Source organism: Oncorhynchus tshawytscha, linkage group LG15 (assembly GCF_018296145.1).
Source record: "Oncorhynchus tshawytscha isolate Ot180627B linkage group LG15, Otsh_v2.0, whole genome shotgun sequence".
NCBI classification, from domain to species: domain Eukaryota; kingdom Metazoa; phylum Chordata; class Actinopteri; order Salmoniformes; family Salmonidae; genus Oncorhynchus; species Oncorhynchus tshawytscha.
In genome coordinates this window covers 19,049,202-19,185,383 of record NC_056443.1, presented here as the reverse complement: position 1 = coordinate 19,185,383, position 136,182 = coordinate 19,049,202, and the positions used below count along the sequence as shown (strand labels likewise).

General features: G+C 44.6%; 4 protein-coding genes across 7 annotated transcripts; all 4 read left to right on the top strand.

Annotated features, from left to right (window-relative positions):
- The first annotated feature begins 62,632 nt into the window (after window positions 1–62,632).
- On the top strand, window positions 62,633–92,529 carry LOC112215080. Its single transcript, XM_042297798.1, has 19 exons — window positions 62,633–62,871; window positions 63,826–63,953; window positions 64,218–64,564; window positions 64,855–65,050; window positions 68,953–69,048; window positions 70,951–71,184; window positions 71,882–72,029; window positions 72,788–72,814; window positions 73,216–73,483; window positions 73,770–74,035; window positions 79,378–79,506; window positions 81,036–81,907; window positions 85,339–85,434; window positions 87,780–87,901; window positions 88,023–88,134; window positions 88,873–89,020; window positions 89,168–89,194; window positions 89,530–89,705; window positions 89,828–92,529. Exons 1-19 carry the CDS (start codon window positions 62,865–62,867, stop codon window positions 90,206–90,208), a joined length of 3,780 nt encoding a protein of 1,259 aa, XP_042153732.1. The 5' UTR covers window positions 62,633–62,864; the 3' UTR covers window positions 90,209–92,529.
- Window positions 92,530–97,349: 4,820 nt separating this feature from the next.
- LOC112214569 lies at window positions 97,350–102,336 on the top strand. 2 transcript variants are annotated; one of them, XM_024373415.2, is made up of 4 exons: window positions 97,350–99,006; window positions 99,921–100,100; window positions 100,266–100,502; window positions 102,257–102,336. In XM_024373415.2, the coding sequence occupies exons 1-4, from the start codon at window positions 98,819–98,821 to the stop codon at window positions 102,294–102,296; spliced, it is 645 nt and encodes a 214-aa protein (XP_024229183.2). In that variant the 5' UTR covers window positions 97,350–98,818; the 3' UTR covers window positions 102,297–102,336. The 2 variants fall into 2 exon arrangements, with proteins under 2 accessions (XP_024229183.2, XP_024229182.2); XM_024373414.2 differs by lacking the exon at window positions 102,257–102,336 and having other exon boundaries at window positions 97,357–99,006; window positions 100,266–101,171.
- A 1,389-nt stretch (window positions 102,337–103,725) lies between these two features.
- LOC121838757 (E3 ubiquitin-protein ligase TRIM47-like) lies at window positions 103,726–112,076 on the top strand. Of its 3 annotated transcripts, none has more exons than XM_024374083.2 (5): window positions 103,726–103,860; window positions 105,196–105,355; window positions 105,563–105,935; window positions 110,319–110,558; window positions 110,700–112,076. In XM_024374083.2, the coding sequence occupies exons 1-5, from the start codon at window positions 103,809–103,811 to the stop codon at window positions 110,820–110,822; spliced, it is 948 nt and encodes a 315-aa protein (XP_024229851.2). In that variant the 5' UTR covers window positions 103,726–103,808; the 3' UTR covers window positions 110,823–112,076. The 3 variants fall into 3 exon arrangements, with proteins under 3 accessions (XP_024229851.2, XP_042154173.1, XP_042154174.1); XM_042298239.1 differs by lacking the exon at window positions 103,726–103,860 and adding an exon at window positions 104,115–104,246; XM_042298240.1 differs by lacking the exon at window positions 103,726–103,860 and adding an exon at window positions 104,171–104,250.
- On the top strand, window positions 111,576–120,257 carry LOC112215079 (E3 ubiquitin-protein ligase TRIM39). The gene is made up of 9 exons (XM_042298237.1): window positions 111,576–111,712; window positions 114,018–114,251; window positions 115,566–115,777; window positions 115,935–116,094; window positions 116,248–116,343; window positions 116,853–117,086; window positions 117,554–117,701; window positions 119,173–119,199; window positions 119,403–120,257. The coding sequence occupies exons 2-9, from the start codon at window positions 114,042–114,044 to the stop codon at window positions 119,939–119,941; spliced, it is 1,626 nt and encodes a 541-aa protein (XP_042154171.1). The 5' UTR covers window positions 111,576–111,712; window positions 114,018–114,041; the 3' UTR covers window positions 119,942–120,257.
- The last annotated feature ends 15,925 nt before the right edge of the window (window positions 120,258–136,182 follow it).

Here is a 136,182-nt window from a genome sequence, read left to right as displayed (position 1 = left end):
CAGTTGACTGTTTAGCCTATCGAAGCATTTCTCGGCTCGACTCTATACCTGTCCCCCCTCTTCAAAACCTTCGATCGACTGAAAGTGTTTTTCCAAGGAAAGAGATTGTTGAAAGTGCCTGTCTAAGCGGCTTAGAAGAGAAGAGAAGTGACTTGTCTGCAGAACTCTCCGCGCTGCACGTTCTCAAGATGAGCGAGGTAAGTATTCAGCTCAACTGTGATCAGTTAACAGTTCAAGCTGCAGTTGTTGTTAGGTTATACTAACGGTGTGGTTATGATTCTTCGGCGGTTATTCTCCTGATCATAGGCTATAGATGCTTTGGGAATTCACTCCATAACACCCCTTCGATTATGTTATACGCATAATTCAGTAAGTCCAATAGTTATGCTACTACATGGACATTATAGAACATTTTTGTTTAACATCAACAAGTGAACATATACACTGTATTTGATTTTACCCTGCCCACATAACTAATTGTCGAGATGAGTATCTTTGCGATGATACCACCACAGCTCACCGCACCCCCGCCCCCCAATCCCCGCAACCCATCCAAGGTGCGGTAAAAAAAAAATATATATATATATAAAAAAAATGTTTAAAAAAATAAAATGTATCGGTTTCAGAGCGCAGCTCTTCACATCTTCTTGCGACTCGGTTGGCGCCGGTCCCAAATAAAGCGGGCACTGTACCAAAAGGCACAAGGCGAGAATCACTGCATCGCCAGTGGGCATTGTGAACAGCCGTTCATGGGTGACAAAAGTACCTTCCGCCGCGGGTGAATTGTCACGCCGATGTCAGACACACCTGCTTCACCGAATGGAGATCTATTTTATTATGACACATCTGGGCTAAATCGGCTACACGCCTATCATGGGTTTACACCATGATGTAGCATGTCCATTTATTTTCTAATTGATCAAAAGTACTTAATGGTCTTCATGGTTTACCTGTAAGGCCCATTGTTTTTTTCTGGCATCCATTTAAAATAGACATTTCTCCTACATGTAATTTGACCAAACTAATCCTAATCTAGACTAAATTGAATATTCTTTATAATGTTTTAAACTTCTAAGTGGCACCTTATTCCCTTAAACAGTGCATTCGGGCAGTATTCAGATTGTTTCTCTTTCTCCACATTTTGTTACAGCCTTATTCCATTTTTTTTTGTTTATCCTCAGCAATCCACACATAATGACAAAGCAAAACAGGTTTTTAGACATTTTTGCAAATATATTATTTACTCAAGTATTCAGACCCTTTGCTATGAGGTTCAAAATTGAGCTCAGGTGCATCCTCTTTCCTTTGATCATCCTTGAGATGTTTCTACAACTTGATTGGAGTCCACCTGTGAAAATTCAATTGATTGGACATGATTTGGAAAGGCATACACCTGTCTCTATAAGGTCCCACAGTTGACAGTGCATGTCAGAGCAAAAACTAAACCATGAGTTCGAAGGAATTGTCCTAGCACTCCGAGACAGGATTGTGTCAAGGCACAGATCTGGGGAAGTGTACCAAAAAAAATATTAAATGGAAGAAGTTTGGAACCACCAAGACTCTTCCTAGAGCTGTCCGCCCAGCCAAACTGAGCAATCGGGGGAGAAGGGCCTTGGTCAGGGAGGTGACCAAGAAACGATGGTCACTCTGACCGAGCTCCAGAGTTCCTCTGTGGAGATGGGAGAACATTCCGGAAGGACAACCATCTCTGCAACACTCCACCAATCAGGCCTTTATGGTAGAGTGGCCAAATGGAAGCCACTCCTCAGTAAAAGGCACATGACAGCTCGCTTGGCGTTTGTCAAAAGGCACCTAAAGACACTCAGACCATGAGAAACAAGATTCCATGGTGTGATGAAACCAAGATTGAACTCTTTGGCCTGAATGCCAAGATGCACGTCTGGAGGAAACCTGGCACCATCCCTATGGTGAAGCATGGTGGTGGCAGCATCATGCTGTGGGGATGGTTTTTAGCGACAGGGATTGGAAGACTAGTCACGATCGAGGGAAAGATGATCGGAGCAAAGTATAGAGAAATCTTTGATGAAACCTGCTCCAGAGCACTCAGGACCTCAGACTGGGGCGAAGGTTCACCTTCCAACAGGACAACGACCATAAGCACACAGCCAAGTCAATGCAGGAGTGGCTTCAGGACACGTCTCTGAATGTCATTGAGTGGCCCAGCCAGAGCCTGGACTTGAACCCGATCGAACATCTCTGGAGAGAAAATAGCTGTGCAGCGACGCTCCCCATCCAACCTGACAGAGTTTGAGAGCATCTGCAGAGAAAAATGGGAGAAAACTCCCCAAATACAGGTGTGCCAAGCTTGTAGCGTCATAACCAATAAGACTCGAGGCTGTAATCGCTGTCACCGGTGCTTCAACAAAGTACTGAGTAAAGGGTCTGAATACTTATGTAAATGTAACATTTCATAAAAACATTTATTTGTATAAATTTGCACACATTGCTAAAAACCTTTTTTTGCTTTGTCATAATGGGGTCTTGTGTGTAGATTAATGAGGGGAAAAAACAATTTAATTCATTTTAGAATAAGGCTGTAATGTAACAAAATGTAGAAAAAGCCAAGGGGCCTGAATACTTTCCTGAATGCACTGTACAGTTGACCCGGGAAGCGCTAGCAGGGCAGAAATTTGAGAACTGACTTGTTGGAAAGGTGGCATCCTATGACGGTGCTACGTTGAAAGTCACTGAGCTCTTCAGTAAGCCATTCAACTGCTAAACCATAAGAATCCTGAACAGCTAATCAAAAGGCTACCCAGACTATTTTCAGTCCCCCTCCCCTTTTTTTTACGCTGCTGCTATTCTCTGTTTAATATCTATGCGTAGTCACTTTAAGTCTACCTACATGTGCATATTATCTCGAATAACCCGTGCCCCCGCACATTGACTCTGTTGTACCGGTACCCCATGTATATAGCCTCGCTATTGTTTTACTGCTGCTCTTTAATTATTTCTTTCTTTTATTTCTTATTTTTTACTTGTCATTTTTTTTATTTAACACGTATTTTTCTTAACTGCATTGTTGGTTAAGGGCTTGTAAGCATTTCACTGTAAGGTTGTTATTTGGCACATATGACAAATAAACGTTGATTTGATCTATGGAGACTGCGTGACTGTGTTCCCAGTTTTATACCCCTGTCAGAAACGGGTGTGGCTGAAATAGCCGTGTCCACTAATTTGACCGATTAGTGTATTTACGCAACTGCGCACAAGTGCCTGAAGGTACGCATACGCACGCACACACACACGAAAAGAGAGACAGTGAGAGTGGGAGAGAAAGAGAAAGAATGATTGTGTTCTTGTTGTGCTTGTAATTAACAGTGAGTAGGCTTCCCCTTCACTAAACCTGTTCTATTTTAGGCGGGTGGGGATAATTAGCAGGTCTTATTAATTGCAGTGGAAGGCCAGTCCTCCAGCCACCAAGGTGAAAATTAGAAAATGCCAATCCCCCCCCCCTACAGCTCTCTCTCTATCCTTCTCTCTACACCCCCTCCCCAAATCTCTACCCCATACCTTTCCCCCACTCTTTATCTCTCTCTGTCTCTCTCTCTCTCTCTCCTTCCCTCCCTCTCCTCTTCTTGACTGTGATTGCAGTGCCAAAGCCAACTGGCATGTTCAAGTATTATTGGCTTTTCCCTCATTCCCTCTTCTCCTCCTCCTCCCCTCTTCTCCTCCTCCTCCCCTCTTCTCCTCCTCCTCCCCTCCTCTCCTCCTCCTCCCCTCTTCTCCTCCTCCTCCCCTCTTCTCCTCCTCCTCCCCTCTTCTCCTCCTCCTCCCCCTCCTCTCCTCCTCCTCCCCTCTTCTCCTCCTCCTCCTCCCTCTCCTCCTCTTCTCCTCCTCCTCCCCTCTTCTCCTCCTCCTCCCCTCTTCTCCTCCTCCTCCCCTCTTCTCCTCCTCCTCCCCTCCTCCTCCTCCTCCTCCTCCTCCTCCTCCTCCCCTCCCTCCTCCTCCCCTCCTCTCCTCCTCCCCTCTTCTCCTCCTCCTCCCCTCCTCTCCTCCTCCTCCCCTCTTCTCCTCCTCCTCCCCTCTTCTCCTCCTCCTCCCCCCTCCTCCCCTCCCTCCTCCCCCTCCTCTCCTCCTCCTCCCCTCTTCTCCTCCTCCTCCCCTCTTCTCCTCCTCCTCCCCTCTTCTCCTCCTCCTCCCCTCCTCTCCTCTGACAGGGAGGTAATCCCGTCATTTCTGTCTATAAATAAACACGTTCTACTGCTGAGGAGCTTCCAGGGGGGTAGTTGCTCTTTCTCTCTCCTCTACCTGGACCCTACCAGGATTAGGATGCCATTTTGGGCCTTCCTGTAGGCTACTATATTGTTCTGACAGAAGTGTCTCTCTTTTCGCACCAATAACAGGTTATGCTTCGGTGGCTATTCTCTTTCCCCTCCAATACATGTAGTTTTGCTATGTCTATCTTAGTTTCTGTCGTTTTGCACCAATAAATGTCGTTTTCAGTCCTAGTAAAGCCTTGGGGCTTTTTTGAGGTTGTTCTCTTATTCAACCGTGTTGGGTCCCGTGTAGCAAGTCGATGCCTTTCCTAAAAGGGGCTTCCGATTTTCCTCCCACCAGTGTTGGGTTTCTGTAGCTATGCTGTTTTTCTTAGAAAGGTATAGTGTTATTTGTGGTTGGAGTAAAGACCACCACATGCTGCGAAAATGATGAAAATGAACCTTTTTCAGTAAAGGGCAGTTAAATGTCTAAAGTCAAACCTGTCATGTTTTCTCGTTCTCTCCCTTTGCACCCCCCCCCTTCTCCTTTCCTCCTCTTCAAGACCCCTTGTCTGTTTCTCTTTCAATCTCTCTCCCTATTTCTCTCGTTCCCTCTCTCTTTCCCTCCAGCATCAGGCATCATAAGTGGCATCCCACATGGCACTCTATTCCCTACATAGTGCACTTCTTTTGACCAAAGAAGTGCACTATGTAAAAAGTAGTGCACTACATAGGGAATAGGGTGCCGTTTGGGATGCAGGCTGTCCTAATCATCAGTCTATTTTTGAAGTACGTTACCAAATGCACTCCCTTCTATCAACCTAGTTACTGTACTTACATAAAACCACTATCTGGAAATGGTGTCATTTTATGGCCGATATTTCTGGTTGGAGAGCGAGGGAGCGAGTATTGGTTGAAAGTCATAGTTCGATCTTGAGAGAACGAGAGAGAAAACGAGAGAGAGAGAGAGAGCTGGCAGAGTACAGTTTACAGCCCCATGGACAGTTGGCAGAGTACAGTTTACAGCCCCATGGACAGTTTGCAGAGCACAGTTTACAGCCCCATGGACAGTTGGCAGAGTACAGTTTACAGCCCCATGGACAGTTGGCAGAGTACAGTTTACAGCCCCATGGACAGTTGGCAGAGTACAGTTTACAGCCCCATGGACAGTTGGCAGAGTACAGTTTACAGCCCCATGGACAGTTTGCAGAGTACAGTTTACAGCCCCATGGACAGTTGGCAGAGTACAGTTTACAGCCCCATGGACAGTTTGCAGAGCACAGTTTACAGCCCCATGGACAGTTTGCAGAGTACAGTTTACAGCCCTATGGACAGTTTGCAGAGTACAGTTTACAGCCCCATGGACAGTTTGCAGAGTACAGTTTACAGCCCCATGGACAGTTGGCAGAGTACAGTTTACAGCCCCATGGACAGTTTGCAGAGTACAGTTTACAGCCCCATGGACAGTTTGCAGAGTACAGTTTACAGCCCCATGGACAGTTTGCAGAGTTTACAGCCCCATGGACAGTTTTACAGTTTACAGCCCCATGGACAGTTTGCAGAGTACAGTTTACAGCCCCATGGACAGTTTGCAGTACCAGCCCCATGGACAGTTGGCAGAGTACAGTTTACAGCCCCATGGACAGTTGGCAGAGTACAGTTTACAGCCCCATGGACAGTTTGCAGAGTACAGTTTACAGCCCCATGGACAGTTTGCAGAGTACAGTTTACAGCCCCATGGACAGTTTGCAGAGTACAGTTTACAGCCCCATGGACAGTTGGCAGAGTACAGTTTACAGCCCCATGGACAGTTTGCAGAGTACAGTTTACAGCCCCATGGACAGTTTGCAGAGTACAGTTTACAGCCCCATGGACAGTTTGCAGTACAGTTTACAGCCCCATGGACAGTTACAGCCCTATGGACAGTTTGCAGAGTACAGTTTACAGCCCTATGGACAGTTTGCAGAGTACAGTTTACAGCCCCATGGACAGTTTGCAGAGTACAGTTTACAGCCCCATGGACAGTTGGCAGACTACAGTTTACAGCCCCATGGACAGTTGGCAGAGTACAGTTTACAGCCCCATGGACAGTTGGCAGACTACAGTTTACAGCCCCATGGACAGCAGAGTACAGTTTACAGCCCCATGGACAGTTTGGCAGAGTACAGTTTACAGCCCCATGGACAGTTTGCAGAGTACAGTTTACAGCCCCATGGACAGTTTGCAGAGTACAGTTTACAGCCCCATGGACAGTTTGCAGAGTACAGTTTACAGCCCATGGACAGTTTGCAGAGACAGTTTACAGCCCTATGGACAGTTTGCAGAGTACAGTTTACAGCCCCATGGACAGTTTGCAGAGTACAGTTTACAGCCCCATGGACAGTTTGCAGAGTACAGTTTACAGCCCCATGGACAGTTTGCAGAGTACAGTTTACAGCCCCATGGACAGTTTGCAGAGTACAGTTTACAGCCCCATGGACAGTTTGCAGAGTACAGTTTACAGCCCCATGGACAGTTTGCAGTTTACAGCCCCATGGACAGTTTAGTTTACAGCCCCATGGACAGTTTGCAGAGCCCCATGGACACAGTTTACAGCCCCATGGACAGTTTGCAGAGTACAGTTTACAGCCCCATGGACAGTACAGTTTACAGCCCCATGGAGAGTACAGTTTACAGCCCCATGGACAGTTTGCAGAGTACAGTTTACAGCCCCATGGACAGTTTTACAGTACAGTTTACAGCCCCATGGACAGTTTGCAGAGTACAGTTTACAGCCCCATGGACAGTTTGCAGAGTACAGTTTACAGCCCCATGGACAGTTTGCAGAGTACAGTTTACAGCCCCATGGACAGTTTGCAGAGTACAGTTTACAGCCCCATGGACAGTTTGCAGAGTACAGTTTACAGCCCCATGGACAGTTTGCAGAGTACAGTTTACAGCCCCATGGACAGTTTGCAGAGTACAGTTTACAGCCCCATGGACAGTTTGCAGAGTACAGTTTACAGCCCCATGGACAGTTTGCAGAGTACAGTTTACAGCCCCATGGACAGTTTGCAGAGTACAGTTTACAGCCCCATGGACAGTTTGCAGAGTACAGTTTACAGCCCCATGGACAGTTTGCAGAGTACAGTTTACAGCCCCATGGACAGTTTGCAGAGTACAGTTTACAGCCCCATGGACAGTTTGCAGAGTACAGTTTACAGCCCCATGGACAGTTTGCAGAGTACAGTTTACAGCCCCATGGACAGTTTGCAGAGTACAGTTTACAGCCCCATGGACAGTTTGCAGAGTACAGTTTACAGCCCCATGGACAGTTTGCAGAGTACAGTTTACAGCCCCATGGACAGTTTGTACAGTTTACAGCCCCATGGACAGTTTGCAGAGTACAGTTTACAGCCCCATGGACAGTTTGCAGAGTACAGTTTACAGCCCCATGGACAGTTTGCAGAGTACAGTTTACAGACCCCATGGACAGTTTGCAGAGTACAGTTTACAGCCCCATGGACAGTTTGCAGAGTACAGTTTACAGCCCCATGGACAGTTGCAGAGTACAGTTTACAGCCCCATGGACAGTTTGCAGAGTACAGTTTTTGGACAGCCCCATGGACAGTTTGCAGAGTACAGTTTACAGCCCCATGGACAGTTTGCAGAGTACAGTTTACAGCCCCATGGACAGTTTGCAGAGTACAGTTTACAGCCCCATGGACAGTTTGCAGAGTACAGTTTACAGCCCCATGGACAGTTTAGTACAGCCCCATGGACAGTTTGCAGAGTACAGTTTACAGCCCCATGGACAGTTTGCAGAGTACAGTTTACAGCCCCATGGACAGTTTGCAGAGTACAGTTTACAGCCCCATGGACAGTTTGCAGAGTACAGTTTACAGCCCCATGGACAGTTTGCAGAGTACAGTTTACAGCCCCATGGACAGTTTGCAGAGTACAGTTTACAGCCCCATGGACAGTTTGCAGAGTACAGTTTACAGCCCCATGGACAGTTTGCAGAGTACAGTTACAGCCCCATGGACAGTTTGCAGAGTACAGCCAGCCCCATGGACAGTTTGCAGAGTACAGTTTACAGCCCCATGGACAGTTTGCAGAGTACAGTTTACAGCCCCATGGACAGTTTGCAGAGTACAGTTTACAGCCCCATGGACAGTTTGCAGAGTACAGTTTACAGCCCCATGGACAGTTTGCAGGACAGTTTACAGCCCCATGGACAGTTTGCAGAGTACAGTTTACAGCCCCATGGACAGTTTGCAGAGTACAGTTTACAGCCCCATGGCAGAGTACAGTTTGGACAGCCCCATGGACAGCTGGCAGAGTACAGTTTACAGCCCCATGGACAGTTTGCAGAGCACAGTTTACAGCCCCATGGACAGTTTGCAGAGTACAGTTTACAGCCCTATGGACAGTTTGCAGAGTACAGTTTATAGCCCCATGGACAGTTTGCAGAGTACAGTTTACAGCCCCATGGACAGTTGGCAGAGTACAGTTTACAGCCCCATGGACAGTTTGCAGAGTACAGTTTACAGCCCCATGGACAGCTGGCTAGATGATGATGACTACACCACAGAGCCGTGACAAATGCCCATACAAACACATGCTGAACACAGTACCTTTCCCCCAAAACAGTTTTCTCGAAATTGTGGTTGAAGGATTATGGATTTCCTGCTTATTCCCTTCTAATTCGGCGAATCTTCCAACTAGGATTTCTGGAAAACCAGGGCATTTTGTCAAATTTACCAGAATGTGTACAGTATGGAGCTGTGATGAATGGCCATACAAACAGATGGCTGAACACAGATTACCATCACAATGATTTCATTGAGTAGTACAGTATTGAAAACAAACAAAAAACATCTTTAATGTATCAAATGGCAAACAGAATGCATCCCAAATGGCACCATATTCCCTATATAGTGCACTACTTTTCAAAAGGCCCCTGGTCTAAAGAAGTGCACTAAAGACTAAATAGGGTGCCATTTGGGACCGTAAATTCCTAGAATAGAACGCTTGTCTGGCTAAAGCACACATCATGTTGGCCGTGTGTATATTAGGCTATATCTGTCTATCCCTTGACTCCATTTTCCCGACCGTCTGTCTCGATAAGCAGGAATCTTCCGTTCTCATTCACCCGCTGTCTTCTCTCTCTCGGGTTCCCTGTGTTTCTCTCACTCTTTTCCCCACTGTCGTTCCCCCTCTCTCTCTCTCTCTCTCTCTCTCTCTCTCTCTCTCTCTCTCTCTCTCTCTCCATCGCTCTCTCTTCATCACTTACAGCAAATCCCAGACACTTAAATGCTGCAATCTGTCTCTGTCTAGCATCCCTCCCTCCCGCGGTCCCCCTTTCCCTCTTCTCCTCTCTCTGGCTTTCTCTCTCTTGGCCTCATGTTCATGAATTAATGCATTAACAGCGACAAATAAGTAAGGAAGAAATCCTTGACAAGCGAGAAGGGAGAGAGAACCTGTGAGAGAATAATAAGAAACCTTAGGGGATTTGAGTGTTAGCCAGCCATCCATGTAGAGATAAGAATGTAGGAGAGGGAGGGTGTGCGTTTGTGTGTAAGAGAGAAAGAGAGTGGGGGAAGAGGAGGGGGGGGGGTAAAACGAAGGTCTATTCACAGTGAGAATGTGTTTATCGTGTGGGTTGTGTCTCTCTTTTCACTCTTCAACCTTGCTCTCTCTCCATCTCTCCCTCTCTTCATTCCCTCCCTCCTGTGTGCTTGCTTTCTTTCTCCCTCCTGTCCTTTCTTTCTGCCCTTCATTCAGCTAGTCATTCAATCCCACCTCCGTGCAACCCTTATGCCTGGTTTACTTCTCGAGTCCCCCTGTCCTTTCTCCCTTCTTCTCTCTCTCTCTGTCCTTCTCTCTCTCTCCCTTTCTCACTCTTCCTCTTACTCAAGCCCCTCTCCTGCCTGCTTCATTTCAATGTGTCAGTTATTACCCCCCTGTGAGTACGAGAACAAAAACACAGCATAGAGAGGGAACCATTGCCTCCAGGCAGTGTGTGTGTCAGTCAGACAGGCAGAGAGATGGGGAAGGGGGAGAGGAGAGGGGAAATGGGGGGGGGGGGGAAGAGGGGAAATGGGGAAGGGGGGGGAGAGAGGAGAGGGGAAAGGGGGGAGAGGGGAAATGGGGAAGGGGGGGGAGAGGGGAAATGGGGGGGGGAGAGGAGAGGGGAAATGGGGGGGGAGAGGAGAGGGGAAATGGGGGAGAGGAGAGGGGAAATGGGGAAGGGGGAGAAGAGAGGGGAAATGGGGGAGAGGAGAGGGGAAGGGGGAGTGACAATGGAGAAGATGATGATGGATCACAGATGGATGATATGGAACATAAAGCTATAGCTTAGTGACACTGATAGCCCAGATAGATTTGCCATACGCTGTAATACTGATCCAAATCTATATCGGCGTCCACAGTATTTCAGTGTACAGTATCGCTCTCTCTCTCTCTCTCTCTCTCTCTCTCTCTCTCTCTCTCTCTCTCTCTCTCTCTCTCTCTCTCTCTCTCTCTCTCTCTCTCTCTCTCTCTCTCTCTCTCTCTCTCTCCCTCTCTCTCTCTCTCCTCTCTCTCCCTCTCTCTCTCTCTCTCTCTCTCTCTCTCTCTCTCTCTCTCTCTCTCTCTCTCTCTCTCTCTCTCTCTCTCTCTCTCTCTCTCTCTCTCTCTCTCTCTCTCTCTCTCTCTCTCTCTCTCTCCTCTCTCTCTCTCCCACTGCAGCGCTGACAGTGATTGAAAGCTGAGCTTTCGATTTAATGCCACCCGTGGACGCCTCTATATGCTCTCTCTCTTACTCACTCAGCGAGCTCTTGCTCTTACTCTCTGGCTTACCAACATTTGCAAGTCCCCCTTGTCTCTCTTTCTCTCTCTCTCTCTCTCTCTCTCTCTCTCTCGCTCTCATTTATCCACCCTGTCTTTCTTTCTCTCCCTATCTCTCCCTCACCCCTCTCTCTTTCTTCCGTTCTATCTCCCTCTCCCCCTCTCTGGTAAACACATAATGAGACACGCACTCAGTCTTCGTCATTTACACAAGTCTCTAAGGTCTCGTTATCCCTGACTAGGGCTGACTGTATTATTTTTTATTTTACCCTATCGCTAAGGCCTGAGTGGCAGGCCTCCTGTTTGCGTCTTGCGCTTAGCTGGAGATTGTTTTATGCACGGGCCATTCTGCGCCGGCGTCAACAAGGTGCAATGGGGACGTCGAGGTTACGTAGGGTCACAATGCACACGTGCATGCCCTACTGCACACACACTCCTACTGTACTCCCCCTTACACACACACAGTCTCTCTCTCTCTCTCTCTCTCTCTCTCTCTCTCTCTCTCTCTCTGCACACACACTCCTACTGTACTCCCCTTACACACACACATAGGCTCTCTCTCTCTCTCTCTCTCTCTCTCTCTCTCTCTCTCTCTCTCTCTCTCATTCTCCCCGCCCCAGACGCATAAGCGTAGTGCTAATGAGGAGACAGTCTTAAAAACACAAATAGATAGAAAGAGAGAGGGAAACGACAGAGAGATACAAGAGAGGGAGGAGAGAGAGAGAGAGAGAGAGGGGGATGAAAGAGAGGGGGAGGTGAGAGGGGAGAGAGAGAGAGGAGGGGGGAGATGAAATAGAGGGGGAGATGAGAAAGAGAGAGCATAAAATGTCACCTGTCACACACAGGGAGGGGTTACACACACACCGCACACACACAAACACACACACACACACACGTGTGTAAACTACTGGGTAATGGTAATAGACGAAAGGGGAAAGGAGAGAAAAGAACACAACACTGTCTCCTGAGTGGACCCTTTGCGTCTCTGGCGATATCACTCTCATACAGACACTCCGATTACCCACTCCCAAGAGGACTCTGTCCTCATATGTGGCTTTTTACATTCAGGCAGTTGATACTTGTAGTATACTATGTAGTGGATCGTGGTTCTGTAGTTGATGTTGGTTATATGGTGGTTCTGTAGTTGATGTTGGTTGCATGGTGGTTATGAGTTGTTGATGCTGGTTATGTCGTTGATAACGGCTCTGACATAGGACAGGTCATGTTGTTGACGCTGGCTATAGAGTTGATAACGGCTCTGACATAGGACAGGTCATGTTGTTGACGCTGGCTATAGAGTTGATAACGGCTCTGACATAGGACAGGTCATGTTGTTGACGCTGGCTATGTAGTTGATAACGGCTCTGACATAGGACAGGTCATGTTGTTGACGCTGGCTATAGAGTTGATAACGGCTCTGACATAGGACAGGTCATGTTGTTGACGCTGGCTATAGAGTTGATAACGGCTCTGACATAGGAACAGGTCATGTTGTTGACGCTGGCTATAGAGTTGATAACGGCTCTGACATAGGACAGGTCATGTTGTTGACGCTGGCTATAGAGTTGATAACGGCTCTGACATAGGACAGGTCATGTTGTTGACGCTGGCTATAGAGTTGATAACGGCTCTGACATAGGACAGGTCATGTTGTTGACGCTGGCTATAGAGTTGATAACGGCTCTGACATAGGACAGGTCATGTTGTTGACGCTGGCTATAGAGTTGATAACGGCTCTGACATAGGACAGGTCATGTTGTTGACGCTGGCTATAGAGTTGATAACGGCTCTGACATAGGACAGGTCATGTTGTTGACGCTGGCTATAGAGTTGATAACGGCTCTGACATAGGACAGGTCATGTTGTTGACGCTGGCTATAGAGTTGATAACGGCTCTGACATAGGACAGGTCATGTTGTTGACGCTGGCTATAGAGTTGACACTGTTGTATGTACTCGACACTAGTGGTGTTTCGCTGATAATGGTTACAGATGTCGGACCTTCATTTGACCGATATTGTCACAGCAAAATAATCCTGCAGCAACAGGATTTGGGCATTTAGTCCGTAATTTTGCTTGATCGTGGTTAGTTCTATTAGCTGGCCAAATGTAGGATACATGAAAAGTGCAATACTATTAATATAACTAACCGTATGTTAGTGTTTTCAGTGAATCTATGTACATCACAAAGATCATCTGCATCACCTGCGGTGCAGGAAAATTGTCAGCAACCAAAGAGTGATTCAATTAAGGTCATACACCTGTATGTTTCTGTTAAAGGTGATAATGGTAATGTAGTTGATAACTGGTTATGTAGTTGACACTAGTTGCTGATAATGGTTATGTTTCTTGTAAGGGTGATGATGGTTATGGAGTTGATACTGCTAATGCTGTGTGTGAGAGCCATCCTGTTGTAAGTGACACCTCTTCTCTTCCTTTCTCTTCCTCTCTCCAGCTCAGGTCCACTGGGAATCCCAACAGCAGCCAGACGCCGGCATCGGACAACAAAGGTCTGCCTGACTGTTTATGTATTCAGACGCCGTACTCTGTGAACTTTATGTCTCTCCATCTGTCTCTCTCTGTTCCCCTCACACTCTCTCTCTCTGTCTCTCCCTTTTTCCACCTCACACTCTCTTGCTGTCTCTCCCTCTCTCCACCTCACACTCTCTCTCTGTCTCTCCCTCTCTCCACCTCACACTCTCTCTCTGTCTCTCTCCACCTCACACTCTCTCTCTGTCTCTCCCTCTCTCCACCTCACACTCTCTCTCTGTCTCTCTCCACCTCACACTCTCTCTCTGTCTCTCCCTTTTTCCACCTCACACTCTCTTGCTGTCTCTCCCTCTCTCCACCTCACACTCTCTCTCTGTCTCTCTCCACCTCACACTCTCTCTCTGTCTCTCTCCACCTCACACTCTCTCTCTGTCTCTCTCCACCTCACACTCTCTCTCTGTCTCTCCCTTTTTCCACCTCACACTCTCTTGCTGTCTCTCCCTCTCTCCACCTCACACTCTCTCTCCCTCTCTCCACCTCACACTCTCTCTCTGTCTCTCTCCACCTCACACTCTCTCGCTGTCTCTCCCTCTCTCCACCTCACACTCTCTCTCTGTCTCTCTCCACCTCACACTCTCTCTGTCTCTCTCCACCTCACACTCTCTCGCTGTCTCTCCCTCTCTCCACCTCACACTCTCTCTGTCTCTCTCCCCTCACACTCTCTCTCTGTCTCTCTCCCCTCACACTCTCTCTCTGTCTCTCTCCACCTCACACTCTCTCTCTGTCTCTCTCCCTCACACTCTCTCTCTGTCTCTCTCCACCTCACACTCTCTCTCTGTCTCTCTCCCTCACACTCTCTCGCTGTCTCTCCCTCTCTCCCCTCACACTCTCCCTCTGTCTCTCCCTCTCTCCCCTCACACTCTCTGTCTGTCGCTCCCTCTCTCCCCTCACACTCTCTCCCTCTCTCCCCTCACACTCTCTCTCTGTCGCTCCCTCTCTCCCCTCACACTCTCTGTCTGTCGCTCCCTCTCTCCCCTCACACTCTCTCTCTGTCGCTCCCTCTCTCCCCTCACACTCTCTCTCTGTCTCTCCCTCTCTCCACCTCACACTCTCTCTGTCTCTCTCCCCTCACACTCTCTCTCTGTCTCTCCCTCTCCCCACTTTCTGTTGTGTATCTGTATCCTTAAACTTAGCTAACCGGGTGAAAGCCACATTTTCAAGATTCTGTCTGGATTCACTGGAATTTCTTTTTTAGGGCAAATGCATAAACAAAATGTACGCCTCCATATTTGGCCCCTCGTTGTGTTTTTATTCTCCAGGACACTAAAAATAGAATTGATGCGTTTGCTTGTCTAGGACCCTCGACTGTACATCTTCTCTCCAGCCACTTTGGACTGTTAGAAGAGCTCTCTCTCTCTCTCTCTCTCTCTCTCTCTCTCTCTCTCTCTCTCTCTCTCTCTCTCTCTCTCGCTCTCTCTCACATCGGACATCTCTCTCGCTCTCTCTCACATCGGACATCTCTCTCGCTCTCTCTCTCATCGGACATCTCCCTCTCTCTCTCTTACATCGGACATCTCCCTCTCTCCCCCTCTATCTGTCTTCTTCACCCCCCACCTCCTGTCTTCATCTCTCTTCTGAAGTGTCCTCCTCACCTACTCTCAGTCATCATTGTTCCCATCTCCAATTAGTGGCTCAATCTCGTCATCGGAAGGCTCCTTCAGATGTGATAAACAGTGATGCTGAAACTACCAGATCTGAGTTCAACTACTATTTGAGATCATTTCAAATGCTCTAACCGAGCTTGATTGAGCTTGCCTGGCACAATGGATTCGATGGAATAATTGCAGAATTCCAAACCTTTCCCATCTGGCAGTCCACGGGCAGGCTAAAAGAAAAGACTTAAAAGTATTTGAGATACTTCAAATAGTATTTGAACCCAGGTCTGGAACATACAGCAGCACGACTAACACACTAACTCACCCCAAATACGTAACCACTGCCTTGTCCCCCTTATGGCCGGGCCAAACTTGAGCAAGTTGAACATGGGTGTGGGAGCAGCGCTAGTGTGTGTGTGTGTGTGTGTGTGTCTTCACTCGTGCGAGTGTGTTCCATGTCCCTATGTCCGCTTTTAAAGAGCGATACCTTTTCCTGCTCAAACCTTGATCGTGGCTTGATGTACTGACGGATGTGTTGATTGGTCGGTGGATTAAGTAATAGGCATATTGATAGATTGACATGTATTGATTAATGACCCCCTCCAGAGAAGGCGGTTGACTCCAAGCCTCCGACGGCCGGGGAGGAGGAAGAGGAAGTGGACATTGACCTGGAAGCACCGGAGACGGAGAAAGCAGCACTCGCCATCCAGAACCAGTTCAGACGGTTCCAGAAGAAGAAGAAGTAGAGCGACAGAAGGAGAACCAAGAAAGAAAGACAAAAAATATATATATAACCACAAAAAAATTAAAAAATAACCTTCCGCAGAACAGAGAAAGAGGGACTGAAAAGGATGGAGGGTGAGAGGTTGGAGAAGGAGAGGTGGAGGGGGGTGGAAGGAGGGGAGGGGAGGGGGGAGGGGGAAGCAGGAATTGAATAATTGAAAATTAGAGAACCAACCGATATCCTCGCTGTGAGAGAAAGAGAGGACAAGAGACGAGAGGGGAAGGAGAGAGATGGTAAAGCGGAATTTATAATCTTGCATGACCAATAACCCCAGTCACCACCATCTTTGCAGATATCCTGACATGTACCCCATGCACCCTCAACCCAAACGCACCCTCCATTCCCTGTCCCACCGCACAGACACACGTCCCCATGCCCCCTCCCAAGAAGCCCCAAATTCCCAAAAGAGGGGAAAACTGTCCCCCTTGAGAACAGAGAACAAAAGTCCTCTGACAGACAAAGCACATCTCCTTCTCCCAAATGAAACAACTGGCTACTGCACATGTCAAACTAAACAAAATCACATTCTCTCTTTCATTCATTTAAGTGTATCTCCCTCTCTCTCTCTCTCTCTCTCTCTCTCTCTCTCGATAGAAAAGGGCAGAGTTACTAGCTCAGGTCTTTAGATTGCTATAGTTAGCCAGTTTGATACGGCTCTATATCTCTCTTCCTTTCAATTCTGTTTCCCGCCGCTGTAGTCCAGACATCCGATCGCGCGGATCAGCTCGACTGCTCCTCACGTGTGATGACGTCGTCCGACGGTTACCACAGTAACCACTGTTACCTTGGTTAACACCTTGAGGTGGCTGGCAGTGTGCCCGCGCCGAGATCGATAGACGGATGGTCAATTGCAAGTGCCGTTACCATTAGAAATACTACAGGGTCCATACAGGTTTCCGGGCCTTTTTTTCCCCCATCAATCAGTCAGTTACTAATGCTCTTATTGGGTCATGAAAATCAATACCAATATCAAATCAACAGACGTTTACGTAACCCGTCAAGAAACAGCGTATAGTATAGTCAGAGTATACAGAGTATAGTATAGTCAGGGTATACAGAGTATAGTATAGTCAGAGTATACAGAGTATAGTATAGTCAGAGTATACAGAGTATAGTATAGTCAGAGTATACAGAGTATAGTATAGTCAGAGTATACAGAGTATAGTATAGTCAGAGTATACAGAGTATAGTATAGTCAGAGTATACAGAGTATAGTATAGTCAGAGTATACAGAGTATAGTATAGTCAGAGTATACAGAGTATAGTATAGTCAGAGTATAGTCAACTAGCCGGTGTGTTCGAAATGCCCGAACCGGCTTCTGGTCCCAGTCTGTCCCAGGTCTTAGTCACCTACAGTAGGTGTAGCTAAATGTTGTGTTCTAGTGGTTCGGGCCTAGAGTAGAATTTATTCTGCTGTCACACAGGGTAACCTAAAACCCCCTGGTCCTTAAATACACACGCGATAACGTCTCTGGACCAGGTGCCAGTGACGAACAAAACCTGATCTGATCGCCCTCAGTTTTACACAGAGACATACAGCTGACAGAGAGAGAGAGAGAGAGAGAGAGAGAGGAGAGAGAGAGAGAGAGAGAGAGAGAGAGAGGGAGAGAGAGAGGGAGAGAGAGAGAGAGGGAGAGAGAGAGAATGAGAGATAGAGAGAGAGAGTACAAGGAAAGAGGAGACCGGAAAAATAGTTGGAAACTAATGCCCTCACAGCACAGTCACATAGTACCTATATATAACAATAGGAGCTACACGCCCATGCCGATGCCCACAATCGCACAAACCTGACAAAAGTCTAACACACTTGACACTGAAGTCTGCACAAACACACAACCACAAACACACACCCTTCCTACGCACAGAACCGATCCTTCTGCCTGTCGGGACCGTGTTTGCCCACACGCCCACACCCCTCCTTTCCCCTCGTATGTAGCACACTGAACTGAACTGCTCCTGAAAGCCCAGACTCCTTACGCTTTAATCTCACAACTAATTAATAGTATTATTATTGGAATGAAACCTATTTTCTATTTCAAGGACAGAGCCATTACAAGTGAAGGCACAAATAACACACGCAAAGTCATTCCGCCTAGCCCCTTCCCGGCATTCCACTATCCAGCCCTTTAATTGAAGTAATAGAGGTGGGATGTGGTTTGGGAGTAGGGGGCGGGGTGCGGGGTGGGGTTGAGATCTAGATCCTCCCTCTTTCTATTATCCACACCTTAAATACCCACCTCCTTCTTAGTCTTTTCTCATTTACGCTTGTCTTTTACTAGTTCTTATGTATGGATATTTAACTTAAGACTTTTTCTAAGAACCCCTCACTCAGAGTAGGAATGTGGATCTGGGATCAGCTTAGCCTTTTAGGTCATTGTCATTATGGACGTGGAAGACCTGATCCTAGATCAGCACTCCTACTCTTAGACGCTTGCTAACTAAGTGTCCAGAGCTAGTTAGCTGGTTGTATCTAATCAGAGATTGCCCCATTTAAAATCCGGGCTATGGTCGTTTTTTTTTTCTTTCTTTGTTAACATGACCCCATTCCACTTCTCCCCTTAAAAGCAACCAAATGTTGGATGATTTCAAGAACATAGTGCTACAGTGACTGGATGGATGATGTGATGAAAGCCTGTCTTGGTTATTGTGGTTCTGAATGCAATGGAATGCATAATGGATTCTTCAAGGGGCATATACGGAAGGGTCCAAAATGTCTTTAGTAAACAATTCTGCTCTCCTCCTTAAAAACCCTGTTGATGTCATTCCTGACAAGAGCACATCCCGTAAACAATGTGTTGTCCCATTATCCATACTAGCATACTGTTGAGTATGCTTTGCAAATATATTATTGTACTTCACACTAAGGACTACCAGTGTCCTTGTATATCAAGCTGCTTCACACTACCGAAACAGGAGATATAGGCTTCCTGCCCAATGGGCCGTTCTGGCTCGGACAAGGCTTACCTACTGTACTAAGGAGGTAGGAGTAGAAGTTTGCTGGCGACATGGATCTTTGGATATACACAGATATACAACTTGGAATTAACATTAGACTCAAACATAAAACACCATATACTGTTCACCCAACCCTTATATGACTGGAAGTCGCGTTCTAGTAGCCAATACATTTATACAACGGGTGGGTCTAATCCTTGGTTATTGGTTAAAACCGCATTCCAGCCGGTGTCTATTCCACGAGTTGCCACCGGCTAAATCTATGACGTGAAAAATGCCTGTTTACTCTGTCCCATCTGACTGCGCAATCCACTGTCTCATCAGCCCAGCCAGGCAATTTATAAACTTATAAGCAATAGACTAACCCAGTAAGGAGGCCCCACAAACACAGAGAGCTCACCAGTCATTTCAGGGAATCTGCAGCTCAAATGCCACCCCTTTCACTAGACAGTGCACTACAATACATAAGGGTTAGTAGTGCACTATTCTAGAGAACAGATTGTTCCAAAATAATTCACTATCTAGGGAGTAGTTTGGTCGAAGTAGTGCACTATCTAGGGAATAGTATGGTACAAAAAAAAATGCCGCACTATCTAGGGAATAGGGTGTCGTTTGGGATTGACCCTCAATCAGGAAGCCGCATAGAACCCACCCCAAGTGAACTGGGTTAGGATCAATCAATACTTATATTGTCCAGCTATATTTAGTTATTTAATTAAATTGATTATCAATGTGTTATTTATTGATGATGTTTTAATTATGTATGTTGGTTTATTTATGTGAATATCTCACTACCTACAATACCTAAATCTTTTTTTAAACATTTTTTTTTTTGTACAGTTGTAGGATCTTCAGTTTAATCACCCTGTTGCAAGAGAACCTTCCTGCAATGCAGGACATTTAAAGCTTGTAGTTTGAGGTTTAACATTTCCACTTTGAAATTTTAGACTTGATTTTCCCTTACGTAAAATGTATCAACCCTTACAAAAATGTCCATTCATTATAATACATAATAATAATTCACATTTACCATTGCGTCAGGATTATTTTCCTGCTGTACCAAACTGCCTCAAATTAAGATCCTACATCTGTATTTCAAATTGATGTCGCATTTGATGAGATTTATTGTGTGTTGTTGTTTTATTGCTTTAATTCCCCCTTCTGTGTTTTGGCATTTCAAACTATGAAAGGTGGGGGAGGTTTGGTATATATAAATATATTATATAGAGATGGTGTTGGGAGAGAGTATGCACATGAAACACCCCTGTACTGTGTTTTTCCTGCACTAATAAAATTTGTGCAAATTGCTTAAGAATTCAACCGACGTGATGGTGGGTTGTGATTTCATATCCTCACATTAACACACAAATATTCTCTCTCTTCCTCTTTGACTAGCAATGAAGTCCACACACACACACACACACATACAAAGGCCATCCAGGGAAGATTGACTGCGCTTTCTTATTGAAGCCACGGCAGTTCAAGGCCGACTGCGGTACTGCAGGCATTGTTTGCAGAAAACAGGATCCCCCATGACATTTTTTGAAGACAATCATGGTACCAATAGTTGCTTTAATACACCAGATGTATGTCCTTGAACCTATCATTTCAAAATCCCACACAGAAGAAGTTATAAGGATTATTTAGTTGCTAATGGCAGCCTGCAGTACCGCGGTAGGCCTTCAATTTGAGTTACTCAATGAGAGGGGGCAGCACTGAGCTAATCTGCAACATCACTTCCTGGAGTAGCTCCAACTGTGCATGTTGTGTCTCCATGAGATGCCGTCTTCACCAACGGTATTTGGTTTCAATGCGCTATTGAGTCTTCACATAGGAATGAATGGTTTCACGTGATCGATGGCTTTGTCCATACATGTATACAGTCATTGAGGCACACACATAGAGTCCCACTCTGGTTCTCTATACTGTCACAGCTTCTTGGTCCTTGTGTAAACTAAGTTCAGTCCCCTTCTGGCTCTTGCTTCAATTGCGATCCCGCTCTAGTCTCATGGTTCCATTGCGGTCCCTCTAGTCTCATGGTTCCATTGCGGTCCCTCTAGTCTCATGGTTCCATTGCGGTCCCTCTAGTCTCATGGTTCCATTCGGTCCCTCTAGTCTCATGTTTCCATTGCGGTCCCTCTAGTCTCATGGTTCCATTGCGGTCCCTCTAGTCTCATGGTTCCATTGCGGTCCCTCTAGTCTCATGGTTCCATTGCGGTCCATTGCGATCTAGTCTCTGTCTAGTCTCATGTTTCCATTGCGGTTCGTCTCTAGGGTCATGGTTCCATTGCGGTCCCTCTAGTCTCATGGATCCACTGCGGTCCATTGCGATCTAGTCTCTGTCTAGTCTCATGTTTCCATTGCGGTTCGTCTCTAGGGTCATGGTTCCATTGCGATCATGGTTCCATTGCGGTCCCTCTAGTCTCATGGTTCCATTGCGGTCCCTCTCTAGTCTCATGTTTCCATTGCGGTCCCTGTGTAGTCTCATGGTTCAATTGCGGTCCCTCTTGTCTCATGGTTCCACTGCGGTTCGTCTCTAGGGTCATGGTTCCATTGCGATCCCTCTAGTCTCATGGTTCCATTGCGATCCCGCTGTAGTCTCATGTTTCCATTGCGATCCCTCTAGTCTCATGGTTCCATTGCGGTCCCTGTCTAGTCTCATGTTTCCATTGACGTTCGTCTCTAAGGTCATGTTTCCATTGCGATCTCTCTAGTCTCATGGTTCCATTGCGGCCCCTTTCTAGTCTCATGTTTCCATTGCGGTCCCTGTCTAGTCTCATGTTTCCATTGTGGTCCCTGTCTAGTCTCATGGTTCCATTGCGATCCCTCTAGTCTCATGGTTCCATTGCGGTCCCTGTCTAGTCTCATGTTTCCATTGCGGTCCCTGTCTAGTCTCATGGTTCCATTGCGGTCCCTGTCTAGTCTCATGTTTCCATTGCGGTCCCTGTCTAGTCTCATGTTTCCATTGCGGTCCCTCTCTAGTCTCATGTTTCCATTGTGATCCCTCTAGTCTCATGGTTCCATTGCGGTCCCGCTGTAGTCTCATGGTTCCATTGCGGTCCCTGTCTAGTCTCATGTTTCCATTGCAGTCCCTCTCTAGTCTCATGTTTCCATTGCAGTCCCTCTCTAGTCTCATGGTTCCATTGCGGTCCCTCTAGTCTCATGGTTCCATTGCGGTCCCTCTAGTCTCATGGTTCCATTGCGGTCCCTCTAGTCTCATGGTTCCATTGCGGTCCCTTTCTAGTCTCATGGTTCCATTGCGGTCCCTCTCTAGGGTCATGGTTCCATTGCGGTCCCTCTCTAGGGTCATGGTTCCATTGCGGTCCCTCTCTAGGGTCATGGTTCCATTGCGATCCCTCTCTAGAGCTTGTGGTTCCATTGCTGTCCCTCTCTAGAGCTTGTGGTTCCATTGCTGTCCCTCTCTAGAGCTTGTGGTTCCATTGCGGTCCCTCTCTAGTCTCATGGTTCATTGCGGTCCCTCTGTAGTCTCATGGTTCATTGCGGTCCTTCTGTAGTCTCATGGTTCATTGCAGTCCCTCTGTAGTCTCATGGTTCATTGCGGTCCTTCTGTAGTCTCATGGTTCATTGCAGTCCCTCTGTAGTCTCATGGTTCATTGCGGTCCCTCTGTAGTCTCATGGTTCATTGCGGGTCTCCTTGGGGTCTCCCTCTTGGTTTGACTTTGGTCGGTCGCCACAGGGTGGTGTTTTTTTATCTTGACCCCCTTTGGATGCTGCTCTATTAAATAGGCCTCCTAATGATAAGAGAGATGGGGAAGAGAGAGAGAGAGAGAACATAGAGAGAAAATGAAAAGAGAGAGAGAGACGCTTCATTAGTGTCCCAGTCAGTCCCTACTGTCCCCTGGGGGCCACCGCTGTTCAGCAGCTACAGCCACACACACACATGCACGTACACGCGCACACACACACACACACACACACACACACAAAGAGAGAGGGGAGCTCCACAGAGAACTTGGCATAATTAGAAGGAAAAAAACTCCCAGGAAAAGGCGTATGACATGAAACATAATCTAAAGGCAAGACACACACACGCAGACACAAAGACACACAGAGAGAGACACACATAGAGAGAGACACATGCACTGGAAACAGAAGCATCGGAATTCACTGGGCAATGACTGGAGAGATTGGACGTGATTTTGTGTGACGGGGATATGCAGTCCCTACACAAACACATGGTAATGCAGTTCTGTAGCCTATGAAAGGAATGGTAGCTATCCTCTTCATCCTTGTGTGGTCTTAACATTGTGTATATTCCCCTTGTCCTAAGGGTAAAAATGACCCACCTTCACTAAAACCCCTCAAATAAAGCAGCTTCATTGAATTTTAAACCCCAAATCTATTTTGCATAAAGAAACAACCTGTCATTCATCACAAACTTTGTGAATATCTGGGTTTTCCCTCTTCACAATGCAGAAAGACTGCATTTAATCAGTGGACACTCGTTTTCATTACAACACACCTGTCATACTTGTTTTCTTTACTAAAGTAGAGGTTACTTATGATTATTATTGCTAAAGGTACTGCATAGGTGTAAACATATATTTTTTTTAGCAAGAGATAGCACTTGTATAGCCTCAGAAAGTAGCAGAAATGTGCAGAAATGCATTTTATTGAAGGGAAACAATAAGTCTTGAACTTTTTTTCGCAACATAGATATATTCTTATATACTGTACAATGGGGAATTCAACTACAAAATACTAGTGTCCTCCCATTTTTTTAACCTTTGCCCCCACCCACAAGGTGTATAAACAACAACAATAAATAAGAATAAAATAAGATAATAGATACAAAACAAAAACTTGAAGAGCATAAATTAATCAACTCTAATTAGCACATGTAGGGCAAGTGTGTGTGCATGGACTTGATGTATTTCTCACATGTGCAGCACATAGTATTTGTTTTACGGTCCTTCTTTGTGGGGCAGAATTGGCATCTCCTCCTCTTGCCTGCCCCAGCTGCAGCCTCAGGTGGATCAGGACAAGATTCAGCCCCCTACACAGCTTTCACCAGCGCTGCAGAGGCTGCTGTGTGGGGGAGGCGCTCCCTTCTTTAAATGTGTGTTTTTTTTAAATTTATTTATTTATTTATTTTACCTTTATTTAACCAGGTAGGCAAGTTGAGAACAAGTTCTCATTTACAATTGCGACCTGGCCAAGATAAAGCAAAGCAGTTCGACAGATACAACGACACAGAGTTACACATGGAGTAAAACAAAGATACAGTCAATAATACAGTATAAACAAGTCTATATACAATGTGAGCAAATGAGGTGAGAAGGGAGGTAATGGCAAAAAAGGCCATGGTGGCAAAGTAAATACAATATAGCAAGTAAAACACTGGAATGGTAGTTTTGCAATGGAAGAATGTGCAAAGTAGAAATAAAAATAATGGGGTGCAAAGGAGCAAAATAAATAAATAAATAAAAATTATATACAGTTGGGAAAGAGGTAGTTGTTTGGGCTAAATTATAGGTGGGCTATGTACAGGTGCAGTAATCTGTGAGCTGCTCTGACAGTTGGTGCTTAAAGCTAGTGAGGGAGATAAGTGTTTCCAGTTTCAGAGATTTTTGTAGTTCGTTCCAGTCATTGGCAGCAGAGAACTGGAAGGAGAGGCGGCCAAAGAAAGAATTGGTTTTGGGGGTGACTAGAGAGATATACCTGCTGGAGCGTGTGCTACAGGTGGGAGATGCTATGGTGACCAGCGAGCTGAGATAAGGGGGACTTTACCTAGCAGGGTCTTGTAGATGACATGGAGCCAGTGGGTTTGGCGACGAGTATGAAGCGAGGGCCAGCCAACGAGAGCGTACAGGTCGCAATGGTGGGTAGTATATGGGGCTTTGGTGATAAAACGGATTGCACTGTGATAGACTGCATCCAATTTGTTGAGTAGGGTATTGGAGGCTATTTTGTAAATGACATCGCCAAAGTCGAGGACTGGTAGGATGGTCAGTTTTACAAGGGTATGTTTGGCAGCATGAGTGAAGGATGCTTTGTTGTGAAATAGGAAGCCAATTCTAGATTTAACTTTGGATTGGAGATGTTTGATATGGGTCTGGAAGGAGAGTTTACAGTCTAACCAGACACCTAAGTATTTGTAGTTGTCCACGTATTCTAAGTCAGAGCCGTCCAGAGTAGTGATGTTGGACAGGCTGGTAGGTGCAGGTAGCGATCGGTTGGAGAGCATGCATTTAGTTTTACTTGTATTTAAGAGCAATTGGAGGCCACTGAAGGAGAGTTGTATGGCATTGAAGCTTGCCTGGAGGGTTGTTAACACAGTGTCCAAAGAAGGGCCGGAAGTATACAGAATGGTGTCGTCTGCGTAGAGGTGGATCAGGGACTCACCAGCAGCAAGAGCGACCTCATTGATGTATACAGAGAAGAGAGTCGGTCCAAGAATTGAACCCTGTGGCACCCCCATAGAGACTGCCAAAGGTCCGGACAGCAGACCCTCCGATTTGACACATTGAACTCTATCAGAGAAGTAGTTGGTGAACCAGGCGAGGCAATTATTTGAGAAACCAAGGCTGTCGAGTCTGCCGATGAGGATGTGGTGATTGACAGAGTCGAAAGCCTTGGCCAGATCAATGAATACGGCTGCACAGTAATGTTTCTTATCGATGGCGGTTAAGATATCGTTTAGGACCTTGAGCGTGGCTGAGGTGCACCCATGACCAGCTCTGAAACCAGATTGCATAGCAGAGAAGGTATGGTGAGATTCGAAATGTTCGGTAATCTGTTTGTTGACTTGGCTTTCGAAGACCTTAGAAAGGCACGGTAGGATAGATATAGGTCTGTAGCAGTTTGGGTCAAGAGTGTCCCCCCCTTTGAAGAGGGGGATGACCGCAGCTGCTTTCCAATCTTTGGGAATCTCAGACGACACGAAAGAGAGGTTGAACAGGCTAGTAATAGGGGTGGCAACAATTTCGGCAGATAATTTTAGAAAGAAAGGGTCCAGATTGTCTAGCCCGGCTGATTTGTAGGGGTCCAGATTACATGGGTTACATGTGCCTTTCCCAGCTGCTCCAGGAGCACCCTCCTGTTGTTCTGCTTATCAGGCATCCAGGTAGGGTTGATCTTGTTCCATATCACAAAGGCATTGTGTGAGGACACATCAATGATGTTATGGAAGATGACCAGGGGCCAGCGGGCAGTCATCCTCCTGCAGCTGTAAGTTCCAATCACCTTGTCCAGGTTGTCCACGCCTCCTTTGTTGTGGTTGTAGTCCAGGATGATGGCTGACTTCCTGTCCTCACGACCACTGATCTCAGCCGTTTTGTGCAGTGTGCTCAGGGGGACCGCATTCTTGCTCCTCTTTGGGAGGTAAGAAACTAGAGTGGTGGTGGGGGTGAAGGCAAACTTTGATGAGAAGGCCTCTCTCCCCCTTGTTGCGAGGAGTGCAGGGTGGAGCTCAGGCTTGTTCTTTCAAACCAACCATGGTGATTTTCCTCATTAGAAGCTGCTGGCTGAGTTCAATCAGTCCACACATTATCATTGTGTGTGTATATGTGTGTGTGTTTCTTTGTGGTTTTTGTGGTGTGTAAATGATTTTATAACTGCCGTGTCAAAAATGACCCTAAGACAATGTTTGTGCCCTGGTGGTGTACAGCTTTCATGGAAATATGAACAAAGGCAATGTTTCACTTTTTTAATGATTATTCTTATTTTTTTAATGTTGGGGTCACTCTAGGAAAAGTAATCACATTTCAAGTTGAAAAAATATTATTATGGGGTTTTCTCTGCTGTTAAACAGAGTGGCGGGTCCTTTTTTGACCCTTAAGACAACACAAGGGAATTAAAACTGCTTACAACACAAATGCTGTTAGTAATATCGAAAGTCTTACCTCATAAGTGTGTTAAAAAGTCAAGGACGAAGGGAGGCATGACTTTAAAAATGGCAGAGATATTAGAAATGTACATTAATATTGAGTCAAAGTGTTCTTCTAGTGTTAATCAGAGTATGTGTAACGGATATAAGAACATGCTGTAAGCTCACTCCACAGCTAGCTTGAAATGTTGCTAGCAAATTGGATCCTTCTCTTTTTTACCAGGCAAATAAGTTAAGAACAAATTCTTATTTTCAATGGCAGCCTAGGAACAGTTGGTTAACTGCCTTGTTCAGGGGTAGAACGACATACTTTTACCTTGTCAGCTCAGGGATTTGATCTTGCAACCTTTCAGTTGCTAGTCCAAGGCTCTAACCACTAGGCTACTTGACGCCCCAATAGAGCTCAACTGGTTCATACATTGCATGTTGTGTTGGCGAGGCAGAAGGCCGTGGCATGGACAGTTCACCCTGAGTTGTACTAAGAGAGGGAGGATGGTATACTGCTAAGCTAGCACACTGACGTTGGTTTCACATGCACTTATCAAATTATATCAAATCAAATTGTATTTGTCACAGGCAATGAATACAACAGCTGTAGACCTTACAGTGAAATGCTTAATTACAAGACCTTAACCAACAATGCAGTTCTAAGAAAAATACCTACAAATAATAATAAATAAAAGTAACAAATAATTAAGAAGCAGCAGTAAAATAACAACAGTGAGACTATATTCAGGGGGTACCGGTACAGAGTCTATGTGAGGGGGCACCGGTTAGTCAAGGTAATTGAGGTAATATGTACATGTCGGTAAAGTAATTAAAGTTACTATGCGTAGATTATAACAGAGAGTAGCAGCAGTGTAAAATGCAAATAGTCTGGGTGGCCATTTGATTAGATGTTCAGGAGTCTTATGGCTTGGGGTTAGAAGCTGTTTAGAAACCTCTTGGACCTAGACTTGCCGCTCCGGTACCGCTTGCCGTGCGGTAGCAGAGAGAACAGTATATGACTAGGGTGGCTGCAGTCTTGACAATTTTTAGGGCGTTCCTCTGACACCCCATGGTATAGAGGTCCTGGATGGCAGGATGCTTGGTCCCGGTGATGTACTGGGCCGTACGCACTACCCTCTGTAGTGCCTTGCAGTCGGAGGCCGAGCAGTTGCCATACCAGGCAGTGATGCAACCCGTCAGGATGCTCTCGATGGTGCAGCTATAGAACCTTTTGGGTATCTGAGGACCCATGCCAAATCTTTTCAGTCTCTTGAGAGGGAATAGGTTTTGTCGTGCCCTCTTCACAACTGTCTTGGTGTGCTTGGAACATGTTCGTTTGTTGGTGATGTGGACGCCAATGAACTTGAAGCTCTCAACCCGCTCCACTTCAGCCCCGTCGATGAGAATGGGGGCATGGTCTGCTTCCTTTTCCTGCAGTCCACAATCATCTCCTTTGTCTTGATCACGTTGAGGGAGAGGTTGTTCTCCTTGCACCACATGGCCAGGTGTCTGACCTCCTCCCTATAGGCTGTCTCGTCATTGTCGGTGATCAGGCCTACCACTGTTGTGTCATGGGCAAACTTAATGATGGTGTTGGAGATGTGCCTGGCCGTGCAGTCATGAGTGAACAGGGAGTACAGGAGGGGACTGAGCAGGCACCCCTGAGGGGCCCCTGTGTTGAGGATCAGAGTGGCAAATGTGTTGTTACCTACCCTTACCACTTGGGGGCTGTCCGTCAGGAAGTCCAGGATCCAGTTGCAGAATGATGTGTTTAGTCCCAGGGTCCTTAGCTTAATGATAAGCTTTGAGGGCACTATGTTGTTCTCTGAGCTGTAGTCAATGAATAGCATTCTCACCTAGGTGTTCCTTTTGTCCAGGTGTGAAAGGGCAGTGTGGAGTGCAATAGAGATAGCATCATCTGTGGATCTGTTGGGGCGGTATGCAAATTGGAGTGGGTCTAGGGTTTCTATGATAATGGTGTTGATGTGAGCAATGACCACCCCTTCGAAGCATTTCATGGCTACAGACGTGAGTGCTACGGGTCGGTAGTCATTTAGGCATGTTACCTTAGTGTTCGTGGACACAGGGACTATGGTGGTCTGCATAAAACATGTTGGTATTAAAGATTCAGACAGGGAGAGATTGGAAATGTCAGTGAAGACACTTGCCAGTTGGTCAGCACATGCTCAGAGTACACGTCTTTGTAATCCGTCTGGCCCTGCGGCCTTGTGAATGAAGACCTGTTTAAATGTCTTACTCACATTGGCTATGGAGCTTGTGATCACACGGTCATCCGGAACAGCTGATTGTCTCATGCGTGTTTGCCTCGAAGCCAGCATAGAAGTAATTTACCTCGTCTGGTAGGCTCGTGTCACTGGGCAGCTCTCGGCTGTGCTTCCCTTTGTAGTCTGTAATAGTTTGCAAGCCCTGCCACTTCCTACAAGTGTCAGAGCCGGTATAGTACAATTCGATCTTAGTCCTGTATTGACACTTAGCCTGTTTGATGGTTCGTCAGAGGGCATAGCGGGATTTCTAATAAGCTTCCGGGTTAGAGTCCCGCTTCTTGAAAGCGGCAGCTCTACCCTTTAGCTCAGTTCGGATGTTGCCTGTAATCCATGGCTTCTGGTAGGGGTATGTAAGTACAGTCACTGTGGAGACGACATCCTCGATGCACTTATTAATAAAGCCAGTGGCTGGTGTGGTGTACTCCTGAATTCCATCGGAAGAACCCTGTAACATATTCCAGTCTGTTCTAGCAAAACAGTAGCTTAGCATCTGCATCATCTGACCACTTTTTTATTCACCGATTCACTGGTGCTTGCTGCTTTAATTTTAGCTTGTAAGCAGGAATCGCGAGGATAGAATTATGGTCAGATTTGCCAAATGGAGGGCGAGGGAGAGCTTTGTACGCGTCTCCGTGTGTGGAGTAAAGGTGGTCTAGAGTTTTTTCCCTGTGGTTGCACGTTTAACATGCTGGTTGAAATGAGGTAAAACAGGTTTAAGTTTCCCTGCATTAAAGTCCCCGGCCACGAGCGCCGCCTCTGGATGAGCGTTTTCCTGTTTGCTTGTGGCCGTATACAGCTCATTGATTGCGATCTTAGTGCCAGCATCGGTTTGTGGTGGTAAATAGACATCTACGAAGAATATAGACGAAAACTCTAGGTAGATAGTGTGGTCTACAGCTTATCATGAGATACTCTACATCAGGCGAGCAAACGCTCAAAAGACTTTCTTAGATATCGTGCACCAGATGTTGTTTACAGATATACATAGACCGCCACCCCTTGTCTTACCAGAAGCTGCTGTTCTATCCTTCGATACAGTGTAAAAACCCACCAGCTCTATGTTGTTCATGTCGTCGTTCAGCCACGACTCGGTGAAAAATAATATATTACAGTTTTTAATGCCCCGTTGGTAGTTTAATCTTGCTCGTAGGTCATCAATTTTATTTTCCAACGATTGCATGTTTGCCAGTAGAACCGATGCCAGTGGGGGTTTGCTCACTTGCCTACGAATTCTCAGAAGGCAGCTCGACCTCCACCCCCTTTTTTCTGTCTTCTCTTCACATAAATGACGGGGATTTGGGCCTGTTCCCGAGGAAAGCAGTATATCCTTCACATTGGACTCGTCGGACTCATTAAAGGAAAAAGCTTCTACCAGTTTGTGGTGAGTAATCGCTGTTCTGATGTCCAGAAGTTATTTTTGGTCATAAGAGATGGTAGCAGCAATATTATGTACAAAATAAGTAAAAAAATAAGTTACAAACAACGCAAAAAAACTAACAAAACAACACAGTTGGTTAGGAGCATGTAAAACGTCAGCCATCTTCTCCGGCACATACTATCATGCACCAGCTGTTGTTTACAAATATACATATATATACCACCACCCCTTGTCTTACCAGAGGCTGCTGTTCTATAGCTGCCGATAGAGTATATAACCCACCAGCTGTATGTTATTCATGTCGTCGTGCAGCCACGACTCTGTGAAACATAAGATATTACAGTTTTTAATGTCCTGTTGGTAGGATATACGTGCTTTTAGTTCATCCACTTTATTGTCCAGCGATTGTGCGTTGGCCAATAGTACCGATGGCGAAGGCAGATTAGCCACTCGTCGCCGGATCCTCACAAGGCACCCCGATCTCCTTCTGCGGAACCTCCAACCGACTCGTTAAAGAAAAATGATTCGTCCAATTCAAGGTGATTAATCGCTGTTCTGAGGTCCAGAAGCTTTTTTCGGTCATAAAAGACAGTAGCAGCAACATTATGTACAAAATAAGTTACAAACGATGCAAAAAAAAACACACAAAAAATAGCACGGATGGTTAAAGCCAATAAAACGGTAGCCGTCCCCTCTGATGCCATTCTGTAATGTGAATGTAAACGGGGAACGAACTTGTCCAATGTACACTATTTAAAAGAGTCTGAATACACATTCTTTCAAATGACTAGTGCTAGAGATATGTTTGGTGCATCAGAGATGCACTCCATTCGTCTGAAGTCCCATGATGCTGTAACTGCAGGCCTAGCTTATAGGTTGTCAGTAACATAAAGGGTGGGTACACACACACACACACACAATCTACCATCATCAATATCTATGGCAAGGCTGACTAGCTCAAGGGCACAACAAAGCACGGATCTCTCTACTGGGCGGATGGAAGGGGACCCTCAGCATGCAGACGTGGTGGGTGCGTGTTCGTGTGAGTATGGGCAGAGACCAACACACCTGACTGAATGCAGACATAGGCGACACACAGCTGTGAGGAACAGACAGGGAACTATGAAGAGGGTGCCTACCTGCTGTGTTCAGGTATATTCTTCTAGGAGAAACAATATCGTCTCTGCCGGTGTGTGTGTGTTTGTTTGGGAAATCCGCCATTGTCATGGGAAAGCAGAGCATGTGTGTGAGAGAGAGAGGGGGAGAGAAGGAGAGAGCTAGAGAGAGACAAGGGGTAAAGAGTGGGATCAAGATAGAGAAAGAGAGAGAGAAAGTGAGCTAGAGAGAGCGAGGAGAGATAGAGAGGAGGGGGAAGACTAGAGAGAGAGAGATCAAGAGACAGAAAGAGGGTGGACAGAGAGAGAGGGGGATCAAGACAGGAAAAACACAGTGCAGCAGTGCTTCCCGCAGCTGTGCTAAGTGCTAGAGTGCGGGGGTGGAGAAAAGAACAGGAAGAGAAAGAAAGAGAGAAAGAGAGAGGGAAAAGGGGAGAGCTATGGAGGAAGGGGAGTATAGCAACTATTTATAAACCTGACAGGGAACACTAAGGTAGGGTTATGGAATAGAAGACAGAGAGATACAGAGAGAGAGAGAACATGGACATACAGTAGAAGAGATGGAGGATGTCAAGATCAAATGATGCAAAGAGAATAGTGGGACTAAAAATGATGTGACATCAGAACGAAGAGACGGGAGGGGTGTGTGTGAGAGAGAGATAGAGAGTAAGACAGAGACAGGGAGAGGGGGTAGGTCCAGAGAGAGAGAAAGAGAGAGTGAGAGGGGGGGAAGAAGGGGTAGGTCCAGAGAGAGAAAGAAAGAGAGGAGGGGTGTGAGAAGGGAGTAGGTCCAGAGAGAGAGAGAGGGGTGGGGGCATAGATGGATGATGAGAAAGGGAAATGGTTGAGCTCCACAGAGAGAGTGAAAGAGAGAGAAGTACTGCTACCTTGAATGACACTGCGACAGTAAGACAACACGTGAGGGAGAGAAGCAACATCTCATGATTCCATGAATCTACTATCAGCACCAATGCAGCTGTGGAATTCTCCTCCCAGCTCACTGCAGTGGTTATGCTGGGAGTGTGTGTGAGAGAGAAAGAAAGGGGAAAGAGATGTGTGTGGGTGGGTGGGGGGGGGTTACTGCAGTGGATATACTGTCATCATGAAGTACTTTGAGAGGCTAGTAACAGATCATATCACCTCCTTAGACCCACTACAATTTGCATACTGCCCTAACAGATCCACGGATGATGCAATTTCCATCTGAACACGATGAATAACCACTGAATAAAATTATAAACGCAATATGCAACAATTTCAAAAGTTTTACTAAGTTACAGTTCATATAAGGAAATCAGTCAATTTAAATAAATTCAATAGGCCCTAATCTGGATATGGATTTCACATGACTGTGATTACAGATATGCATCTGTTGGTCACACATACATAAATATATATATATATATATATATATATATATAGATAATATAGATATAGATATAGATATATATATATATATATAAAAGTATGTAGACACACCCCTGCAAATGAGCGGATTTGGCTATTTCAGCCACACACATTGCTGATAGGTGTATAAAATTGAGCACACGGCCATGCAATCTCCATAGACAAAAACATTGTCAATAGAATGGTCTTACTGAAAAGCTTAGAGACTTTCAACGAGTCACCATCATAGGATGCCAACATTCCAACAACTCAGTTCGTCAAATTTCTGCCCTGTTAGAGCTGCCCCGGTCAACTGTAAGTGCTGTTATTGTGAAGTGGAAACGTCTAGAAGCAACAATGGCTCAGCCGAGAAGAGGTAAGCCACACAAGCTCACAGAACGGACCGCCTAGTGCTGAAAATCGTAGCTCGTAAAAAATCTTCTGTCCTCAGTTGCAACACTCACTACCGAGTTCCAAACTGCCTCTGGAAGCAACGTCAGCACAAGAACTGTTAGACGGGAGCTTAATGAGATGTGTTTTCAAGGCTGAGCAGCCGTACACAAGCCTAAGATAACCATGCACAATGCCAAGCGTTGGCTGGAGTGGTGTAAAGCTTGCCGCAATTGGACTCAGTGGAAACGCATTCTCTGGGGTGATTAATCACGCATCCCCAACTGGCAGTCCGACGGACGAATCTGGGTTTGGAGGATGCCAGTAGAACGCTACCTGCTCGAATGCATAGTGCCAACTGTAAAGTTTGGTGGAGTAGCAACGATGGTCTGGGGCTGTTATTTATGGTTTGGGCTAGGCCCCTTAGTTCCAGGGAAGGGAAATCTTAACGCTACGTTATACAATGACATTCTAGACAATTATGTGCTTCCAACTTTGTGGCAACAGTTTGGGGAAGGCCCTTTCCTGTTTCAGCATGACTATGACCCCGTGCACAAAGTGAGGTCCATACAGAAATGGTTTGTTGAGATTGGTGTGGAAGAGCTTGACTGGCCTGCACAGAGCCCTGACCTCAACCCCATCAAACACCTTTGGGATGAATTGGAACGCCAACTGCGAACCAGGCCAAATGTTAAATATCAGTGCCCGACCTCACAAATGCTTGTGGCTGATTGGAAGCCACAGCAATGTTCCAACATCTAGTGGAACCATATTAATGCCGATGATTCTGGAATGAGATGTTCGACGAGTACGTGTCCACATACCTTTGGTCATGTAGTGTACCTTAAAAAAATTATGTAGGAGCGTGGATCAGAAAACCAGTCAGTATCTGGTGTGACCAACATTTGCCTCATGCAGCGCAACGCATCTCCTTCGCATAGAGTTGATCAGGCTGTTGATTGTGGCCTGTGGAATGTTGTCCCACTCGTCTTCAATGGCTTTGTTGCTGGATATTGGTGTGAACTGGAACACGCTGTCGTACATATCGATCCAAAGCATCCCAAACTTTCTCAATGGGTGACATGTATGGTAGTATGCAGGCCATGGAGGAACTGGGACATTTTCAGATTTCAGGAGTTGTGTACAGAGCCTTGCGGCTGAGTCCGTGCATTATCATGCTGAACTATAAGGTGATGGCGGAGGATGAATGGGATGACAATGGGCCTCAGGATCTTATCACGGTATCTCTGTACATTCAAATTTCCATTGATAAAATGCAATTGTGTTTATTGTCCTTAGTTTATGCCTGCCCATACCATAACCCCACCGCCACCATGGGTCACTCTGTTCACAATGTTGACATCAGCAAACCGCTCGCTCACACGAACCCATACACGCTGTCTGCAATCTGCCCGGCACAGTTGAAACCGGGATTCATCCGTGAAGAGCACACTTCTCCAGCGTGTTAGTGGTTATCGAAGGTGAGCATTTGCCCACTGAAGTTGGTTACGACGCTGAACTGCAGTCAGGTCAAGACCCTGGTGAGGACGACGAGCACGCAGATGAGCTTCCATGAGACAGTTTCTGACAGTTTGTGGAGAAATTCTTCAGTTGTGCAAACCAACTGTTTCATGAGCTGTCCGGTGACTGGTCTCAGACGATCCTGTAGGTATAGAAGCCGTATGTGGAGGTCTTGGGCTGGGGTGGTTACACATGGTCTGCGGTTTTGAGGCCGGTTGGACGTACTGACAAATTCTCTAAAATGACCTTGGAGGCAGCTTATGGTAGAGAAATTAACATTAAATTATCTGGGAATGGCTCTGGTGGACATTCCTGCAGTCAGCATGCCAATTTCACACTCCATCAAAACTTGTGCTGTGTGACAAAACTGCACATTTTAGAGTGGACTTTTATTTTTCCCGGCACAAGGTACACCTGTGTAATGATCATGATGTTTAATCAGCTTATCGATATGCCATACCTGTCAGGTGGATGGATTATCTTGGCAAAGGAGAAATTCTCACTAACAGGGATGTAAACAAATGTGTGCACAAAACTTTAGAAAAATATAATTTTTTTGTGTATATGGAACATTTCTGGGATATTTTATTTCATGAAACATGGGACCAACACTTTGCATGTTGTGTTTATATTTTTGTTCAGTATAAGAATGATGTTTATTGACTACAGCTCGGCCTTCAATACCATAGTGGCCTCCAAGCTCATCACTAAACTCGGGACCCTGGGTCTGAACCTGGCCCTGTGCAACTAGTTGCTAAACTTCCTGACGGGCTGACCTCAGGTATTGAAGGTAGGCCACTACTCCTCCGCCACCCTGATCCTCAACACAGGGGCCCCACAAAGGTTTGTGCTCAACCCTTTTCTGTAATCCCTGTTTTCCCACGACTGTGGGGCCACCCACATCTCCCACTCAATCATCACGTTTGCAGACGACACAACAGTGGTAGACCTGATTACCAACAATGACGAGACAGCGTACAAGGAGGAGGTGAGGGCCCTGGAGGAGAGGTGCCAGGAAAATAACCTCTCCCTCAATGTCAACAAAACAAAGGAGCTGACCGTGGACTTCAGGTGACAGCAGAGGGAGCACTCTTCGATCCACATCAATGGGGCCGCAGTGCAGAAGGTTAGAGGTTCCTCGGCATGCACATCACTGACAACCTGAAATGGTCCAGCCATACAGACGATGTGGTGAAGAAGGCGCAACCTTGCCTCCTAACAAACTTCTACAGATTCACCATTGAGAGCATTCTGTCGGGCTGTATCACCGCCTGGTACAGCAACTGCACCATCTGCAACCGAAGGGCTCTCCAGAGGGTGGTACGGTCCGCCCAAGAAGATCATCAAGGATTCAGCCACCCGAGCCACAGCCTGTTCACCCTGCTACCGTCTAGAAGGCAGAGACAGTACAGGTGCATCAAAGCTGGGACCGAGAGACTGAAAACAGCTTTTATCTCCAGGCCATTATACTGTTAAATAATCATCATTAGCCGGCCTCGCCCAGTACCTTGCCCTGAACTCAGTAACTGTTACTAGCCGGCTAACACCCGGTACTCAACCCTGCACTTTAGACACTGCTGCCCTACGTACATAGTCATTGAACACTCTTCTCTTTAATAATATTTACATACTGTTTTACCCACTTCATATGTACAGTAACTACTGCTGTTCACAACTGTTCTATTCATATACTGCCCGTAATGTGTATACAGTCGTGGACAAAATGTTTGAGAATGACACAGATATTCATTTTCACAAAGTTTGCTGCTTTGGTGTCATTAGATATCTTTGTCAGATGTTACTATGGAATACTGAATTATAATTACAAGCATTTGATATGTGTCAAAGGCTTTTATTGACAATTACATGAAGTTGATGCAAAAAGTCAATATTTGCAGTTTTGACCCTTCTTTTTCAAGACCTCTGCAATCCGCCCTGGCATGCTGTCAATTAATTTCTGGGCCACATCCTGACTGATGGAAGCCGGTTCTTGCATAATCAATGCTTGGAGTTTGTCAGAATTTGTAGGTTTTTGTTTGTCCACCCGCCTCTTGAGGATTGACCACAAGTTCTCAATGGGATTAAGGTCTGAGTTTCCTGGCCATGGACCCAAAATATCAATGTTTTGTTCACCGATCCACATAGTTATCACTTTTGCCTTATGGCAAGGTTCTCCATCATGCTGGAAAAGGCATTGTTCGTCACCAAACTGTTCCTGGATGGTTGGAAGGAGTTGCTCTTGGAGGATGTGTTGTTACCATTCTTTATTCGTGGCTGTGTTCTTAGGCAACATTGTGAGTGAGCCCACTCCCTTGGATGAGAAGCAACACACATCAATGGTCTCAGGATGCTTTACTGTTGGCATGACACAGGACTGATGGTAGCGCTCTCTCCTTGAAGTTCTTGATGATCCAATAAATGGTTGATTTAGGTGCAATCTTAATGGCAGCAATATCCTTGCCTGTGAAGCCCTTTTTGTGCAAAGCAATGATGACGGCACGTGTTTCCTTGCAGGTAACCATGATTGACAGAGGAAGAACAATGATTCCAAGCACCACCCTCCTTTTGAAGCTTCCAGTCTGTTATTCAAACTCAATCAGCATGACAGAGTGATCTCCAGCCTTGTCCTCGTCAACACTCACACCTGTGTTAACGAGAGAATCACTGACATGATGTCAGCTGGTCCTTTTGTGGCAGGGCTGAAATGCAGTGGAAATGGTTTTTGGGGATTCAGTTCATTTGCATGGCAAAGAGGGACTTTGCAATTAATTGCAATTCATCTGATCACTCTTCATATCATTCTGGAGCATATGCAAATTTCCAACATACAAACTGAGGCAGCAGACTTTGTAAAAATGAATATTTGTGTCATTTTCAAAACTTTTGGCCACACCATCATATACATTTATATTTATATTCCGGACTCTGACATTGCTCGTTCTAATATTTCTATATTTCTTCATTCCTTTCTTTTTCTTTTTTGTATTTGCGTGTATTGTTAGGTATCACTGCACTGCTGGAGCTAAGAACATAAGCATTTCGCTACACCCACGATAACATATGGAGCATATGTGTACGCGACCAATACAATGTTATTTGAATTTGATCTTGATAATTACATGGGCATTGGGAACACATGGCTTCAAATAGCATCAGTGAGCTTCAACATTACTGTAGCCGCAAATAGGCCTTGGGTAATGCTCCCCCACCTGCGGAAGGCTACCTGATCATCTAACCTTCCCTGTTTGTTCAGCTATACACATTGATTTTTTAGTCTAGATACAAGTTGCCCCTAACCTATACCCCAAACAAAGTGTATAAGTGTTTATAATCAACATTATACAGTGGGAAATGGAAGAAAGTAGAAGTGTTGCAGAAAGAAAATCAACCTAGGCTGCATCGCCTTTCCCCACCCTTCTCCTGATGCTTGCACTTGCATACTCCCTAGTCATCGGTTGCACCCCGATAATCTCTTTCTCCCGAAGTGTGCACTTGCAGAACTCCCAGTGATGGATTTAACAATGGTGGAAACTCTCCAGCCAATGCCAACACCAATACGAAGCTTTTAAATCCATCTATATCGAATCTCCCATTCTTCTCAAAAATTTTAGAAAAGGCTGTTGCGCAGCAACTCACTGCCTTCCTGAAGACAAACAATGCATTCGAATTGCTTCAGTCTGGTTTTAGACCCCATCATAGCACTAAGACTACACTTGTGAAGGTGGTAAATTACCTTTTAATGGCATCAGACCGAGGCTCTGCATCTGTCCGCGTGCTCCTAGACCTTAGTGCTGCTTTCTATACCATCGATCACCAAATTCTATACCATTGACAAGTTCTGGCCTGGTTTAGATCTTATCTGTCGGAAAGATATCAGTTTGTCTCTGTGAATGGTTTGTCCTCTGACAAATCAACTGTAAATTTCGGTGTTCCTCAAGGTTCCGTTTTAGGACCACTATTGTTTTCACTATATATTTTATCTCTTGGGGATGTCATTCGAAAACATAATGTTAACTTTCACTGCTATGCGGATGACACACAGCTGTACATTTCAATGAAACATGGTGAAGCCCCAAAATTGCCCTTGCTAGAAGCATGTGTTTCAGACATAAGGAAGTGGATGGCTGCAAACTTTCTACTTTTAAACTCGGAGAAAACAGAGATGCTTGTTCTAGGTCCCAAGAAACAAAGAGATCTTCTGTTGAATCTGACAATTAATCTTAATGGTTGTACAGTCGTCTCAAATAAAACTGTGAAGGACCTCGGCGTTACTCTGGACCCTGATCTCTCTTTTGAAGAACATATCAAGACCATTTCAAGGACAGCTTTTTTCCATCTACGTAACATTGCAAAAATCAGAAACTTTCTGTCCAAAAATGATGTGTCACGGATATTACCGAAGGTGACTCCCCTTCTTGTTCGGGTGGCGCTCGGCGGTCGTCGTCACCGGTCTACTAGCTATCGCCGATCTGTTGTTCTGTGTTCCTTTGGTTTTGTCTGATTGGTATCACCTGTTTCTTGTTTGGTTGTTAGGGTAGGGTTATATATAGTTTGTTCAGCCCGCTTCTGTTTCATGCGGGCTTGTTAGTCTGTTTTGTTGTTTGAGTGTATTTTGTTTGTATTTGGGTTTCACGCTGTCCGTTTATATTTCTGATCATTTGTTTTTCTACTTTTGGTTCATGTTATGTTTCCGGGACATTAAAGCGTGTTTTTTCCCACATCTTTTGCTCTCTGCGCCTGACTCCACACCTCCTTACTCATTTATCGTAACAGAAGCCCGCACCACGATATGGAGTCAGCAGGAGCAGCGACCACTCCTCTTCCTACTATGGAGGAGAAAGTCCTTCATCACACGTCTATCCTCCATCGCCTAGGATCAGCGGATCAGATGATTGAAAGGATGGATCGTTGGGAGAGGAATGGTCTCCCTACTACCCCACCGACCCTCCCACCAGCAACTCTACCATCTCTCCCATCTGGATCCGGTTCCAGCGCTCTGCGCATTACGCCTCCGAGGGAGTACGATGGAGCAGCGACGGGGTGCCAGGGATTCCTGCTTCAACTAGACCTCTACCTGGCCACCGTTCGGCCGGCTCCCTCGGAGGAGGAGAGAGTGTGGGTTCTCATCACATGCCTTACCGGTAGAGCCCTGGAGTGGGCTAATGCGGTCTGGAACGGGCCCGACTCAGCGAAGGACAATTACCCGGAGTTCACCCGCCGTTTCAGGGCCGTGTTCGATCACCCTCCAGAAGGTCGAGCGGCGGGTGAGAGATTGTTCCATCTCAGACAGGGGACGAGAGCGCGCAGGACTTCGCGCTGGAGTTCCGGACCTTGGCCACTGGAGCAGGGTGGAACGACAGGGCCCTGATAGACCATTACAGATGTAGCCTGAGAGAGGACGTCCGTAGGGAGCTGGCCTGTCGGGATACTACACTTAGCCTGGATGGACTGATAGACCTGTCGATCCGGTTGGACCATCTGCTAGCTGCTCGCGGACGTTCTGAAAGGGTCCTGTCAGTTCTACCTCCTGACCCTCCTGCTCCTATCCCGAGCTAGGAGCTAGAAGGGACCGCGTCTAGGGAGATTGGAGGAGGAAGCTCCTCCTGTACCAGTTGTGGCCGGAGAGGGCACACGTCTGGTCGGTGCTGGAGGAATTCATCTGGGAATCGAGAGGGCAGGCAGAACACTCCTCGGTCACCCCAGGTGAGTAAGCACCACACTCTCCCAGAGTTTCCTGTTGGTCACATGTTCCTATTAATTTGTTTCCTTAATTATTCTCCTTCTCTCCAGCATAAGGCACTGGTAGATTCAGGCGCAGCTGGAAACTTTATAGATCGCAGACTCGCTCAGAGGTTGAGGATTCCGTTAGTAAAAGTAGACCCCCCTTTTGCCGTGCACTCTTTAGATAGTCGACCATTAGGGTCAGGGCTGGTGAGGAAAGCCACAATTTCGTTGGAGATGATTACGCAGGGGAATCACAAGGAGTGAATTAGTTTGTTCCTTATCGATTCACCTGCGTTTCCAGTGGTACTGGGGATTCCCTGGCTAGCTATTCATAATCCTACGATTTCGTGGAAACAGGGAACTCTACAGGGGTGGTCTGATGAGTGTTCAGGCAGGTGTGTAGGGGTTTCCATCGGTGCGACAACGGTGGAGAGTCCAGACCAGGTTTCCACCGTGAGCATTCCAGCTGAGTATAACGATTTGGCTATCGTTTTCATTAAAAAGAAGGCGACCCAATTACCACCCCATAGGCAGGGGGATTGCGTGATAAACCTCCGGGGTAACGCTGCACTCCCCAGGAGTCATGTGTATCCTTTGTCCCAGGAGGAGACGGTGGCTATGGAAACTTATATCACCGAGGCTCTGGGACAGGGGTACATTCGGCCCTCCATGTCACCTGTCTCTTCGAGTTTCTTTTTTGTGAAGAAAAAAAGATGGTGGTTTACGTCCGTGTATTGATTATAGAGGTCTAAATTCCATCACGGTGGGTTTTAGTTACCCACTACCTCTCATTGCTACGGCAGTGGAATCATTTCACTGAGCGCAGTTCTTCACTAAACTGGATCTCAGGAGTGCTTATAATCTGGTGCGTATTCGGGATGGAGATGAGTGGAAAACTGCATTTAGCACTACTTCTGGCCATTATGAGTACCTCGTCATGCCATACGGTTTAAAGAATGCTCCAGCTATATTTCAATCCTTCGTGGATGAGATTCTCAGAGACCTGCACGGATAGGGTGTAGTGGTGTATATTGACGATATTTTGATCTACTCCGCTACACGCACTACGCATGTATCTCTGGTGCGCAAGGTTCTTAGATGACTGCTGGAGCATGACCTGTATGTGAAGGCGGAGAAATGTGAGTTTTCCAAACAATCAGTTTCCTTCCTGGGTTATCGCATTTCCAGCTCTGGGTTGGTAATGGAGGGTGACCGCGTAAAGGCCGTGCGTAATTGGCCGACTCCGACCACGGTAAAGGAGGTACAGCGGTTCTTGGGGTTTGCCAATTACTACCGGAGGTTTATCCGGGGTTTTGGTCAGGTAGCTGCCCCTATTACCTCACTGCTGAAGGGGGGCCGGTGCGTTTACAGTGGTCAGCAGAGGCGAACTGAGCTTTTCATACGTTGAAGGCGATGTTTACTGAGGCGCCGGTGTTGGCGCATCCGGACCCTTCTTTGGCATTTATAGTAGAGGTGGACGCATCCGAGGCTGGGGTTGGAGCGGTGCTCTCACAGCGTTCGGGTGCGCCACCGAAGCTCCGCCCCTGTGCCTTTTTTTCGAAGAAACTCGTGCCAGCGGAGCGGAATTATGATGTGGGGGATATGGAGTTGTTGGCTATGGTTAAGGCCCTGAAGGTGTGGAGACACTGGCTTGAGGGGGTTAAGCACCCTTTCCTTATCTGGACTGACCACCGTAACCTGGAGTACATCCGATCAGCTAGGAGACTGAATCCTCGTCAGGCAAGGTGGGCCATGTTTTTCACCAGATTTCGTTTCACTATCTCATATAGACCAGGTTCCCTCAACACTAAGGCAGACGCGCTGTCAAGACTCTATGACACTGAGGACAGGTCCATCGATCCTACTCCCATCATTCCGGCAGCTAAGCTGGTGGAACCAGTAGTATAGGATGTGGACGCGGACATCGAGCGGGCGCTAAGGGAGGAACCTGCGCCTCCACAGTGTCCGGAGGGTCGTAGGTACGTGCCGCTGGCTGTTCGTGATCAATTGATTCGATGGGCTCATTGTCTACCCTCGTCGGGTCACCCAGGTATTTTTAGGACAGTGCGAGGTCTTGAGAGGAAGTACTGGTGGCCCACTTTGAGGAGGGATGTGCGATTCTATGTTTCCTCCTGTTCGGTGTGCGCCCAGAGTAAGGCTCCTAGACACCTGCCAAGAGGTAAATTACAACCTCTTCCCGTTCCACAACGACCGTGGACCCATCTATCGGTGGATTTTCTTACTGACCTTCATATGATTGAGTGTAGTCTGGCCCAGGAGTGGGAAGGTGAACGGAAAGGCTCTGGAGCAACGAACCGCCCTTGCTGTCTCTGAATGGCCGGTTCCCCTCTTTCCACGGGGATTCTCTGCCTCTAACCCTATTACAGGGGCTGAGTCACTGGCTTACTGGGGCTCTTTAATACCGTCCCTAGGAGGGGTGCGTCACTTGAGTGGGTTGAGTCACTGATGTGATCTTCCTGTCGGGAAGATAATATCCTTCCTGTTTGGCCCTGTCCGGGGGTGTCCTCGGATGGGGCCACAGTGTCTCCTGACCCCTCCTGTCTCAGCCTCCAGTATTTATGCTGCAGTAGTTTATGTGTCAGGGGGCTAGGGTCAGTTTGTTATATCTGGAGTACTTCTCCTGTCCTATTCGGTGTCCTGTGTGAATTTAAGTGTGCTCTCTCTAATTCTCTCTTTCTCTCTTTCTTTCTCTCTCTCGGAGGACCTGAGCCCTAGGACCATGCCTCAGGACTACCTGATATGATGACTCCTTGCTGTCCCCAGTCCACCTGGCCGTGCTGCTGCTCCAGTTTCAACTGTTCTGCCTTATTATTATTTGACCATGCTGGTAATTTATGAACATTTGAAAATTTTGGCCATGTTCTGTTATAATCTCCACCCGGCACAGCCAGAAGAGGAATGGCCACCCCACATAGCCTGGTTCCTCTCTAGGTTTATTCCTAGGTTTTGGCCTTTCTAGGGAGTTTCTCCTAGCCACCGTGCTTCTACACCTGCATTGCTTGCTGTTTGGGGTTTTAGGCTGGGTTTCTGTACAGCACTTTGAGATATCAGCTGATGTACGAAGGGCTATATAAATACATTTGATTTGATTTGATTTGTAGAGAGGCTAGCACTGGAGTAATATGATCAAATTTTTTGGTTCTAGTCAAGATTCTAGCAGCTGTGTTTAGCACTAACTGAAGTTTATTTAGTGCTTCATCCAGGTAGCCGGATAGTAGAGCATTTCAGTCGTCTAATCTAGAAGTGACAAAAGGGATTAATATTTCTGCATCATTTTTGGACAGAAAGTTTCAGATTTTTGTTCGATGTTACAAAGATGGAAAAAAGCTGTCTGTGAAATATTCTTGATACGTTCGTCAAAAGAGAGATCGGGGTCCAGAGTAACTCCGAGGTCCTTCACAGTTTTATTTGAGGTGACTGTACAACCATTAAGATTAATTGTCAGATCCAACAGAAGATTGCTTTGTTTCTTGGGACCTAGAACTAGCATCTCTGTTTTGTCCAAGTTTAAAAGTAAAGAATTTGCCGCCATCCACTTCCTTATGTCTGACACATTTGTTTTTAAGCCATAGGTTTCTAATCCCTTAATATTATTGTTGGATCTAATTTTAACAGCTAACATTTCGATGGCAATGATAAACAGTTATGCCGATAGTGGACAACTTTGTTTTACTCCTCTTGACAGTTTAAAACTTTGAGATGTAGCCATTATTTACTAGTTTACACCTAGGGTTACGATACATAAATTTAACCCATTTTATACTAGGAGATTCTCCAAAATTGAAATATTCCAGGCATTTATATATAAACTCCAGGCGTGCTTTATCAAAAGCTTTTTCAAAGTCAGCTATGAAAACCTGGCCTGGTTTCCCCGATATTTCATAGTATTCCATTGTTTCCAGTACTTGTCTTATATTATCTCCAATGTATCATCCATGTAAAAAATCTGTCTGATTAGGATGAACAACATCTGACAAAACTTTTTAAATTCTATGCGCCAAACATTTAGCTAGAATTTTTGCATCACAACACTAAAGTGTAAGAGGCCTCCAATTTTTTAAATGGACTGGATATGTATATATACACCACTTGGATCCTCTTTCAGTAATAATGAAATCAGACCTTCTTGTTGTGTGTCCGATAAACTACTGTTTATAAAGGAGTGGTTAAAACATGCTAATAATAGTCATCTGAGTATATCAAAAAGTTTGATATACTTCCAATGGTATGCCATCAAACCCTGGAGTTTTCCCAGACTTAAAGGCTTTAATTGCATCAAGAAGTTCTTCCTCTGTAATTTGGCCTTGTCACGCCCTGACCTTAGAACTTTTTATGTCTCTATTTTGGTTTGGTCAGGGTGTGATTTGAGTGGGCATTCTATGTTCCTTTTTCTATGTTTTTGTATTTCTTTGTTTTGGCCGGGTATGGTTCTCAATCAGGGACAGCTGTCTATCGTTGTCTCTGATTGGGAACCATACTTAGGTTGCTTTTTCCCACAGGGTTTTTGTGGGTAGTTAATTTCTGTTTAGTGGTTTCACCTTACAGAACTGTTTCGGTTATTCTCTTGTTTATTTTTGTTATAGTGTTCAGTTTTAATAAAAACAAGCATGAACACTTACCACACTGCGCTTTGGTCCGATGATTCCTCTTCTTCCGACGATGAATACCGTTACAGGCCTTCACATGAGTCTTTCTGTACAGATTTTAATTTTACATTATTTATCCATACAATTAGCTTCGGTTAGATGAGATGGAGGAGACTGAAACAAAAACATATTCTTAAAGTACTTTACTTCCTCTTTCAAAATATAGTTTGGTGCATCATGAGTGACTCCGTCATTTGTAACAAGTTTCAATAAAAAAATGTTGGTAGCATTTCAGTGTTGAAGATTGAAAAAGAATTTGATGCATTTTCCCCCGTATTCCATCCAGTTCGCATTATTGTTATAATATATTCAAGAAAGATTCAGTGTAATAAGTTCTTCCATTTATTTTTCCTCTAACTTATTCTGTGCCTCTATGGTACAGTTTTTATTGCTACCTATCTGTACTGTTAGTCCTTCAATTTCCTTTGTTAATATGGACTCTATCGACCTAAATTGCATTTGTTTTATAGATGAGTACTGAATAGCATGGCCTCTAAAGGCACAATTAAAAGTGTCCCATACAATAAGGGGATCTGCTTTGCCTATGTTATGTCAGAAAAAGTCTGTTAAAAATGATTCTGTCCTAGTTAAAAAAATGTTATCATCCAGTAGGCTTTGATTACATTTTCTATATCCTCGCCCACATGGAAATTCTGTAAGAGTAATATATATGCCAATTGTGTGATGGTCCGACCGCATTCTGTCCCCTATCAACATTTTTTAAAACTTTTGGTGCCAGAGAAAATGACATAAGAAAGTAATCAAGACGACTAGCTTGATTAAGCCTCCACCATGTATATCTCACTAGGTCAGGGTATTTAAGCCTCCATATATTCACTAATTCCAGTATATCCATGACATTCATGATTTCCTTAAGTGCCTGAGGGTGATAGTTTGTAGTGCGATTTCCTTTACGGTCCATAGAGGTATTTAAAACCATATTAAAATCTCCCACCATAATAATAGAGTCTAGTATTGCTTGTAGAGTTGATAAATTCTTACAGTGTTTATATATTTTCAAATAAGCTTGGATCATCATTTTTTGGACTGTCTAGGCTAATAAGCCAAAGCTGTTTATGGTCCAATAACATATTTAAAATCATCCATCTACCTTGATGATCAGTTTGGACAATTTGCACATTTGGATCAAAATTACTGTTAATTAATATCATCATACCTTTTGAATTTCTTTGCCCATGGGAGAAATATATTTTGCCCCCCCCCAGTCCTTTTTCCACAAAACTTCATCTAAAATTGTTGAATGAGTTTCCTGTAAAGAATAGATATTATATTCCTTCTCTTTTAGCCAGGTAAATACTGATCGTCTTTTCTTATTATCTGCTAAGCCATTACAATTATAACCGGATATACTTATTTCACTAATATCCATAATGAGACAGGGTTGGTTAACTATTGACTTTCCTCGGGTCTCCACTGAACTGGGTAAATCCACTTAAAGTTTTAACGCTCCAAATTGTTTGGAATCACTTCATTACATTTGGAGTCCCTGGTGCCACTAGGGCAGTTTAAAACCCTGATGATAAATGAGTTCACCAAGGAGTGCAATTGTTTGAATTGATTGACCTTAACAACTTTTTCATGACGGCGGTGATAGTTGTGATGTTCTATGTAATGAACTTGTTATTCTATCTTGTTATTTGATCTTGTATCTTGTAGTTCTCTCTTTTATTTTATGTCCTCAGGGCACCTCTGAATAAATAAAGTTAGTAAGAATCTAACCTTCTAACACCTTCTATGTTATGTTATATATATATATATATATATGTTATATATGTTATATATATATATATATATATAGAGATGTACAAAACTAGAGCACTTTGGGCCAAGCGTGCCCTCTATCCGACTCTATGCCTTCTACATACTGTGCTCGTTTGTGTTCCAATGGATTCAGGTGGTGGTTGTGGACAAAAGCATCTCCCAGCGGTGTTCAAAGACCCAGAACTCCTTCTCGGGGGTGAGATTCAGCTGTTGTGATGTCATGGTCATGGAGGACTCCGTTGTTCCACCCACACACCACACGCCAGATCCAGTTCCAGTCCCTCACCTCCACCTCCCAGGAGGCTCTGTGGCTGGTGAACCATTGGTTGGCGATGACGCACGGCGCCTGGGTGAAGTGCTGGGAAGACGAGGTGCCCGCCTGGATCTCACAGGACGCCCGAGAGGAGGAGACAAGAGGGGATGATTTGGGATAGATATTTATCCGGCAGAGCCAAAGGTTAGATAAGGGTTAAGGTTGGGAGGGGGGATAGGTAGGAAAACTTTACGATTAATTGTTGGATTCATTTCTCCCCCCCCCCAACAATTTTAGACGGTATATCCACAAGTTCAGTAAGGGTTACTGTCAAAGTGAAGCATACCAAGGGTTATCAAGCCACCATCTGGAACCATTCATAATCTGCTGGATGTTCACACAGGCACAATATGAAACACAACATGGGAGGCAGACTCTCAGGATGACACCTAAACTCACCTGTGAACTCTTTACCATAGGAAGCTCTGAGGAATAAACAGAAAAAGTCCAAACAAAATGTAGAAAATGTAGAACTGCAAAATAATGTAAAATGTTGTACATCTGTAGGCTTGCAATTGTCAGATGGATTACCGCTGGAATGCGTATAGCGGAACAGAATGTACGCTCGGGAGACTTCCGTGTGGTTGTATGAAGTTAGTACATCTCAAATCAGATCAAACTTTATTTGTCACATGCGCCTAATAAAACAAGTGTAGACTTTACCATGAAATGCTTACTTACAAGGCCTTAACCAACAGAGCAATAACAAGAATAAGAAAATATTTACCAAGTAGGCTAAAATAAAAAGTAATAATAAAAAGTAACACAATAAGAATAACAATAACGAGGCTATATACAGGGGGCACCGGTACCGAGTCAGTGTGCAGGGGTACAGGCTAGTTGAGGTAATCTGTACATGTAGGTGGGAGCGAAGTGACTATGCATAGGTAACAAACAAACAGCGAGTAGCAGCTCAGGAAGGAGACGTGTTCTGTCTCCTAGAAATGAACGTACTTTGATGCTAAAAGTGAAAATCAATCCCAGAACAACAGCAAAGAGCCTTCTGAAGATGCTGGAGGAAACAGGTACATAAGTATCTATATCCACAGTAAAACAAGTCCTATGTCGACATAACCTGAAAGGCTGCTCAGCAAGGAAGCAGCCACTGCTCCAAAACGTCCATAAAAAAAGCCAGACTACGGTTTGCAACTGCACATGGGGACAAAGATCGTACTTTTTTGAGAAATATCCTGTGGTCTGATTAAACAAAAATAGAACTTGTTGGAGGAAAAATGGAGAGGCTTGCAAGCCCGAAGAACACCATCCCAACTATGAAGCACGGGGTGACAGCATCATGTTGTGGGGGTGCTTTGCTGCAGGAGGGACTGGTGCACTTCACAAAGTAGATGGCATCATGAGGAAGGACAATTATGTGGATATATTGAAGCAATATCTCAAGACATCAGTCAGAAGGTTAAAGCTTGGTCACAAATGGGTCTTCCAAATGGACAATGACCCCAAGCATACTTTCAAAGTTGTGGCAAAATGGCTTAAGGACAACAAAGTCAAGCTATTGGAGCGGCCATCACAAAGCCCTGACCTCAATCCTATAGAACATTTGTGGGCAGAACTGAAAAAAGCGCGTGCGAGCAAGGAGGCCTGCAAACCTGACTCAGTTACACCAGCTCTGTCAGGAGGAATGGGCCATAATTCACCCAACTTATTGTGGGAAGCATGTGAATTCTACCCGAAACATTTGACCCAAGTTAAACAATTTAAAGGCAATGCTACCAAATACTAATTGAGTGTATGTAAACTTCTGACCCACTGGGAATGTAATGAAAGAAATAAAATCTGAAATAAAGAATTCTTTACTATTGTTCTGACATTTCACATTCTTAATATAAAGTGGTTATCCTAACTGACCTAAGACAGGACATTTTTACAAGGATTAAATGTCAGGAATTGTGAAAAACTGACTTTAAATGTATTTGGCTAAGGTGTATGATAACTTCCGACTTCAACTGTAGGTCCTGGATGGCAGAAAGCTTGGCCCCTGTGATGTACTGGGCCATTCTCACTACCCTCTGAAGTGCCTTACTGTCAGATGCAGAGCAGTTGCCATACCAGGCGGTGATGCAACCGGTCAGGATACTCTCAATGGTGCAGCTGTAGAACCTTTTGAGGATCTGGGGGCCCATACCAAATCTTTTCAGTCTCCTGGGGGGAGGTAAAGGTTTTGACGTGCCCTCTTCACGACTGCCTTGGTATGTTTGGACCATGATAGTTCGTTGGTGATGTGGACACCAAGGAACTTGAAATTCTCGACCGACTCCACTACCGCCCTGTCGTGTGTTAATGGGGGCCTGTTCAGCCCGCCTTTTCCTGTAGCCCACGATCAGCTCCTTTGTCTTGCTCACATTGAGGGAGAAGTTGTTGTCCTAGCACCACACTGCCAGTTCTCTGACCTCCTCCCTATAGGCTGTCTCATCGTGGTCGGTGATCAGGCCTTCCACTGTTGTGTTGTCAGCAACCTTAATGATGGTTTTGGAGTTGTGCTTGGCCATGCAGTCGTGGGTGAACAGAGAATACAGGAGGGGACTAAGTAAACACCCCTGAGGGGCCCCAGTGTTAAGGATCAGTGTGGCGGACATGTTGTTGCCTACTCTTACCACCTGGGGGCGGCCCGTCAGGAAGTCCAGGCTCACTGGAGAGACGCTATAGGAGTCGGTGCAGCCAGCTGGTTTCTCCACGCATCGCGCCGACAGAAACAAACATCTTTCTGGTAAGAAGAGGGGCAGGGGCGTATGCCTTATGGCTAACGAGACGTGGTGTGGTCACAAAAGCATACAGGAACTCAAGTCCTTCTGTTCACCTGATTTAGAATTCCTCACAATCAAATGTTGACCGCATTATCTACCAAGGGAATTCTCTTCGATTATAATCACAGCCGTATATATTCCCCCCCAAGCAGACACATCGATGGCTCTGAACAAACTTTATTTGACTCTTTGCAAACTGGAATCCATACATCCTGAGGCTGCATTCATTGTAGCTGGGGATTTTAACAAGGCTAATCTGAAAACAAGACTCCCTAAATTGTATCAGCATATCGATTGCGCAACCAGGGCTGGCAAAACCTTGGATCACTGCTATTCTAACTTCCGCGACGCATATAAGGCCCTGCCCCGCCCTCCTTTCGGAAAAGCTGACCACGACTCCATTTTGTTGATCCCTGCCTACAGACAGAAACTAAAACAAGAAGCTCCCACGCTGAGGTCTGTTCAACGCTGGTCTGACCAATCTGATTCCACACTCCAAGACTGCTTCCATCACGTGGACTGGGATATGTTTCGTATTGCGTCAGACAACAACATTGACGAATACGCTGATTCGGTGTGCGAGTTCATTAGAACGTGCGTTGAAGATGTCATTCCCATAGCAACGATTAAAACATTCCCAAACCAGAAACCGTGGATTGATGGCAGCATTCGCGTGAAACTGAAAGCTCGAACCACTGCTTTTAATCAGGGCAAGGTGACCGGAAATATGACCGAATACAAACAGTGTAGCTATTCCCTCTGCAAGGCAATCAAACAAGCTAAGCGTCAGTATAGAGACAAAGTAGAATCTCAATTCAACGGCTCAGACACAAGAGGGTCTACAGTCAATCACGGATTACAAAATGAAAACCAGCCCCGTCACGGACCAGGATGTCTTGCTCCCAGGCAGACTAAATCACTTTTTTTGCCCGCTTTGAGGACAATACAGTGCCACTGACACGGCCTGCAACCAAAACATGCGGCCTCTCCTTCACTGCAGCCGAGGTGAGTAAAACATTTAAACGTGTTAACCCTCGCAAGGCTGCAGGCCCAGATGGCATCCCCAGCCGCGCCCTCAGAGCATGTGCAGACCAGCTGGCTGGTGTGTTTACGGACATATTCAATCAATCCCTATCCCAGTCTGCTGTTCCCACATGCTTCAAGAGGGCCACCATTGTTCCTGTTCCCAAGAAAGCGGTAACTGAGCTAAACGACTACCGCCCCATAGCACTCACTTCCGTCATCATGAAGTGCTTTGAGAGACTAGTCAAGGACCATATCACCTCCACCCTACCTGTCACCCTAGACCCACTCCAATTTGCTTACCGCCCAAATAGGTCCACAGACGATGCAATCTCAACCACACTGCACACTGCCCTAACCCATCTGGACAAGAGGGATACCTATGTGAGAATGCTGTTCATCGACTACAGCTCGGCATTTAACACCATAGTACCCTCCAAGCTCGTCATCAAGCTCGAGACTCTGGGTCTCGACCCCACCCTGTGCAACTGGGTACTGGACTTCCTGACGGGCCGCCCCCAGGTGGTGAGGGTAGGCAACAACATCTCCACCCCGCTGATCCTCAACACTGGGGCCCCACAAGGGTGCGTTCTGAGCCCTCTCCTGTACTCCCATGACTGCGTGGCCACGCACGCCTCCAACTCAATCATCAAGTTTGCGGACGACACAACAGTGGTAGGCTTGATTACCAACAACGACGAGACGGCCTACAGGGAGGACGTGAGGGCCCTCGGAGTGTGGTGTCAGGAAAATAACCTCACACTCAACGTCAACAAAACTAAGGAGATGATTGTGGACTTCAGGAAACAGCAGAGGGAACACCCCCCTATCCACATCGATCGAACAGTAGTGGAGAGGGTAGCAAGTTTTAAGTTCCTCGGCATACACATCACAGACAAACTGAATTGGTCCACCCACACAGACAGCATTGTGAAGAAGGCGCAGCAGCGCCTCTTCAACCTCAGGAGGCTGAAGAAATTCGGCTTGTCACCAAAAGCACTCACAAACTTCTACAGATGCACAATCAAGAGCATCCTGGCGGGCTGTATCACCCCCTGGTACGGCAACTGCTCCACCCACAACCGTAAGGCTCTCCAGAGGGTAGTGAGGTCTGCACAACGCATCACCGGGGGCAAACTACCTGCCCTCCAGGACACCTACACCACCTGATGTTACAGGAAGGCCATAAAGATCATCAAGGACAACAACCACCCGAGCCACTGCCTGTTCAACCTGCTATCATCCAGAAGGCGAGGTCAGTACAGGTGCATCAAAGCTGGGACCGAGAGACTGAAAAACAGCTTCTATCTCACGGCCATCAGACTGTTAAACAGCCACCACTAACATTGAGTGGCTGCTGCCAACACACTGACTCAACTCCAGCCACTTTAATAATGGGAATTGATGGGAAATTATGTAAAATATATCACTAGCCACTTTAAACAATGCTACCTAATATAATGTTTACATACCCTACATTATTCATCTCATATGTATACGTATACACTCTACTCTATATCATCTACTGCATCTTTATGTAATACATGTATCACTAGCCACTTTAACTATGCCACTTTGTTTACGTACTCATCTCATATGTATATACTGTACTCGATACCATCTACTGCATCTTGCCTATGCCGCTCTGTACCATCACTCATTCATATATCTTTATGTACATATTCTTTATCCCCTTACACTTGTGTGTATATGACAGTAGTTTTGGAATTGTTAGTTAGAGTACTTGTTGGTTATTACTGCATTGTCGGAACTAGAAGCACAAGAATTTCGCTACACTCGCATTAACATCTGCTAACCATGTGTATGTGACAAATACATTTTGATTTGATTTGATCCAGTTGCAGAGGGAGGTGTTTAGTTCCAGGGTCCTTAGCTTAGTGAGATGGGATGAACAGCATTCTCACATAGTTGTTCCTTTTGTCCAGGTGAGAAAGGGCAGTGTGGAGTGCAATTGAGATTGCGTCATCTGTGGATCTGTTGGGGTGGTAATTGGATTGGGTCTATGGTGTCCAGGAGGATGCTGTTGATGTGAGCCATGACCAGCCTTTCAAAGCACTTCATGGCTACCGATGTGAGTGCCACGGGGTTGTAATCATTTAGGCAGTTTACCTTCACTTCCTTGGGCACAGGGACTATGGTGGTCTGCTTGAAACATGTAGGTTTTACAGACTTGGTCAGGGAGAGGTTGAAAATGTCAGTGAAGACACTTAACAGTTGGTCCGCGAATGCTTTGAGTACACGTCCTGGTAATCTGTCTGGCCCAGCGGCTTTGTGTATGTTGACCGGTTTAAAGGTTTGGCTACCGAGAGCATTATCACAGAGTTATCCAGAACAGCTGGTGCTCTCGTGCATGTTTCAATGTTGCTTGGCTCGAAGCAAGCATAAATGGCATTTAGCTTGTCTGGTAGGCTTGCGTCACTGGGCAGCTCGCGTCTGGGTTTCCCTTTGTAGTCCATAAGAGTTTTCAAGCCCTGCCACATCCTGAAGAGCGTCCTGAAGAGCGTTAGTATTACATACTAATCCAATGTATGCATTCAGAGTAATTCAATATCTGAATACAAATTAATTTCTGTTGGCATTAATATCACTCCATATGCAGGTCCTTGGCTCATCGTCTCTCTAGATGGGAAAGAAGTCTTGAAATCACCAAGGACACAGAAGGTTAACAAAACCCAGAAAGATTCATCAAAGATGTTTGTGTCTTGGATTAAGACTAGTTCAGCTCTGGAAAACTCTATTGGGAGGTGAGATGAGAACAGACGACATGTTACTTTATTATTTGGTTTTGCATCACAAGCTCCACGTCACACACAATAGAAAAGTTAAAAAAGGCAGACAGCAAAATGTCCCATATTCTGTAACACATCATCACAGAAGACATAACATGTCATCTAGTGCCGCAAAAACAGTTGAAAGATTCCTGGTATCAGGATTTCTGGAAATCCGGGGAGTTTTGGGAAAGTTCTTGGAAACCAGTTCAATAACAGGCACATTATATGTTTCAGGTGGGGGTGCAAGGTAAATCCAACTGGTGCTTAGGAGTTGCACGGCAATCGGTGAGTAGGAAAAAGTTCATTGTGGCAAACCCCAACCAAGTCCTGTGGTCTCCGTGTCTCATCAAAGGCAAAGAGATCCATGCCTGTACCAACATTGCCTTTTCTCTCACCCTTACTGGTGGCTTGCCTACAAAAGTGGGGGTGTTTGTGAATTACGACTGCGGTCAGGTCTCGTTTTACAACGTCAAGACCAAGTCTCATATGTACTTGCTCGTCGGTTGTACATTCTGGGAGAATGTGCTTACTTTCTTTGCCCCTTGTCAAAGTCATGATGATAAGAAAGAGCTCCTCCCTCTGGTCATATCTCCAGTTCATATAACAGAATGATTAAAAAATGTTTCGTTTAGTTCTAGGATTTCTGGAAAACCTGGGATTTTTGGAAAGATACCAAAACTTTTCAACCTTAATACAGAGTTAGGTGAAAAAAAATCGCATAATGTTATTACTGTGTAAGAAAGCCATGTACCGTAATTTCCGAACTATAACCCGCTACTTTATTCCCACACTTTGAACCTCGCGGTTTATACAATGACGCAGCTAATTTATGGATTTTTCCCGCTTTCACAAGATTCATGCCGCCAAAAAACTGAGCACCGTCACATAATGTGACGTAAATCGAGCGCGGTCAAACTTCCCATCATTCTGATTACGGTAGTAATTTTGTCACCCTCATCATGGCAAAGACACGGAGAAATGCATATGATGCAGCTTTCAAGTTGAAGGCGATAAATCTGGCTGTTGGAAAAGGAAATAGAGCTGCTGCACGGGAGCTTGGCCTTAATGAGTCGATGATAAGACGTTGGAAACAGCAGCGTGAAGAACTGACTCAGTGCAGAAAGACAACAAATGCTTTCAGAGGGAAGAAAATCAGATGGCCTAAAGTATTTGCAGCCACTCGACATCAGTGTAAATCGTGCATTTAAGGTGGCGCTCCTTGTTCAGTGGGAGGCTTGGATGACAAGTGGGGACAAATCCTTCACTAAAACGGGCCGCAGGCGAAGAGCATCTTATGGTCAAGTCTGCCAGTGGGTCCTGACAGCGTGGAGCATTGTCAAAAAATCCACTATCAATGGGTTTCGAAAGACTGGACTGCTGCGTGTTGAAGGGGCAGCATGAGCTCAGCGGGGTATTTGCCTCCGGATGAAAGTGACGAGAGCGACAATGAAAACGATCCAACACCGAAGGAGATGACTTCAGTGGTTTCAGTGTACAGGAGGAGGAAGATAGTGACCAATGACTTTCTTGGTAGGCTACTGTTTAATTTTTGTTACAAGCCGTGTTTCGTTAAAGCCTATTTATTTTTGTTACAAGCCGTGTTTCGTTTAAAGGCTGTGTAAAATTCATTTGTTTCAATGTACCGGTAGGCACCTGCGGCTTATAGACATGTGCGGCTTATTTATGTACAAAATACATATTTTTTAATAATTCAGTGGGTGCGGTTTATATTCAGGTGCGCTTAATAGTCCAGCAATTACGGTACAGTGATTAACTGAATTTCTCAGTATTCCTCAATATTAACCTTGTGATTCTATTCTCAATGTGGACTGGTGTTACACGGGAGATTATTGTGTTGGTATATTGTACACTGAACAAAAATATCAACGCAACATGCAACAATTTCTAGAAGGAATTGCTAGAATTGCTATAGCTGAGGATTTCAAGGCTGCTATTGCTGAACTGGACACCAAAATCAAGAGCACCAATCGAACGGTTGCTTCACAGGGCCAGAGTATTGTGGACCTAGCGAAGGCTTCTGAATTCAACACTGGTAGGATCGATGGATTAGAGAAGCTATGCATGGCCTTTGCAGGAAAGTATGCAGAGGCTTTCCGTGAAAGATGGTTTACTTAGCGGGCCTGGTCCAGACGCCATAACCTTCGCATGGTTGGTCTGGGGTAGAGGCCGGCTCTCGCCCCACAACTTCTTCGCCGAGCTACTGAGGGATACAATGGGATTGGATGTTTTTGCTTCGGATCCGCAGCTGGACCGTGCACACCGCGCACTTGTCCCCGTGCCTGGACCGGGCCAACGTCCTTGCCCAGTAATCATCTGTTGTCACAGTTTCAAGACCAAGGATCTTATACTGCGTGAGGCTCAGAGGGGTAATCTGTTACATAAAGGACATCCCTTCCGTGTCTATGATGATTATACGCCTGATGTGGCAAAGCAGCACGCCGGCTACGGGGATGTCATGACCAAACTCTACAAACTCCATTTTCGCCCCAACCTTTCTCTTCCCTGCCAGACTCAGAATTAGACTCCTGAGAAGATTTGTCTCTCCTCGGTTTTGGACCCAGAGAAGTTAACCCGGGAATACACACCAGTCCCCTGTACAGGTTAGAGCACCTTTTCATTGTGTGTTAGGAACTGCTCGTGGACTCTAATCCATAATGTGTCATAGCATGGGAAATTGTATTAAACTGTTTCAGTAAGGGCTGCCGATTGACATTTTATTGTTGTTCCCGGACATGTAGGATGCTGGTCCGGCCACTGGGGGGCGATCAGAGCTTTCATATCACTTTCATTCTGGCTGGACGACTGACCTGTCGCTGGATTACCATGTTGAGAGCCAAGCCTGTTTGATTGTCTTGCCAGGTTTGATCATTGACACTTTCGGGTGGATGTCCTTATATTCCCCCATCAATGCTATTTATTTATTTCCCCAATTCTTACTTTTTAAATTTTTTATATATATATATTTAAAACGAGTCCTTAATTGACATAACCTGAAAGGCTGCTCAGCAAGGAAGAAGCCACTGCTCCAAAACCACCATAAAAATGCCAGACTACGGTTTGAAACTGCACATGGGGACAAAGATCGTACTTTTTGGAGAAATGTCCTCTCGTATGATGAAACAAAAATAGAACTGTTTGGCCATAATCATTATCGTTATGTTTGGAGAAAAAAGGGGGAGGCTTGCAAGCCGAAGAACACCATCCCAAGCACAGGGGTGGCAGCATCATGTTGTGGGGTGGCAGCATCATGTTGTGTGGGTGCTTTGCTGCAGGAGAGACTGGTGCACTTCACAAAATAGATGGCATCATAAGGTAGGAAAATTATTTAGATATATTGAAGCAACATATCAAGACATCAGTCAGGAAGTTAAAGCTTGCTCACAAATGGGTCTTCTATATGGACAATGACCCCAAGCATACTTCCAAAGTTGTGGCAAAATGGCTTAAGGACAACAAAGTCAAATGTATTGGAGTGGCCATCACAAAGCGCTGACTTCAATCCTATTGAAAATTGTGGGCAGAACTGAAAAAGCGTTTGCGAACAAGGAGGCCTACAAACCTGACTCAGTTACACCAGCTCTGTCAGGAGGAATGGGCCAAAATTCACCCAATTTATTGTGGGAAGCTTGTGGAAGGCTACCCGAAACGTTTGACCCAAATTAAACAATTTAAAGGCAATGCTACCAAATACTAATTGAGAGTATGTAAACTTCTGACCCATTGGGAATATGATGAAAGAAATAAAAGCTGAAATAAATCATTCTCTCTACTATTATTCTGACATTTCACATTAACTTAACACAAAGGGTGATCCTAACTGACCTAAGACAGGGACTTTTTGCTAGGATTAAATATCAGGAATTGAATGTTTAAATGTATTTGGCTAAGGTTTATGTAAACGTCCGACTTCAACTGTAAGTATTCAGACCCTTTACTCAGTACTTTGTTTAAGCACCTTTGGCAGCGATTACAGCCTTGAGTTTTCTTGGGTATGACGCTACAAGCTTGGCACACCTGTATTTGGGGAGTTTCTCCCATTCTTCACTAACAATCCTCTCGCTGTGTGCTTAGGGTCGTTGTCCTGTTGGAAGGTGAACTTTCTGAGCATTCTGGAGCAGGTTTTCATCAAGGATCTCTCTGTACTTTGCTCCGTTCATCTTTGCCCCATTCCTGACTAGTCTCGCAGTCCCTGCCGCTGAAAAACATTCCAACAGCATGATGCTTCCACCACCATGCTTCACCGTAGGGATGGTGCCAAGTTTCCTTCAGACGTGATGCTTGGCATTCAGGCCATCTTTCTCATGGTCTGATTGTCTTTAGGTGCTTTTTGGCAAACTCCAAGTGGGCTATCATGTGCCTTTAACTGAGGAGTGTCTTCTGTCTGGCCATTTTACAATAAAGGATTGATTGGTGGAGTGTTGCAAAGATGGTTGTCCTTCTGGAAGGTTCTCCCAATATCACCGAGGAACTCTAGAGCTCTGTCAGAGCGATCATCGGGTTCTTGGTCACCTCCCTGACCAAAGCCCTTTTTTCCCTATTGCTCAGTTTGGCTGGGTGGCCAGCTCTAGGAAGAGACTTGGTGGTTCCAAACTCCTTCCATTTAAGAATGACGGAGGCCACTGTGTTCTTGGGGACCTTCAATGCTGCAGAAATGTGTTGGTACTCTTCCTCAGATCTGGGCCTCGACACAATCCTGTCTTGGAGCTCTACAGACAATTTGTTTATGTCATGGCTTGGTTTTTTGCTCTGACATGCACTGTCAACTGCGGGACCTTATATAGACAGGTGTGTGCCTTTCTAAATCATGTTCAATCAATTGAATTTACCACAGGTGGTCTTCATTCATGTTTTCGAAACATCTCAAGGAGGATCAATGAAAACAAGATGCACCTGAGCTCAATTTCAAATCATTTAGCGAAGGGTCTGAATGCTTATGTAAATAAGGTATTTCTGTTTTTAATTTTTAATACATTTACCAACATTCTAAAACCCTGTTTTCACTTCGTCATTATGGGGTATTGTGTGTAGATTGATGAGCATTTGTTTTGTTATTTAATCCATTTTAGAATAGGGCTGTAACGTAACAAAATGTGGAAAAAGTAATGGCGTCTGAATACTTTCCGAAGGCACGCTATCTTATTTAGTGTTATTTCTTTATTTTTTTACCTCAAACTCTGGGTCTTCTTGTATCTGTCTGCTCTTGTATGTTTACTCTATATACGAATTGCATACTTGTCTTTTCTACAAAGTACCTATACACCATTCTTGAGTGTGTTAAAAAAAAAGATACTTGAGCAGAAATTGTGGCCCCTACGTTTGAAAACACAGTGTCAAAATGTCACACCAGCCTCAGCTCTCTCTAAATGAGCATCCTGAACAGATTAAAAGGGAGAATCTTATTTGCATACTCCTCGCGGCCTCTATCATCTCTCTTGGCCTCCTTCTTAAAAAAAACATTGAATGAGAAAGCCAGAGGTCCCTTGTTTGAAAAATGGGTGGATTGTTCTCCATCCTCCCCTGATTCAGAATGTACCATTTTCATTGCCATGGCATGCTTGGTTCAATAGCTATTTACAAGAGAAAACCAAATATCCAATATAAAACTAATTTTACCTCAGTGCCAAATTGAACCATATACTTATTGAACCACAGGCTCTAAAAAGTTGGGTAAGCAATACTTTCCTGTGGATATTTTGTATCAAATTTCTAGCAGTTGAAGGAGAAACCACACAGACAACTGGTAGAGTAAGTTTAAATGTAATTTTATTAAATATTCTAGCTTGTAAGGAACATTTACACGATTTTGCAGACATTAATCAGACTTGCTTCTGAAGTGCTTGGCTGTGTTCGAAATCATCAAAACCATGATGTATCTTGGGTAAATTGTGACAGACTGATCTACAAATAATATTGAGTAGATATTTATGAGGGAAAGTGATTTGTAGATGTCTACACGCCCACCACCCTCTGCCCCCAGCTGTGCTCTGGACACCATATGTGAACTGATTGCCCCCCATCTATCTTCAGAGCTCGTGCTGCTAGGTGACCTAACCTGGAACATGCTTAACACCCCAGCCATCCTACAATCTAAGCTTGATGCCCTCAATCTTACACAAATTATCAATTAACCTACCAGGTACCACCCCAAAGCCGTAAAAACGAGCACCCTCATAGATATCATCCTAACCAACTTGCCCTCTAAATACACCTCTGCTGTTTTCAACCAAGATCTCAGCGATCACTGCCTCATTGCCTGCATCCGTAATGGGTCAAACGACCTCCACTCATCACTGTCAAACGCTCCCTGAAACACTTTAGCGAGCAGGCCTTTCTAATCGACCTGGCCCGGCTATCCTGGAAGGATATTGACCTCATCCCGTCAGTAGAGGATGCCTAGTTAAAAAAAAATGCCTTCCTCACCATCTTAATTAAGCATGCCCCATTCAAGAAATTTAGAACCAGGAACAGATATAGCCCTTGGTTCTCTCCAGACCTGACTGCCCTTAACCAACACAAAAACAATCTATGGCGTTCTGCATTAGCATCGAACAGCCCCCGTGATATGTAACTTTTCATGGAAGCTAGAAACCAATATACACAGGCAGTTAGAAAAGCCAAGGCTAGCTTTTTCAAGCAGAAATTTGTGTCCTGCAACACAAACTCAAAAACGTTCTGGGACACTGTAAAGTCCATGGAGAATAAGAACACCTCCTCCCAGCTGCCCACTGCACTGAGGATAGGAAACACTGTCACCACTGATAAATCCACTATAATTGAGAATTTCAATAAGCATTTTTCTACGGCTGGCCATGCTTTCCACCTGGCTGCCACTACCCGGGTCAACAGCACTGCACTCCCCACAGCAACTCGCCCAAGCCTTCCCCATTTCTCATTCTCCCAAATCCAGTCAGCTGATGTTCTGAAAGAGCTGCAAAATCTGGACCCCTACAAATCAGCCGGGCTAGACAATCTGGACCCTTTCTTTCTAAAATGATCTGTCGAAATTGTTGCAACACCTATTACTAGCCTGTTCAACCTCTCTTTCGTGTCGTCTGAGTATCCCAAAGATTGGAAAGCAGCTGCGGTCATCCCCCTCTTCCAAGTGGGTGCCACTCTTCACCCAAACTGCTACAGACCTATAACTATCCTACCCTGCCTTTCTAAGGTCTTTGAAAGCCAAGTCAACAAACAGATTATTTTGAATCGCACCGCACCTTCTCCGCTATGCAATCTGGTTTCAGAGCTGGTCATGGGTGCACCTCAGCCACGCTCAAGGTCCTAAACGATATCTTAACCGCCATCGATAAGAAACAATACTGTGCAGCCATATTCATTGACCTGGTCAAGGCTTTCGACTCTGTCAATCACCACATCCTCATCTGAAGACTCGATAGCCTTGGTTTCTCAAATTATTGCCTCGCCTGGCTCACCAACTACTTCTCTGATAGAGTTCAGTGTGTCAAATCGGAGGGCCTGTTGTCCGGGCCTCTGGCAGTCTCTATGGGGGTGCCACAGGTTTCAATTCTTGGGCCGACTCTCTTCTCTGAATACATCAATGAGGTCGCTCTTGCTGCTGGTGAGTCTCTGATCCACCTCTACGCAGACGACACCATTCTGTATACTTCTGGTCCTTCTTTGGACACTGTGTTAACAGACGAGCTTCAATGCCATTCAACTCTACTTCCGTGGCCTCCAACTGCTCTTAAATACAAGTAAAACTAAATGCATGCTCTTCAACCTATCTCTGCCTGCACCTGCCCGCCCGTCCAACATCACTACTCTGGACAGTTCTGACTTAGAATATGTGGACAACTACAAATACCTAGGTGTCTGGTTAGACTGTAAACTCTCCTTCCAGACTCACATCAAACATCTCCAATCCAAAGTTAAATCTAGAATTGGCTTCCTATTTCGCAACAAAGCGTCCTTCACTCATGCTGCCAAACATACCCTTGTAAAACTGACCATCCTACCGATCCTCGACTTCGGCGATGTCATTTACAAAATAGCCTCCAATACCCTACTCAATAAATTGGATGCTGTCTATCACAGTGCCATCCATTTTGTTACCAAAGCCCCATGTACTACCCACCACTGCGAACTGTACGCTCTCGTTGGCTGGCCCTCGCTTCATACTCGTCGCCAAACCCACTGGCTCCAGGTCATCTACAAGACCCTGCTAGGTAAAGTCCCCCCTTATCTCAGCTCGCTGGTCACCATAGCAGCACCCACCTGTAGCACGTGCTCCAGCAGGTATATCTCTCTAGTCACCCCCAAAACCAATTCTTCCTTTGGCCGCCTCTCCTTCCAGTTCTCTGCTGCCAATGACTGGAACGAACTACAAATATCTCTGTGTTGTTGTATGTGTCGAACTGCTTTGCTTTATCTTGGCCAGGTCGCAATTGTAAATGAGAACTTGTTCTCAACTTGCCTACCTGGTTAAATAAAGGGTAAATTAAAAAAATGTAAAATAAAAAAATTGAGATTTCTGGCTATTGGGGGGAGGAGGGTGTGAGAAAAGGTGGAGATGAGGGAGGCACACATTTTCTACTAGGTACTGTAGTCATAAAGCATCTGATTAGGATTGCTGATCTAGGATCAGCTTTGCATTTTAACCATAATGAATATGACAAAGGCGCCTGATCCTAGATCAGCACTTCTGCTTTGTAAATACAGGCCCAGGTGAAGTTTGGACACACCCACAGAGTGCATATTACTCAGAGCAAAGGAAGAGGGGGAAAGAGAGATACTACAGTGCATGTGATGTTAAGAGAGAGAGCGGGTGGGGCACTGTAGTTAGTTAGTTTTCACAGGGCCAAAACCTGTTGTGGATTTACAGAGACAGACGGCCTGTATAATACTATACAGTGGTGTGGGGCTCCAACACCCAGAGGACTGTACAGAGACACGGCACTGTGTGGACTCACACAAGAAAATCAGGAAAACTTCATCAGCATGCAGAGTAAGTTATATACCTTTTATATATATAATGACCTTTGATCCCTTTCATAGGCCTGTTATATAATCGCAATCTCATAGGTTAACCTCGAATTGGTTACCAGTAATGATTGTAAACTTTTTTGGACATTGGAGTTTTTTCACAGTATGTGGTTGAATAGTTTTCATCAGTCTGTTTAAAGAAATATTGATGTAGTATGGAACACAACGTACAAAAATCTGACTCAATGGTGTGGGAGGAGAAATGATCAAGGTCCCACATTGTGTTTGAAAGTCAATGTGAATTATTAGTGTCTTTTTTTGGTATTTTTTGTGCATGAATTTGAGGATACTTGTGTAGAAATTGACATGGGTGATTCTGCCATATGCTCTCACTTTAAAATATCAAACTTCCTGTATTTGAGGAGCTGAAGTTTTACTAAAAGAGTATCGTTATTGGAAGTTGAAAAGGCATTTATTACATGGCTGGTGTCATTTCAGTTTATATAGGCACTACCTTTGAAAAGAAGTGCTCTAAATTGCCAATATGGTGCAATTTGAGACACAACCAAACTGTGTGGTACCATCCAGGATGATTAGTTCTTCTTTAAACCTAGAGCAGGTGCATGGTAGAGGTACAGACCTGCCTTTCTACATTCCAGGGACGGTTTACAGCTGAAGCATACAGATCAATCTTTTTCACAACCCGTTTCCTGATAGGAGTGAGCGAGCCTTGTGTTGGTGTTTGTATTTGTGTTTAATTGCAGGTAGTGCATGGATGAAGTTAGGGCTGTTGAGCTCTTTTGAATTTCCTGTCATTTTTGTTAACCAGCCATGAACACTCTCTCTCTCCTCTCTCCTCTCTCTTTCCTCTCTTTTTCTCTCTCTGCCTCTCTTACACACTCACTCACCCACACACGCGGTCTCTGTCTCACACCCACTCTCTCTATCTCTCGCTCTCTCTCTCTCCCCCGTCAAGGTGTGAGTTCCCCAGGGAGGGGGGGAACCCTGTCGGAGGAGTCGTTCCAGTGTTCTATCTGCCTGGAGGTCTTCGTGGAGCCCGTCTCTACCCCCTGCGGACACAGCTTCTGCAAGGCCTGTCTGCAGGTATCACATTTACTTTATAAAGCCCTTGTTACATCAGCAGCTATCACAAGGTACTTTGCAGTTACCTGGCCTAGAGCCCAAAGAGTAGGCAAAGCAGAAGCAAAAGTTCAGTGGCTAGGAAAAACTAGAGCAATAGAGAGGAACGCGGCTATGAGGGGTGGCTGAAACTGACGCTGTTATTCCAACCCCTCGTGGGTGTGTGTGTTTTCATGGACTATAAGGAAAATGAATCAATAACCTTCTTCTCCTGCTGCTCCTCCTAAGGGCTACTGGGACCACAGCAAGAAGTTCCTGTGCCCCATGTGTAAGAAGAGCTACAGCCGGAGGCCGGAGCTCAGCATCAACCGGGTCCTCGCTGAGATCGCTGCCCACTTCCAGGGCCTCGAAGTAGGGGCTGTTTCACCAAACACGAAGGGGGGTGCGGTGGCTGGGAGTCCGGTGGCGGGTCACAGGATTCATGGAGAGTCACCAGCAGCTGCGGCGGAGGGTGGAGAGTTTGCGCGGGCAGGCGAGGTGCCGTGTGATGCGTGCATCGGGAGGAAGATGAGGGCACTGAAGTCGTGTCTCAACTGTCCAGGGTCATTCTGTGAGGCACATCTCCGACATCATAAGTGAGAAATAACACAAATAATTGATTTGCTTTTATCTTCTTCTCTTTATTTCTTTCACATTTTACGTCATTGTACATCTAACTGTGAGATTTAGATAAACATCCCCTGTTGTGTCCTTGGAATTCCAAAAAAGGTGAAAGGTGATTTAAAAAAAATCTTGTTGCAGCAGTAATTTATGGGAGTCAACCTTCCTTGTTTCTAACCCCGCGGACTACATGACTATGCCCAGAAAAGCACACCATTCCTTTGTTACCGCCGACACACCTAACCTAAAATGAATGTTAATACAGGAAGGTGAAGTCTCTGACGTTTCACTGCCTTGTGGAGCCTGTGCATCATCTGGAGGAGAAGCTCTGTAAGAAGCATGAGCGCCTGCTGGAAGTCTACTGCCGCAACGACCACGGCTGTGTCTGTATCTCCTGTGCCGAGGCCACCCACAAGACTCACGAGGTCGTCTCGGTTGACCGCGAGTGGAAGAAAAAGATGGTGAGTCCAGGGGAGAACAGGGTGGTAGGGTGGATGGGGACAGTAGGCAGATAGAAAGGCAGGCATTAGCTCAGCAGGTTTACATTTTAGCTGATGAGATTGTTTCTCTCGCAGTCTTGTGGCGCTCTGGAGTCCATCGTGGGTCAAAATTGCATTGATAGAGTAATTGCCCAAGGTAAAAGTTACAATAAAAACTGGGTGGTTCTATCCCTGAATGCTGATTGGCTGACAGCCGTTGTATATCAGACTTTATACCCCGGGTATGACAAAACATTGTCACATCTGTTCGTGCAACGCCCTCTACTGCTTATCCTGTGTTTCCTTGAACTGCCACCACTCCCCCAGTACTCTCTCCCTCTCCCCATCTCCTTGTGTGTGTCTGTGTGATTGTGTGGGAGGAGACAGGTGTGCTGGAGTCAGAGCAGATCCCCACCAGCTGTAACCAGTTCCTTAATCAAGACCTCTACAAATACTCAGCCCTGCCACTTCCACACTGCCAGATCGTAATCTCTGCTCATTCCTCCCGCTCTGACTCTGGTCCCTGTCTTCAGTTCCACGTCTCGTCATCCTGCTACTCTGTCCTGGATTCCCCACTCTACTACTCCCTTGGATTCCCCTCCGGACCTGCTTACCCTGTCCCAACCCCTCTCGCTCCAGCCTCAGCCTCCACACCTGGTTTCCTGCAACCCACCCGAGCTTCCCCTAGCCTGCACTCCGTCTTCCCCTGTGTTTCAATAAATACCTTTGTTACTTCATCCCAGTCTCCTCATCTGAGTCTGCTCTTGGGTTCCCTTGTTCCACTCCTTGTAACAGTACGATCTGGCCAAAGAGATGAACCCAGCAGACTCAAATACTCTCTACCAAACCCTCGCCGACCAAGGTGCCCTGCTCGAGCAACATGACCAAGCCCTAAAAACCCTTCTGGAGCACATTAAGGAGTTTTCACGGAACCTTCGCCCAGAGCTCACAACCAGTCCCAAGCCATTCTTCTCCACTACGGGAGCCGTTTGTTCCAACTCCCGAGCGTTACTATGGCAATCTCGGAGCTTGCAGAGCCTTTTTGGTACAATGTTCACTAGTATTTGAGGAACAGCCCTACTCTTATGCTAGCGAACAGGCCAAGATTTCCTTCCTGATTGGCTGCCTCCATGGAGCAGCCCTTTCCTGGGCCACGGCGGTGTGGGAGAGACAGTACTCTCAGTACTCCAGATTCACGTAGGAGATGAAGACAGTCTTCGACCACCTGGTCTGCGGTAAGGATGCCGCTAATTGACTCCTGTCCCTCCGTCAAGGCTCCCATAGTTTTGCTGAGATGGCATGTGAGTTTCGCACCCTCGTCACTAAGAGTGGCTGGAATGAAGAGGCCCTTCAGGGAGCATTCCGGAACGCGCTCACTGAGACCCTCAAGGATGAGTTGGTGTCCAGGGATGAGCCTGATGGACTTGATGAACTCATCTCTCTCGCTATCCGCATCGACAACCGTCTCCGTGAGCGTCGGAGGGAGAGGGTAGGTAGGGTTGCATGCCCCATAACATCTGCTTCAGTGCCTTGTCCTCCTTCTCTGACTGCATCCCTTTCCAAGGCACTCCCAGATCTGGACCCCATGCAGCTCGTCCGGCCAATCTCTCTCCAGAAGAGTCAGTGGCGAATCGGCGCTAAGAGCTGCCTATACTGTGGCCAGGTTGGTCACTTTGTCTCCACTTTTTTTCAACCAGCCTGACCCGGGTAACAGTCCTAGTAATGCTCTGTTTGTTCCTGATTGTGTTGGCTCTGATGTTCTTCAATGGGGTTATTCTACCCACCTCACCTGTCACCCTGGTATGACCCGGACCCTCGCCTTCCTGCGTCAGCGCTTTTGGTGGCCCACCATGTAGAGAGATGTCCTGGAGTTTGTCTCAGCCTGTTCGGTTTGTGGCCTGAGCAAAACCTCCACCAAACCCACTTCTGGTCTGCTCCACCCTCTTCCAATACCCAGTCATCCCTGGTCACACATAGCTCTGGACTTCGTCACTGGCCTTCCCCCATCTAACAGTAACTCCGTTATCCTCACCATTATTGACAGGTTTTCCAAAATGGCTCACATCATTCCCCTCTCCAAGCGCCCGTCCTCCAGGGAGACTGCGGACCTGTTAGTATCCCATGTGTTTCATCTGCATGGCATCCCCACTGACTTCGTTTCTGACAGAGTCCACCAGTTTACCTCCCAGGTACGTAGATGCTTCTGTTCAGCTCTTGGTATCAATGTCAGTCTTACTTCTGGCTATCACCCCCAGATCAACGGCCAGACCGAACGGGCCAACCAAGAGATGGAGACTGCCATACGCTGCGTGACTATTGCTTGGTATTGGTTGAATATACCCACAAAACCCTCAGCAACGCCTCGTCAGCTATGTCACCCTTCGAGAGTGCTCTGGGTTACCAACCCTCCTCGTTCCCCGACCAAAAGGTTGAGGTTGCGGTTCCCTCTGTCCAGGACCATCTGTGCCATTGTCACTGTACGTGGAGGAAGGCCCGGGCTGCCCTTCTTCATGCCTCCAACAGGACCCAGTCCCAAGCCAAGTATGGCACTCTTCGAAGGACCTGCCGTTGAAGGTGGCACCGATTCATTGGTCCCTTTGAAATTGGCCGTGTCATTAACACTTGATACTCCAAGCCTCTCTCAGGATCCATCCTAACTTCCATGTTTCCCTGATAAACCTGTCTGCTCCAGTCCCCTGTCTCCTCCTGTAGCAGCTCCGCCACCCCCTCGGCTCATCGATGACCATCCTGCCTATACCGTCTGGCAACTTTTGGATGTGCACCTTCGGGGTCGAGGCTGGCAGTACCTGGTGGACTGGGAGGGATACAGGCCTGAGGAGTGCTGCTGGGTGCCCAGCCGTCACATTCTGGACCCCTCCATCTTATGGGATTTCTATACCTCACACCCAGATAAGCCTGGTCGGGCGCCAGGTGGTATCCTGTGTCTCCTTGAACTGCCACCACTCCCCCAGTACTCTCTCCCTCTCTGTGTGTGTGATTGTGTGGCTGAAGACAGGTGTGCTGGAGAGCAGATCCCCACCAGCTGCAACCTGTTCCTTAATCAAGACCTCTACAAGTACTCAGCCCTGCCACTTCCACACTGCCAGATCGTAATCTCTGCTCATTCCGCCTGCTCTGACTCTAGTCCCTGTCTCCAGTTCCACGTCTCGTCATCCTGCTACTCTGTCCTGGATTCCCCACTCTACTAATCCCTTGGATTCCCCTCCGGACCTGCTTACCCTGTCCCAACCCCTCTCGCTCCAGCCTCAGCCTCCACACCTGGTTTCCTGCAACCCACCCGAGCTTCCCCTGGCCTGCACTACATTTTCCCCCTGTGTTTCAATAAATACCTTGGTTACTTCATCCCAGTCTCCTCGTCTGAGTCTGCTCTTGGGTTCCCCTGTTCCACTCCCCGTAACAAACATACATTTTTACTGCTCTAATTACGTTGGTAACCAGTTTATAATAGCAATAAGGCACCTCAGGGTTTGTGCTACATGGCCAATATACCACGGCCAATATACAATATGCCAATATACCAGGCAATCCGCGTTGCGTCGTGCATGCAAACAGCCCTTGGCCATGGTATATTGGCCATATACCAACCCCCCTCGTGCCTTATTGCTTAACTATACAGCTGTTTATAGCCCATAGACTACTCCATATCAGCTTGTGTCTTTACATGTGAAGAATTGTTTGGTAAAAATTGATAAATGAAGTCCAGTTAACCTGCCTTATGTGTATAATGTAGAGTATTAAACAGTATCTCTTGGATCTGCGTGCTGATCTAGGGTGCGATGCAATCTTATGATTTAATAGACAAAACTGACCCCAGATTAGCTACCATGAGATGCTTTATGAAAATGAACCCTGCCCTCACACAGAATTATTTGGGCAAGAGGAGGTCGGAGCTGAAATACATGATCAAGGAGCGGACCAAGAAGCTGGAGGAGATCAAACAGTCAATACGGGTCATCAAAGTGAGTCCATTTTATAAATGTTGATGTCATCGAAATGCGTCAACTTTGTCTTTTGTGCTGTTTGGTTGAGTGAGAGTGAGCTGGGTTGTGTTCATTTGGGCAAAACAGAAAAACAACAATAGTCAATAGTACAGCAGGGGCAGGCCTATAGATTCAGCCGCAGGTCGTTTTTTGTCAGAACGGATGGTCGGTGGCGGGAACATAATTACAATAATTTGCACGCTGCAATTTTACCACAACTAAGCACAAAAAAGAGATTGAATTAGAAAATGCAATAATTTCATACCTTGATGACATTGAGAAACGATCACGCCTTTTTTTTAAATGCAGAATTCCTGCAGTTGCCTATCCGTTTTACAGTAAGCTATGGCTGATTGTCAAACTACCTCTTGACCCTGGCTTTTTGTTTTTTAGGTTCTATTATTTCTGTAAAATAAATATTGGTCTTGATCGGACATATGGATGAATAAACTCAAATCAATCCACATAGTCGCATCCCCCCATAGTGTCCCATACAATACAGTGTCCCCTTATAAAACAGTGTCCCCATATAACACAGTGTCCATACTCTAGGCTACCACAGAAATCATTATTTGGTTGTTTTGTAATGGCTCTGGTCCAACCCTATAAGCCTAGGCAGGCTAACCGGTGTGGCAAGTGCAAACATTTACCTGTGTCCCCCTCACCCTGTTTCTACCCTATAGTCCTTACCTGCGACCTCCTGGAAACTCCCTCCGCAGATTAAAGAGGTCAGCAGATAGAATTACTGTGTGAAGAAATCCGGGATTCGAAACACAACAAAACGGTCACCCCGCCACTTGTTTATAGGTCAACAGCCTGAGAGACAAGGCTGTAGGAATGTAACCGCTCTCAAATTCATAAGCAGTGTTGGTTATTTACCAAGCCAGCCTAGGTTCACAGCTACACTGGATGACAAGTCTCCTGGTCAGATATTGACTGTAAATAGAGTGCAGTGCGACTGTGGTCCGCTTGACCCGTATTTTGAAATACAATGGGGATGAGGTTACAGAGGGCGTGGATATCTTGGTGGGTGACTTTCCGACTTAGAGAAAGGGAGAGAGGGAGAGACGATCTGCTTTGTCTTTTTGTTTTTTTCCCATAGGTTTTGATTTCATGTGCTCTCATAATCTTTCAATCTCTTGTCCTCAAATGTCTACAACTAGGTAATATTACACTCTTTCCATATGCTATCACATTGACGTGTGACTTGGAAAGGAAACATAACAAAACACGTACTGGTTCCCCCAACTCAAGCAGGTGGATATTTGCCTATAGGACAGTCGAACCGGTTAGGCCAGTTGTGCAGCATGTGTGCCAAACAGAGCTTTAACAGCTTTAGAGCTATTTTACATCACTCAAACACCGACCTCAGGCTGCTGTGTGTTTTAACTCTAAAACCTCTCTCCCGTATCTCCCCATTTTAAGAGCAGTGCCCAGAGGGAGTTGAGAGGGAGCTGCCAGCTGTAGCTGCATTGATGCTGCAGTATGCTACTCTATGTTCAGTACGTCTTTATAACCTAGTCCATCTCTGACTATTAAGCAGGGCTCCGAAGGAACTGGAGGAGAGCTGGCAGGTGTTGCTGTATGTCTCTGCAGTATGTCTCTGTCCCTATAACCTCTTCTACCATCTCTATGCATCTTCAGAGCAGTTCTCAGAAGGAGCTAGAGATGTGTCCCTGTATGCCACCTCATCTCGGTTAAGAGTGTATCAGGCACATTGTGCATAAACTGAGGTGTGAGGATTGGATGAGTGAGTTTTGGACGAGTTGTTAACATGTTGATCTGAAGTAAAGGCGTTCTGTTTAATTGCACGACAATTTGCAACAATATGCCACTATAACCTCTCAGTATGTCTAGCTATAACCTCTACTATGTCTTTAGAGCAGTGCTCAGAAGGAGTTGGAGGAGAGCTGGCAGGTGTACGCGGAGCTTCAGTGTCTAGTGGAGCAGAGCCAGGCTGAGCTGGTGGAGCTGATCACTACGAGGCAGCGCGAGGCTGAGAGGCATGCCCAGGAGCTGGCCCGAGGACTGGAGAGCGACCTGAGTCATCTCAGGAAGAGGAACGAAGAGTTGGAAGCCCTGGCACAGAACCAGGACAAAGTCATCTTCCTCCAGGTTGGCTACGACACAACGAGGATACATACACACAGAAACGCAGAGAGAGAGACCCACACGCTCTTTTAAACCCAGTGGTGTAACGTACTTAAGTAAAAAATACTTTAAAGTACTACTTAAGTTGTTTTTTTTAGGGTATCTGTACTTTACTTTACTATTTATATTTTTGGCAACTTTTACTTCACTACATTCCTCAAGAAAATAATGTACATTTTACTCCATACATTTTCCCTGACACCCAAAAGTACATTTTGACAGGAAAATGGTCCAATTCACACACTTATCAAGAGAACGTCCCTGGTCACCCCTACTGCCTCTGATCTGGCGGACTCACTAAACACAAATGCTTTGTTTGTAAATGATGTCTGAGTGTTGGAGTGTGCCAATGGCTATCCGTCAATAACAAATATAAAAAATTGTGCCATCTGGTTTGCTTAATTTAATATAAGGAACTTGAAATTATATATTATTTTACTTTGACTTTTTATACTTAAGTATATTTTAGCAATTCAATTTACTTTTGATACTTAAGTATACTTAAAACAAAATACTTTTAGACTTTTACTCAAGTCGTATTTTACTGGGTGAATTCCACTTTTGAGTAATTTTCTATTAAGGTATCTTTACTTTTACTCAAGTATGACAATTTAGTACTTTTTTCACCATTGCTTAAACCCCGCCTTGTCCTCTCCTGCAGAGACTGTCCGCCCTAGCGCTCCTCCCGGAGCCCATTGATTGGTCAGGAGTGAGTGTGAACACTGACCTGTACCTGGGTACCATCCAATCATCCGTCAGTGCTCTCGTCGACAAGTTCCAGGAAGAAATCAAGAGGCTGTATGGAAAAGGTGGGCAAAATATGCTATTATTACATAGAGCAAATCTTACCTTGTTTGCCATGTACAGTAGTGCACTTCCTGCAGTATAAGGCACTATTAAAAAGTGGAGCAGTATGTTTTAAAAGGGTGTAATTCCAGAGACAAACATAGTCACTTGCTTCCTGTTGTGTGACCTCACTTCATGTGTCCAAATCCCATCTCTCCAGGTACAAGTTAGCTGTAGCCATAAGCACTGATCTAGGATCAGCTTCCCTTCCTCAAATCCTTACCTCAACTATAGTGCAGGAAAAAAACACAAAACTGACCTTAGATCAATGTCTAGGTGTGACTCGATCAGAGATATCTAGGTATCTAGGTCATTAGACTGACATCTCTATATAGAGAGTGAGTCATCAGATGGGATACATAGTGAAGTATAGTAGATGCCAAAGTTCAGCCATCTGTCAGTAATGAGATGGCAACAACAGGCTGTCAGACTGATACCCTCACAGGTGGTGGGATTAGCACCGTCTGTTTGACTCCAATTCCAACACGTGTCTGCTGTGACTTTGACTCGCTGACTCCCTCTCTGACTGTCTCTCTCTCTCTCTCTCATTCTTTCTCTCTCTCATTCCTCCTCTCTCCCTCTTTCTCCCTCTTTCTTTCTCTCTCTCTAACTCTGACTGATTTTCACTCTCTGACTCCCTCTGACTGACTGTCGCTCTCTCCCTCGTTCTCTCTCTCTCCCTCGCTCTGTCTCTGACTGTGTCTCTCCCTCTCCTTTACAGAGCTAAGGAAGCTGCAGAACTATGCAAGTGAGTACAGTTAGAGTTCCCTTTTTCTCTTTTTAAAGATTGGTGGGAATTTGTCTTGCAAGTTTGATTATTGGGATATAAATACTCCTCTTTCAAACAACTTTGTGTTTTAGTTAACCTTAGCAGAGGCTTTGTTGATCCTCAGATTTTCTGTTCTGTCTACTCTGCACCACATGGTGGCAGCACTGGGTCATCATAACAGTTTGGAACGATACAAACCTATACAGTACTAGTGGAAAGAAAGTGATATGTTGTTTACTCTAGAGTGTTTTACATTGCTTTAAATGGAACTCAGACTGGTTACAATAGAACCGACCCTCTTCTAAATAGGACTTACAATGTTCTCAATAGAACCAGCAGTGTTCTCAACCCGCTTCTCTCTCTCTGCTCCTCCCCTCCAGGTGAGGTGTTCCTGGACCCGGGCACAGCCCAGAGGAACCTGGTCCTGTCAGAAGACGGTCGCCAGGTGATGTACGAGGAACGAAAGCACAACCAGTCAGAAGGCACTCGCCGCTTCAACCCCGCCCTCTTCGTGCTCGCATGCGAGTGCCTCTCCTCGGGACGCCATTACTGGGAGGTCGATGTGGGCCGTAAGACTGCCTGGACTGTGGGCGTGGTGCGAGCATCGGCCCGCCGGAAGGGAGAGATCAAGCTGAGCCCCGATGGAGGGTACTGGGGGCCTTTTTTTATTATGTTTTTACTTTTTGAATTGAAATTCCATACATTTTGAAGGATTCAAAAGTCAAATCAAAATCTACACATCCCTCAACAAATGTATGCACAAAACACATACAGGGTTTCACATTAAAAGGAATTCAAACCGTTTAGGAGAGATCATGACTTATCAGTGTGGCAAAGTACTTATCTAATTTTAATCGAAATATATAGTGATCAACTCCCATAATTGTATGGATGTAATATTTAGCAAGAATAGTAATCTCATCTCATCACATAGGTACTGGTGCCTGTGGCTGAAAGGTGGGGAGGTCAAGGCTCTGGCATCCACCCGACTATCCCTGCAGCTGGCCTCTCACCCCCAGAAGATCGGGATCTTCCTCGACTACGAAGGCGGCCAGGTGTCGTTCTACGACGTCAAGAAGCACACGCACCTCTTCACATTTGAGGATACCTTTAATGAGAGTTTGTACCCCATCTTTAGCCCCTGTCTCAATCAGGAGGGAAAGAACGCAGCCCCGCTCATCATCAGTGCAGTGAAGCATAGCTGAGATGAGACATAGCCTACAAATGCCACCCAATTCCTAGAGTGCACTAATTTTGACACAATGTATAGTGCACTACTTTTGACACTATGTAGCGAGTGCACTACCTTTTGACCAGGGCCCATAGAGCTTCAGTCAAAAGTAGTGCACTATGTCGGAGTGCATTTAAGACACAACCATGACATGACGTGCCCCCTTCTGCTCAGAGGTTGACCAATCACAGTTTAGTCTCTTGAAAAGGGCCTGAGTTGTTCCTCACGGTGTGATCGTAACAGGAAGAATTATGGGACCCAAATGATGGCCTATCTCCTGTATAACTACAGCCCAGAGTTTTCCCTGGTCATACGTTAGGCTAAGACACTAAACATGTTAAGGATCTGTTAAAGAGATGGTTCTTTGAATAAAAAACATATATTCTAAAAATCCTCACTGTGAAACACTGTTTATTATTCCTTGGACATTTTTAAGTCTAGAAGTCAATTGGAAGCTGTTAACATAACTACAGTCTGTAACGCTTGAAGAGTGATTGGTGTAGAGTCAGGCGCAGACTGCAGAGGAGCAAACCACTTTATTCTCTGTACAGTAACAGCTGGCAAACAAGTGATGCAGAACACAGGTGTAAAACACTCCAACAATGTCCTAACTGGTACATACGCTGTACAGCGGTAATCCCAACAAAAGACAGGAACACTCCTTGACAAAACAGCAAACAAGCCCTTACAAACACAGGCAGGCTAATTGAACTTAAATAACCCCAACCCAAAAACCCCAACAAGGTACCTCCGGAACCTCACCATCCTGCAGGGGACCAGCTACCACCGGCCTGAGGAGGGACACATGAAACGAGGGTTTAATACGATAATACGAAGGAAGTAGTAATCGATAACACACCTTGTTTATCCTCCTCAGGACTTTGAATGGCCCCACACACTGCGGACCCAGCTTCCGGCAGGGCAGGCGGAGGGTCAGGTTTCGGGTCGAGAGCCAGACCCTGTCCCCCGGTGCGAACACGGGGGCCTCCCTGCGGTGATGGTCAGCGCTCCTCTTCTGCCGTCCACTCGCCTGTCTTAGTGATTCCTGGGCGGCCCTCCAGGTCTCCTGAGAGCGCTTCACCCACTCCTCCACCGCAGGAGCCTCGGTCTGGCTCTGATGCCACGGTGCCAGGAATGGCTGGTAGCCCAACACGCACTGAAACGGTGACATGTTGGTAGAGGAGTGGCGGAGTGAGTTCTGGGCCATTTCACCCCAGGGGACGTATCTCGCCCACTCCCCTGGCCGGTCATGGCAATACGACCGCAGAAACCTACCCACCTCCTGGTTCACTCTCTCCACCTGCCCATTACTCTCCGGGTGATACCCCGAGTTCAGGCTGACCGAGATCCCCAGACGTTCCATAAATGCCTTCCACACTCGGGATGTGAACTGGGGACCCCGATCAGAAATTATGTCCTCGGGCACCCCGTAGTGCCGGAAGACGTGGATGAACAGAGTCTCCGCAGTCTGTAAGGCCGTAGGGAGACCGGGCAACGGGATAAGACGGCAGGACTTAGAGAACCGATCCACAACTTCCAGGATCGTTGTGTTTCCCTGAGATGGGGGAAGATCAGTGAGGAAGTCCACAGATAGATGGGACCACGGCCGTTGTGGAACGGGGAGGGGTTGTAAACTTCCCTCTTGGCAAGTGCCTAGGAGCTTTGCTCTGGGCGCACACCAAACAGGAGGAGACATAGAACCGCACGTCCTTAACTAAGGTGGGCCACCAGTACTTCCCCCTAAGACCCCGCACTGTCCTCGAAATCCCCGGGTGACCCGACGAGTGTAGACTATGAGCCCACCAAATCAATTGATCATGGACAGCAAGCGGCACGTACCTATGACCCTCCGGGCACTATGGAGGCGCAGGTTCCCCCCTTAGCGCCCGCTCTATGTCCGCGTCCACCTCCCATACTATCGGTGCCACCAGCCTAGCCGCCGGAATGATGGGAGTAGGATCGATGGACCAATCCTCCGTGTCATAGAAACGGGACAGCGCGTCGGCCTTAGTGTTAAGGGAACCTGGTCTATACGAGATCATGAATCTGAATCGGGTGAAATACATGGCCCACCTTGGCTAATGACGATTCAGTCTCCTAGCTGCTCGGATATACTCCAGGTTACGGTCATCAGTACAGATGAGGAAAGGGTGCTTAGCCCCCTCAAGCCAGTGTCTCCACACCTTCAGGGCCTTAACCACAGCCAACAACTCCCTGTCCCCCACATCATGGTTTTGCTCCACCGGCCCGAGCTTCTTCGGAAAAAAAGCACAGGGGCGGAGATTCGGTGATGTACACAAACGCTGTGAGAGCACGGCTCCAACCCCAGCCTCGGATGTGTCCACCTCCACTATGAACACCACTGCAACCGCACCACCCCCCCTTCAGCAGTGATGTAATGGGAGCCGCCACCTGACCAAAACCCTGGATAAATCTCCGGTAGTAATTGGCAAACCCTAAGAACCGCTGCACCTCCTTTACCGTGGTCGGAGTCGACCAATTACGCACGGCCTTGACGTGGTCACACTCCATCACCAACCCCGAGGTGGAAATGCGATAACCCAGGAAGGAAACAGCTTGTTTGGAAAACTCACATTTCTCCGCCTTAACGTACAGATCATGCTCCAGCAGTCGTCCAAGAACCTTGCGCACCAGAGATACATGCGTGGCGCGTGTGGCGGAGTAGATCAAGATATCGTCAATATAGACCACCACACCCTGTCCGTGCAGCTCCCTGAGAATCTCGTCGACAAAGGATTGAAAGATGGTTGGAGCATTCTTTAACCCATACGGCATGGCGAGGTACTTGTAATGGCCAGATGTGGTACTAAACACGGTTTTCCACTCATCTCCCTCCCGTATACGCACCAGATTATACGCTCTCCTGAGGTCCAGTTTCGTGAAGAACCGCTCTCCGTGAAATGATTCCACCGCAGTAGCGATGAGAGGTAGTAGGTAACTAAAACCCACCGTAATGGAATTGAGACCTCGATAATCAATGCACGGACGCAAACCTCCCTCCTTTTTCTTCACAAAAAAGTGCAGTGCAGCGTTTACCTGGAGGTTTATCACGCAATCCCCCTGTCGATGGAGTGGTAATTGGGTCGCCTTCTTTTTACAGAAGGCGATAGCCAAATCGGCATACTCAACGGGAATGCGCACAGTGGAAACCTGGTCTGGACTCTCCACTGTCGTCGCACTGATTGAAACTCCTACACACCTGCCTGAACACTCCTCAGACCACCCCTGGAGAGCTCCATGTCTCCACGAAATCCTAGGATTGTGACTAGCCAGCCAGGGAACCCCCAGCACCACCGGAAACGCAGGTGAATCGATAAGGAACAGACTAATCCGCTCCTTATGATCCCGCCGCATAATCATCTCCAGTGGAACCGTGGCCTCCCTGACCAGCCCTGACCCTAATGGTAGACTATCTAAGGAGTGCACGGGGAAGGGGGATCTATCTGTACTAACGGAATCCTCAACCTCTGGGCGAGTCCGCGATCAATAAAGTTCCCAGCTGCGCCTGAATCGACTAGTGCCTTATGCTGGAGAGAAGGAGAAAACTTGGGGAAACAAATTAATAAAAACATGTGAACAACAGGAAGCTCTGGGTGAGTGTGGTGCTGACTCACCTGGGGTGACCGAGAAGTGTTCTGCCTGCCCTCTCGACTCCCAGATGGACTCCTCCAGCACCGACCGGAAGTGTGCCCTCTCCGGCTACAGCTGGTGCAGGAGGAGCCTCCTCCGGTCTCCTTAGATGCAGCCCCCCCCTAGCTCCATAGGGATGGGAGCGGGAGGTCCAGGAGGTGGAACAGACAGGACCCTTTCAGAACGTCTACGAGCAGCCAGCAGATTGTCTAGCCGGATCGACAGGTCTATGAGCTCGTCCAGGGTGAGCGTAGTGTCCCGACAAGCCAGCTCCCTGCGGACGTCCTCTCTCAGGCTACACCTGTAATGGTCGATTAGGGCCCTGTCGTTCCACCCCGCCCCAGCGGCCAAGGTCCGGAACTCCAGCGCGAAGTCCTGCGCGCTCCTCGTCCCCTGCCTGAGATGGAACAATCTCTCACCCGCTGCTCGGCTCTCCAGAGGGTGATCGAACACGGCCCGGATCTCGCCGAGTCGGGCCCGTTCCAGACGGCATTGGCCCACTCCAGGGCTCTACCCGTCAAGCAAGAGACGAGGACACTCACGCTCTCCTCGTCCGAGGGAGCCGGCCGAACGGTGGCCAGGTAAAGCTCGAGTTGGAGCAGGAATCCCTGGCACCGCGCCGCCGCTCCATCATACTCCCTTGGAGGCGCAATACGCAGGGCGCTGGTACCGGATACCGCTGGAGGAGGTTGTAGCTTTCAGGGGGGTTGGAGGGGAAGTAGGGAGACCACTCCTCTCCCATCGGTCCATCCTCTCCATCATCTGATCCATCGCTGATCCGATGTGATGGAGGATGGACGTGTGATGAAGGACACGCTCTTCCATCGTGGGGAGAGGGGTGGTTGCTGCTCCTGCTGACTCCATCGTAGATGGGTGCGGGCTTCTGTAATGCTTGAAGAGTGATGGGTGTAGAGTCAGGCTCAGAAAACAGAGGATTCGGGAAACCGCTTTATTCTCCGTACAGTAACAGCGAGCAAACAAGTGACGCTAAACACAGACGTAAAACACTCCAACAATGTACTAACTGGTACATACGCTGTACAGCGGTAATCCCAACAAAAAACAGGAACACTCCTTCACAAAACAGCAAACTAGCCCTTACGAACACAGGCGGGCTAATTTAACTTAAATAACCTCAACCCAAAAACCCCAACAAGGAACAGGTGAAACCAATTAGACTAACCAAAACAAAAAGTGGAAAAAGGGATCAGTAGCAGCTAGTAGACCAAGCGCCACCCGAACTGGAAGGGGAGCCACCTTCGGTGATATTCGTGACACAGTACTTCTATAAATTCACAGATAATACATTATTCTTACTTTTGTACTTCAATCAGCAACTTCTAAATAACGATTTTCTATCAATAAATAAATTACCCCTGACATGATATCTACATAATAACTACAGCATATTCAGAGTAGACTTGGAGGTATGTAACTTTACACCTAAAGTGAGAAACCTAGTTATACGACATTGTGGGTATTGTCTGTGTTTGTTCATTTTGGTGTTGAGTGTGTGAAAAATATACACAAATGTTAATAAGATCTAGGGCTATAAGCAAAGACAGAAAAACGACCCCAGTGTCTGATTTAGGGCTAATGCTGTTCTCCTTCGAGCAGAGCGGTCCATGCCGTGAAAGTGTAAATTGGTAACTGGGATAAGGAGGGGAGGGAGAGGGGCATATTTTAGGGCCGAGTAGCTGGGGGTTAGTGGCAGCAGTGTCATGTGTCAGTGTTTGGCCAGAGCGGTCACTCTGTACAGTGGCTTTCTTGCAACAGCTGCTTCTCTCTGGTGAGTGTCCGCATTTCTTCTCTCTCTCTTTGCATGTTTTCTCTCTACCTTTTAACTGTGTCAGTAAAAATACACGCAAGGTTTGCTTTATGCAATAATCATTTTTCGACTGTTTTAAGTTCAATCAGGACAGATATGAAAGAGATTAATAACATTTACATTGTGAGGCTTCAACAAAAGCTTGATCTGAACTTTCTCTTTTTTTGTTCTAAGTTGTTGAAATATCTTGATTTCGTACTGCAGGCGGGATAGAGGAAGAATATAAAAACAAATGATTTGGAAATGGAATTATGTGAGGATTGAGAAGATACAGAACGTCCATTCTTGGTTATGTCCCAATAATCTCTCCTTCCTCCTGAAGTGTGCACTTGTTCACTATTTTGGGGTGCTCCCGAGTGGCGCAGCGGTCTAAGGCACTGCATCTCAGTGCTAGAGGCGTCACTACAGAAAATCCTGGTTCGAATCCAGGCTGTATCACAACGGCCGTGATTGGGAGTCCCATAGGGCAGCGGACAATTGGCCCAGTGTCGTCTGGGTTTGGCCGGTGTTGGCCGTCATTGTAAATAAGAATTTGTTCTTAACTGACTTGCCTAGTTAAATAAAAAATAAATCAAATGTAAAAGCATTGTATTGATATACCCATCTTTTTCTTTCAAATCCATGAAGGGAAGTGAACAAGTGCACACTTCAGGAGAAAGGAGAGATTTTTGGGACACTTGTTGTTTATGAGAAAGAAAGCAGAGCAGGAGAGCGACTAGACCGATATTTTTGGAAAGATGCTAATCTTTTACATCTATGAATAGCCAACCTTCTAGCCACGGTGGGTGTCCCAAATGGTAGCCTATTCCCTACATGGTGCACTACTTTTGACCAGGACCATAGGGGACCTGCTCAAAAGTAGTGCACTCCATAGGGCAAAGGGTTCAATTTGGAAAGCAGCCCATGTGTTCATAAATGCTCACTGCTCAAAAAGCTATGCGCATGCGCGGCCTGCGGGTGCACATAGCTTTAACTTGCTGACAGCCCGCTTTCTAAACCAAACAATTCTTGCTTAGTATATTTAGCATGGGGGATAATTTAAGTAAAGAATGCCCACATGCTTTTCAATAGCTCTCACTTGGCTCGTGATCGAAGTGGCCAGGACTTCAACTAGATGTGTTTAGGGTTGTAATATGACCTTTGAGAAGCAATAGAAGCTAATATCTAAGTTTGAATCTGCTGTTAGGGTTCCAGAAATACATTTTGGAGGCCATACAAGTCAACATCCGATTAACATCCAAAGAGAAGCAGGAACATTATAGCACATCCACATCCACATTACAACACATCCACACTAAAATAAACCTGATCTGATATACTGCCTGCTTTATGGCCTGGATCTCACAGGTCCGATATGACAGGTCAGACAACGATCCCAATGTGAAGTGTTACCGAACACTGTAATATAAGGTGTTTCCGAAACACTACAATATAAAGTGTTACAGAACACTGTAATGTTAAGTATGACCGTGCACGGTCTTCTCTGCCAGTAATGGCTTACCTTGCAGGAAATCATGGAAATCTGACGGAGGAGCAAGTCCACTGCTCCATCTGTCTGGACGTGTTCACCAACCCTGTCTCCATCCCCTGTGGACACAACTTCTGCCGCTGCTGCATCCTAGACTACTGGAAGACCACCGCCCTGTTCCAATGCCCCATGTGCAAGAAGACCTTCTTCAAGCGGCCCGACATTAGCATCAACACCGTCCTGAGGGAGATCGCTGAGCAATTTAAGGACATCAGGGTTAGCAACGCCGAGCGTCTCCAACGGCAGGAACTGAAAGAGGAACGAGATTTGCAGAAGAAGATGGAAGAGCAGAAACAGAAGGAGGAGGAGCAGAAAAAGACGGAGAGGGAAATGAAGAAGAAAGAACAACAGGAGCTGGTTCAAAAGCAGCAGAAACTTCTCCAGGAGCTGAGACTGAAGCAGGAGATGCAAAAGCTACAGCTGCCACAGCTGCAACGAACGACGAGCCAGGAACCAGAGAAACCAATAGAAGAGAAGCCAGAGGGAGAGCCAGAGGAACCTCCAGCCGATGCTCCTCCATCCCCACCCCACAGCCCATGGGGCGAGGTGTCTTGTGATGTCTGCATGGGCGACCGGATGAAGGCCGTCAAGTCCTGCCTGGTGTGTCTGACCTCATACTGCGAGGAACACATCAAGAACCACAACACACGCTTCACCAAACACAAGCTGATCGAACCCGTGACTAACCTGGAAGAGAGGATGTGTCCCAAGCACGAGAGGCTTCTGGAGCTGTTCTGTAAGAAAGACCATATCTGTGTGTGTGTGCTGTGTACGGAGACGGACCACAGAGCTCACTTTACTGTACCTGTAGAGAGGGAGTGGACTGATAAGAAGGTGAGAATAATTTGTAGAGGCTATTACAGTATAAAGGCTACAGTGTATGTTACATTTTTTATATATATAAATATGGTGAAACGTCATTCATCCAGGTTAGTTTTGATGCGATTAATCAAGTGTAAAGTACACTACCGTTCAAACATTTTAGAACACCTACTCATTCAAAGGTTTTTCTTTATTTTTACAATGTTCTACATTGCAGAATAATAGTGAAGACATGAAAACTATGAAATAACACATATGGAATCCTGTTGTTACCAAAGAAGTGTTAAACAAATCAACATATATTTTATATTTGAGATTCTTAGAATAGCCACCCTTTGCCTTGATGACAGCTTTTCACACTCTTGGCATTCTCTCAACCAGCTTCATGAAGTAGTCACCTGGAATGCATTTCAATGAACAGGTTTTCCTTCTTAAAAGTTAATTTGTGGAAGTGTTTCAGCCAACCAGTTGTGTTGTGACAAGGTAGGGGGGGTATACAGAAGATATCCATATTTGGTAAAAGACCAAGTCCATAGTATGGCAAGAACAGCTCAAATAAGCAATGGGAAATGACAGTCCATCATTACTTTAAGACATGAAGGTCAGTCAATACGGGAAATTTCAAGAACTTTGAAAGTTTCTTCAAGTACAGTCGCAAAAACCATCAAGCGCTATATTATGAAACTGGTTCTCATGAGGACCGCCACAGGAATAGAAGACCCAGAGTTACCTCTGCTGCCAAGGATAAGTTCATTAGAGTTACCAGCCTCAGAAATTGCAGCCCAAGTAACAGACACATCTCAACATCAACTGTTCAGAGGAGACTGTGTGAATCAGTCCTTCATTGTAAAATTGCTGCAAAGAAACCACTACTAAAGGACAGTATTTTGAAGAAGAGACTTTCTTGGGCCAAGAAACATGAGCAATGGACATTAGACCGAGGGAAATTTGCCCTTTGGTCTAATGAGTCCAAATTTGAGATTGCCATGTCTTTGTGAGACGCGGTGTGGGTGAACGGATGAACTCAGCATGTGTATTTCCCACCGTAAAGCATGGAGGAGGAGGTGTTATGGTGTGGGGGTGCTTTGCTGGTGACACTGTCTGTGATTTATTTAGAATTCAAGGCACACTTCACCAGCATGGCTACCACAGCATTCTGCAGCGATACGCGTTCCCACCTGGTTTGCGCTTAGTGGGACTATCATTTGTTTTTCAACAGGACAATGACCCAACACACCTCCAAGCTGTGTAAGGGCTATTTTACCAAGAAGGAGAGTGATGGAGTGCTGCATCAGATGACCTGGCCTCCACAATCCCCAGACCTCAACCCAAATGAGATGGTTTGGGATGAGTCAGACCGCAGAGTGAAGGAAAAGCAGCCAACAAGTGCTCAGTATATGTGGGAATTCCTTCAAGACTGTTGGAAAAGCATTCCAGGTGAAGCTGGTGGAGAGAATGCCAAGAATATGCAAAGCTGTCATCAAGGCAAAGGGTGGCTATTTGAAGAATCTCAAATATAAAATATATTTTGATTTGTTTAACACTTTTTTGGTTACTACATGATTCCATATGTGTTATTTCCTAGTTGTGATGTCTTCACTATTATTCTACAATGTAGAAAATAGTACAAATAAAGAAAACCCCTTGGATGAGTAGGTGTTCTAAAACTTCTGACCGGTAGTGTATATTTCGAGAATCCGTTGTCAATTGGTTTATCATTTTCAAAGACACACAGTAACTATTGTGCTGTTCAGGCTTGATGCAGCGATCAGAAGCTAAATGCAGCTATATAAAAAACCTAGTCACATTTTGGCCACACGATTTGCAGACTTTTATGGTCAGCTCCTAATAAAACTGACACAATGATTGCCATTGAAGCTGTAAAAGTACATTTTAGAAGAGGTCAACTGTATTTGGTACATAAATCCACCAATAACACACTACAGTTTGTGAGGCCTAGCTCTAGATGTTGTTGAAAGTAGGCTGCCTAGCCTGAATTTCGGCCTGTTTCCTTGTCAGTCATTGTCAACATGTTGTATAAACAGATCTGGGACCAGACTATAGACTGCCAAATGTAAGATTAATTATCTCTCACCTACAGTGCCTTCAGATACAGGAGTATTCACACCCTTTGTCTTCTTCCACATTTTGTTGTGTTACAGCCTGAATTCAATAGATTTTTTTTCTCACCCATTGACACACAATACCCCATAATGATGAAGTGAAAACATGTATTTTGACAGTTTTGCAAATGTATTAAAAACGAAATACAGAAACAGCTCATTTACATAAGTATTCACACCCTTAAGTTAATAAATGTTTGAATCACCTCTAGCAGCAATTACGGCTAAGTCTTTCTGGGTAAGTCTTAAATATTTTTCATTTTCAAGTCTTGCCATACACTTTCAAGATGATTTAAGTCAAAACTGTAACTAGGCCACTCAAGAACATTCAATATCGTGTTGGTAAGCAACTCAAGTGTAGATTAGGCCTTGTGTTTTAGGTTATTGTCCTGCTGAAAGGTGAATTTGTCTCAGTGTCTGTTGGAAAGCAGACTGAAATAGGTTAACCTCTAGGACCTCTTTGCCTGTGCTTAGCTCTATTCCATTTCTTTTTATCCTAAAAAACTCCCTAGTCCTTGCCGATGACAAGCATACCCATAGCATGATGCAGCCACCACCGTGCTTGAAAATGTGATGTGATTTGTTGGATTTTCCAATTTTATTGCAATTTCTCAGTTTTCTCCTATCCCAGTCATTAAACTCTGTCACTGTTTTAAAGTCACCATTGGCCTCATGGTGAAATTCCTGAGCGGTTTCCTTCCTTTCTGGCAACTGAGTTAGAAAGGACGCCTGTATCTTTGTATTGACTGGGTGAATTGATACACCATCCAACGTATAATTAATAAATTCACCATGCTCGAATTGATATTTAATATCTCCTTTTTAAAAATTTGTACCCATCTACCAATAGGTCCCCTTCTTTGCAAGTCATTGGAAAACCTCCATGGTCTTTGTGGTTTAATCTCTCTTTGAAATTCACTGCTCAACTGAGGGACCTTACAGATAATTGTATGTGTGGGGTACAGAGATGAGGTAGTCATTCTAAAATCATGTTAAACACTATTATTGTACAGAGTGAGTCCGTGCAACTTATTATGTGACTTGTCAAGCACATTTTTACTCCTGAATTTATTTAGGCTTGCCATAACAAATAGGTTGAATACTTATTGACTCAAAACATTTCAGATTTTAATTTTGTATTCATTTAGTAAAACATAATACAATCATAATTCCGCTTAGACATTATGGGGTATTGTGTGCAAGCCAATGACACGACATCTCAATTGAATCAATTTTAAATTCAGGTTGTAACAAACAAAAGAAGGTGGGGAAAGTAAAGTGGTGTGAATACCTCCTGAAGGCACTGAATGTTCTCCACAGGCTCAGCTGAAGAAGACAGAGATAGATGTACAGCAGATGATCCAGGAAAGACTGAAGAAGATGGAGGAGATCAAGCACTCAGCGGAGCTGAATAAGGTGAGCTATTGAATGCTTCCGAAATGGTGCCCTATTCCCTACATAGTTCACTACATCGGGAATAGGGTGCCACTCCGGACGCAATATTTATTTGTCCCAGTGGTAAAATACATGCTAATTTGTCATGTTGACAGTTGGGATTTACACTGCGCAACACTTTTGATCATATAGTCAACATCTGATGTAACTGACAAAATAAACTGCTGGATTCTAGAATAGAATTTTGCTTTGAACATTAACCCAATGTGGGAGACCAGAATACATGGCTTCTGGATCGATTTGATCTTTGCTGGATATATTTGATCTTTGCTTCGAAGCACTTGCAAACTTTATTGAGACGTAGGACTACAAAATCTAAACGGTTTCTAGTCAAGCAACCTAACGGTTGCCTTGTGGGAGGAGTTATGGGTCTTCCGTAACATCCTGTCACATCCAAAGATGAATTTATCAGCCATAAAAGGCCAAAGAGTTTGCATCCTAAATGGCACCATATTCCCTATGTAGTGCACTACTTTTGACAAGGTTGCATAGGGCTCTGATTAGGGCTGTTGTGGTGACCATATTACCGCCACACCGGCAGTCATGAGTCATGACCTCAGTAAATATACACTTGACCGTTGTCACGGGATAATCTACTCTTTATGCACTCTGGCCATGTTTTGATAGTACCCAACTTGTTAACAACCATCAGGTTGCTAATGGCTTGGTACTCAGGGCTCTATAGTCCCTTTAACCACTCTGACATCGATGCCAATGCGATCGAAAATCACATCAAACACTTATCATCAAAATAGTAGGTCTATCATACTTTTAAAACTCACCTTACTGTGATGATCCATTTGAGGAAAAAAGTTCAACAGCAGGTTGAAACAGTAAAACATGTTTGTTGTGAATGTCTTTAATTACTTGTTACTTTTATTTTGTACTTTTTACTTATCTATTTTTTACTTAGCATGTATTTTTCTAAAAACTGCATTGTTGGTAAAGGGCTTTTAAGTAGGCATTCCACTGTAAGGTCTACACCTGATTGTATTCGGCGCATGTGACAAATAACATTTGATTTGTTGTTTCAAAGCCTGACACGATGAAATTGACAGGGCTTTCTAAGGTGACGATTAATTCAAAACACGCATATGAATAGGCTTATGAGCCCAAGCCCCCCCCCCCGCAAAATACTTAAAAAAACCTGAATTGAAATTATGATTATACAATACATAGCCTATCGCATATTACGCATGGCAGAAAAACCGAAAACAAAACTATCCTTTCTATTTTATTAAGCTAAAGTTCAATTATATTCTTCTTACGATAAAATTCTATAAAATAAAATAATGTAGTTCAGTTGGCAGAGCATGTAAGCGACAGGGTTTTGGGTTTGATTCCCATGAGGGACCAGTACGAAAAAAGTATTACAATGTATGCACTCACTACCTATAAGTCGCTCTGGATAAGAGCATCTGCTAAATGACTCAAATGTGAATGTAAACAAGGAGCCTAGACAGATAACGTAGGCCAATTCATACTGTGTTCTTCTGAAATCCATTTTCTCCATATCATAATGTTTGTTCAGGCCTGACCCAATTAAATCATGTATCTATTGTGATGGTGTGTATTCAATTCATTTATTAGCCATATTTAACGGTAGATATTCCAAAGGCGTGCATCCGCGGCTTGCATGCGTGGAGGCCTGGGGATGCGTGCTTAAGTTAATTAATGGTCAATTATCGTGAGACCAGCAGTTTGTTGCGTGCCAATAACCCGCCTTCATGACCGCCACAGCCCCAGGCCTCTGATCAAAAGTAGTGCTCTGTATAGGGAATAGGGTTCCATTTGGGATGCGATTTGGACCTCTTGGCAGTGTTATTACTGATGTGTCTACCACAGTACATTAGACAGAATACTGTCGTATACAGCTGCTGCTCAATAAATTATATAATCTTCTACCCTCTAGGGGTGTGTCCCAATACAGTATAATAATAACATTGATGATACCCAGTTACCAACAAGTAAGAAATATGCAAAACTGTGTAATTACACTGTCCTAAAATGGTTATTACCATATTATTCAATGTGACCATCTCCTGTATTATGAATTCTGGAAAATGTCCAGGGAAAATGACACCCAAAAAGGTAATACTATTGTTTTTGTTTTGTTGACAAGCAGAGGTGAGGAGCATTACATATGCTGTTGTTCTATCGTGCGTGCAAAGATGTCCGAGAGAGAGAAAAAATATGTTTTTGTCGTTTGAAATAACTTCTTTGTTGTTGTAATATCGCAAACGGACGTGTCAGTTTCACCATTAAAGACACCAGCTTTAAGTCATGACAATCTCTTTCCCCTTTAGTCCAGTGCCCAGAGGGAGATCGAGGACAGCATGCAGGTGTTCCAGGAGCTGATTCGGTCCATCCAGAGGACCCAGGCTGAGCTGGTGCTGGCTATAGAGGAAAAGCAGAGAGAGACAGAGAGGTTTGTAGAGGAAGTACTACAGTACCCATCATGCTCTGTGCCTTGTATCCGGTTTTATCTTACGAAAAAGGTTCCTGGAGCTAACATTATGGTGTCTGACCTCCGTGTTAATGCGTACAAGGTGGTCCCAGGGCCTGATAGGGGAGCTGGAACAGGAGATCACTAAACTACAGAGGAGGAATACAGAACTGGAGCACCTCTCACGCACAGAGGACCACATCCACTTCCTACAGGTGGGAGGGGTTGCCGATTTCATTAATAATACATAGCAGAATATGCACACATTGTAGTCTAGAAATATAGATCACAAATTTGGTTCGGTGTTGTCATTATTTTCTTTGTCCCAAATTTTTATCACAAAATAAGAAATATTGCACACAAATACTCTGATAGTACAAAACATTAGCAACACCTGCTCTTTCCATGACATAGACTGACCAGGTGAATCCAAGTGTAAGCTATGGACCCTTATTGATGTCACTTGATAAATCCACTTCGATCAGTGTAGATGAAGGGTAGAAGACAGGTTAAATAAGCATTTTTAAGCCTTGAGGAAATTGAGACATGGATTGTGTACGCGTGCCATTCAGAGGGTGAATGGGAAAGACAAAATACTTAAGTGCCTTTGAACGGGATATGGTAGCAGGTGCCAGGTGCACCGGTTTTTGTCAAGAACTGCAACGCTGCTGGGTTTTTCACACCCAACAGTTTTCCGTGTGTATCAAGAATGGTCCACCACCAAAAGGACATCCAGCCAACTTGACACAACTGTGGGAAGCATTGGCGTCAACATGGGCCAGAATCCCTATGGAACATTTTCAACGTCCATGCCCTGACGAATTGAGGCTGTTCTGAGGGTAAAAGGGGGTGCAACTCAATATTAGGAAGGTGCTCTTATTGTTTTGTACACTCAGTGTACATCGTATAGATTGACTAAATTGACCCATTGTTTTTCCTATCTCTCGCTGTAGAGTTTCCCAGCCCTGTGTACCCCTCCAGCCACTAAGGACTGGTCTGGGACCAGTGTACACACTGAAGTGTGTGTTGGGATCATCAGGAGAGCTGTGTCCAAATTGGAAGAGACGCTGAGTGAGGAAATTGACAAACTGGTTGACTCTGGTAGGTTTTTCAATAAAGGACCGATATGTGTGATTTCTTTCACTATTACCCTATTTCCAAACCTCTTGTTCTCTGCAAATTGTTGAGCAAGAAGTGATGTGTTTTGTTTTTAAATCATTAAATTGTGGTTTCTGTCCATTTTCACAGAGCTGAAGAAGATTCTTAAGTACACAGGTCGGCATTCAAATCAAAATCAAATCAAATCACAGTTTATTGGTCCCGTACACAGCTTAGCAGATGTTATAGCGGGTGCAGTGAAATGCTTGTGTTACTAGCTCCTAACAGTGCAGTAAAAATGTCAAACAAGTACACAAACAATAATCAAAACTAGAAACAAGAAATCCCAAATGTCAGGATGAAGTCAGTTAACAACCCAATTAACATTATATCAGTAATCCAAAATCAATCTATGTTTATATACACCAAAAAGATATGCTAACAATGATATGCACAGCAGTAGATATATTACATGTTCACATCCTCCATAATTTCACACTCGCTGTTTCCAGTGGACCTGACCCTCGACCCAGACTCAGCCAACCCGTGGCTCCAGCTCTCGGAAGACCGCCGTCAAGTTAGGCACCTGGGAACTTGGCAGGACCTCCCGGACATCCCAGAGCGTTTTGACACTGTGGTCATTGTCCTGGGTCGCGAGGGCTTCACGGCGGGACGCCACTACTGGGAGGTTTGTTGACTATGATTATGTTTTTTTTGTTGTCTCTTTGCCTAGCTTTCAAAAACAAAACAACATACAAAGCAAGGTCTATTGCTCCGTCTGTCCATCTATCCACCTATCCATCTATCTAGGTCCAGGTGGGGGACAAGGATGACTGGTACCTAGGTGTGGCCAAGGCATCAGTCAACAGGAAGGGGCGTATCGCTGTCAGCTCCTCCCAGGGCTACTGGGCGCTGGCCATGAAGAAAGACCAGGGATATAGGGCCTCCACGACCCCGCCGTTACCTCTAACCCTTGACCCCAAGCCAAAGAGGGTTGGGGTGTATGTGGATTGCGAAGAGGGCCAGGTTTCGTTTTACGACGTGAAGGAGAGGAGTCATATCTATACATTCATGGAGGACAACTTTAAGGATAAGTTGTTTCCCTTCTTTTATCTGTACTGTTGTGATAAACAGTCGGATGCCATGGTGATCTGTCCGATCAATGAAAAGAGTCTGATCAAGCAATGCTGAGAAATACTCTGACAACAACTCTGAAAGACTACAATTCTGTCTGCAGAAAATACTGTGACCTATGATCTTGGTAGGGCAACCGTAATACAATTATACATTGACACTTAGTGGTGGCTTAAAGTACCTTGGGGGTGAGTGCCCGACGTCAATATCCTTGACCTTATTGATATTTGTTATGGTGATAACAAGCTGATTTGTTTTCTTGTCCAGCCCCCCTAGGCCCCTGGTCAGTTGAACCCTGTTGAGAAAGATTGCAACTCCGGCAGCAACTCTGAAAGACAACAATTCTGTATGCAGAAAATAGGGGAGAGTGGGGTATATTTTAACCATTGTTTACATTCAGCATCACTACGCCAAGGGAAATATAGTATTCTTTCTAACAAAGATATCTACATATATTTCAATGTGGTTTATCCCTGAAAATAATTAGAATTAATGTAAACATAACGGTTTTGAAAACATAGCCTTTCCAAATAAAAAAGTGGTTTGCTCAACTTACGCTGGGTATGGGGTACGTTGAGCATCGGGACAGGGTAAGTCGAGCAGCCTTGGGGTAAGTGGGTGATGGTGTCCTGTGACAGCGGTTGATGGTGCTGTTAGGTCAAAGTTTAATTCATGGAATGGGTATACTGTATATGTTAAATATATGTCTACATTCAGATATAGAACACTCTGTTCAATATCCCATACCCCTCTATTTATTGACCAGTTGTCTGGGACAGGGATGTTGTTTTGATGTGCCAATTTGTTGGCTAGTTCTCTGCATTTGAGGCTACAAAGCCCATGAAACTGGTCCAAAAGATTATTGATGTGTTTAGCAAAGCTCAAACTCTATGTCATCAGATAAGACCATACAGAATGTGCATCTGCTACTCCTATCATAGCCTCTCTTTCGCACAGCTACATGTTCATTTTGTTTTTCGGTCATTGTCTATTTGTTCATCCCTTGCTGCTGCTTGAGATGGACTTCTTCCCTTCTCTCACTTCCTTGGCTGCTCGCTCAAGAACCTCTTTGTGGCTGGAACCCTGCTTGTTTTACGTTTGTGTACACGGGACATGATGTCTGCTCTGTAACAATTGAAATGCACTCTCTTGAGTTCATATGTTCAGACACATTGCAAAAATACTATGCATGCTATGCATAAAACGGACTAAATGTAATCATTTGTATGGGGTATGGTGGCCATTGGCTCAGCTTAACCCATGAACATTGGCTCCACTAACCCCAAGGCAAACAAGAATGCACATTTGTGAAAGGTTTAGGACCTCATATTCATCAGATCCCAACTGATGTGTAAAACAATCATAAAACTATCTACTTTGCTTTAGATACAAGTGTCATGAAACTTATAAACAAAAAATGCATTTGCTTTGTGAAAAGCCGTTATTTGGACCCAACTTGCTTGCCACTTTTTCCATGTGGTTTCTTCCTTCACAGATTCCATGAAATGATGACCTCTTCCTAAATATTTGGTCACTTGATTAATTTGATGTCTGCTTTCCTAGAAACAAGGGGTGGCTCAACGAACCTTTTTACTCAACTTTCCCCACTCTCCCCTACCTCAAAGCTGCAATATGTAACTTTTTGAAATTGAAATGTCAAATTCACATAGAAATGTGAGTTATAGATCTGTCACTCATTGAAAGAAAGTCTAAAAAGCAGTAGATCTGTTCTGCGTGTGCCTTTTCTATGCTTCCCATTCTTACGTTTAGTTTTTGCATCTTTTACTTTCGGTTTTGCAGACCAGCTTCAAACAGCTGAAAATGCAATATTTACAGTTATTATATGGTACAATGATTCACTACACTATACATTGATTGTTTTGTTACATAAACTGAAATTAGGTGAACTATTCGAAATTCTAGCATATTGCACCTTTAACATATAATCCTAATAGACTGGTAGGTAGGATGATAGTGTTGTTTTTTGTTTGTGTTTTTTTGATGGCATATATCCTGTTGATTAAAGTCTAGATTAAACATCAAAATGAATATGAATCTAACAGACATGGGTTTAAAATACTTGAAAATAATTTAAAATTCTTTATCTGTGCCTATTTCAGCTTGCCGGATTTAATAAACCAATAGATAAGTCTCAAAACTGCTAATCCCGTCCATCTGGCACTCCTGGCAGATTCAAGCAAACGCTCAAAGTATTTGAACCCAGGTCTAAAATGTAACATGCCTTAATTAATTGTATCTATGTTGAAGACAGTATTGTTTACTGACTTGCACTTTAGCATTGCATGCCTATTTACATATTCAATGTACACTGTAGAAATAGGACAAGGACTTTCAACAATAAATGTGTTTGTCTTTGGTCCATGTCTTTGTGAGATTTAGAAAGGTTTGAAAACACAAAACCTGAAAGCGTAGGTTTCACCTGTGAATGCATTGTGTGAGAGTTTTAAGTTTCACCATCAGCGAAATGATGCCATTTCCCATAGAAAAGCCACATCCATGATGAGATCTCCTTTAGATCTTATGTCAATCTCCTAGACAAAAAAAAAAAGAGCACTGGTCAATACAACAGTGAGATGTTGTGCGTTTTCTCATACCTCTCAATTGTCACTCGTGAGAAGTAGACATGGATCTGTCTCACGGTGATCACTGTATGAGTTCTCTGAACTCTCTCACAAGTGTCTCTTCTCTCAGTCTCAGCTACTGGATAAAGGAGAGTAGTACAAGATCTTAAATGAGTCTCAACGTGATACGAACAATTAGATGCTCTTTCTCAAACATGTCTTACATTTATCCCATACAGATCTCAGTGGTATTTATACATTGTCATCTTGGACCTATCTCACTACGAACTATATACGAGAATAATTATTAACAGGTCTGATCAAATCATCGCAAATGTCATCTCAGACATATCTCTACATGACCTCAAAGCGGTGCTGAAGTGTAAAATAATCCTAAAAGTGGAGCAGATATGATTTATTTCCATTAATTCATCATTCAATGTACAATGTATACTGTTCCAACACAAGTCATTTGTTGAGTATACCAAGTCCTTCTCAAGTGTGTTTGGGAAATGAGCTGCAAACACAATACCGGACACAGATGTAATGTCAAGGAAAACAATTCAACATGCTCCAGGGCAATTACAACTGTGTTGACAGGGGGTTTCCAATAGCGGCACAACATGAAAGCAGGTACCATGTGTTACGGTGTCTTGCAGCAAAGAAAGACCTGCACTTCCAAATCTGCTAATAAGTGACAATTTGTCAGCTGTTTCCTCAGAGGTCATGAAGAATTCAATCTGTCCATACCTTATTTGTGCTACTTTAGAAGGGGGGAAAAACGGTCAAATTGTTCGTTCTTTTTCCTTTCCCATAATGCCTTGATGTGAGACGAGTTCTCTTATTAACTCGTGCCCTGTGAAATGCTCTCACTGAATGCGATGATTTAATATGGTGACCAGCATGTTTTTCCATTGTGGAGAGGTGCCTTGCCTCCAGTTGAAGTTCACTTGATGCTCCAATTATGTTTGTTCTCGACTTATCGCTGTTTTCGTCACAAAAAATATGGTCCTCCGTGCGTGAAAGTCAGATATGGCATTAGCTGGCTGTATGATTTGCGAAATAGCAGGGATAGACTGCACGGACCATTTGCATGGGTATATTTTGAGTACCATGTATGAGCCGTAAAAATATTTTTTCATTTTTGTCTTCAAAATGGAAATATGAATGAGTCCATAATGGGCCAAGGGCTCTGACGGTGTCTGCCAGGTGCACAAGAAGGTGAATATTTTCTGTTTGTTAACGCTTACCATAGAGATGACTAATTTGAGGGCAAAAGTTCCATAGCATTTTCCCATGTGATGGTTGCAGGGACGAGGTGACAAGGGAAGGATGGAGGAAGTCATTCTGAGAATAGGTTAGTAATTCATACCATGTCACCTATCAAACTTTATTTTGTGAAGTTCAATTGTAATTAATTTTGAAAAACTTCTCCAACCCCATTTCCGTTGTTTTTTGTTGTTTTTTTACATTTGGAACAGTGATTGGGCCTTGAACACATAATAATGAATGACCTGTATGTGCTATTGTCTCCTCTCAGACCCAGTCCATATCCGAGAGCTGCACGCTCTCATTGACATCGTTGGAAAGAAACACTGTGAGATACAAAGAAACACTGTGAGCTACAAAGAAACACTGTGAGCTACAGGAGAGAAGGCCATCGGTGCTGTCCGGCGAGCAAGAGTTGTTCCCTGACAGTGGCATGTTCCTCTCACCGTTCCGCCTTGCTGCCATCCATCAGGCATCTAGGCAACATTGCTTGCATCTGTTTGATTTGCTTTTTGACCCTTTTTTTCCTCAGTGGAAGAATGTGTTAATTCAGTTGCCTTTGGACGCCATGGCAAGGTCCCCAAGGGGAAGCGAGTCCTCGACCGGAAGGCCAGCGGAATTCCAAGTAAGAATTTTCTTAGTAAGAATTTTCTCAAAGCTAGGTTACTTAAAAACCCAATTTGGGTTGGGAATGAAAAGTTAGATGCTTTTTTAATATAATAAGCACTGTTGAATAAATTTGTTGAACTACATCAGTTTTCATTATTGTTTTTAACAGCTAGTCATAATTAATATTGCAAATTAATGCTAACAAATTCAATTCTCAATTGTGTCTCATATCTCATTAATCAGGCTCATGTATAGCTTCTGTAGTAAATTTAAGAGAAATAGATGAGACACGGAGGAGACATTGCACATACAATGTCGAGATCTCCTTTATGGCTCATACTTAGATATTTCTGAAAAGATCACCACAGACAGATTATTAGCCTAATAAATGTATCAAACGTGTCTCAGGAACTCATCATTATTGCACCAACAAAATAAGAGGCAAGAAGGAGCTCAACGGTATACAATGACGAGACCTCCTCTGCTGATCATACTTCCCCAATACCGCTAAAACAATCATCTCAATTCAACTTCATGTGTCCTATGCATGTCTCATAGAAGTCTCTAACTTCATCTCAGTATTTCTCCTAAGGGGCCTTTAGGAGCAATAGCCCAGACACAAACGGTCACAGAATGATTCAAAATTGAGAAGCTCTAGATAGTCTCAAAAGATCTGGAGGATATCTGAGTGAGCACCAGATTTTTTCCCATGGGTTAGCTCCTCCCTCTCAAACATTCATTCTTCTCCCTTCTAAAGGGAATATTATTCAGTTTACAGTTGAAGTCAGAAGTTTACATACACCTTAGCCAAATACATTTAAACTTCGTTTTTCACAATTCCTGACATTTAAACATTGTAAAAATTCCCTTTCTTAGGTCAGTTAAGATCACCACTTTATTTTAAGAATGTGAAATGTCAGAATAATATTAGAGAGAATGATTTATTTCAGCTTTCATTTCTTTCATCACATTCCCAGTGGGTCAGAAGTTTACATACACTCAATTAGTATTTGGTAGCAATGCCTTTAAATTGTTTAACTTGGGTCAAACATTTTGGGAAGCCTTCCACAACCTTCCCACAATAAGTTGGGTGAATTTTGGGCCATTCCTCCTGACAGAGTTGGTGTAACTGAGTCAGGTTTGTAGGCCTCCTTGCTTGCACACGCTTTTTCAGTTCTGCCCACAATTGTTCTATGGGATTGAGGTCAGGGTGTTGTGATGGCCACTCCAATACCTTGACTTTGTTGTCCTTAAGCCACTTTACCACAACTTTGGAAGTATGCTTGGGGTCATTGTCCATTTGGAAGACCCATTTGCGACCAAGCTTTAACTTCCTGACTGATGTCTTGAGATGTTGCTTCAATATATCCACATAATTTTAATTCCTCATGAAGGCATCTATTTTGTGAAGTGCACCAGTCCCTCCTGCAGCAAAGCACCTCCACAACATGATGATTCCACCCCCGTGCTTCACGGTTGGGATGGTGTCCTTCGGCTTGCAAGCCTCCCGCTTTATCCTCCAAACATAACGATGATCATTATGGCCAAACAGTTCTATTTTTGTTTCATCAGACCAGAGGACATTTCACCAAAAACTACAATCTTTATCACCATGTGCATTTGCAAACCATAGTCTGGCGTTTTAATGGCGTTTTGGAGCAGTGGCTTCTTCCTTGCTGAGCGGCCTTTCAGGCTATGTTGATATAGGACTCGTTTTACTGTGGATATAGATACTTTTGTACCTGTTTCCTCCAGCATCTTCACAAGGTCCTTTGCTATTGTTCTGGGATTGATTTGCACTTTTCGCACCCCAGTGTACGTTCATCTCTAGGAGACAGAACGCATCTCCTTTCTGAGCGGTAGGACGGCTGCGTGGTCCCATGGTGTTTATACTTGCATACTATTGTTTGTACAGATGAACGTGGTACCTTCAGGCATTTGGAAATTGCTCCCAAGGATGAACCAGACTTGTGGAGGTCTACAATTTTTTTTAATGAGGTCTTGGCTGATTTCTTTTGATTTTCCCATGATGTCAAGCAAAGAGGCACTGAGTTTGAAGGTAGGCCTTGAAATACATCCACAAGTACACCTCCAATTGACTCAAATGATGCCAATTAGCCTATCAGAAGCTTCTAAAGCCATGACATCATTTTCTGGAATTTTCCAAGCTGTTTAAAGGCACAGTCAATTTAGCATATGTAAACTTCTGACCCACAGTGTATTATAAGTTAAATAATCTGTCTGTAAACAACCTAAGTGTATGTAAACTTCCGACTTCAACTGTATGTTCTGGTGATGATTTCCATCCGAATTAAAACATGTGAGCCCAGACAAATCTTGCTAATGAAAACATATAAACAGGTATATCTGCATTTTTTCAGCTTACTTTTGACTTGTTTTCTGTTGTATTTTGCTTTGATAAAGTTGAAGAAACTGATGTTTTTATGTTGTTTTGGTTAATGGGTTAGAGGTGTTGGGTTAAACTCATACAGTAAGTCATTATCAAAAGGGTGGAGACCAGTCGCATTATTGGTGATACAGGGACAAGCCTTTGCCTGCAGTCTAGTTCAACTTTACCTGCTTAAAATGTTATACATATGTTTTTACATATTTGACATGGGTATTTCACACTATTTGGGTTGTAGTCATTTCTTATCAACCTCATCAATACTGTGCTGAAGGTATATGGATGATTCAAGATCCAAAATAATGTAATAGCATAATTTCCCCCCCCTCCCCCCATAGAGATTTCATCATTGAATGTTGACAGAAGCCTTCTGCCAGAAGAGCAGTTCCAGTGCTATATCTGCCTGAATGTGTTCACTGATCCAGTTACCAGTCCTTATGGCCACACCTTCTGCAAAGCCTGTATTGGTGGACACTGAGATGACAGTCACAGAATGAAGAGAATGAAGGGGACCATAACAGTTTTCCTTAGGTTGGGTTTATTTCAATCCTGCCCATAGCTGGGAGCACAGCTGCACCCGACCTGATCATAATGATCAAAATAAATAAATACCAATACATCAAATGTCAATTACTTAAAAACCCCAAACCATCTATAAGTTGTAGAAATGCATATACAAATGTTGAAAGCATTTGAGACAACAAAAAGATATTAAAATATTGTCCCATTTACATTGTGTAATTTATTGTCCGTTTCTAACTAGCCCCAGAGACAGGCTATCCAAAGTCAAACCAACTTTGCCACTGGTTGCACAGCGGCCAGCTGAAACGAAAAAAGTTGGCTAGCTTGCTAGCTAGTCTAGACTACTTCCAGATACAAAACATGGTTAGACTTGTTCAAGTTATTTAGAAGGATGAGTGACTGTAACTGTGTAGTGTATTGGTAGAGTTCAAGTACAAGTGCTTCCCACATCGAAGAATGCCTCCAAGACACAAATCTCGTTCTCAGTCGCATTTCCTAATGAGAATTGAAACCAATGATAAAGCAAGCAATTCGGCCCTCCTTTAACAGTTGTCTTCGTGCAATATTTACATGCATTTCCCACAGGCTGCGCATAGGTTCACGAAGGCAGAGGCGCAGAAGCTTATCCAGGAAAGACACGAATAAAGTAAACCAAAATATCCCAGACCGTGTCTGACAACCCAAAAAGGTTTGGCTACAACTCAGCGCTCTTGGGAGAGAAGGGCTTCCACTCTAGACGCCGTTGCTGGGAGGTGGGAAGTTGGAGTTTCCAAGAAGAGTTGGAGTTTCCAAAAAGACTGTCAACAGGAAGAAGGCGGTCAAAAAGACTTACGCTTCGAACACACCGACTGGGTTTTGCGTTTCGATACACCAGAAGTACATTAATTTCCAATGGAACCAGTTGCAGTGCGTTCAGTGTCAAATTGTATGCGTAGACTTGACAGAAAGTAGAAAAATATGAATGTTGATTTTTTTTTGCACACATGTAGTAAAAATGTGGGATTACATAAAAGTTTGATTGCATAATTTCTTTACATTTTTTATTCATTTATTTGCCAAGTATATTATTTATTCGATGACATCCACAAATTAATTGTGAGAGCCTATAATATAATTTCCCTCCAAAATGCAGTTTTGGAGCGAAATGCAATAATAAATCGTCAATATAGCAGAGTAGGCTCTTTCAACAATGAGACCAACGTTGAGGAAGGTGGTCTTGATCGCGCTGTTGGGCCGAGACCAGCCCCACCGAAAGCGCAGGTCTGTGTGGGTCCAAAGATGGTTAAAGTCCCGAAAGCAGGCAGGGGAGTTCCACCGTCTAATTCAAGAGCTTCGACTGTTTGGAGAGTAATTCCGAAGTTACTTTCGTCTGGACCGAAGCCAATTCGATCACCTGCTCCAGATGGTTGGAGCCAGGATCACCCGGAGTCCATCAGCCCAGTTGAACGCCTGGCGATTTGTCTCCGGTAAGCTACATTCTAGTACATTTTTAAAGCCTTTGATACCATAATTGATTGATATTTGATACATTGTTTTTATGTGCTAGCTAAAGGGCTATAGTTAATAGTCCCTATTTGAAATCAGATGTACTTTTACAGAATGTTCATTGGGACTATAACTTTTCCCAAAGTTGGTTTATAATCCTTTTTTAATTATGCAATGTTACCAAATGAAAAGAAAGGTGCCTTCTGCCCTGATGAAGGTAGGCTAGTCTTCTCCAGGGCCCATTGTTGTTCAATACATTCTTATTGTACTCATACACTCTTAGAGAAAAAGGTTCCAAAAGTGTCCTTCTGCTTTCCCCATAGGATAACCATTTTTGGTTCCAGGTATAATACTTAATACATGGAACCCAATAGGGTTCTGCTTGGAACCAAAAGGAGTACTTGGAGTCCCCTACAACATATTCTTTATCCCCTTACACTGTGTATAAGACAGTAGTTTTTTGGGGGGAATTGTTAGTTAGATTACCTGTTGGATTATTACTGCATTGTCGGAACTAGAAGCACAAGCATTTCGCTACACTCGCATGAACATCTGCTAACCATGTGTATGTGACAAATAAAATTTGATTTGATTTGACTTGGAACCAAAAGGAGTACTACCTGGAACCTAAAAGGGATCTCCTATGTGGACAGCCAGAGAAAGTAGATAGTACCATTCTTTCTAAGAGTAGAGTTGGCCTGGACTACAGTTTATCGATATAGTCATAGACTGAATTGTACTGTTTCAAGGCATTGTTAATGATGGTTGATGAGTATTACAATATAATTAGTAAAGCATAATAAACAGTAATGAGGTAGCTATATGAGTAGATATAATATGTGGATGGAATTCAAGTTATACGCAATATTGATCATTATTTTGAATTATATTTTAGATTCTTGGCGACAGGGGACTCCTACAGGACCATAGGATTCAGCTTCCGAGTCGGACGGTCCACGGTGGCAGGCATTGTCCCCTCTGTGGCACAAGCCATTTGGGACTGTCTGGTTGGTGAATACATGCCTGTCCCCAAGGAGGAAGACTGGAGGACAATCGTTGCCGAGATCCTGGAGAGGTAGAATTTCCCCAACTGTCTTGGCTCTATTGACAGGAAACATGTAGTAATCCAGGCTCCACTCTGCTCAGGTTCGCAATTCTACAACTACAAGGGTACATATTCAGTTGTACTCTTGGCTGTAGTAGATGCCATCTACTGTTTCCGTGTTGTTGGTGCTTACAGCAAGGGAAGTGATGGCGGGACCCTCCGGGACTCTGCCTTTGGCCAGGCACTTCAGGATGGCACCCTGGATATTCCACCACCTGCATCACTCCCTGGGGCTGAAGACCTGGGACCTGTTCTCTTTGTCGGCGATGAGGCCTTCCCTTTAAGACCCAACCTCATGAGGCCCTACGCTGGACGCCAGCTGCCATTGCCAAAGCCTGTAAGGATCTTTAACAAACGACTGTCCAGGGCAAGGTTAGTTGTTGAATGCGCCTTCAGGATTCTGGCAGCCCGATGGAGAATGTATCGGAGAGTGCTTGGTCTCAGCCCCTCAAATGTCGATGCCTGCGTGAAGGCCACGTGTTCTCCACAAATAACACAAAGGTTATTTTAAGAACCATCCACCGTTGTCCATAAAATTGCATTTTTCCCCCAGATTACTTTATGTATCATTGTCTCTCTTCATTTGGATGCTATATTTAAATGAAATTTGGGAGTAAAGACCACACCTTAACCCCGTCCCTCTCCCATTAACGTCAGTATTATACACACCTGGCATGGTACATCAGGTGAGCGGGAGCACTAATTAAGGTTATACGACATACAGTTAGTATGATAACAAAGGGAAAGGGTAACCTAGGTAACCTAGGGTCCATACAAATAGTACAGTTTACCACCATGTTCACTGGCCTGACAAAATACAGGTGGGAAAAAAATGAATTAGGAAGAGAACTTTTACTTTAATCTTTTCTTAGATCAGCAAAGGTGTTGGGAAGAAATAAGCAGATTAAGTCTAAATTAGATATTAATAAACAACTGACTATGAAAACATTATAATTTAATAAGTATTCAAGTACAGGAAAGAACATGACAAGAACAACAGTGCGTTGTAAAAATGTTTAAACAAATAAAACTATTGAAAGAGGTGTGTACGTGCGTGTAAATTATTATTATTTGTTTTAAATGAATGTGTAGCCTGTAATCTGTAAGAGAACAGCAAGAGCATGTATTTTTGGCACAACTGCAGACCGATACAGGGACTACTCATAAAGCCTAGACGTAGTTGGGGAACTTCAGACATGGCCATAAAGAGAGAGAGGGCAGGGCACTGGAGATCTGAGGTACGAAGAGGTGTGTGTGTCTCTGTCTCTGAAAAAAGGGAATAATATGTAGCCATAACACAGCTAAACAAACAAATGGCCCCTGGACGTCGTGGACCAGTCGATGGAACAGAACTTCACAAAAGGTTTCAACACCCTGGTTTTCAAGTGGTTTTAAATGAAAGAAATATATTGACCTTTAGTCTCGTAAGAGACCAAGAGCATCTGTGAAAACTCCGTATGAGTTTCAATTCAGAAATCTATGCAACACTAATAATAAAAGCTATCCTAAGACTTTATAAACAAATGACTTTATGAATTGACTGAATTTAAACTGAACTGACGTGTGTGAAAAGAAAGGTACAATGAGGGAGGTCAAAACAACAACCAGACAACTCCTCTTCCTGTCCTTCCTGTGAGCTGGTCAGCTAAATTGACTACATTTCTGAAAGCGAAGAGAAAAACAACACATACAAGCTTAACATAATGACACCATAAAAGGTGGGATTTATGTTAACTAAATACTGCTTGCATAGTGTAGTTAATGGCATAAATATAGGAACAGTGTGGTAAAGTTGGTAATACTTGCTGTTTACTCATGGAATTTGTATTTCAGATCAAAAGATGAATATGACAGGCAGATATTTCGACAGCAAACTGTTTTAGGATATTTTCTTACCCAGAAACAACAGCTATACATTTGCCTCATATTAATATTTTGATCTGAAATACCAATTAACCTACATGACTATACTGTAAAAATGACCTACTTTACTTCACTGTCGCACACTTATGACACTACCTGTGATGTGGAGAATAAAAAAACGTACCATTGAACTCGGCTTCGAAAAGCAGCTGATACATTTTAACCTTGACTGCTGCTTTTCTTTTCTTCCGTGTTGGCACCAGGCTCATGGCAAAGAGGGTCTCTTCATCCTCCTTCCGGTGAGCATCAGGTTGGGCTGCATCCCTCTCGACGGCTTGGAGGAGAGCCTCTGCTGAAATGAGTTGAGTGGATCTGGGGGCTGGTACCTCCGATGACACCTGGTGTGACGTTGCTCCTCTTCGTTTCTCTCTCTGTTTCTCTCCACGGCCACATCCTGTTCTACGAGGTCCTCAGTGGTCACTTCCGTGAGGTTCATAATAATCTCAGGTGGTCCTAGATCCAGAGGTGCTTCCTCCATTTCATCATCTTCCATGGCTGCACCGGTGGTGGTCATACTCGTGGAGGTGATGGTCGCATTTGTAGGTGACGTTGAGGGTCTTGATGCACCGGTGGCGACAACACTTGTGTATGACGTAGTAGAGGGTCTGGCTGTAAAATTGCCACTTGTTTCCCTAGGCACAATAAATGGATCCAGAAAAGAAAGAATGTGGCAGAAGTGCCAAGGCTGCTGGCCTGAAGCTGCTGACCCAGACCTCTTCTTCTCTTTCTCTGCCCTTCTCTCTCTCTGATACCTGTCCCTGAGTCCTCTCCACTTCCTCCTACAGTCTTCTTCTACATAGACATGAACATGATAAGCCAAACCATTACCTAGCATAACTATAGTTATTAGATAGCTATCATGGACATGTCACCTACTGTACACATAGACACACACACAAGGTTATCTGACCAAATTATCAGGGGTACAGTAGTATCTACCATTTCTATTAATATTTATATAGCATACACACTCACACTCTTTCAAACATGATTATTTGGTCAAGTTATCAGGGGTAGTAACTAGCATAATTTATTTGACTATTTCTTTCACACACACACCTCATTGGCTAGGTCTAGCCACATCTAGCACAAGCTCACTACTAAACTGACCTGGCAATCCTACTATCGTGGACACTTGTCTCCAATCAGCATTTTTTGTGTTTATGTCCCTGTAGCTGTCAGCAGTTGTGTCAAAAATACATGGTTTTGAGGATACTGCGAAAATGATTCTCTCCTACATGTGTCCAATCGCATGCGACCATTTGCAAAAGGTACCTGCATCAGTATAGTTGCCTAGGGGCGCAAAATGTTATGCAGCAGTGATGCAATGACGTAGACGGGGTGTTCGAAGCGTCACCACCATCTACCTGAACCCCAAACCGAAAAGAGTCGGTGTGTGTGTGGATTACGAGAAAGGACCCGTGTCTTTTTTTATGACGTGCTGGAAAAGTCACACATCTACTTATTCTTTGGCTTTTTCTCGGCCGGGAATCTTTACCCTTATGTTTAACTCTACAGCATGAAAAAGAAGTCTGAGTCGTTGGTCATTTTCATAGATTGGATAAAGAAGTACAAATACAGGTTGAGAGCTCTATCCAGTACCGCGAAGTGAAGATACAGACACCGTGAAAGATGTTAACACAAAATTAAAGGACGTGGCACACCTTACTATTTTCCTCTGATGTATTGAAATCCGGAGGTGTATGTAGAATCTGTTACCTCAATAACCTAACGTCGCAGACGTAAAAGAAACGCATGAAACTAGATCCGGTACAAAAACCGGAAAATCCAGTTGTTGGTGACAGAGGTTCGTTTCCTGATAACAAGCAATGATACAAGTTAGAAAGGAATTACAAGTTGTCACTGCTGAGATCGTGTGTGTGAAATGATTCCTTATTTACATTTAACAAAAATAAAAATAATGTTGTGTATGTAAGATTTGCAAGAGGGTAAAGTACAACTGATTAGAGTGAACAAGGAAGGAACAACTCCACTTTAGGGAATGTTTATAAGAATATGTTTATAAGGATGCTGCAATACAGCTCGTTCAGAGTCCAAATGTACCTCCCCTTTACCAGCAGTGACAAGGCGTATCCTCGCCTTGTGAGAGTACTAGTTTATAGCACATACACACTTGTGCCACTGTAAGCCTAGGACCTGACTTGACAACTCGTCATCCTTGGCACAGAGCTGGTAGGTAAAATGAGTTTTGGATCATTTATATTATTAGATGAACATCACTAGTATTAATAAATGAAAGTGCTTTTCAGTTGATGTTTTTCTACACTGTGGTACCATGCTGTATGTGCCTGTAGAAGGAGTTAGAGCCAGAGGTGGGGGAACAGTTGCTAAAAGTAAGCTGTCATCTAACATGTGTATGTGGTCATTTGCTTCTGTTGTGGTTGATGGATGCTGTGCCTTTTTTGAAGCCTAGTTCAGGACTAAAATAAACGTTCTGTGGAGATTATCCATTACAAGTGCTTCTTAGTCCAGGACTAGTTTTAATCTGTGTTTGGGGAAACCTGCCCAATAAGTGTTCCTATTAAAGTAATCCAAAGAGCCTCAGCGGTTCTGTGGTATGGTTTGTTTGTATGAATGGCTATGGACAGTTTACTGTCCAATGACCTCTAGTCACTAATGGGTTAACTATCTCTGTTCCAAGTCACAGAGGAAGCAGCATTATCACTAATGTTCAGATTACACTGAGGATTTATAAAGTGTTACACAACGCTCAGTTCCGGGAAAACTTTTTCTTTATATGGGGTTGCATGCATCCTAAATGGCACCCTATTCCCTTTATTGTGCACTACATTTGAACAGGGCCCATAGGGAATAGGGTGACATTTGGGACTCAGGCCATGGCGTTTTATAACCATCACTATGATGACATTGTGATCTTGCATTCCTGTGTATGAGTGTGTCAATTCCCAGATGCCGCCTTCCTTTATTTATCTGTACAATAACTATAAAAAATGTAGCCAATATCCTACAACTGATATGCTTCCAAACAACGCTCATTTTTTCAGGATTTTCCCCCCTCTATTCCCTCTATACCCACCAAACCATTTCCTGATTTCACTCCAAAAAAACAAGTTCCTCCGCGGGAAAAAAAACAAAACAATTTACTCTGTTCTATTCTCAGGGATGTCTGCACTGCCTCAATGCTGCATCTGTCTCGATGACTTCACCAATCCAGTCTCTATCCCCTGTGGCCATCGCTTCTGCCTGGGTTGTATCGGGGAGTACTGGAGACTCCATGGTGCCTGCCAGTGTCCTCTCTGTATGACATGTTTCCCCATAAGGTAAAAAGCCACGCATTGACACACACACACACAAAACAGTAGGAGAGGCGCTGACTGAATAGTACATTAAATACAGTATATAATAAAAAATAAAGTTCCACACTTAATATAATGCTCAACTCCAAATAGTTGAATGTGAATAAAATGGGTACACAGCTATAGAGTGTGTGCAACTTTTACACACTTTTACACCACTTCCCTTATCAGGCCACAGCTAAAAACGAAGCCAACCCTACATAATGTTGCACCGCGGGAGGAAAACCAAGCCACACTCAGAGCAGGTGAGGTGCCCTGCGATATCTGTCCAGAAAAGCGGTGTAGAGCAGTGAAGTCATGTCTGGTGTGCCTGGCCTCGTACTGTGAGATGCACCTGGAGCCTCACTACAGGGACTCGGCTCTAGGGCGCCATCCACTGGTCACTGTGTGGAAGAACCTGGATGAGCCTGTCTGTAGACTCCACGGGAGGCAGTTGGCCAGGTTTTGTCGGAGCGATCAGACCTGCATCTGTGCTCTGTGTGTCCAGACTGATCACAGGGGTCATCGGGTGGTCACCATCGCCATGGAAGCAACAAAAAGGAAGGCAAGACAAATACATTAATATGTTTTTTTTTGGTGGAAAATTATAGTTAGCATGTTGAGATTTCACATTGCATTCATTCAACAGTTTATGTACCAAGTCTGTCGCGTAGAGTAGGCCAGAAGGTTAAACCTTAACTCAAACTTAAGCCTATGTTAAACTTAAACTCTACCAAATAAAACGCTGGCGGAGCCGTAAAAGCACTTCTGTGCAAGTGTGCTTGTTTACATAGTGATTCTGAAAGAAAACCGTACTGCCACAAAAGTATACATTATGGTGGACAGCTAACCAGTGCTCAATGAACAGCTTAATGAGAAAGGCCCCCCCTTGAACTGAAAGAGAGGCTCATTTTGTAGGGGAAGCCCCTCCCATCAGAACATACCGAACTCATGAATTCATTAAGCCATCACAAACATCAAAGGCTACATTTTCCACTCAGCTAAACATATCAAGAAATATCTTCATTGAACCTTTGCAATTGGTTTATCATAATACAATATAATCACAACATAACACATTTACAAAACCCTATAGCTACCGACACAGTATTTTTCAATACACCCATTCACATGAATCGGGGCTGGGCACTACAAACCCAGCCTGATTGCCGTAGTTCGGGTCTTGGAGTCATTTTTACTGGGTCTTAGTTATTGTGATAGTACTACAATGGAAGGCTCAAAGCCTGTTGGCTAATGGGCAGGAGTTCAAGCAGTTCATTGTAGACATGCCAGCTAAGCCTGATGTGATTTGTGTGTAGGAAACATGGCTCAAATGTACTGTGGAGTTTACCGTACAGGGATATGTAGTTGTTCGTAGGGGGGAGGGGCACCTTCATAGAGCAAGGACTTCCTTACAGGATGCTAGGCAAAGGTATTGAACAGGAATATGTGGTGGTGGAGGTGTGGTTGAGATGAGGGGTGCTAATGGTAGTGAACTACTATAAGATTTTAATGGGGGGGGGTGGAAATGGCCAAGTGATGGAGAATCTGGTGTGCCTGAATGATTGCTGAGGGACCAGGATGGAGCCAGAGGGGAAAAGTCTGTCTTGGACCTCACTCTAGTATCTAGTGCCATGGCAGGAATCTGTGAGTGTGGGGTATGGGGAGGAGTTGACAGTAGGGAGTGATCATTACCCCATAGTATGCACAGTAGGCCGGAGGGAGCAGGTGGTGTCAGTGGACGGAGTCGGGAGGTTGGTTGTTTGGAAGGACAAAGTGGGATCAGTTTCAGGAGTTGAGTGAGGAGGTGATGGCTCGGGTAGATATGAGAGGGGATGTGGATAGTATGAATAACTGGGTGAGAACAGCTTTAGTGGGGACAGCTACTGACGCTATACCTAAGAGTTCAGGGAGGACGAGGAGGGAAGCAGTCCCAAGGTGGATGGAGGAATGTGGGGCGTTGGTGAGGAGCAGGAACAGGGCATTTGGAGTACGGAAAAGGACGCATAACTTCCACCATCTGATTCAGTATAAGCAGGCCCAGGCTCTGGTGGGGAGAACTGTCTGCCAGGCCAAGAGGTCACATTGGTTCTGTGACACCATTGGAAGGGCGACGGGTAGATGAGGGGGTGGGGGGTTGTGGGGGATGATTGAGAGGATGAGTGGGGTCAGAAGGGAGTAGGATTATCCCATGTTGATGAGTGGGGAAGGATGTGGCAGTAACAGATAAGGAGAAGGCAGAGATGATTTGTCAGAGGAGGGGGAGTGGGGAGAAAGAGAACGAGAGAGGAGCATCCTGGGGTGCTGGATAGGAGAGAGGATGCAAATGATGCATTGAATGCACCATTTGACATGGCTGAGATGGAACGGACAATGGGTAAGGCTGGGTTAACTCCACCTGGGAAAGATGAGGTGCGCTATGTTATATTGGCCTGTCTTAGTGATGAGGCACTGGATAAGGTATTGGTGTTGTACAACAGAGGGTGGGAGGAGGGGAGACTACACGCCAGCTGGAAGGAGGCAGTAGTGGTACCAATCCGGAAGCCAGGGAAGGACCCAACAAGGCCAACAACCTATCGGCCAATAGCTTTAAAATCACATGTATGTAAGATTATGGAACGTCTGATTACGGAGAGCCTAACTTACTTCCTGGATAGCTGGGGGCTAGTATCACCACATCAGAGTGGGTTCAGGAAGGGGAGGGGAACTATGGACCCAGTGCTCTGCTTAGAAGCAGAAGTCAGGAATGCTCAGGTGAACATGGAGACTGTTGTAGCTGTCTTTTTTTATGTGGAGCAGGTGTATGATATGATGTTGCAGGAGGGGTTGTTAATCAACCTTGATATTATGGGGTTAGGAGGAAGAACGTACAACTGGATAAAGGATTTCCTGTTTGGAAGGTCTATCCAGGTGAGGTTGGGGAAGTCTCTATCAAATCAAAGTTTATTTGTCGTGTGCCCCGAATACAACAGGTGTAGACCTTACAGTGAAATGCTTACTTACAGGCTCTAACCAATAGTGCAAAAAAGGTGTTAGGTGAACAATAGGTAAGTAAAGAAATCAAAACAACAGTAAAAAGACAGGCTATATACAGTAGCGAGGCTACATACAGACACTGGTTAGTCAGGCTGATTGAGGTAGTATGTACATGTGGTTAAAGTGACTATGCATATATGATGAACAGAGTAGCAGTAGCGTAAAGAGGGGTTGGCGGGAGGCGGGACACAATGCAGATAGCCCAGTTAGACAATGTGCGGGAGCACTGGTTGGTCGGGCCAATTGAGGTAGTATGTACATGAATGTATAGTTAAAGTTACTATGCATATATGATAAACAGAGAGTAGCAGCAGCGTAAAAGAGGGGTTGGGGGCAGCTACCTAGTGGATAACGGTACACCACAGGGGAGCATGATTAGTCCTCTGTTGTTCTCAATCATTATCAATGATGTTTACTCTCAGGTACGGCCAGATATTGGGAGGACGTTATTTGCAGAGGATGGGGCCTTATGGAAGAGAGGAAGACATTTTCCATACATAGTCAGGAAGGTACAGGAAGCAATTGATGAGGTAGAGCGGTGGGCATTAATGTTCTGTACCAGGAGGAAGGTGAGAGATGAGGTATGCTTGAGGCTATATGAAGAAAAACTTGGAGAGGGTAGTTTCTTTCAGGTTCCTTGGGGTATAGTTTGACACTAGACTGACCTGGGTAGAACACATTGAGAGAGTGGTAGGGAAGTGTAAGAAGGTGCTGTTTGATGGGGAAAGAGTGGGGGGCTGGGCATTCCTCATTGAGGATCATGTATGTTGCATTGATCCGATCTGTAATAGACCTTGGCAGTATAGCGTATGGTTTGTCAGCCCGCACCTCATTGGAAAGGCCAGATGTCAGACTCAGAGTATGTAGTGGCATGTTTCAGACCTCCCCATTGGCTGCACTACAGGTGGAGATGGGGGATATGCCATTGCAGATTAGAAGACCACAGCTGGCAATTGATTATTGGGTCAACCTACCGGGACAAGGGGTGTCTCATCCCGCGAAAGGGATTTTACAGGCATGCAGGGAACATAAGCGAAGACAGAACACAAGCGGTGGGTGGGTAATACCGAGGCGAAGGAGATGAGACTGTGTTGAAGGGAGTTTAGTCTAAAAGTAGTTTTTCCTATCAATCCTCCATGGCTACTCGCACCTCCGGTAGTTGATCTAGAAGTGTTGGAGAAACTATAGGAAGGTGAGGAGGGTGTTGACCCGTCTGATTTGTTTAAGAGACGTCGGGATACTGTGTATCAGGATTTTGTGGCCATTTACACAGATTGATCAAAAGGTCAAAGGACAGGACATACTGGGTCAGCATTTTTAGTAGTCCTTATTCCAGCATACCCGGAAGCTACAGAGACGGAGTGAGAAACTGAAACAAATAGAGCGGTGATCCAAAACATTGAGTACAAAAGTACAAAAAACATCACTTAGATTAAACATGAAAGCTTGCCTGCGAATTCTTCATACCATACCCAACTGTTACTGACGGGAGGTAAGAGTGATGTGTGCAATGTATGACCTGAGATCGCCAAATGAACTTGTGTCGACCCACATTGCTAATGTAGCTGAAAATGGAGCAGGGATGGGGAGATGAGTGTGGGTGTGTTAGTTGACCAAATCCTGCCCGCTGCCAGTGACGAACTTCTCCGTCACAAAGTCATTAAATCATTTTGTTTTATAAATGTACAGAACATACACCTAACATTCAGAGATACTGTACCTGTAAGAATCTGTACATGCATCCGTACATACAGTATGTACTGTAAGCGATTCAGGGTTTTCAAACATTAGGCCAAAATGCAGATATGATTCAACTGAGTCCGCAGATATTTTTAAACGTTTTTTTCCCAACTTAAAGAGTTGACTGATGTTGTACGTTCTTCTGATTTGAAGTCCACTGACTCATCCACAGGTTAAGCTAAAGAAGTCCATGATGAAGTTTCAGCAGATGATCCAGGAGAGACTGAAGAAGATGGAGGACCTCCAACAATCAGCGGAGCTCGTTGACGTGACTGAGGAGAAGCGGAAAGCAGCAGAGAGGCGGGCTGAGGGGCTCGTCAAAGAGATGGAGCAGGAAATCACTGAGCTACAGAGGAAACGCACTGCGCTGGAGCAGCTCTCACACACCGAGGACCACCTCACCCTTCTACAAGTCAGTGTCCCCATTTCCTGTCTTTATAAATCAAATGTTAACATTTTGGGCCAACACATATATATATTTAATTTCACAACTCAAACGAGCCCAACAACAAGTTGTTACTCTTTTTGACGGATTTTCCCCCTCTGCATATAGAGATTTCCATCACTGTCTACTCCTCTACACAACAAGGACTGGTCACACATCATCAAGTCCCTGATCCAAGAACTACAGGGGAAACTAGAAATATCCTCAAGAGATAGTAGAAAACTACATTGAGCCTCCTCCTAAAATAAGACATGTCTTTTTACTCAGGAACATTTTATGATTGTTTAACATCGTTTAACAACAAGTGATTTTTACAATGAGAAATATCGGGAACTATTTGTTCATTGTAACCTTGACTTAGCATTTTACCAAAGGAAATGTGACTTTAATGTGTATCACTTATGCTTATGTCGAGTTTATCATTGTGCCTATCCTATCCACAGTGTGCAGCCATGGTTGATTATTTATGTCTTGTTACAATTTGACCAGAGTAAATGTGAATGTGATTGTAATTTATTTTTATAAATTATATATATATATATATATAATTTATCTTAGAATTTATTCAAAATGTTTAGTACCGTGCCAGAGAAAGTATGACCACCAATCAAGTATTATGCAGGGTTGTACGAATTTGTGATTGTGCATTTAGCAGAGTTTGTCATTGGATTAAGTATATACTGTAGCCTATCGTTAGCCTAATGGAAAGGTGTTTGACTTTCAATTCTCAAGTAAAAGAAACTGCATGCGCATACCAGAGGAGACGGATGGAAGTAGCTATAGAAGGATGGGGTCATTGTAATGGCTGGAATGGAGTCAATGGAATGGAGTCAAACGTGGTTTCCATATGGTTGTGTTTGATACCGTTCCACTTAATTCCATTGCAGGCATTACAATGAGCCCGTGCTCCTCCCACCAGGCTCCTCTGACACACACATAAACAGGTTTTCCACACACCCATGCATAGGCCAATTCTACTACTGATGAATACATACCTCCTTCACGGAAAGGGAACTGGTCATTATTTTAGCTGAAATGAAACTCAAAGGAGAAAAAGAATGGGACAAAGTAAAGGATGCCCATATGAGCCCAGAGTAAAGGAAGTTCACATCATCTGAAAGGTACTGGCAATACTTTCTTTGTTGCATATATAACAGAGTGTATTACTTTTAAGTGTACATCATGCTACTGTCAAGAAATTAGGTATACATGTCATTTGTAATTGATTGTTTTTGGTTGATGATGTACAATGTAAGTATGATTGACATGTACAATGCTTATACATGTAAAATGAGATGAATTAAGGTACTGTACTATAGATATACTTATTGTACATTTTGACACATTACAATAATTACGACAATGTTTTTCTCATTTCTGTATCAAAACCAGTCAACAATTTCCCTTATTTAATAACTCTTTAAAATATAGTCAAAACATATGGAAAAAGTACACTTCTATCATACACTGTTATTATGTATCCTGTTTGTGGTTGTTTTATTCTTTATTTTGTTCTGATTATTGTGATACGGAAGTTACTGTAGGTACACAAGTGCCTTCGGGCTTGTCTCTTTACCTAGGTGCGCCAGTCAGACCATCTGTGGGCATACCCGCATGTCTGTGTGCTCACTGCTCACTCTCATTTGGCTAATTCATTTACCTCAGTAGACAATGTACTCTGGAGTTTACTGTACTCCGACCACCAGAGGGCAGTAATTCACTGTAATTCAGTGGTGCAACTACCTTCCAGAATCTCCAAAATTGTGACTTGTGGGTAGTTAAAAGTAAGACCTAGAAAGCACATAAACTCCTTCCTTTCATCAAAACTTGAGAGGCAGCATTGGAAAGAGATGATGTCGCTGATATGCTTTTAGTCTCTCAGTGAATGATGAATACTTACCCTGCTGAAAAAAACAGCATATACTCGACTAAATTTCAAGATGGTCCATGCTGGTCCATGCTGTTCTGATGCTGTTCAAGCTGGTATGACCAGCATCATCTAGCTGGTTAGGCTGGCTGACTAGCTAGTCAAGCTGGTATGCTGGTGACCAGTTTAGGCTGGTGATGCTGGTCCATGCGGGTCTATACTGCTCCAGCATGGTCTAACACGGAACCCAAACAGGCTGCGCGCGTGTGCCATTGTGCGCCATCGTGCATACATTTATTTTGTCCCCCTACACCAAACACGATCATGACACGCAGGTTTAAATATCAAAACAAACTCTGAACCAATTATATTAATTTGGGGACCGGTCGAAAAGCATTAAACATTTATGACAATTTAGCTAGTTAGCTTGCACTTGCTAGCTAATTTGTCCTATTTAGCTAGCTTTCTGTTGCTAGCTAATTTGTCCTGGGATATAAACATTGAGTTGTTAGTTTACCTGAAATGCACAAGGTCCTCTACTCCACCATTTAATCCACACATAAAAGGGTCAACCGAATTGTTTCTAGTCATCTCTCTTCCTTCCAGGCTTTTTCTTCTCTTGACTTTATATTGCAATTGGCAACTTTCATAAATTAGGTGCGTTACCGACACTGACATCGTTCATCTCTCAGTCGCCCACGTAGGTATAACCAATGAGGAGATGGCACGTGGGTACCCGCTTCTATAAACCAATGAGGAGATGGGTGAGGCAGGACTTGCAGCGCAATCTGTGTCAGAAATAGATTTCTATTTTAGCCCTTGGCAACGCAGACGCTCGTTGCCGCGAGCGAGCAGTGTGGGTGCAATAATTGAATAACATTTATGTTGCAACGCACGCGACACGAACGGTGTGGTCAGCCTGTTACACGGAACCCAAACCGGCTGTGCCCCATCGTGGATAAATGTATTTTGTCCCCCCCACACCAAACGCGATCACTACATGCAGGTGATCGCATTTGGTGTGATCAAATATCAAAACAAACTCTCAACCAATTATATTAATTTGGGGACGGGCTGACCACACTGCTCGTGTCGCGTGCGTGAGCGTTGCAAAATGAATTTAGAAATCTATGTTATTCAATTATTGCACCCACGTTATTCCTCTCTCCTACAGCGTCCATCACAATTACATGCAAATGGCCAATTATGCAAATTCGGCGATGATGTCATTTAGCAACTTTTAGGACAGCCAATAGCTACGTTCCTTACTGAGGAGTTGGCAACACTGCTTGCAGGCCTGTTGTCGCCACTGTATTTGGGAAAAAAATAAATCATTAAGCACTTTGATGATGGTTACCAACATCACCAGCATATTCTGGTCATCATTGTCCAAAACACAGTGAAGTCACCAGCATGATCAGCTGGTCAATGCTGTTTTTTTTCAGCAGGGTATTAATGGGTATTAATGATAAATAATGAATCTCCAACAACACCTCTTTCAATTTATTTATTTATCAAATTGCAGACGACAAACACTCTGAAATACTTGATATTGACAGGTTTAAAGGACTCCAGCTCCAGACATGGCCTCCTCGTCCTTACACTCCGTCATCATGGACACCCCCATTCTGATCAAGCACCATCTCTACTGCTCTATTTGTCTGGACCTGTTTGAAAACCCCGTCACCACCCACTGTGGCCACAGCTTCTGCCAGTCCTGCCTGGGCCGCAACCTCCACTTGAATGACCTCACGTGCCCCCTCTGCAAGAAGCATCTGAGGGGTAACCCGCAGGTGAAGTATTAGTCTTCCTCTTCTTCTTCAAGATGCATTCATGGAGAAACTCACAAGTAATAAGGCAGTCCAGACATTTTAAGTGCTAGAAAAACTCAATATAACACATCCTGTCTCAGCCATTTTCCCCACTAGTTGGCAGTATTTACATCAACATAAATACGTCAAATGTGGTTGGGGTGGATGTATTGTATTGGGGAATGATGTCTGTTGTGTACTTAATTTTTTTAATGTGGAGAATGTGTTGGTAATGACACTTGTAACCTTCGTTGAGCTGAATATTGGTATGTAAATGCAGGTAAAAACCAAGTATATGGATTTTTTTCACAAATCACAAAAATGTGTCTGATGATTTATGCATTCATACATTGGATGGTGCTCTCATTGATCGTGTCACCGCGTATAAATATCTGGGCATCTAGATTTATGATAGGCTTTCCTTCAAAGAGCATGTAGATGAGTTAGTTAAGAACGGGCTTCTTTTAACGGAACATGACCGTTCGTTCAATAGCAGCGGGTGCTAGTTTCAGCACACATCACTGAACTCTGTACCAGAAAGTAGACTTGCCAAGTTTGAAGTTTCATAGATGCATTGCGCACTTTTTTTGTTTATAAATCCCTCTTGCGTAAATGATCACCGTACCTCACTTCTCTGTTATCCTACAGAAATCAGACACGGTCTCAGGGATGGCTCACCCTGGAGATCCCTTAGATCTCGACAGAGTTAGGGAAATCTGCCTTAAGCTATTTTGCACCTTGCTTATGGAATGGTCTACAGCCCTCGAACTCATCTCTGGACCTCGAAGTCAGTTCCATTGCATTTTTACATTGTTCCCCTCTAACCAGGGACTGATTTATACCCGGGACACCAGGTGTGTGAGATTAATTATCAGGTAGAACAGGAAACCAGCGGTCATCCGGACCTCGTAGGGTAAGAGTTGAGTACGCCTGAGTCTACCGAGTTTGCTGAAATTGGAGGAATTGGTGCCTCTGAGGCAGTTCAGACGGCTGTCTGAGGACCTTTTTAAGGAAGAACGTGTTTCTTATGATTCTATGACATTTTCAACTGTTTGTGTTTTTTTGCTTGCTTATATATTTTGTCAGTTAAGTATACATTTTGACTATGTTTTATAACTTTCTGTAAGTCATTGACGTAAATAACATAGTATTATCAGTCAACTCACGGGATAAAATAAGGAATAAAAAACTGGTTTGCTTTTCTTAATTGTCCCTGAGGTGATAAATAAAGTTGTATTAGATTGAATAATGAATGCATAAACAAAGCATAATAGCGCAATACAATGTTACCCACAGGTGAACATCATCATCAGGTCCCTAATCCAAGAACTCAAGAAGGCCCAGGATAGGAAGCCAGAGGAATATTCCGGAGCCTTGGGCGAGGTGGCCTGTGATGTCTGCACTGAGAGGAAACTCAAGGCCCATAAGTCCTGCTTGCTGTGCCTGGCCTCATACTGCGAGACTCACCTGCAAACCCACACCTCTGCAGACAGGCTGAAGGGCCACAGGTTGACTTTATTGATTCTTAATCACAATTCATACCATAGAACTTGAAGAAACTCTGAATTTACATAATAGGAAATAACACCAGAAAACACACTTGGATACAGTTGTTTTTTATTCTTACTTTTCTTGATTGGAAAGTGTAAACATGTGTATACATAGGTTGGTGGCCCCTGTGGATGACCTGGATGGGAGGGCCTGTCTGACCCATGGTCGACCCCTGGAGTTGTACAGCAGGGCGGAGGGGCATTGTGTCTGTGCCCTCTGCATAGAGGAGGGTCACGAGGTCGTCTCCACAGAAACGGAGTGGGACAAGAAGAAGGTGAGGTCATAATTCCTAAGGGTTCAATGATGGCTATGTGTATAGTATTGGGTGAGTCGGAAGGAGAGTGTGTATTGCGTGATTACTACATTAATAATGATAAACTAATGTATGATTCCTTTTTCTTTCCATGTTTTTTTTTTCATTTACAAGGGTGAGCTGGGTAGCAGCCTGGCTGAGTTGCAGGAAAGGATCCTGGAGAGAGAGAGAAAGGCGGAGGAGATCAGGGAATCCATGGACCTCTGCAAGGTGAGTCCTGAGTGATTCAGAGTGAGGTACTACATGTCTACCTGCAAGCACAGAGCTGTGCTGTAACAGTGCTCTACAAGGAGAGAGAGAGAGAGAGAGAGAGAGAGAGAGAGAGAGCGAGAGCAAAGATAGTAAAAAATAATAATAATAAGGACTGCATGCACAAATACATTAGGTATATGCCTGCAAGGGGAGTCCTGTGTGAGTCAGAGTGAGGTACTACAAGTCCACATGCAGATGCAGAGGTGGAGCACTGTAGCAGTGACACAGTTAAACATGAGACAGAGAGACCCGTTGTACACAGAGAGGGACAAGAGGTACAGAGTGTGAGACGTCTCCAGCTCTCTTTCTGTATGCACATGAGACATACGGTACACGCACAGACAATGAGACAAGCACAGAGAAAAGCCAAGTGAAAAGTGAGACCGACAGAGAGGCAAAAACAGAGAGGGAATGAGAGAGACATTGAGGTGATACTGAGTTGTTGTCCACCAACTCTATCCCTTTAGGCCCAACTGGACAGGGAGAGGAGGGAGATAGACTCTGTGTTTGAAGTAGTGATGACCACTGTAGAGGAGACCCGGCGAGAGGCTCTCAGGCCCCTGGAGAAGAGGCAAAAGGACATGGAGCGAGAGGCAGAAGAACTCACCCAAGAGCTGCAGAAAGAGATCAGACAGCTGAGAGACATCATCGGTCAGCTGGAGGACGTTGCTAACCTAGAGGATCACATTCACTTCCTGCAGGTGAGCGACTTTACTTGAACGTTTAACCCATTTGCTCTGTGAGTGGCATAGATCATCCACAAATGATTCCTCCCGGCACTGTATCACTCTAGTTGACTGAACAGCCTGCAAGCTGCTCACACTCACTCTGTATTGGGCTAAAGTGATTGAACAGCCTGCAAGCTGCTCGCATTGTATTGGGGAAGATGACTGAACAGTCTACAAGCTGCTCGCACTCTGTATGGGGCTAGGTGACTGAAAAGTCCGCAAGCTGTTCCTAAGTTGGTTGATGCGTGTGTTTGTGTACCAGTATGTGTGAAATGCATGGATTGTACTGCTGGGTGACTATTGTCTGTCAAATTGTTTTTCGAATTTGATTTATATAATTATACACTATAATGATATAATGAAATTAAAACCGTTGAATCATCTTTCTCTGTGACGGTCTCTTTTTCCCTCTCTTTCCTCTCTATCTGTCTCTCCACCAGACCTTCCCATCTCTGTCGGGGCTGGGTGACGGTAGAGACTGGACTGAGGTCTCACTTGATACTGAAGTCTCCTTTGGTACCATGAGAAGCAGCCGTTCAGCCATGATGGAGAAAATTGAGCAGGAGCTTGAGAAGCTCTCCTCGATTGGTGAGATGACAACAGTGTTGAAAACCATACATATACGGTGCATTCGGAAAGTTTTCAGATCCCTTGACTATTTCCACATTTTGTTTACGTTTACAGCCTTTTTCTAAAAATGGATTAAATAAATACATTTCCTCATCAATCTACACACAATACGCCATAATGGCCAAACGAAAACAGGTTTTACATTTTTTTTTAGCTAATTTATTTTTACCTTATTTACTTAAGTATTCAGACCCTTTGCTGTGAGACTCGAAATTGAGCTCAGGTGTATCCTGTTAGAATTGATCAGCCTTGAGATGTTTCTACAACTTGATTGGAGTCCACCTGTGGTAAATTCAATTGATTGTACATGATTTGGAAAGGCACACACCTGTCTATATAACGTCACACAGTTGGCAGTGCATGGTCAGAGCAAAAACCAAACCATGAGGTCGAAGGAATTGTCTGTAGAGCTCCGAGACAGGATTGTGTTGAGGCACAGATCTGGAGAAGGGTACCAAAAAATGCATTGAAGGTCCCCAAGAACACAGTGGCCTTCATCATTCTTAAAGGTTCTGGAACCACCAAGACTCTTCCTAGAGCTGACCGCCCAGCCAAACTGAGCAATCGAGGAGAAGGGCCTTGGTCAGGCAGGTGACCAAAAACCCAATGGTCACTCTGACAGAGCTCCAGAGTTCCTCTGTGGAAATGGAAGTACCTTCCAGAAGGATTACCATCTCTGTAGCACTCAACCAATCAGGCCTTTATGGTAGAGTAGCCAGACGGCAGCCAATCCTCAGTTAAAAGTACATTTCAGCCCACTTGGAGTTTGCCAAAAGACACCTAAAGGAATTAGACCATGAGAAACAAGATTATCTGGTCTGATGAAAACAAGATTGAACACTTTGGCCTGAATTCTAACCGTTACGTCTGGAGGAAACCTGGCACCATCCTTACGGTAAAGCATGGTGGTGGCAGCGTCATGCGGTGGGGATGTTTTTCAGCGGCAGAGACTGGGAGACTAGTCAGGATCGAGGGAAAGATGAACGGAGCAAAGTACAGAGAGATCCTTGATGGAAACCTGCTCCAGAGCACAGGACAACGGCCCTAAGCACGCAGCCAAGATAACGCAGGAGTGGCTTCGGGACAAGTCTCTGAATGTCATTGAGTGGCCCAGCCAGTGCCCGGACTTGAACCCGATCGAACAATAAATGTGATATTTCTTTTTTTTTTGCAAAAAAAAACAGAAAACAAGTTTTTGCTTTGTCATTATGGGGTATGGTCTCCCCATTGATTAGGGAAACAACAATTGAATACATTTTAGAAAAATGCTGTAAGGTAACAAAATGTGGAAAAAGTCAAAGGGGTCTGAATACTTTTTTAATGCACTGTACATTTTAGACATATAATCTGTATACATTGCTATATTCTTTGTTTAGCTTTGTCATACTACAATTGACCATGACAGCCCAAAAATGTGTTTCTTCCACAGAACTTGAGAGGATCCTGAAGTTTGCAGGTGTGTATTGTTACATTTCAGGGTAGTAATACATTAGTATATAAAGACTTCAATCTTCATTAGCATACATCAATCTCAACCACATTCACTTTGTAGTAGGCCACATTTTAAATTCATTCAGGCCAACTGATAGGCCTTGTACATGCCCAAATACTGTGCTGTATCTTGTCATAACAATAACGTCCATATCTGATATTATTCAGTTGATGTGACCCTGGACCCAGACACAGCCAACATACAGCTGGTTCTCTCTGAGGACGGGAAAGAGGTGAGAGACGGAGGGAAGATACAGGACCTCCCTGACCGTCCGGATCGCTTTGATCACTTCGGCAGCGTCCTGGGGCACAACATGTTAACGTCTGGGAGATCATACTGGGAGGTGGATGTCGGGAACAAGACGGGTTGGGATCTGGGAATTGCAAGAGGAGATGCCAACAGGAAGGGGCAACTCTCTGTGAATCCTACTCATGGTTACTGGGCAATAGTGCATTATAATGGGGACCAATACGGAGCCTTGGGGGACCCTCCTTTTCTCTTGTCACTGATGGAGAAACCCCAGAAGGTGGGGGTGTTTGTGGATTATGAGGAAGGGTTGGTGTCTTTTTATGATGTGGAAGCTAAGGCTCATATATATTCTTTCACTGGGTATTCCTTCACTGGGGAAATGTATCCATATCTCAGCCCACATCTTCTGAATGGGAAGAAGAACTCAGATCCACTGGTCATCACAGAAATAGGCTGATCAATCATTGTTTGGCATTGAAAGTGAAAGACTTGTTTCAGGCTAGGATTTAGGTTTAGGTTTAGGGTTGGGTTAGGGTGAGATACAAAATGTTGTACTTTATTACACATATAAATATTTGAATTAATAGTTTTGTACACAGGTGCCTTCAGAAAATTCACACAATATTTCCACATTTTGTTGTGTTACAGCCCGGATTTAAAATGTATTAAATTGAAACGTTTTGTCACTTGCCTACACGCAATAGCGCATAATGTCAAAGTGGAATTATATTTTTAGAAACTTTTACAAATTAATAAAAAAGGAAAATCTGAAATGTCTTGAGTCAATAAGTATTCAACACTTTGTTATGGCAAGCCTAAATAAGTTCAAGAGTAAAAATTAGCTTGACAAGTCACATGGACTCACTCTTTGTGAAATAATAGTGTTTAACATGATTTTTTTTTACGACTACCTCATCTCTGTACCCCACACATACAATTACAGTGCCTTCAGAAAGTATTCATACCCCACATTATTCCACATTTTGTCATGTTACAGCCTGAATTCAAAATGGATTAAATAAATAAAACATTCTCAGCAATCTACACACAATAACCCATAATGGCCCAAATAAAATACAGAAATATCTCATTTTCGTAAGTATTAGCACCCCTGAGTCAATACTTTGTAGAATCACCTTTAGCAGCGATTACAAGTGTGAGTCTTTCTGAGTAAGTCTCTAAAAGATTTCCACACCTGGATTGTGCAACATTTGCCCATTTCTTTTTTGATGTCATAAACACACAAACAAGAAAACAGCGAGTTGCAAAAATAAATGGCTTCCAATAATTTCATTAACCTAACTATAGAATTTCAAACTAATGCAGCCGCTCTACAGTTTTTCAAATGTACAGTATTATGCAACTAAGTAACAGTATTTTACATTGTAAAGTTACTAGTTACAGTGTTCTCATTGTTGTATAATGCAGGATGTACTGTAAAAGTACTGTAAATACGTTATCACAGAGCGTTCCCAGCCCATACAAGTACTGGGAAAGGGGAAGATGACGTTCGATAATATTACACACATCAGTGTTATAATCTTCCCATGACTGTTTAGTGTTGGAAAACTCCCATATGGTGTCAGTGCTTCCTCTCTAACATTAAGAAGGCACTTCCACAAGGTCAAATGGATTATGAGCAAGAAGAGGAGAATCAGCATCAGACTGAACAACTCCAGTTAAAGTTTGGGAATGTTTAGAATTAGGAATTAGAGTAATTGAATAGGATCTCTTTGAGAGAACGCTTGAGTATTCAGATGTGATTTCATGTAGGCCAGGTTTAGGGGCAATTGGAATTGGAAATGAAGGCAGTCAATTCAGAAAGTAAACTTCAATTAAACATTTTAATTTTTTAAAAGGTAATCTACTTTCAATGACTTCTCAATACCTATACTGAACAACAATATACACGCAACATCCAACAATTTCAAAGATTTTACAGATTTACAGTTAGTAGGAGAAAATCTGTCAATTTAAATACATTTGTTAGGCCCAAAACTATGGATTTCACATGACTGGGAATACAGACATGTATCTGTTGGTCACAGATACATAAAAAAATGGGCCTCACAATGGGCCTCAAGATCTCATCACAGTATTTCAGTGCAGTCAAATTGCCATTGATAAAGTGCAATTGTGTTCATTGTCCATAGCTAACAACTGCCCATACCATAACCCTACCGCCCCCATGGGGCACAGCAACAAACCGCTCGCCCTCACAACGCCATACACGTGGTATGCGGTTGTGAGGCAGGTTGGATGTACTGCCAAATTCCCTAAAACGATGTTGGAGGCGGTTTAAAGTAGAGAAATGAACATTAAACTCTGGCAACAGCTCTGGTCGACATTACTGCAGTCAGCATGCCAATTGCACGCTCCCTCAAAACTTGAAACATCTGTGGCATTATGTTGTGTGACTGCACATTTTAGAGTGGCCTTTTATTGTCCCAGCACAAGGTGCACCTTTGTAATGATCATGCTGTTTAATCAGCTTCTTGATATGACATACCTGTCAGGTGGATGGATTATCTTGGCAAAGGAGAAATGCTCACTAACAGGGATGTAAACAAATTTGTGTACAAAATTTGAGCTAAATAAGTTTGTGTGTATGGACAATTTCTGGGTTCTTTTATTTCAGCTCATGAAACATGGGACCGACACTTTACACTTGGCGTTTATATTTTTGTTCCGTGTAAGTACAAAAAATTTATTTCAAAAGTTTGCAATTATTCTATTTTAAATTAGCATGGGCCTCCGGAGTGGTGCAGTGGTCTAAGGCACTGCATCGCAGTGCTAGCTGTGCCACTGGAGATTCTGGGTTCAAGTCCAGGCTCTATCACAGCCGGCCGTGACCGGGAGACCCATGGGGCAGCAGATGATTGGCCCTGCGTCTTCCGGGTTAGGGGAGGGTTTGGCCAGCAGGGATGTCCTTGTCCCATCGCGCACTAGTGACTCCTGTGGCGGGCGCAGTGCACGCTGACATGGTCGCCAAGTGTACGGTGTTTCCTCTGACACATTGGTGTGGCTGGCTTCCAGGTTAAGTGGGCAATGTGTCAAGACGTAGTGGGCCTTGGTTGGGTTGGTTTGTGTTTTCGAGTACGCACTGCTCTCGACCTTCGCCTCTCCCGAGTCCGTGGGGGAGTTGCAGTGATGAGACAAGACTGTAACTACCAATTGGATACCATAAAAAAGGGGTAAATAATTTAAGAAAACTAAATTACAAGAAAAAAAAAAAAAAAACATAACTTCCTGAATTAAGTGCCTTCAATTCAAATTGACCACAACCCTGATGAAGGTCTATCACCGTTTAACATGCTTTCATTTACTTGATTTAACAGTCTCTTACATAAATATTAAGACCTTTTACTTAGTACGGTTTTTGTTGAAGCACCTTTGGCATCAGATTACAGCCTTCAGTCTTCTAGCTTTATTTTAATACCAAACATGGTATTTTATGACGTTACAAGCTTGGCACACCTAGACGTCTGCGTCTCAGTGGGGCAAGAAAAAAAAAAAAAAAAAAAAAAAAAGTATTTAGTCAGTCACCAATTGTGCAAGTTCTCCAATTGTGCAAGTTCTCCCACATAGGTACACTTCAACTATGACAGACAAAATGAGAAAAAAAATCCAGACAATCACATTATAGGATTTTTTATGAATTTATTTGCAAATTATGTTGGAAAATAAGTAACACCTTCTTTGCCCGTTTTGAGGATAATACAGTGCCACCCATACAGTGGCTCGCTAACAAAGACTGCTGCCCCCCCTCGTCAGTGGCTGACGTGAGTAAAATATTTAAACATGTTAACCCTCGCAAGGCTGCTGGCCCAGACGGCATCCCTAGCCGCGTCCTCAGAACATGCGCAGACCTGCTGACTGGTGTGTTTACAGACATATTTAATCGCTCCCTATCCCAGTCTGTTGTCCCCATATGCTTCAAGATGGTTACCATTGTTCCTGTACCCAAGAAGGCAAAGATAACTGAAGTAAATGACTACAACCCCGCAGCACTCACTTCTGTCAACATGAAGTGCTTTGAGAGGCTAGTCAAGGATCATATCACTGCCACCTTACCGGCGACCCTAGACCCACTTCAGTTTGCAAACTGCTCCAACAGGTCCACAGATAACTCAATCGCCATTGCACTGCACACTGCCCTATTCCATCTGGACAAAAAGAATACCTATGTAAGAATACAGTTCATTGACTACAGCACAGCATTTAACACCATAGTACCCTCCAAGCTCATCATCAAGCTGGAGGCCCTGAGTCTCAACCCCTCCCTGTGCAACTGGGACCTGGACTTCCTGACGGTCCGCCCCCAGGTGGTGAAGGTAGGAAACAACATCTCCACTTCACTGACCCTCAACACTGAGGCCCCACAAGGGTGTGCTCAGCACTCTCCTGTACTCCCGGTTCACCCACAACTGCGTGGCCATGCATGCCTCCAACTCAATCATCAAATTTGCAGACGACACAACAGTAGTAGGCTTGATCACCAACAACGACAAGGTGAGGGCACTCGGTGTGTGGTGTCAGGAAAACAACCTCTCACTCAACGTCAACAAAACAAAGGAGATGATCGTGGACTTCAGGAAACAGCAGAGGGAGCACTCCCCTATCCACATCGAAGGGTCAGCAGTGGAGAAGATCACAGTGGGAGTACACATCACAGGCAAACTGAAATTGTTCACCCACACAGACAGTGTGGTGAAGAAGGCGCAACAGCGCCTCTTCAACCTCAGGAGGCTGAAGAAATTTGGCTAGTCACCTAACACCTTGACAAACCTTTACAGATGCACAATCGAGAGCATCCTGTCGGGCTGTATCACAGCCTGGCACGGCAACTGCACAGCCCTCAACCTCAAGGCTCTCCAGAGGGTGTGCGGTCTGCACAATGCATCACTGGGGGCAAACTACCTGCCCTCCATGACACCTACAGCACCCAATGTCACAGGAAGTCTAAAAATATCATCAAGGATAACAACCACCCGAGCCACTGCCTGTTCACACCGCTATCATCCAGAAGGCAGGTCAGTACAGGTGCATCAAAGCTGGGACCAAGAGATTGAGAAACAGCTTCTGTCACAAGGCCATCAGACTGCTAAACAGCAAACATTAACTCAGAGAAGCTGCTGCCCACATTGAGACCCAATTACTGGACACTTTAATAAATGGATCACTAGTCACTTTAAACAATGCCACTTTAATAATGGCACTTTAATAATGTCTACATATCTTACATTACTCGTGTTATGTTCTTAAAGGGGACATCAGTAATTAACAGGATGGAGCACCCTTGGTCATGCGCAGTATTGTTCTATGTTATTCTGGTACTAACTAGTTTGAGTAAATGTGAAGCTCCAGTTCAATTGCTTGTATTCAGAGTCTTTCTTATTACATAAATAAGTACTACGTGTTAAGACACTACAATGGCGACGAGGATGATTACCTGCAGTGTGCATCACGAATACAGATGGAGCTCGTAGGACGAGAGGAAGATTTTGACCCTGTAGCACAACAGCTAGCAAGCAGTGAAGACGAGGGGAGAGCTGACGAGAACGAGGCGGCAGATCAAAGACCCGTGGAGCCGGGAAAATAGATGTGTTTGATGACACGCAAGAAAACTGGGCAACTTACATTGAACGACTGGAACAGTACTTCATTGCAAACGACATTGCTGATAACAAAAGAGTACCAGCGTTGTTGAGTTTAATTGGCCCAAAAACATACAGTTTGCTAACAGATCTGACTGCCCCTCTGAAGCCCTCAAATAAAACATTCACAGAGATTGTGGAGATATTGCAAAATCACCTATCACCTAAACCACTCCTCATCGCGGAACGTTTTCGGTTCCACAAGAGAGATCAGAATGAGGGGAGGGTGTTAGTACATATGTAGCAGTGTTGCAGAAACTGTCTGAACATTGCCAGTTGGGAGAGAACCTAAATGACACATTAAGGGATAGATTTGTTTGTGGACTGAAACATGAACACATTCAAAAACGTTTGCTCACAGAATCAGAGCTCACGTTTGCAAAGGCTGTTGAAATTGCTGTGGCTATGGAAATCGCGACTAAAGATGCATTTGAGTTGCAAAGTAAAAGAAGTACTGACCTGTCACAAATTTCCCTGCACAAGTTCACGCAGTCGACAGCGCCCCCGTGTGTGGCCGAAAAATGCAACAGGTGTGACAGATGGTCACAGAGCAGAGGACTGCCGTTTCAAAGACGAAATATGTCACAAATGCAGTAGAAGGGGGCACATTCAAAGAGCATGCAAAGCTAAATTCAGTCACAACAGGAAAACTGAGAAAATTAAAGGGTCTGTGAATGCACTAGCAGAGAACAGTGGCAGTGATTCAGATGAACGATTAATTGGTACAATGGAGTTAAACACAGTGACTTCTCCCAGCAGTAGCATAATATGGGTGACAACAGATATCGAAGGCAAACCCCACAAAATGGAGCTGGACACAGGATCTGCAGTGTCTATAATTTCCACTACCGTCTACAATGAGCACTTTAAGGCTATCAAGCTGAAGAACACAAATGTGTTGCTGAAGACATACTCAGGAGAGAGATTGAGCCCAATGGGGGCGTTGCAGGTCAGAGTGCATTATGGGGGGCAAACACAGCAGTTACAGCTGTATGTGGTGCCTGGAACTTGCTCCCCATTATTTGGCAGGGAATGGCTTTCAAAAATAAAGCTGAATTGGTGTGACTTGAAAATGCTCCACACGTTCCAGTCCAAAGAGAATGGTACAGACCAAACACTGGAACACTTGCGGAAGAAATACAACACAGTTTTCAGTGATCAGATGGGAACAGTAAAAGGCTTCACAGCAAAACTTGTACTAAGAGATGACTCAATCCCCAAATTCTGTAAAGCCAGATCTGTTCCATACTCCCTGAGACCAAAGGTGGAAGCGGAAATCAATCGCTTGCAGGATACAGGGATCCTGACGAAAGTGGACAGAAGCGAATGGGCCTCACCCATAGTTCCTATTGTGAAGAAAGACGGGTCTGTTAGAATGTGTGGGGACTTCAAGGTAACTGTGAATCCAATGTTGCATGTGGACCAATACCCCTACCACGTCTGGATGACATCTTTGCTGCACTAGCTGGTGGGAAACACTTCAGTAAAATCGATCTGAAACAGGCTTACCTGCAGCTACCGGTTGAAGAGAGTTCCAAACAGTACCTGACAATAAACACACACAAAGGTCTATACAGGTATAACCGCCTGGTTTTTGGCATTGCATCCGCCCCAGCCATTTGGCAACGAACTATTGACCAGATTTTGCAAGGAATCCCAGGAACCCAGTGTATCCTGGATGACATGATCATAACAGGACGCACCGACAAAGAGCACCTGGCTAACCTGGAAGAGGTCCTGAAAAGACTGAAAGAGTATGGTCTACAGGCAAACTTAAAGAAGTGTGAGTTCTTCAAAGACAAGATTGTCTTCTGTGGACATGAGATTGACTGCAATGGATTGCACAAAACACAGGACAAAATCGAGGCAGTGGTACAGGCACCACGACCACAAAATATCACAGAAGTGAGATCTTTCACGGGACTGATCAATTACTACAGAAGATTCCTCCCAAACCTTCCAGCAGTACTCCAGCCTCTAAATCAGCTCCCTGGGAAAAAAAAATAGGACATGGCGGTGGACAGAGCAGTGTGAAAATGCATTTCTGGAGGCAAACGGCTCATAACATCTGAACAGGTCCTGATGCATTACGACCCTGAAATGCCAGTGAAGTTGGCTTGTGATGCGTCCCCTTATGGATTAGGGGCAGTCCTTTCACACACACTGAAAGATGGGTCAGAGAGGCCAGTTGAATTTGCGTCACGAACATTGAATGATGCAGAGAGAAACTACTCACAAATCGACAAAGAAGCACTGGCACTAGTGTGGGGCGTCAAGAAATTCCACCCATACCTATATGGGAGTGTTTCACACTGGTTACAGATCACCAGCCGTTGCTTTCCATTTTCAGTCCAAAGAAAGGCATTCCGGCGATGACAGCAGCCAGGTTACAGCGATACGCCCTGTTCCTTGCCAGTCATATGTATGACATTGAGTTTAAGCCGTCGTCCCTCCACACAAATGCAGATGGATTATCCAGACTGCCGTGTACAAGAGAAAGACAAAGGAGGGTGGATGCAGTGGACATGTTCCATACCGCTCAGCTCGAGGCCCTACCGGTCACAAGCACAGTTATCAAACATGAGACAAGGAAAGATGTGACCTTGTCAAAAGTGTACACCTACACCATGTCAGGATGGCCAGCTACTGGTAGAAAGGAGCTGACTCCTTATTTCCAGCGGAGAAACGAAATTACAACGTACCAAGGATGTTTGATGTGGGGAATGAGAGTCATGATACCCCAGAAATGCCAACATCTAGTCTTGCAGCAACTACATGAAGGTCATGTTGGAATTGTCAAAATGAAGCTGCTCGCAAGGAGCCACTTCTGGTGGCCAGGTCTGGACCAACAAATAGAAAATATGGCAAAGAACTGTAGTGGATGTTTGGAAACCCTTCACATGCCTGCTCCTGTCCCAGTCCACCCATGGGAATGGCCCGCAGAGCCATGGCAGAGAATTCATGTGGACTACGCTGGTCCCTTTGAAAAGCACATGTTTCTGGTTATAGTTGATGCCCATTCCAAATGGCCAGAGGTGTTTTGCACTGACTCCTCCACCTCAGCTCAGACGATAGAGTGTCTCAGAACAACGTTTGCACGCTTCGGTTTGCCACTGCAGCTGGTAAGTGACAACATGCAAGCTTTTGTAAGTGACGAGTTTACAAGATTCATGTCAATGGAATCAAACACTCAACCTCAGCTCCGTACCACCCTGCCACCAATGGGCTGGCAGAGCGCTTTGTGCAAACCCTAAAGCAAGGACTCCGTACAGCAAAACGAGACGAAGGGACTTTGCAAACAAAACTGGCCAAGTTCCTGGCCTCCTACCGAAACACCCCACATGCCACAACAAATGAAAGCCCAGCCGCACTGATGTTCGGGAGGCCTCTCCCCGCACACAGCTGGACATCATGAAGCCAAACAGGCGTAATGAAGTGCTGAACAAACAAGCCAAGATGATCTCCGGTGGCCGGGAGCGCCATCTCCAAACAGGACAGGAAGTGATGGTGCGAGACTACAGAAGAGGAGGGAAATGGACAAGAGGGACCGTACACACACACAAACGGGACCCAGAACTTACCAGGTTCAAGTGAGCCCAGACATAATGTGGCGGCGTCACATTAACCAAATGCATTCCACGGAAAACAGCACAACAATCGAGAGAGAACAGGCACAGAGAGATCCTGAGAGTGACACACAGGGAACTGTAGAGGACGGTGGGGCAGTAGAGAGAACAGGCACAGAGAGATCCTGAGTGACACACAGGGAACTGTAGAGGACGGTGGGGCAGTAGAGAGAACAGGCACAGAGATCCTGAGAGTGACACACAGGGAACTATAGAGGACGGTGGGGCAGTGGAGAGAACAGGCACAGAGATCCTGAGAGTGACACACAGGGAACTGTAGAGGACGGTGGGGCAGTAGAGAGATCCTGGGAGTGACACACAGGGAACTGTAGAGGACGGTGGGGCAGTAGAGAGAACAGGTACAGAGAGATCCTGAGAGTGACACACAGGGAACTGTAGAGGACGGTGGGGCAGTAGAGAGAACAGGTACAGAGATCCTGAGAGTGACACACAGGGAACTGTAGAGGACGGTGGGGCAGTAGAGAGAACAGGCACAGAGATCCTGAGAACAGGTGACACACAGGGAACTGTAGAGGACGGTGGGGCAGTAGAGAGAACAGGGACAGAGATCCTGAGAGTGACACACAGGGAACTGTAGAGGACGGTGGGGCAGTAGAGAGAACAGGCACAGAGATCCTGAGAGTGACACACAGGGAACTGTAGAGGACGGTGGGGCAGTAGAGAGAACAGGCACAGAGAGATCCTGAGAGTGACACACAGGGAACTGTAGAGGACGGTGGGGCAGTAGAGAGAACAGGTACAGAGATCCTGAGAGTGACACACAGGGAACTGTAGAGGACGGTGGGGCAGTAGAGAGAACAGGTACAGAGATCCTGAGAGTGACACACAGGGAACTGTAGAGGACGGTGGGGCAGTAGAGAGAACAGGCACAGGGAGATCCTGAGAGTGACACACAGGGAACTGTAGAGGACGGTGGGGCAGTAGAGAGACCCCAGGCTGAAAGAAGGGAACGTGTTGATGAAGGTGCTGCTATAGCAGACGCTATAATGGAACAAGCACACACTGAGGATGTTCAGGAGCCTCCAGACAATCTGAGGCGCTACCCAGAACGAAGGCACCGTCCACCAGACAGACTAGACTTATAAACAAACAAACACAAACGAACTGTTCAAGTTCAAATTAAAAGATGCAAAATAACTACAACAAGTTCTGGGAAATGTTTCAGTTGTGGTTTGGTAAAAGTAACTCTGATTGTATAAGAGAAGGAATGTTATGTTCTGTTAATTACTGATGTCCCCTTTAAGGATGGAGCACCCTTGGTCATGCGCAGTATTGTTCTATGTTATTCTGGTACTAACTAGTTTGAGTAAATGTGAAGCTCCAGTTCAATTGCTTGTATTCAGAGTCTTTCTTATTACATAAATAAGTACTACGTGTTAAGACACTACAACTCGTTTCACATGTATTGAATGTATATGTATATACTGTATTGAAACACAATCACTGGACACTTTAACAAATGGATCAATAGTCACTTTAAACAATGCCACTTTAAATAATGGCACTTAAATAATGTTTACATATCTTACGTTACTCATATTACATGTATATACTGTATTTTATACCATCTACTGCACCTTGCCTATGCCGCTCGGCCATCGCTCATCCATATACTTACATGTTCATATTCTCATTCACACCTTTAGATTTGTGTGTATTAGGTAGTTATTGGGAATTGTTAGATTGTTTGTTAGATATTACTGCACTGTTGGAACTAGAAGCACAAGCATTTCGCTACACTCGCATTAACATCTGCTTACCATGTGTATGTGACCAGTAACATTTGATTTGATTTGATTTGGCATTCAGGTTAAATAGTTGACTCTTGGTTTCATCAGACCAGATAATCTTGTTTCTCATGGTCTGAGAGTCCTTTAGGTGCCTTTTGGCTAACTCCATGCGGGCTGTCATGTGCCTTTTACTGAGGAGTGGTTCCGTCTGGCCAATCTACCATAAAAGCCAGATTGGTGGAGTGCAACAGAGATGGTTGTCCTTCTAGAAGGTTCTCCCGTTTCCACAGAGGACCTCTGCAGCTCTGTCAGAGTGACCATAGGGTTCCTGGTCACCTCCCTGACCAAAGCACTTCTCCCCCGATTCCTCAGATTTGCCAGGCAGCACGCTCAGAGTCTTGGTGGGTCCAAACTTTTTCCATTTAGAATGATGGAGGCCACCGTGTTCTTGGGGACCTTCTATGCTGCAGAGATTTTTTGGTGTCCTTACCCAGATCTGTGCCTACGAACAACTCCATCGATCTCATGGTTTGTTTGTTTTTCTCTGACATGCACTGTCAACTGTGGGATGTTAAATAGACAGGTGTGTGCCTTTCCAAATCATGTTCAATCAATTGAATTTACCACAGGTGGAGTCCAATCAAGTTCTAGAAACATATCAATGATGATCAATGGAAAGAGGATGCACCTGAGCTCAATTTTGAGTCTCCTAGAAAAGTGTCTGAATACCTATTTAAATAACCAGGTATTCCTGTATTTAATTTTTTTTTCTAAAAGCCTGAAGGTCTAAGGTAGCCTCAACAGCACTCTCTGGAGAAGCACCATGGTGTAGCCAGAGGACAGCTATTTGCTGTACTTCTCTGGGTACATTGAGTTCAATACAAAACCTAGGAGGCTCATGGTTCTCACCCCCTTCCAGGACTTCCTCCAACAGAGCTCTTGCAGCATGAACTGACATGTTGTCCACCCAATCAAAGGATCAGAGAATTAATGTAGTACTGAAAGCATACGCTGCAGCTAACTAGAACTGCAGTGCATAAAATGTGATGAGTCGTTGACTCAAAGAGATCAAAAGACAAAAGTTGAACAGTTTTGAACAAAATAATTTCTTTAAAAATTAAGGAGAAGCAGCAGAGAGAGAGAGAGAAAGAGAGAGATTTCATTGTTTGCTGTACACTGTACTGCATTAATGTAGCGGGTTTACTAACGTGTTACTTCTAGTAGCTATGTTCTAGTAGCTATGCTGTTAACTAATATGGTGACAACGATTTAGGCTGTTTGTAGCGGTTAGCGGTTATGGTATGAAAGTTTGGCTTGGAAAGGTTTTTTCACCTGGTCACAGACAGCTGTTTTGTTGTGCACTGAAGTCCACAAGCGAAGGGAAAAGGTAAGAGGAGGAGAGCGCGTAGATGCACGAAGGAATAATACAAAGAGCAAAGAGATTATGCTGTTTGTATGTGGCTGCTATGAAAGTGTACTGTGTGTGAGAGTGATCAGGAGTGTATTCATTCTGCTGAAAAAAAAATTCTTAAAGAGACGCAAACAGGCAAAAATGTAAATAAACCTACCAGAATTTGTCCAATAGAAACTCTTGTTTGCAACTGTTGGACTAATGATTACACCTAGATCAGCTAGATGCAGGCATGAGTGTGCTTGGCGGCATTGAATGTGTAACTGTCTGTCAATTTAATTACTCCAATTTGTCTCTCGACCAGTGCACCTACATTATAAACTTTCATTCGTAGTCTAGGTTGTAGCAACTTCATGATGGGTGTAGGGAAAAATGTTGTATCATGTAGTAGCCTAAACCTTTTGATATTCTATTGAGCTGGGTGAGTGGAATTTGAATAAAAGTCATCCAATGTTATATGACAGAAATAAGGCCGTCCTCCCTAATCTTGAACAGTACCAACCTCCACTGTTAGGTACAGTGCATTCGGAAAGTATTCAGACCCCTTGACTTTATAACATTTTGTTAGGTTACAGCAGTCCTTCTCAAATAGTGGGGCGCGCCCCCCTGGGGGGGCTCGGAGCGATGCCAGGGGGGGCGCGTGTGACCCCGGGGAACATGCTTTTTTTTGCCGCAGGGAGTAGTTTTTTTTTGCACCAAACAAGAGCACACAGCACAGAGCAGGAGATATGAAGTGCAGATAACAAACCCTTAAGAGACACCATGGAAAAATATTTAACAGGGCTGAAAAGAAAGGCGGAGAGAGACGGAGATAATGAGACAAATGTAAGTCTCCCGGAAGCTAAGACGAGGAAATAAGACGAAGCGTATGTAGCGCTTGTCTTCACTGTGACTACGGTGGGAGACGAGGAGATATGACGGAGCGTATGTAGCGCTTGTCTTCACTGTGACTATGGTGGGAGACAAAAATGTTGGCAGCGGACAGCATGAAGCCAAATAAATGAAGGCGTCACTTAAAGACATTACACCCCAATCACGCTGATTAGCTGCTTGAGTTTTTTCAGCGAAAACGTGCCGAATATTGCCAACAATCGTCCCGCTTTGTGAATGCTACTTCAGTAAACCAGCGAGCACTGTTAGCATCCTATAAGGTGGCGTACCAAATTGCTCAGTGCAACAACCCCACTCCATAGCAGAGGAGCTGATACTGCCTGCAGCATTAGACCTGGTCTCTGTCCTGCTGGATGACGCAAGTGCTGCAAAAATAACAACTATCCCTCTGTCCAATGACACTGTCGCCAGACGTATAAATGACATTGCTAACGATCTTAAAGAACAGCTGGTAGATAAACTCAAAGACAAACGCTTTGCCTTACAGTTCGATGAAGCAACTGACAGCAACAAAGACTGTTTGTTTATCTCTTATGTACCTTTTGATATGACAAACTCCCTGTGTGAGGATCTACCTTTTTGTAAATATATCAGAGACAGAGCCACAGCTGAAGAGCTATTCAAAATGCTGGACTGCTTCCTGACTGAGAATGGGCTAAAGTGGGAGAACTGCATTGGTGTTTGCAGTGATGATGCACAGACCATGGCATGAGAATGGGATGAGAAATGGACTTTGGGCACTCACCTAATGCTGAGTGGACACACTGTGTTATACACAGAGAAGCACTGGCATCAAGGCACCTTTCCTGACATTGTAGGTGTAGTCAATTTTATAAAGACCAGACCACTAAAAACAAGAGTCTTCTCTGCTATCTGTGAGGAGATGGGAGCTGAACATCAAGCTGTGCTGTTTCACAGTGAAGCAAGGTGACTGTCACAAGGAAAAGTCTTGTCCCGAGTTTTTGAGCTCAGAGAGCATATAAGAACGTTTTCGGAGCAGGAGCACAAGTATGACCTCGCAGAAAAATGTAGTGATGAGAACTTCCTGGCAAAACTGGCCTACCTGAGTGACATATTTGGAAAGCTAAATGAACTAAATCTACAGCTTCAAGGGAAAGATAAACTCCTCCCTCAGGTCACAGACAAGATCAGCTCTTTCACTCGAAAGCTTGCAATGTGGGGCAGGCGACTTGATGAAGGAAATACTGATTCATTCGAGAACCTGCATGAATTTGTTGACACGACTGACTATGATGCCACCTCAGTGATCCCACATATTAAGGAGCATATTTCATCACTGATGGGATTCTTTAAAAAGTACTTCCCTGAAAACAGTTCCCAATATGACTGGATGAGAGATCCTTTCAATGAACCAGCTCCAACTGGTTTCAGCTCTGCAGAAGAGGACCAGTTCATTGATATGATGTCTGACTCCACATTGAGACTGAGGTTCACATCACAGACACTGAGTGAATTCTGGCTGAGTGTAGAGAGGCAGTATCCACTCTTAGGGCAGAGGGCCATGGGCATTCTTCTTCCTTTTGCAACATCTTATCTTTGTGAGACTGGCTTCTCTGCTGTTGCTGCACTTAAGACCAAGTACAGGTCCCAGCTAAACATTGAGCAGGAGCTGAGAGTTGCAGGATCATGCTTCAAACCCCGCTTCGAAAAGCTGTTCTCTGAAAAACGTGCTCATTGTAGCCATTTAATCCTGACTTCCTCATTTTGATTTTAAAAAATCAGCACAAATTGTTTTATTCATTTTTGTTTTATAGGTCAAAGTGTTTCAAATATTGTGCTCCTGAGTTAATGTTGCTGATCAATTTTAATTTATTATTATTTATTGATTATATTTTATTTTATTTTTCAGTATCAAATGGTCCAAAAATGTTTACAGTTTAAATTGATTGAATTTGATTGACTTTTCTTTTATACATTTCAGGCAAATTGATGCACTTTGTCTTTTCTTTTACAGACTAAAAAAACAATGTTAATAAAGTTATTTTTTCTTTAATGTTAATAAGGATACAATGTTATGCAGAGGTGTACTTATAACAATTTTATAGACAAATTATACTATTTACAGTCGCGGCGGAGAGTTGGGGGGCGCAAAATGTTTACTTCTTCCTAGGGGGGTCGTAACAGTAAATACTGGGTTACAGCCTTATTCTAAAATAGACTGAATTAAAGCATGTTATCATCAATCTACACATAATATCCCATAATAACAAAGCGAAAACAGGTTTTTAGAAATTGTAGCAAATGTATAATTTTAAAAAACAGATACCTTATTGACATAAGTATTCAGACCATTTGCTTTGAGACTCGAAATTGAGCTTGGGTGAATCCTGTTTCCATTGATCATCCTTGAGATGTTTCTTCAACTTGATTGAACATGTTTGCAGAAGGAACACACCTGTCTATATAAGGCCCACAGTTGACAGTGCATGTCAGAGCAAAAACCAAGCCATGAGGTCGAAGGAATTGTGCGTAGAGCTCCGAGACAGGATTGAATCAAGGCACAGATCTGGGGAAGGTTACCAAACATTCTCCAGCATTGAAGGTCCCCAATAACACAGTGGCCTCCATCATTCTTAAAGGTTCTGGAACCACCAAGACTCTTTCTAGAGCTGGCCGCCCGGCCAAACTGAGCAATCGGGGGAGAAGGACCTTGGTCAGGGAGGTGACCAAGAACCCAATGGTCACTCTGGCAGAGCTCCAGAGTTCCTCTGTGGACATGGGAGAATCTTCTAAAAGGACAACCATCTCTGCACCACTCCACCAATTAGGCCTTTATGGTAGAGTTGCCCAAGGGAAACCACTCCACAGTAAAAGGCACATGACAGCCCGGTTGGAGTTTGCCAAAAGGCACCTAAAGACTCTCAGACCCTGAGAAAAAATATTATCCAGAGCCCTCAGGACCTCAGACTAGGTCGAAGGTTCTCCTTTCAACAGGATGACAACCCTAAGCACACAGCCAAGATAACGCAGGAGTGGCTTTGAGACAATTCTCTAAATGTCCTTGAGGCCCAGTCAGAGCCCGGACTTGAACCCGATCAAACATCTCGAAGCTCCCCATCCAACCGGACAGAGCTTGAGAGGATCTGCAGAGAAGAATGGGAGAAACTCCCCAACTACAGTTGTGCCAAGCTTGTAGCGTCAAACCCAAAAAGACTCAAGGCTGTAATCGCTGCCAAAAGTGCTTCAACAAAGTACTGAGTAAAGAGTCTGAATACTTATTTAAATGTGATGTTTAATTTAATCTATTTTGCAAATATGTCTAAAAACCTGTTTTGCTTTGTCATTATGGGGTAGTGTGTGTAGATTGATGAGAGGGGGAAAAGATTGAATCCTTTTTAGAA

Excerpts from the sequence above, each read along its gene's own strand:
- LOC112214569 (XM_024373414.2), top strand. The coding sequence starts at position 98,819 with ATGGTTAAAGTCCCGAAAGCAGGCAGGGGAGTTCCACCGTCTAATTCA. Across the intron at positions 99,007-99,920 it reads CGCCTGGCGATTTGTCTCCG|ATTCTTGGCGACAGGGGACT; the intron begins GTAAGCTACATT and ends ATTATATTTTAG. Across the intron at positions 100,101-100,265 it reads GTTGCCGAGATCCTGGAGAG|CAAGGGAAGTGATGGCGGGA; the intron begins GTAGAATTTCCC and ends TGGTGCTTACAG.
- LOC112215080 (XM_042297798.1), top strand. Across the intron at positions 81,908-85,338 it reads GGGAGTGGACTGATAAGAAG|GCTCAGCTGAAGAAGACAGA; the intron begins GTGAGAATAATT and ends TGTTCTCCACAG. Across the intron at positions 87,902-88,022 it reads AAGCAGAGAGAGACAGAGAG|GTGGTCCCAGGGCCTGATAG; the intron begins GTTTGTAGAGGA and ends AATGCGTACAAG.
- LOC121838757 (XM_024374083.2), top strand. The coding sequence starts at position 103,809 with ATGAAACTAGATCCGGTACAAAAACCGGAAAATCCAGTTGTTGGTGAC. Across the intron at positions 103,861-105,195 it reads TCCAGTTGTTGGTGACAGAG|GGATGTCTGCACTGCCTCAA; the intron begins GTTCGTTTCCTG and ends TTCTATTCTCAG. Across the intron at positions 110,559-110,699 it reads ACCACCTCACCCTTCTACAA|AGATTTCCATCACTGTCTAC; the intron begins GTCAGTGTCCCC and ends CTCTGCATATAG.
- LOC112215079 (XM_042298237.1), top strand. The coding sequence starts at position 114,042 with ATGGCCTCCTCGTCCTTACACTCCGTCATCATGGACACCCCCATTCTG. Across the intron at positions 114,252-115,565 it reads ATCTGAGGGGTAACCCGCAG|GTGAACATCATCATCAGGTC; the intron begins GTGAAGTATTAG and ends TGTTACCCACAG. Across the intron at positions 119,200-119,402 it reads GAGGATCCTGAAGTTTGCAG|TTGATGTGACCCTGGACCCA; the intron begins GTGTGTATTGTT and ends GATATTATTCAG.